We start from the raw sequence: 134,514 nt of genomic DNA, 5'->3' as shown, positions 1-134,514 counted from the left end.
ATGTTGGTTATGATAGTCCATCAATCATTCGATATCTTAAGCCTCAGACATACGACATTTTTACAGCACGTTTTCTTGATTGTTATTTTAATGAGGAAATCTTCCCAATGTTAGGGGGTATAAAGAAACATATCGAAAAAAAAATTAAATGGTATACATCATCATTGTTACATCTGGATCCAAGAACTAAACAATGTGAAAAAGATGTACAGCAAATTGTGCATTTGCAAAGAATAGCAAATCAAATACCAGATGCATTTGCAGACACAAAAGAGGTAATTAAATCATATATACATGATGTAAATGCCCCTGCTCAAATTGAAATTCCAAAGAAACAAATTGAAGACACTCATGATGTCATTAAACGCTTGAAGCGTGGAAGACCAATCGGTTCCAATAATAAAAATCCTCGGAAAAAAAACATAGAGAAACACAATGATAAAAAATAGAGAATGATATTTCTGCAGAAATACATGATGATGAAAAGGTTCTGTTAGAACCACAAACTGATGAGAATCGTGAAATCTCTATCAATTATATTAATACTGGAAAAATATGGAACTAAAAAGATATAAAAGGAATTGATGAGATATTTTTTACAATGTGACATTTGACATCATAAATGACAATGAAGATCATGAACCAAAATCTTTTGGTGAATGTAAAAATTGACAGGACTGAATAAAATGGAAAGATGTCATCCAGGTTGAATTGGATTAGCTAAATAAACGTAACGGTTTTGGACCTATAGTCCTTACACCTGAAGGTGTAATACGTGTTGGGTACAAATGTGTTTTTTTCGAAAGCGACATGAGAAAAATGAAATAGTAAGATATAAAGCTAGACTTGTTGCACAAGACTTTCTCAAAGGCCTGGAATTGATTATGAAGAAACGTATTCTCCTGTTATGGAAGCAATTACGTTTCGGTATTTGATTAGTTTGGCGGTATTTGAAAATTTAGAAATGCGTCTTATGGATGTTGTCACAGCTTACTTATATGGATCATTCGATAGTAATATATATATGAAAATCCCTGAAGTATTTAAGACGCCTGAAGCACAAAGTTCAAAACCCAGAGAATGTTATTCTATGAAATCGCAAAGATCATTATATGGGCTAAAAAAATCGGGTCGAATGTGGTATAATCGGCTAAATAAACACTTAATGAAAAACAGATATGTAAACAATTCAATATGCCCCTGCGCTTTCATTAAGAAAACAACATTCAGATGTGTAATTATTGTTGTATATGTTGATGATTTAAACATCATTGGAACGAATAAAGAAATTCAAGAAGTCGTGTCGTACTTGAAGGAAGAATTTGAAATGAAGAACCTTGGAAAAGCAAAGTATTGTCTGGATTTGCAAATTGAACACAAAAATGTGAAATATTTTTTCACCAGTCAAATTATACAGAAAAGGTCCTTAAATATTTAATGTGGATAAATCAAATTCTTTAAGTACTCCTAATGGTTGTTAGATCATTAAACATAGAAAATGATCCATTCCATCAATGTGAAGATGATGAATTTATTCTTGGTCCAGAAGTATCATATCTAAGTGCTATCGGTACCCTTATGTATCTTGCAAATTGTACATGACCTGATATATATTTTGCTGTAAATTTATTAGTAAGATTTAGCTCATATCCAACAAAGAGACACAAGAACATAATTAAACATATATTCCGTTATCTATGAGAAATGACAGACTTGGGACTTTTGTAATCAAAAGATACCAATCAAAGCATAATTGTTTATGTTGATGCTGAGTACTTATCTGATCAACACAAGACACGTTCTCAAACCAGATATGTATTTACTCGTGGATGCACGACAATTTCTTGGCGTTCACAGCAACAAATACTAGTAACAACTTCATCAAATCATGCCGAGATTATTGCATTACATGAAAAAAGTCGTGAATGTGTGTGGCTAAAATCAATGACCGAACATATCCAAACCTTATGCGGATTATCATTTGACAAGAAGCCCGTGACACTATATGAAGATAATGCTACATGTGTTACTTAAATGAAAGAAGGATACATAAAAAGTGACAGAACTAAACATATTTCCCCTAACTTCTTCGCATTCACCCAAGAGTTTGAGAAGAATAAAGATATTGATATTCCTTACATTCAATCAAGTGAAAACTCATCAGATCTCTTCACAAAGGCACTTCCTACGACAATATTCAAAAAGTATAGATATAATATTGAGATGCGCAATCTATGAAATTTTTGAAGAATCGTTCGTGTTTACATGAGGAGGAGTTTATGTGACTGTACTCTTTTTCCCTTACTATGGTTTTATTCAATGAATTTCTCCTAGTAAGGTTTTACTTTTTACCGTAAATTTTTATTTTTAACATATTTAATTATTTATATATTTTTTTCATTATTTAATAATGATATGATATATAAAATTAGAATCATGTTCCGGATACAATGTATAATGAAAATTATGTAGTGGATTATAACATAGATTTGAAATGATAAAATATTATAAATATATTTGAAGAGTTTTTGAAATATCATTTTAAAACTCCGTTATTACAGTCAACATTTTTCATTAAATTATTAATATATTGAAAAGACAAGAGTGGTAGGATTACAGATTACCGCAGCAGACCGTAACATATCCAATCGACACTACAAATAAAGTCTGTAATAGCACAAGGCACAACACAGCGCTAAAGGAAGATGACGAGCCTCGTCGAAACCTGCCGAATTTCACCTCCACAAGGAGAGGTTCCGCCGGAGGTATCATTTCCGGCCACATATTTTGATATCGTCTGGATAGCTTACCACCCAATACGACGCCTTATTTTCTTCGATTACACAGAATCCAAATCCAGTTTCTTTGAAACCCACCTCCCGAATCTGAAACGATCACTGTCCCTAACTCTCAAGCACTTCACCCCTCTTGCAGGCAATATAATACACCCTCTAAACACCACTGAAAAGCCAAGATTTCGCTACGTTGAGGGGGACTCCGTGTCTCTCACAGTTTCCGAGTCGAGCAATGATTTCGATAGCCTGGTTAGCTATGGCGCGCGTGATGCCGATCAGTTCTACGATTACGTACCTCAGATGCCGCCATTAAAAGATGAACCCGAGCACAAACTAGTCCCGATTCTGGCTCTGCAAGTGACGCTTTTTCCAGGGAAGGGGATATGCATTGGTTTCACCAATCATCACAGTATTGGAGACGCGAGTTCGATTGTAAGCTTCATAAAGACGTGGGCTTCGATATGCAAATTTGATGGTTCAGACGAAGAGTTGATGTCTCAAGATTATCGTAAACACAAGCCCTGTTTCGATAGGAAGTTAATAAAGGATCCTCTTGGAATCGACGCTATTTTCTGGAACAAAATGAGACAGATTCCAATCCAATCTTCTACTTTCCCATTGCCCACGGAAAGGGTTCGCGCTACATTCATCCTAGACGAATCTGATATCAGGAAACTCAAGGATCTAGTTTTAAGCAAGAGACCAAGTGCTTTTCACTTATCATCTTTCGTGATTGCGTCTTCTTATGTTTGGGTTAACTTAGTTAAATCCGGGGTTGTAATTGGCGAGGAAGTGGATGCTAACGTGGACGAATACTTCATATTTGCCGCGGATGCAAGGGCAAGAACAGATCCACCGGTGCCTACTAACTACTTCGGCAACTGTTTATGTGGCGGAATGGTGAAGGTTGCGCACGGTGAGTTGGTAGGAAATGAAGGGGTGGCAGCAGCTGCGGAAGCCACGGCTGGAGTGATACGAAACAAGGTGAACAATAAGGCAGAAGCACTGAAAGGTGCTGAGAATTGGCTTTCAGATTTTGAGAATCTTGGGGAGATAAGGACTCTTGGGGTGTCTGGATCACCAAAATTTGACTTGTACAGGGTGGATTATGGATTGGGGAAGGCAAGAAAGGTGGAGGTTGTGTCTCTTGATGGGGAAAAATATTCCATGTCTTTGTGTAAGTGGAGAGATTCTGAGACGGGATTAGAGGTCGGCTTGTCTCTGCCCAAACCAAGAATGGAGGCATTTGCTGCTCTCTTCCAGAATGGATTAAGGTTGATTTCTCCCACATAAATACACATTAGGAATTGTGTGAGTTTCGCAAGAAGGGAAGAAGCACTGAAAGGTTCTGAGAATTGGCATTAAGATCTTGATATTGCTGGGGAGACAAGGCCCCTTGGGGGTGTCTGGTTGGCTTGTTCATTCTCGTGATCACATTATATTTATAATTGATTTGATGCTGAAAATTTGATGTTTAATTTGTTAATGCCAAATTATTTCAAACATTGTTTAAGAATTTTAATGATAATCTGATTTTACGAAAGTTGGGGCATATGCTGCTTATTGAATGACTTGTCACTCACGAGAACTAGAATTTTGGAGTTTGACAGGAAGCTTGAACGAGTCTTGAAAAATGTTGTCTCGCCCCACCGGAACATATCGTTGTCGATGTTGTTTGACAAATATAAATTCGATAACAACAAGTTTTATAGTACAATATAAATCAAACTCGTCTATTTCATAAATAAATTTGTCTTCACAACGAAAATTAATAAAACATAATCGTGGAAGCGTATCAAAAATCGAAAAAATCCTAACAAAATCAAAATGTGAACACAGGTAATCGAAATATGAAATCTTCATCAACCCCAGAATTGGTCCCGCTCGTCTTCCTCGATGTTCTCTTCGTTCTTGTCTGAGGAGAAAGTAAGTGTTTAGAAAAATAATCAGCAATCTGATTGAACACAACATAATACAAGATTTATAAAATCATATACATATTATTTTTGAAACATATCATGTCAAAACATATCATAATATTATAACAATGAAATTTAATCTAATTTTTTTACGATTTACATATTAATTTCTAATTTTTACTCTTATAAAATGGTGAGATCATATAACAATTATAATACCACAGTGTAAGGGCTATATAACGATTAAAATATCACCGTTTAGGAGCCATATCATAACGTAGTTTTCGGAATTCCGATTCAATTGAGATTTTGAATCATAACATTGCATAAAATCATAATTTTCATTTCAAACATATATATTCAGAAAGAAAGCATATTCAATCGAATTAAATCATAGTCTCTAGAGCGAGGCTGAGACTGATTATCGCCATATAACAAATCACACAAAGTCATGTTCCCAAAAAAACAGTCAACCTCGATGATGTGTTGTGGAAATGGTGAACTCTTTTTGGATTCTACAGAATATTAATCTACTATCATTTTTTTTTTTTTTGCAATTTTAATATATATTCCAACAAGAAACTGATGTGGTAGCGATACGACTCTGTGTGTAGTATAACATCAGCACATGACAAAAAAGAGTTAAAATTATCAAAAAACAAAAAGTATAAAACTAAAAATGATATTTGACAGCACATATGACTAAAATACAAAAATAAATATCTAGAACTAAAAATGCAATTTCCCCTTCAAATATTGGTCACAAACATCTACTTAGTTTTTTTAAAGTTGAAAATACTGATTAAAATAATTGAGTACCTTGAATCAACAGGGAGAACAGATTAAGAGAACTCACATGGTTGCTGCTGATATTGATCATGACCGTAGTAGGTTATGTATAATTTTTTTTATGACTGGTTCTCTGGTGATGCTGGCATCTTAGAAGCCAGTGATATGTTTGCCATTTACAGTATCTGCAAGAAGCATTAAATTAGTACATAAGTGTGTGGACATTTGACTCGCTTATAACAGGAAACATAATTCTATGTTTTGCCCTTAATCTTTTCTTGGCTTAATTTCAGAATTGTTACTTTTAAAATCATATGCGAATGCTAAACTATGGTGGGAACTGGGAGGAAATGAAATGGAAATACAGCAAGGGAAAATGCATTACTGACAGCACTTAATGTATAATTTTGTATCCATCTGCTAGATTTAAGGAGAGGGAGCAGAGGTGTGGAGTCAAGAATTCGGGTTAAAATAGAAACTCTTTCATTCAACTTCAATAGTGAAACCTCAGAACTAAATTGTAACATTTTTTCCTTATTTATCTATTTTTAAAGTAAGACTTTTTCTTCCTTCATCTTTTCTTCGAAAATGATTCCCTCTTTCTCCTCATTCGTATGCTCTTTTATATTTGATTCAACTTAATCTTTGAGTTGCTTGCCTAAACTCGATGAGAAGTTATCTGTCTCTTGCATGCTTCAGTAAGTTTGAATGCTCTTATTTCTAATGGCTTTCGCATATATGCATTTGTTTCACCCTCCTTTATGGCTAGAAAATTGGCTTCTTGAATATATACTAATAACTCAGTGTTACCATCACTTCCATTATCTATCCTTGTTACAAAACATTCAAAAAACTATTCTTCACTAATATCATCTTAGTTCTTAGTTCGGGGATTGGTTTGGAAGGAATATTTTTCAAGAGTTGCCAAGTGGATAGAAAGTACATACACGAGACAACTCGCGGCAACATTTCACGGATGTTGAGAAACAGATGTTCGATTTCCAAAATAAAATAAGTGTACTAGAAGCATTCAGCCAAAGTAGATCGTCATTTGAGACGTAGATATTCATTCTGAAATATTTATTTTAATTGAGCAAAAATGAAAATTCCTAATTATTATTAAGCTCAAACAATATTCGAGTAAGATTATGGGATTGCATGGTCCGATGGGAAAGTTGGCTAGTGATGAGAGAGTAACCAAAATGGAATATATGGTCGTTCGAAAAATTCAAAGGTTTTCAATGAATACTATCAAGAAGCTGAAAAATATTGATGGTGAATCATCTCTATCTTCTTTCTCCACACCCTTTATCACACATCGTCGAGGAAGGAGATGACGAGCAGGAAGTGAGCAAAACTATTAGACAAATGAGAAAAAATGCCTTCTGATCGAAAAATACAAATATGGTGGATATGCTCAAAAGAATGCAACATTATGCACATCTAGCGCAAAAATATAGAAAAGAAGTATGAAATGAGGATGATGGAGCACAAGATGAGGGTGAGGGAGTATGAAAGGAAGGAAATGAAGTAGGAATATCGGATCATAGAGAAATATGTTCACGAACCAAGTGAAGTGATGTTCAATGTTGATATTATATGAAAATGTAAGAACAAATTTTTCATAAATCATTCAAGTTGTAACTTTTTTAGTTCGTATTTAATTATGTTTTAATTATTTGTACTTTTTTTTTCGTGTAAATTTTAAAATTTAATTATGCATGTGTATTTTTAATTTGTTATAACTATGTGAAATTTTATTATATTATTTTTAATTTGTTATAATTATGTGAAATTTTATTATATTTTAAAAAAATTGAATGCATTAAAAAATTTAATATCTCAACATGCGTGATTGACATAGTATATTGCTACAAGTAAATACGAGCTCTGGTGTTGTCAATACGAGCACACAACATACAACAGAAATTAATTATTGACATACAAGTATAACATGAATAAATAGAGACTAGATTTAAATTATGTACAAGTTTTATACTTGCACAACCCTTAATGACAAAAATTCACTAGAAAAATATGTAAATCGTTTACACAAAACAATACTATTGAAAATAACAAAACCAAATTCCTTAAACATCAAAGGAATTAAAATGCATCAAAAAGTCAAAGTAAATATTAGATGCATAAACAAAAAATCGTATTGCTTAAAACCAAACGAAATCACTCTTCAGCCAACACTTCACGCAATGTTGTTCTTGAGTGTCATCAACACCAATAAGCAACACAGTGATTATGTAAATCAATCACACAAACTCTTCATACGAAAATCTTCAATACTGAACTTGTGCATGTTAAAAAAAAAAAAACTCCAACAACTGCTCAAATTGATCAACAGATCACACGAAGCAGCTGCACAAAGTGATCACCCGATCACACAAAAGCTTCTCATCAAAATAGGCTCGGCTTTCGTATTTTTCTTCTATGCAAGAACTCCTCTGCCGACCTTCCCGAAGACCCTCACGAAAAGACTCACACCGAAAAGCTCTTCCACGACTATAAGACACACTATATTTATACCTAATGCTTGACCTAAAATCAATTCCATAAGAGAGTTTTAGAAAATATGAAAACAAGATTTTCATTAGATATAAAAAATTTTTAAACAAGGATAAAATATCATAGAGATAAAAATCATATTAAAAACAAATCATATAATATCTAGAGATAAATCAAACAATATCTTATCATCTAAAAATAAATCAAGCAAAATTTTATAATCTGATAAAATCTTAAATTGATAATATCAATTTAATAAAATAAATAAATAATAAAATATTCTTTTCAAGTAAATCTTGTCGAGTGTCGATAACTACTTTTTGTGAGGATAGTAGATATGAAATGTCTTGTTGCACAATATAGCTTTGGCACAATCTAATGAATAATTGCGAATTCTTTAAAAATATTTTCTTGAAGTCCACTTGTCTTGACATGTGGGGCAAGAGAGTGGAAAACGTTTTTGGGAAAATTAGAAATCAATCCTCAAACTCAAACTCAATTTTATCATAACTCCCTACATCTCAAAACCTTTGCCTAAACTCCCTCAAAAGAAAAATTTGACAAAAACACCCTTATATATTATAATGATTGATTTTCCAGGGAGAAATGGTATCAGAGCCTAGGTAAAATTATTTCAAACATACAAATTTATCATTATGAAGTAATTAAATGTTTGAGGAGGAGAATTTTCTCAATTAACACGAATCCGAACCCAGGTTCGAGATTAGATATTTACAGGATATATTCCAAGTCGTTGGAATATTCGAATCATGAAGATTTAACTAAGGTTAGATATCAAGAAGGAATTTATCAGAATCCTAAAATAAACTTATTATTCAAAATAACTGGTTATTGAAATAGTATCAGATTCTTCTAAAATCTCCGGAGATCTTAGAGAGATTCAGAAGATGATACAGAATTATGACAATATGCTATATTATGTACCACAAAATGTGGAAAAAATCCTTGAAAACCAGAAAGAAATTCTTGAAATACTAACGATGTGTTTGGCAACCAGGATTTGGGAAGATTTAATGGGATTTGGATTTCAAAATCATATTTTTATTTTTTTTGGCAAAGTGATTCGAAAAAAGGATTCAGAATTGTTTAAAATTTTATGGGATTTCAATGAGTATATCCAAATCCCATCAAATTTGATAAGATTTGGTGGGATTTAGATTTAAAAAAAAAAATTACTTTTTTATCCAACACATCATTCTAATCAACACATCATTCTCATCAGTCAACTTTCTCCACCAAAAATTTATAAATGGTTAGACTTTTTTCCTTTTAACTTTTTTTAGTAAGTTGAAATATTTCGTTTAAATTTTATAAATTTCGTGTGTTATTTATTGATTAATATAATAAAAATTATAGTAATTACCAAAGCTTTTTTTCACGTTTAATAATTAATTTCTTGTTAAAGTTTGAAGTTGTTTGATGATTTTTTAATTATTATTTTATGTGCACTATGATTAATAAATAATAATTAATTTTTGAATTTACAAACACAAATAATAGAGAAGAATTATTAATTTCTAAACTTCTTTGGGTTATTTAAGTTAATACGATTTCTAAGGGTAGCTTAGTAAAATTTTAAAATTCCAAATTCGAATCTTTTTTTCTCCAAACAAGAAATGGATTTGTAAATACCTTTTTTAAATTTTAAACCAAACACCAAATGAAATTTCAAATACTTGAATTTCCAAATCAAATTCCAAATCCCATGAAATCCTCCCAAATCCTGGTGACCAAACACACTGTAAAGGATATTCGAACAAGATTTCAAAATCTAGAACAACAACCAAGTTCTAGTCAAAAGACTTCAGAAAGAAGGTTACCACCATCATTTGGTACTGAACCCTTGTTACATCAAAAAGGGAAGGCCAAAGTGATATCAAAACCTTTAACTGAAGAAGAAAAGATGATCAATCTAATCAAATCAGTCTCAGAAAAGAAACTAATCTGATGACAACTTTAGAAATGATTGGTCTAGAAGATCTCCAAGAGCTTGCAGAATCTTTTGCAAATCTCAAGGTAGTAGATCTAAAGATGAACACAACTGTGGGTGAACAACCTACCATAACTTGGTCACCTTCGCAAGAACCACCAAGAGAAAGTGCGTGATCTCAAAATATAAGAAATCCCAACCAGACTTTTACACTGGTGGAAAAGCACATCCAGCGGGAACAAGGTTAAGTAAGAATCAAATTCTTTTGCAACAAACACCCTATGAAAAATCTGTTTTAGAACCAATATATCCTTATGGGGTTATGCTTAACCTAGATGTATTAGATTTCAAAAACAAAGAAGATCTCATAGATGATTGGACATCTGCTATGAGAATCGCATCAATAACACTTGATCTCAACAGAGAAGGATTCATTAAACTTCTGGAAATGAGTCTTATGTTCCTGGCAATCCAGATACATTGACACGAAGAGCCTCTTTTCTCAAAGGGAAATTGGCAGAATGGTGTCATCTGGCAGCATTACAAAAGAATTACAAACTATTAAGGGGTATTAACAAACGAACTCCTTTGTGTTGTAAGGAAAATTATCTCCCAACAATTATCGAAAATAAACCACAGAAGCATAGTCCAGAGATTAAGAGAGGCATTTTATAGAAAATTGCCCATTCAATTTCGCAGTAAGCGTGGTGATGAAGGAAAACTTCTGAACCCAAATATGAAATTAAGCGCAAATAAACAGCTCCAACCTGAAGAAATAGAATTCCTTAAGATAGCCCTATATCAGAATGAGTTAAGGTTATAATCAAAGGTATCACTTGAAGATGTCAAGAAAAGGATCAAAGAAAATTACAATGAAGATCCCTTGGCATGGTGGGATAAAAATCAGCTCAAAGACTGCCTTAAAATTAAGGAAGCAAAAGAGTATGAATTTGTCTGATGCAATCCTATCCCAATGAATATAATCTATCAAAGGGATATGCAGATTATAACAAGGAACATTTGGACCCTGGTTTAATCAAGGCAGGAATTTCACCATATAGCAGCCCATGATTTTTTGTAAGAAATCACGGTGAAATAAAAAGGAACAAAACCAGATTAATTATTAATTACAAAGAAATTAATAAATTTTGGAGTTTGATGGGTATTTTATACATAGTAGAGAACAACTGATTAGTTGCAACGCAATGCAAAGATGTTCTCTAAATTTGATTATAATTCTGGTTTTTATCGGACTAGAATGTAGGAAGAAAGCAAGAAATTCACAGCTTTCTCCACGCCACAAGGACATTAGATATGAGAAGTACTATCAATGAGATTGGCTAATTCACCCTAGATATTTCAAAGAAAAATGGATAATCTATTTAAAAATTATTTTAAGTTTATGTTTGTCCATATTGACAATGTGTTAATTGCATTTAAAAATATAGAAGATCATATTCAACATTTAGAGATTTTGTCTAATGTTTGTAAAAAGAAAGGACTAGTTCTATCAGAAAAAAAGCAGTCATTGCCACGAGAAAGATTGAATTCCTCGGAATAAAGATCGATGAGTCTGGAATAATTTTGCAAAATCATATAGTTGAAAAGGTGCAAAATTTTCCAAACGAGTTAAAATAAAAAAAACAACTTCAAAATTTTTTGAGAGTTGTTAATTTTGCAGGGATGTTCATTAAAAACCTAGCAAAATATAGGAAAATGTTTAGTCCGTTACTGAAAAAAGATTCAAAATTTATATGGACAAGAGAACACACACATTGACTTAGTCAATTAAAGGATATTTGTAAAAATCTTCCGAAAATGGTTATTCCTCAAGATGAAGATGATCTGGTGTTATATACGGTTGCCAGTGATCATTGGTGGGCGGCAATCTTAACAAAGCTCATTCCAGAAGGAGAACAACCATGCAGATATTGTAGTAGAATCTTCTCAGATACAGAAGCCATAAGATGATATATCAACGAAAAAGAACTTTATGCAGTAAAAAGGCTTTTGAAAAATGGTCATTATTTTTACTTGCAAAGAAATTTACTTTAAAAATTGATAATACACAGGTAAAAGCTTTCTTGAGGAATATGATAGAATCTAAACCTGAAAAGGCTAGATTATTAAGATGGCAAGCGTTTGTCAAAAATATATTTTTTGATATTGTGATAATTAAATCTCGTGAAAATATTTTTGCAGATTTTTTAATAAGAGATGGACAGCGGTGATATCGATGCCATTATAAAAATGCAAAGGCATTTGAGGGAACACCTTGAAATGCTTCAAAACGAGTTCAACTAACTGGTCTTAAACTCAGAAGTTGCGGGAAGGCTATAACAAGACGATATGAGAATTGTCTCTGATCGAATCACAGGATGTTTACAGGCGTATACTCAGCTATGGTCTGTAATAAAAAGGTCTCTCCTCCAAGGGATTGAGAAGCCATTGGTTTTCCAAATGGAGAGTTTTCGAGTACATGACTCTATACCTGGAGCATGAGATTAAAATACCCCTAGCACAAGTGTTAAGTGGAGATCATCTCCTGATGAGTCGACTGAAACAAAAATTGAGACTCCAGATCCTTATCTCGAGTTTTCAAGTCAACCCTTCACCTCGGGGATTGAAGAGGGAAAGATCAACTTTAGACCTAATATTGACAAGGGCCAATCTAAGATTGATACTAATAAAGCTACGATTTCTCAATTTCAGGTTTATCAACAAAGCTAGGATAAATTAAAAACAAGAGTAGACATTAACCCAGCTTCAATCAGGGTTGATGTTTCAGAGAAATATCCTAGGGTATGGATGAAACTAAATTCATATACAAAGGAAGTTAAAGCATGGTATGAATTCGGGGCTCTTGCCTCAGTTTATACCACATCACCAAGTTTCCCAGAAATTTCAGGACTTCCTCAATGGATTCAGGAAGCCGTGCATGAAACATGGGCAAATAATGACTATTTGTCCAGAGGAGACATTCTGGAGCTATACGTTTTCAGTACAACACCAGAACCAGCAGGAAAAGACTTTCACGAAGTCTTTTATTTCATCAAGTTAAGAAGGCCATGACATGTAATGAGAGGCACTAAGTGAGATGGGAGTAGGAAAGACATGGAAAAAACATGAGAAATTAGAGTTTTTAATGCAAGGAAGACCGCACCCGCACCATGAAAGATACCGCACCCGCGGTTGACGAACAGAAAGATGGGCATTTTACAGTAGGGTCACCGCACCCGCGGTTGGGTTGCACATGAAATGTTGCATTTGGGCCGTAGGGTGAGTGCACCAGCGGCGGAAACATGACCGCGCCCGCGGTACAAGCACCGCACCCGCGGTCGTAGAATCACCGCACCCGCGGTCGAAGCTTCCGAGGTGTTGGATATGTTACAGTATGCATAGCGCACCCGCGGTCTAAAGCTGGCGCACCCGCGATGCAACGTGCAGTGGGAAAAATAAGACACTTGGCCTAACCATGCAATATAAGGTGTTGTGGCTTTCATTCTTAACAGCAGAACTCGAGAGAACCATTCAAAAAAACCTTTGAAAGCTTCAAATTCTTTGGTATCTTGATATTGTGCTTGTACAAGAATTAACCATCCGATTTGTAATCCGACTTTAGTTCTGAGTTCCTCTCGACGCAGGCTACAACTGCACGTAAGTTTTGTTACGTTTAGACATGATTTAAAATTATGATATTGTCATAATTGAATATGAATCATATATGGTATTTCTGATATAATAGACATCGTATAACTGAAGTCAGATTGAAGTACAGACTGTGTATGTATTTGTTATGATTTTCGGAGTTGATTTGATTAAGATTCAATATCAGATTTGTAGTATTATTCAGATTATGAGTTGTAATGATACTGATGAGGAGTTCTGGTATTATATCTGTGATGTTGAGATTGACGGGGATATCGAAACTGTATTGTTATGCCGTCGAAACATCAGTTGATTTAGAGTGATCAGATTCAGTAATGATTTCGATGATATCGTTGATATGAATTAGATTGTACCTTGTTCAGATATGGATCAGATTATATACTGATTTAAGTATTGATCAGAACAGGTTTTGAATCGAATTATATACTGATATTGTATTTATGCGATTGTCATTGCCAGGCTGGGTATGGACAGATCGGAATACAAGACTTCGTCTTCGTCGGACCGGGAAAACAAATGTATAATTCATGTTTTGTTTTGGGAAGACACAACTCAAATGAGATTCAATTTGAGTTTCCCAACAAAATCACATACTTGTTCTGTTTGTACTTTATATTGATTTATATATATGTACTGAGATAGGAGTATCATTGGTAGATACGCCAATTTTCTAAACGTTCGGTGATATCGATGCTTCGGATCAGATTCACTCCGATTGTAGATTTCGATACAGACCAGACCGAAGTTTAGGAATAAGATGTAACGCCACCACGGTTGGGAGAGTAGGTGGGAGACCTGTTACATCTTATTCACACTGGGATCCCTAGAGTTAGAGTTGAGTTGAGTCAAGATATGAATTGGATTGAGTTGCGTGCTTATTTTATTTTGGTTTCAGAGATTATGGAACCCATTGTTACTGCATGCTATTTTGATTTAGTTTCATAGACTATGAAACATATTGCTATTGATTTTATGCATGATAATATGATTTATGATTTATATTGTGTATATGCATGTCTACCATGTTTTATACTGGGATTTATTCTCACCGGAGTATCCGGCTGTTGTCTTGTTTTGTATGTGTGCATGACAACAGGTGGGACATGATCAGGGTCAAGAAGATGAGGAGAGAAGATGAGTTAGAGTGGTGATTCCGGACTTATTGTAGACTTGGTTTAATACTTGAAATTTAGTGGTTGAACCTTAGACTAGTTTGAATAATTGTTGTACATTATTGTACTTATATACTGAGATGTATATTAGTTACATTCCATTACGCTCCGCACTTGTGTTTTAAAAGAAAAATTTTTAGACCCTGTTTAATTTAATTGACAATTAAATCCCAAAGATGATTAAGAAGATGATTAGCGTCCGGGTCCCCACAACAGGTGGTATCAGAGCGATAGATCCTTTAGACTGAGATAGAAGAGAATGAGCGGGGTAGATTGAGTTTTCTTTCCTTGCATGTGATTTCTAGCATGAGATTTACTTTAATGTTGATTTATATTATGTATGCTAGCATGATACTATGATTTACTGCTTTGAAATGCATGTTTACCTGATTATTTGATTTGAGTTGGTATTATGTATTATTGAGTATGAATCAGATCTGATTCGTGATCAGCAGTAAGATGATCCGAGAAAGAATGGAACAAGTTTGTAGTATTTGGGTTACTAATGGTTTTGGTAATCTGATATACCTCCTAGAAGAATTCCAGAACGGGATAGTATTTCGACTGAACAGATAGATGTATCAGAAACTCAGATGAAAATACAGTTGAAGAGGTTTCAGTCGTTTCAACCGCCGATTTTGAGGGATACTGAGATGTCTGAAGAGTGTCAGAATTGGTTAGATGACATAGAACTGTTGTTTGATTTGCTTAAGTATTCAGATGAACATAGAATTAAATTGGTGCCCAACCAGTTACGAGAGGCCGCCAGGAGTTGGCGGATTACAATCAAGGGAGTATTAAAACAACGTGGTACTGTGATCACGTGGGAAGTTTTTAAAGCCGAATTCTATCAAAGATTTTTCTCAGTTTCATATCGAGAAGACAAAAGAGCAGAGTTTGAGAATTTGAGACAAGGCCAACTGAATATTGAAGAATATGTTGCTAAATTATCTACTCTACTGCGTTTTGTTCCTCAGATAGCTGGGAATGATGAAGCTGTAGCTGAGCAGTTCATCAAAGGATTGAATTCAGAAATAGTTGCATTGATAAATATGCAGCGACCATACCATTTTACTGATACTTTGAGTAGGGCAAAGAGAGCTGAGGTGAGTCTGATTCGACAACGAGAAAGATTGGATGTGATTCCACTCCAAACACAACAACTCCCTCTTAGATTTGATAAAGGCAGTACGAGTGGAAAGCAAGATTTGTTGAAAGCTCGAAAGAAACAGTTTAAAAAGTTAGGAAGCGGACTGAGTGGTTCGTCTAGCTCCAATGGTTCCAGCTCGAGTTATACTGGAGTATATTGCAGAATTTGCGGAGGGAGACATCCCACAGAGTAATGCCAGGGAGTGACTGGTAGTTTCCATAATTGTAGACAGCCGGGACACTTTGCTAGAGTTTGTCCTCAGAAAAGTTCCCAAAGATTTTAGGGAGCAGAAGACAGAGGAACAGACACAGGACACACCTGATGATAGAGTGGCAGGTACTGTTCTTTTATGATTATATTGCATAGGTATTGATATATACTAATGCATTCCCTACGATTATCTTTGACTGAGTTGCATTGAGATATGCTGTATCTGTTGAGTCTGATTGTACTGTAGTATTGATTCCCTTACTTTTTGGGAAAGAAAGATTGATATCAGAGATTTCTGTGAAATATTGTATACTACAGTAAGATGAGAATGAGGTCGAATTAGATTATGATGTACTTGTGTTTCTGATTTGACCGCATTATTGATATTAATATGCTGAACAAGTACAGAACTATTGTAGATTCCTTCCAGAAAAATATACGATTCAGACCAGATATGGCTGCTGAGTAGCAATTCCACGGTAAGGATTCTAGATCTAGAATTCCTTTGATATCTGTATTATTTATGACTCGATTGATACAGAAAGGAGCAGATGGTATCCTTATGTATTCAGTAGACATGCTGAAATCGAGCCTAGTATTGGCAGATTTGCCAAATGATGTACGAGTTGGCAGATGTTTGACAGATAAGATTCCATATTTGTTTTGTATCAGAAAGATAGATTTCAGAATTGAATTGATACCAGGTACTGTTTGTGTTTTAGAATTCAGTACAGAATGATATTGAATGTACAGAATGTCACTGAATGAATTGAAAGATCAGTAGAAGAGTACCGGCCAGGAGTTACATTTGATTTAGTGTTTCTCTGTGGCATATTTCAGTATGTTCAGAGGTATTCTGATGATTTCATGCTCTTTGTATCTATGATATTTTGATATATTTGCAGCATCTGATTGATTGAATCGAACATCTGAAGATTGTATTGAACACTCTGAGAATTGTGATTATTGTATAAAGAAATTATTCAGATAAGAATCTTGCTTGAAACAGATTGTAGTCAGAATAAGCGATATCTGAAATCAACATACCGATTGATTTTGACACAGTTGAGATTGTGATCAGTGACTGAGAACGATACCGATATCAGAAAGATCAGAAATGTCAGAAATTTATTTTTGGTCTGAGTTGGCAGATTATCTTATACGATTGTTGTTTTGTATCTGCTTGAGTATTGTTATTGTTCTAAAAACAATATTTGAGACAGCTTATATTGTTTAAGGGCATATTATATTTGCAAATGATATATAGCAGTTGATCAGAACGACATGAAGACGTGATTGATTAGTCAGAATTGACAATATTGCCAGAAATTGTCGTTTTATGAGTTTACTAAACTCACTAGATCAGTATAGATTAGTGATATTGTGAATCTGATTTGATAGTACTGTTATTCTGAGTCAGTGTTTGATACAGATTATTCAAACCGAATCAGAGCTGAATTCGAGAATTTCGGCAGTTCAGAGATTTAACCAGAATTTTCAGAACTTAATTCCGATAATCAGAGCAGAGCATCGATCAGAGTGACAGATATGTGATTTTTACTGTATGAGAATGATTATCGTATGATGTCAAATGTGTCAGATTTGCACGACAGAATTTGATACCGATAGTCAGAACCGAATACCAGGTAGGTATTTTTTTTAATTTATATTATTAACTGATTTGTTTGTACCAAATAGTTCGAATCTGAAATGACAATAGTGTCAGAAACACACCGTAGTGGATTCAGTTTTCATTTTGGTAACTGAGAATGTATGATATTCGAACAGATAGTTTTGACAAAAACAGATTAAATCAGTTGTGACAGAAGTTGTACTGAAATGTTGGCAGAATTTGTACTGAAATGTCTAACTCGCCAATAAATGAAGATAGAAAGATAGAAATCAGAGGAGTTATTACAGAATTGGTATATTTCTGACTAGACATGGGGAGTATATTTCGATGAATTTCGTAATGAGACCACTGCAATACTTTCCAGATTGTGATATAATATGATTGTGATTGACAGATTGTTCAATCTATATCTAGTAGTTGTACAAGATGACGTACACACATGACCAGATGACAAAGATCGATGTCAAAGAAATAGTCAGATTGACCAGAATGTTGAAATAAATTATATCAGATTGTGAATTTTAATTGAGTTTGTAATTGTGGCTGAACATACCATGAACTCGTTCATATATTATCCACCGACTGACAGATAGCCCGAGTGTACTATCCGGATATTGAGAGATATCCAGAGAGTTGCAGTGCTGGATGCTAGCACTAGTTGACATGACATATTGTCGCTGTGTGAATTATTGTACGATAATAGTTATCAGATAACCAGATGGATAATGAAATAGTTACGGACGATACATTGTACAGTGAGTACTGCAGATTTATTTGGTATAAGAATAATATATCGGAGATACCTGAGATAGGATCTGATACGGTCAGAGATATGACAAAGAAAATGTAGCTAATTCAGAAGAGAATGAAGATAGCTCAGACCAGACAGACTTAATATGCCAACGTCGGATAGTGACGATTGGTATTTGAGGCCGAAGATTTAATATATCCTTGAATGGGATAAACAGATTTGGTAACAGATGATGGTATTGATTTATTATGAACTATTGATTGATATATGCGGATGTTGTATAACCAATATTGCGAGATTGAGTTTGTCAAAATATTTCGAGTGGTACTATGATATTATACTGCTTGAATTATTATTCCAGTTTGGAATCAGAGTGAAATTAAGATTATTCTATTGTTGGAAACACAGTAAAATTGTCAGCAGATCAAAGAGACTATCTGAAAGACAGGATTTGTCATGAGATTAAGATTTTAGAATGGATTCATTGAGATGAGTTTCTGATTTAAACTCTATATACATTCTTTCTGATATGTCTGAATTGATTACTTGCGAGTTCGAGGACGAACTCAGATCTAAGAGGGGGAAAAATGTAAGGCTTGAGATTTATTAGTCTTCATTAATGTGATATTCGAAGATATGAGAATGCATGACATGTAATGAGAGGCACTAAGTGAGATGGGAGTAGGAAAGACATGAGAAATTAGAGTTTTTAATGCAAGGAAGACCGCACCCGCACCATGAAAGATACCGCACCCATGGTTGACGGACAGAAAGATGGGCATTTTACAGTAGGGTCACCGCACCCGCGGTCCAAAAGACAGTGCACCCGCGGTTGGGTTGCACATGAAATGTTGCATTTGGGCCGTAGGGTGAGTGCACCAGCGGCGGAAACATGACCGCGCCCGCGGTACAAGCACCGCACCCGCGGTCGTAGAATCACCGCACCCGCGGTCGAAGCTTCCGAGGTGTTGGATATGTTACAGTATGCATAGCGCACCCGCGGTCTAAAGCTGGCGCACCCGCGATGCAACGTGCAGTGGGAAAAATAAGACACTTGGCCTAACCATGCAATATAAGGTGTTGTGGCTTTCATTCTTAACAGCAGAACTCGAGAGAACCATTCAAAAAAACCTTTGAAAGCTTCAAATTCTTTGGTATCTTGATATTGTGCTTGTACAAGAATTAACCATCCGATTTGTAATCCGACTTTAGTTCTGAGTTCCTCTCGACGCAGGCTACAACTGCACGTAAGTTTTGTTACGTTTAGACATGATTTAAAATTATGATATTGTCATAATTGAATATGAATCATATATGGTATTTCTGATATAATAGACATCGTATAACTGAAGTCAGATTGAAGTACAGACTGTGTATGTATTTGTTATGATTTTCGGAGTTGATTTGATTAAGATTCAATATCAGATTTGTAGTATTATTCAGATTATGAGTTGTAATGATACTGATGAGGAGTTCTGGTATTATATCTGTGATGTTGAGATTGACGGGGATATCGAAACTGTATTGTTATGCCGTCGAAACATCAGTTGATTTAGAGTGATCAGATTCAGTAATGATTTCGATGATATCGTTGATATGAATTAGATTGTACCTTGTTCAGATATGGATCAGATTATATACTGATTTAAGTATTGATCAGAACAGGTTTTGAATCGAATTATATACTGATATTGTATTTATGCGATTGTCATTGCCAGGCTGGGTATGGACAGATCGGAATACAAGACTTCGTCTTCGTCGGACCGGGAAAACAAATGTATAATTCATGTTTTGTTTTGGGAAGACACAACTCAAATGAGATTCAATTTGAGTTTCCCAACAAAATCACATACTTGTTCTGTTTGTACTTTATATTGATTTATATATATGTACTGAGATAGGAGTATCATTGGTAGATACGCCAATTTTCTAAACGTTCGGTGATATCGATGCTTCGGATCAGATTCACTCCGATTGTAGATTTCGATACAGACCAGACCGAAGTTTAGGAATAAGATGTAACGCCACCACGGTTGGGAGAGTAGGTGGGAGACCTGTTACATCTTATTCACACCGGGATCCCTAGAGTTAGAGTTGAGTTGAGTCAAGATATGAATTGGATTGAGTTGCGTGCTTATTTTATTTTGGTTTCAGAGATTATGGAACTCATTGTTACTGCATTCTTATTTTGATTTAGTTTCATAGACTATGAAACCTATTGCTATTGATTTTATGCATGATAATATGCTTTATGATTTATATTGTGTATATGCATGTCTACCATGTTTTATACTGAGATTTATTCTCACCGGAGTATCCGGCTGTTGTCTTGTTTTGTATGTGTGCATGACAACAGGTGGGACATGATCAGGGTCAAGAAGATGAGGAGAGAAGATGAGTTAGAGTGGTGATTCCGGACTTATTGTAGACTTGGTTTAATACTTGAAATTTAGTGGTTGAACCTTAGACTAGTTTGAATAATTGTTGTACATTATTGTACTTATATACTGAGATGTATATTAGTTACATTCTATTACGCTCCGCACTTGTGTTTTATAAGAAAAATTTTTAGACCCTGTTTAATTTAATTGACAATTAAATCTCAAAGATAATTAAGAAGGTGATTAGAGTCTGGGTCCCCACATTTCCGTTTAAATTTTATCACAATTCAGTAAACGGATCATTGCTGTTAAATACCATGACAGGAAAAACAACAAGTTTTGCAGAAGATTTATTCGAAAAGAAAAGAAATATTTTCTGGAACAGCAAGCTGCCGGGGAGTAAAGAGACTCGTCGAAAATTCTGCAATATGGCTCATTTGGGAAGATGGTCAGAACAAATCTGCCCAGAATGCCCAAACCAGAAGGAGCCAGAATTTGGAAAGGGTTTCAGACCTCGGTCAGACAGGAAGCATCTTGAAGAGACATAACCAAGTGGTGAAGGACCACAACCACGTTTTTCTCGGGGACACCAAAAGTTTAAGATTGCTCGACAAAAATAAGTAGACATATGAATACCATCACTTTTCCGTGGGGATTACAAAAGCTAAAATATTCCCCGACAGGAGATAGTGGGCATGTGATAAACCCACTAAATGACCAAGAAAACTTGGAACTAAACGACTATAAATAAAGAATAAATGGGAACAATAAAATCACACAAGATTTGAACCAAAATTTAGAACCAAAGAAAATGTATGCTACATATCTTAATGTTTCTAAAAGACGGATTAAAACATTAAGAAAGCAGTTGATGAATTTTAAAGATCTCTACAAATTGTTAAAAGAGGAAGATAACGAGATCTCAGCTGATATAATACAAACGCATATCTACTGGTTATGTCAGAAGATAAAATCAGAAGAGCAAGTCATTTCTAGATTAATGATCTAAAAGAGAAAAAATCAAAAAAAGGTGGAGGGATCATTCAACCACCTACTCAACCCACTCAAGAGATAGTGTCAAACACAGCTGGATGGCAATAAAGAAAAGCTATGGCAAGAGTTGAAGTCCAAAAATCAAATCCGCAAGGGACTTCTATAAATAACGAGGCAGAAGAAAGATGAAAGAATCATTCAACTTCTTCATTTTCTTTCAAACATTGTATTATTTTCTCTTAAAAGTTTATATGTGTTTTTATCTCGGTTACTATAAGTAGCTAAACAAGTTTCGCCTCATCTACAGGAGATTACTATGTAATAATATTTGGTATGTTTGAATAAAAGAATCGAGGCTTTTGCCATTCTCATGTATTAGTTTCCTGAGGTATGAAACGAAACAGGGTTGTGTTAAGTGTTGTTGAAGGAATCTGCATCAGGAACCATCCGTTGCGGTGGATATAACCCGACGACACTTTGGTCAAAGAGGTAAATAGTTCGATTTATTATACGGACGCATGATGGGCCATTTATAAAAAAAAATCAATCATTTGATAATGATATATAGGCTGGAAATCTTGCGTAGCTGTATGTCTTGGGCTATATATGTTTCCAAGAACAGACTCGATAAGTATAATAATGTCACGTACCAAAATCATAAGGATTAAGGATGTTTTTGAAAATTTTGAAAAATTGAAGAGTTAAAACAAAGAAATAAATCGATGAGGAGTGAGGAGAAAGTTGAAAATGAAAATGGTGAGTGATTTAAAGTTTGCCGAACATTTTTATGGATTATAGTTAACAATTTTTTTCATAACTGCCAAAATATCTTCAAGGTATGTCCCATTTTTGTCGCAGAGATATATTTATCACTATTGATTCTTCACACGGCGTTATCATCTCAAACTTGAGATATAAAAAAAAAGTGATTGGCAACCCAAGTGACAAATCGGTAACACGTGATTCGCTATTTGAGAAGGGAAAGCAAAAGCAACCCAAGAGATAAGATGACATTTAACAGGGGAATCAAAAGGATCGAGGGTCAATTTAAATGAACATAAATTAATTACTATGGAGCTATGTGAACATTCAGAATTAAAGTTAGACTTGAATATAGAATAAAATATAGATATAAACATATAGATACTTGAATCTCTCATCTTCTGTCCTAAAGACGGGGAAAATACAAGTAAGAAAGGTCCAAAAGCTAAGTGCATTTCAATCGGTATTTTATTTCGTATTGCTCTCAATTTTTATGAAACGAACAAAAAATTCAAGAAAAGAAAGACAGTAGAGGCATACTGGATCGACTTGAAACGAGAAACAATACTTTAATTGTAGGTATCATTTTCCAGAAGCAAACTTATGTACAACACACGAAGGGACAAAATTACGAATACAGATTTCATAGCTTCCTCAGAATGTGGAGAGATTACCACCAACAAAGTTTTTTTGATCTTCAACAGATTTCATAGCTTCCTCAGAATTTCAGTGAAGATGGCAGCAAATGTATCCAGTTTCTTCTTGGGCCTGGACAAACCAATCTCCAATCCTCCTTCGAAGTCCCTGGATTTACACAGAGACATTGACGTATCCGAGTCGATGGATGCAGATTCGAACTTCTTGGGCCTTCCCCAACCATAATCTGAGTCGTAAAGATCGAATCTTGGGGATCCTGCCACCCCGAAGAGGCGTTTTCCGATCAGTTTCCCGAATTCCACAGGCCACTCCTCCGCCCCATCAAGAATTCCCTTCTCATTGTACACAGTTTTCTGAATAGACTTAATCACACACTCCACTGCCACCAAGAATCCATCTTTTCCTTTCAATAGCCCATGGGTCGATTCCGCCTTCACGAATGCTAAGCAGTTGCCGAAATATGTCGCGGGCAGCGGCGGATCCAGGCGGCCGCGGCAGTCGGCGGCGAATCCGAAGTACTCGGGTTCTTCGTCGGCCACCTCCTCCGTGACAGCCGCCACGTTCACCAAGCAGACCCAGACCAAAGCACAGGTCACCGTGAAAGCTGTTACGCGCATCTCCGGTCGCTTCAATAGGACGTAGTTTTTCAGATTCTGCACATCCTCCTTGGTCAGGACAAATGTGGCACGCACCTAGAAAGTTCAAGGAAGATGAGAAAAAGTAAACTGTCGTAAAGAAAAGTAAAAAAGTCCCAAAGATTGCACTTATTCAAACAAAAGATGTATATGTATATGTATGTGTGTGTGTGTGTGTGTGTGTGTGTGTATACATATATATACCTTGTTCAGTGGGAAACTGATCGGCGGCGACTCCACTGGCCGAGATTTTTTCATCATATTCCAGTAAATGGAATCCAATCCCTCCGGATCTTCCACATCAGTTCTATCGTAGAACGGTAGAGATTTATCATCTATCAGCTTCGAATCGCCGCCGAATTTGTTGACCGAAGCCCAAGCTTTTATGAAACGAACAATCGAGCTGGCGTCTCCGATGGCGTGGTGATTGGAGAAACCAAGGCAGATTCCATGATCTGGGAATAGCGTGACCTGCACAGCTAAGACAGGGAAAAATACAGCATCCGACGAATGAGTAGCCGGCGGGAGATTCGGAACACAAGCGTACAACTCGTCGGCGACTCTAGGGTGGTTCCCGGTGAGGTGATTGAAATCTTTGTTGCATTCAGCTATAGTAAGCGAGACAGAGTCTCCGACCACGAATCTTGAATAGGGCCTGCTCGAATCCAAAGGGAAGACAATATTTCCAGCAAGCGGGAGGAAATGCTTGAGCGTTTGGAGCAACGATTCCTTGAGTTTTGGGACGATGGATTCCAAGAAAAAAGACTCGGAAATGGGGAAATCGAAGAACAGGAGACGCTCAACAGGGTGGAAATAGAGCCATGGAATGTCAAAGTGGAGAAGCGGAAGTGTCAACTCAGCAACTGTATCTGGTACCGGCTCAATTTTGCAGTGCTCCAGCACGTCGGCGGCCATCGGGTTTTCGTGAGTTTCAGCCATCAAACTGTTCAAATCGAAGCTACGACTCAGAAACTTCAGAAACTTCAGCTACCAAGAATAATTGCATACATCTGTGTGATGTATATATACATGGGAATTAGGATGTATATCCATATCTAACATATATATATACGGTGAATTTTTCAATATACCTTGATAAATAATGCAGCAAATTAAATCAATAATTTTTTTGATGGATTCTTTTATAATTTATTGTCTATCTTAAATGCTTTTGCATATTAATGCATATTGAATTTACCCATAATTTTTCTTTGTTGTTAACTAAAATTAGTGTATTTCTTCATGATTGCTAATGAATATTTAATATTTATATCTTATCTTTTTCTTTTACTTTATAAATTGATTTAACTAATAATTAAATAAATAATTACTCAATAATTTAGTGATTTCATTTATGATTCATTATGTATTATGATAATAGTTTAGATAATAATCTTTTTAAAATTAAAGTTCATATTATTATATATTCTGTTATCAATTTTCAATTGCGTTCTAAACATAATACAAAGTATGGTTATATTAGTGTTATTATATTACGAAATCATCGTATATAATATATTGATTTGTTATCTTGTTTGTTCAACCTATTAACTAATTTCTAATTGTATATGATGAAATTACATACATAAAAAACAATTTTTTCTCTTTTCGGCATATAATTAATTTATCATTATATATGATGAATTTATATATATATAAACTATTTTTTACATTTCAAAATAACAAAATTGTTATTTAACATTACTCACTTACTAAATTAACTAAGTTATGTTTACCAATTCATTGTGCATTATTACTATGTTTGCAACTTAATGAAGCATATGTGATGACATAGAGTGGTCACCCTAACAATTATATTTGTGTTTAAATTATTATTAGTAATTAAAACTACTTTGTGTTCGATGAAATTATTTGATTAGTAAGAATAAATTTGATTTAGAAAAATGATTTCTAAAATGTAAAATAACAACTATATCATATTTGTTAGGTGCAATAATTGTTTATGTAAGGTATAACAATCCAAATGTGACGTTTGAGTTATTTTACGATTTAAAAGATTTTAGTTAATGTTGCATCGTTACCCCGGTTATAACTTTCGGTAAATCGGCAAATGCATGATCTTACAATTGGTATATGTAAGAGTCAAAGTCATGAGATCGATTCTCATATATTGCAATTAGTGTAATTATTGATATTGTTGGAGTGCAATAATTGTCCTTGTTAGAGACATCGATCGAATCATGACGATTGAGCTACTATACCGTTTAAAATATTTGAGTTGATGTGTAATATCTATTCTGTAAAAGAAAAAAGTTAAACAAAATTCGTAATGAGTTAAAAGTTAGCAAAAACACGATTGATATTTAATTTAATAACAAGTTTAGGGGTTTTATTTTAACATCATTATGATAATTTGGTTAATTAAGAGAATTTTATTTGACAATCACTATATGCACTCCATTTAAATACATTGTGATTTTGGTTTTAGTAAAATTTACTATTCTCATTTTATTTATATTGTTTTTTATTGTGAATGATATTTGGATGAAAAATATCTTTGTTAATTTGAGAGAGCTGTCATTATGTTATAATCATGCAAATTGAAAAATGTTATATAAATAAGTGAATATATTTTATTTATCGTCATGATGTATTTTTATTTATTGTGTTTTGATATATTTAGATTAATAAAGACTCATAAACAAGATGTTATTCAAACGATTTTAAAAATTATCTAAATCTCGTTAATATATTTTTCATTATTAATCACCCACGTGCGATGCACGTGATCATTCCTAGTATATATATATATATATTAAAAAAATAAAAATAAAAAAGGTTGGTTCTCTTGAGTCTTGATAGGTTTAGGAGGAATAGCAATACCAAGTTGCCCGACACTTTTGTTGTCGTGGGGACACGACAGCGTTTTGCAATTTCAATTTATTCCATCATAAATCAATAATCTAATAAATTAATATTAAATCATTGAATATCATCTTCTGTTATAAAATCTTTAACACAAAAGTCTTATTTTACTATTTAAGAGGATTTTCGTTTTTCACAAAAAAATAAATAAATAATTAGGACCACAGGTTTGATTTCACTATCGAAATATGATTTATGTGATTTTCATATCAAGTAGGGAAAATATATTTTATATCAAACTATGCCAAATTTAATTAAAATTTAAAACTTATTGATACATTGTATATACACACATCTTGATTTATTCTGTCCGTATATGTCCGTGATATAATGCAACATGTCATGAATTTTTTTATCAATAATATTCAAATTTTTTGTAACTATTATGAATAATAATACTTTTGACATAAAAAATAATAATTTTATGAATTAGCGCGAGTCGGAGACCCGTCTCACAAGAGACCTGCTCATGATAAATTCAAAGAAACTTCAGAATACTCGTTACTATAGTTCACGTATGACCAACTCCAACACTGGTCTACGACTACGATTTATATTAACCAAAACTTGGTAATTTTTTTTTTTTGAAATTAAACATAATATTTACTTTTTCGTCATCTCTTCTTTGGACATCAATCACATCACACGTTTATCTTTACTTTTATATAATATCTGAGTAAATAATAAAACCAGCTTCTAATACAATAACTAAGAAAAATCAAATATTACTATTTTTTACAATTATTATTACTTGCCACGTAGACACACACATTCCGTGTTTAACGAAACGTTGGACAAATACATTAATCTTTCGGATATAATAATAAATAAAGATAAATGATATTTTAGATAATTTATAAATTATATCATAATTAGAAGCAGGTAGCATATGATACTCATTTATTATAAATGTGTGTGTGTGTGTGTGTATATATATATATAATATTAATCAACTATGTTAGCATTGATTCGTACAGGTTGAATGAATTGACCAGGTGAAGTTGTTGGTGCTTGTGGTTAGGTGAATGGCATATTGTATATATATAAATCGTGGAGTGCTAACTACCACCGATTGGACCAGATAACGTCGTATAAATTGTGCTCCTGTCCTAAGTCAATCGTCGTAATATGAACATCTAATTCTGAAATACAACGAAATTGTGCTCCTGTCCTAAGTCAGTCGTCACAATGTGAACATCTAACTATGGAATACTATGAAATTTAACACAACAAAGCTTTCTTGCAAATATTATGACAAGCAACACGTTTATAAACTTTCATCATAACGCGACCACAAAGAGGTATTACATCTTTCCGATTCTATATTTTGTGTTAAGATTAGAACTTGCATGTGACTCAATCACAAAAGCTAGCTCAAGAGAGAAAGATTGTCCAAGTTTTTATCTAACCGATATGTGGGGACCATTCGATGGTAGATGCTCTATGTGACGGCTATTATAACATATCTTGAGTTTTATCATCCGGATCATCGACCTATTCTAATTCAACTACACCGCTCCACAGCTAGGACTAGTGGTCTGACTGCAACTCATAAACGACCATTCAGATTTGAGGCTTGCTGGTTATTCGAAACAGACTTATGAGGAGACGGTTAAGGATGGTTGGAAGCAGTATGAATCATTTTTATTGATGCCTGAACGGATTGTCAGTTGTGCACACATGCTGAAAAATGGGATGAGACAATTGTGCGTTCGATCCCTAGACAGATTCAAAGAAAAATGGCAAAATTGAATAATCTCAAGCACTTCGAGTGTTGGTCCAATGAGTCCATTAATATATCAGAACTGGAAATTGAATTGGAAAGACTTTGTACACGTGCAGAAATGTACTTGCGTCACAGATGCAAAGAAAATTGGATTAGTCCTGGGGATAGAAACTCAAAAAATTTCCACTCCAGAGCATCAGCTAGGCGAGCATGAAACCACATTGGAGGGTTTGTCTCATCTCATGGTGATATGGTGTCGGATTCTCATGGTATGTCGGAAATTATTGAGGATTATTTTGCTAAATTTTTAAGTCTAATAACCCTGCTTTAAGTGGTATGACACTAGTGACCGATTGCATAGAAATCGTGGTTGACCCCGTAATAATATTGGACACCCCTCGTACTGCATCTGAGATAAAGAGAGCAACATTTGATATGTATCCCGATAAGTCACCGGGCTCGGATGGTCTTCCGACACTGTTTTATAAGAAGTTTTAGCAAATTATTGGGGAGGAAGTAATATATATGAAATGCTTAAGGTACTGAATGATGGTGCCCCTCTAGAATAATGGAATCATTCGGTAATTACCCGAAAATCAGAGATCCTTTGCTGGTAAAGGATTTCAGGCTCATCAGTCTATGCAATGTTGGTTACAAGATAATTTCTCGGGCATTAACGAATCGACTACGACCTATTATGAACGGAATCATTGGTGATAATCAAGGTGTTTTTATTCCAGGTAGACTAACAACATATAATGTAATTTTTGGTTTTGAAGCATTGCACTGGATGAGAAAAAGACAAGCTGGGAAGTAGGCAATGTTGCCCTCAAACTTGATATGGCTCATGAAATGAATCCAAATCTCATAGTCATGTCCCACTATTTCACACATTTTCTTTACTGATGACAACATGCTTTTCTTCCTAGATACGTTAAATGACTGTATGAGATTGAGAGAAAGTATTCAGTTGTATGAGAAAGCGTCTGGGGAAGTCATTAATTTTCGAGAAATCAACGCTTACATTTGGTAAAGATACGGAAGCAGGGGTGATTGATCATATTAAAACATATATTACCATTCCAGTCATGCATGGGCACGATCTATATCTTGGCCTGCCAACATTTTCTCAAGGTAGTAAAAAAGTGCAGTTTGGTTACATATTGAAAAGGACTGTGCAACAAAGTAAAAGTTGGAGGGAATGAGTTTTTTTTTTCTATTGCAAGGGAGGATAACTGATGAAACTAATCATCCAAGCGATTCCTAATTATGTGATGTAATGCTTTATAATCCCAAAACTAATTTATGAAGCCATAGGGATGCACAAAATTCTGGTGGGGATGCACTGGAAAATATGGAAATTCCTATGTCAGCCGAAGTGTACTTGGGTTTCGAAATCTGGAAGTTTTCAACAGGACTTTGCTGGCTAAACATATATGACGCATTGCGAGATCGATATTCAAATTCATAGTTGCAAGAATACTTAAGGCTATATAGTTTATGGGGATGTCGTGGATGCTAAGCTAGGTCGTAATCCCTCTTACCATTGGGGACGTAGCAATTCTTGAAGCTGTCATTTACTAGATAATTGAATATGGAAATTCTACTAAAACCTTTGAACACAAATGGGTGCCTAAATTCAAGAGTGATCTGACGGTTGTTGAACACATCTGAGGGACTGCCTACAGTTCATGCCTTTATTGATCTAGACGAACAATGGGATATAACATTGCTTCATGGTACCTTCCCAGATTTTGTAACTGAGGAAATATTTTAAATTCCCATTTCTATCGAGGCTGAGTGACACACTTTTGGATGGTTGATGCAAAAGGGAATTATTCGGTGTAGGAGGGATATCGCCTTGGGTTGGACTCTATCAAGCTCCAGAGAAAGCGATCAGAGCGCTCAATGACAAAATGGTGAAAATTTCTCTGGTCCCTCAAGATTCCCCAGAAGGCCAGAATGTTTCGGTGGAGAGCTAAACATGACATACTTCCAACGGAAAGAAACTTGTTAGTACATCATATTTCTTTGCAATAATGGAGGCGACTCTACCATTCATGCACTATTTAAGTGTCCGCCCATAAAAGGCTACTGGAAGGAGAGTGAGTTCAAGTACCTGGTTAATCCTATGCAACATCAGGACACTTTGCAAGTGATATGTTTGCTGATGGAGAACCTGCATAAGAGGAAATTTGATTAACTTGCTGTGCTGTGGGAAAATATAATTTTTATATTAAATTGATTTTTGATAAGATTTCGTGCAATATTGGGTTTTACTTTTCTAGATATAATATTTATGATAATGATTTACATGATACGATATTGTTGATTTTGTTTCTAAATAATTCTTGTATACCATATCTTATAGATTTTCGTCAAGATAAATCATAGAAGATGAGACATTTATAAATAAGAGATGTAGATTCAAAAGCATTGAAAGAAGAGAAAAATTCAAAGAGTTCACGTGTAGGATTTTTCGTGGAAGAGATTTTTGTGAAAAGAGTTTTTCGTGGGAGATTTTCGTGGGAGTCTCTTCTCTCGATCAAATATACACGCACTTGTGCAAGTCATAGATTTCAGAGAAATATTTCTTCAAGGTACGTGCTGTTGTGAAGAGTGCAGATACCGCGTGTTGCCTTGAATATTGGAAACATCTACAGACAACATCCGTGACGAAGTTGGCTGGAGATCGTTTTGTTGCTTTAGTTTTTGGCTCACGTTTTTGTTGCTTTCTTGATTACGTTTTAATACTGTTGGTTGTTTTAGAAAGCGTTTATTTTCTCAACGTGTTGATGAAATTGATTTTTGTGAAAATACCAGTGATAGATTTTTGTAAACATTTTGGTTTTTTAGTGATTAATTTTTGCCCTGAGGCATACTTGTGCAAATTTAATCTTGTTCATCTGTTTATTTTAAGTGAATTTGTGTTACGAACTTTAATATTTCGCTGCATGTTATCTCAAATATTGTAACATTTGACACAACACTTAATTCTGATAAAACATAAATTTACAATTTTTCATTACTGTTATCATATTAACGTACATCTGTCGAACAATATTCCTTACACTTGCTATGAGAGGATGGGCTAAAATCAAAACATTAAAAATGTTTTTAAAATAATTTTTCTGAAACATATTTTTCTAAGCAAAAACTTGTATGAGACGGTCTCACGGGTCGTATTTTGTGAGACGGATATCTTATTTGAGTCATTCATGAAAAAATATTACTTTTTATGCTAAGAGTATTATTTTTTATTGTGAATATCGATAAAGTTGACCTGTCTCACAAAAAAAAAATTCGTGAGACCATTTCACAAGAGAACTACTGTTTTTAATAAACATCATTCAAGTAATTCCAAACATTCCCTTGCATGTGTATAAAATGGGAATAGTTCCTTGCATGTGTATAAAATGGGAATAATTCGAGTGATTATTATTTGTTGGCGGCTTCAGCCTCAAAGTCGCGTTTGGCTGAACTAGAATCGCATTTGCTGATATCTTATACCAAGTCAACTGAATTAACTGACATCCCACCAATCATATATCAAATTATTATTTAATAATTTATATCCTTAACGAAAGTTAAATCCGGCAAGTAATTTTGATACAGGGAAAAAAAACATTTTTATCATTCCAAAAATATTATTTATTTATCCTTCATATTTTTAATTTTCAAAAATTGATGACTTTTATTTAAAAATATTTAAAAAATAATTTATTCTTTTTTTCTCAATCGCATGTATTTTGTGTATATTCCAAGTCAATGCCAACGACCGGCCAGTAAGTATAACAATTGCAAATAATAATAATAATAATAATATTTTTTACGCGTCCACATCTACACCACCTACTTGCTTGCTGCCCTGTCAATCTCCCATCACCATTTCATGATCCGAATTTCGTTGAAAATTCACTCGTGATCCCTCAAAACTAATTTTCATGTGAGATTTTCTTGTTGTTTTGTCAATTTCTGGTGAACTCTCATCTGGGTTTTTGTTCATCTTTAATAATTATATTTCTGCGTGATCATATTGGTATGTTTGTATTTGCCTTGATCAGATCGAAATTTAAGTCCCTCTAATTGTTCTAACATTCTGTAGAAACCAGAAAGAGATCACAATTTCTGCATGACACCATTGAATTTGACTGATTTTTTTCCGAACATGGGTGGAGTTATTTGTTATATGGCGATTAACGTTCGTCTAAGTGCCTGTATTAGCCTTTGAATTTGTTTTAAGTTAGGGTCAGTTGTAGGAGCTTTTGATATTTTGTAACTACTTAAATATTTCTATGTTTAATACCAAAGTAAAATAAAGTAAGACGCAGAGCCTAAAATCATCTTTATTAGCTACGAGGTATTATAATCAAAAGCAGCTAATGATTTTGGCCTTTTACTTTTTATTTGATCCAGTGCTTCATTGAAATTCAATGCGTGTGTTATGCTATTTATGTAAAAGGAATTACATATACTTTATTTTTTTGTTCCTGCAGACGCTGACTTGTAATTAACAATGGCAAGTTCGGATCTTGATTCTAAGAAATTTGTGAAGGAGTTTTATATCCCTAGCTACATACTTGTGTCTGACTTGGAGGCTGAGTGTTTACCTAATGTACCCGAGTGCCCTGTTTTGGTATTTATCAATTCCAAAAGTGGTGGTCAGCTTGGTGGAGATCTTCTCATTACTTACCAAACCATACTAAACAAAAACCAGGTGAAATTAGCTTTGCTTATTAGTATTTACTTTTTTCAAGAATAAAGTTTTTGGTAGTGGAGTAATCAGCTTTTTATTACAAGTAACTAGAATCTTTGACTTGCAGGATTATTCTGTTAGTTTACCATGATATAAACAACTTTTACGGCCCTCGTTTGTTCTTTCAGGTGTTTGATTTAGGAGAAGAATCTCCCAACGGTGTGCTGAATAGGTTTTTTACCAACCTGGAAAAGCTCAAGCTTAATGGAGACGAATTTGCTTCTGAACTTGAGAAGAAGTTAAAAATAATAGTGAGTTTCATCACAGTAGATTGTGTGAAGTTGATCTTTACTTTTATGGTTATCACCTTCATTTCTATTTTTTCAAAGCATGTGATAGTCTGTAACTTGAAGGTTGCCGGGGGAGATGGTACAGCTGGCTGGCTTCTTGGAGTGGTTTCTGATCTAAAATTGACTCAGCCGCCACCTATTGCTACAGTGCCTTTGGGAACTGGAAATAATCTTCCATTTGCATTTGGATGGGTACGAAAAATTCACCGCCTTTTGAAGCAATACCAGCTGATGCCCTTGCGGAGATGCTTTTCATTTTTAACTTCGTTTGAGCATGATTTCTGAGGACTTGAATTAGTCTATTGCTATTGGAATGCATTCATTTGGCTGTTGGATAATATTCAAATTCATTGCCATCGACTTTAATAACATTTTCTTATCTGACCTGCAATCTTCTAATGTTGGAGTGTGTGTCTGAACCTATATTATCACAATCAGCTCAGTCAACGTGACAGTTACTTCTCTGGGAACAAATCCATGTTGTTGTTTCAATGTATTTGTAAATATTCTGTTCAAAAATTTGTCTCAGCCTTTTGTTTACAGGGTAAGAAAAATCCTGGAACAGATCGTAATTCTGTGCTCTCATTCTTGGATCAAGTGCGGAAAGCAAGAGAAATGAAGATCGACAGGTAACTTTTATTCACCTTTATTAAATTAAGGAAGTTCTTTCTAAATAATATGATTGTTTTAAGCTGTTACAATTTGAACATAATTGCTTCTCATGGATTTGTCTTTATTTAAGATTACCTTTCAGTGTGAGAGACGAGCATTAGGAATAATTGCAGTATTAGCTAGGTTTTACACTCCGACAATGTATATCTCGGACATCCATATTGTGGCGTGATCTTCCTTTCATTTAGGAACGGGATGATCTTTATTTTTAGTAATCTAGCATTCCACACTCTCCTACTACAAAGAATTAGTATGGTAGACAGTTGTAAGGTGTCATCACATTATGTTCTCTTTAGCTCATAAGGAGATCCATTGTCATCATAAGACCAACATTTACTTTATGTTTTTCATTGTCAAGCAGATCCTCAAATTGTCACCTTCTAACTACTAGGTATTACCCTCACCAATCATGCACGTTCATAGATGAATCTTTAATGCACTCCTATCCTACAAGTGATGTGCCAAAATTGGTGCAAGTGATGTGCCAAAATTGGTTTTCTGTTCATAATTACAGTTTGTCTTCAATCATTGTTTTTCACCACCTCAGAGTTTGATAATGATTCATTGTGTTAAAAATCAATACTGGTTTAAAGTATATTTACAAATTTTATATATATCCCTGAGGCAGTTGGCTTGTCATTGTCTTCCAGTTGGCATATTCTTATGCGGATGAGAGCACCAAAAGAAGGCTCGTGTGATCCAATCGCCCCTTTGGAGTTGCCACATTCATTGCATGCATTTCATAAGGTTTCTTCAACAGATGATCTCAATGTGGTAAGAAAGATATTTTTCACTTTTAAATTATCAGCAACTCATTCTTGATCATTGCATCTCACTGTAGTGTTGTAATTTTCTATGCACCTTAGGCAGCATCTGATGTTGCGTATCTCTGCCATGCCAGTATAAGTTGTAGAGTTGTGGACGATAAATAAACTTTGTCTCCTATGAGCTCCTTAGTACTCGATGACTTTGATATGACCTTATATTTGTAACAACCGGATCCTATAAACCAACTGGGATAAATTTCAGGCAACCTCAAGAACATAAACAGTCTAAATCAGTTAGTTACAACTAAGCCTGTCCGGTTTTCTTATCATCTATCTTAATCTGGAGAGCATTTTGTCCTCGACCAAAAAAATAAGTTGATAAGTACGATTACATTAACACGGAAGGAAATCAGGCTAAGTTGCTTTTAGATGTTAATGTATAGACCATTTATTTGACTTATGCAACAAACAATTTAGTGTCTTCATTTCCTCTTTAAGTAGGATCTGATAAATGCTACTTTAAACTTGAAAAAAACTCTCCTATCTTACTGTTTACATTTGTGAATGTTTCAGGAAGGTTGTGATACATTCCGTGGTGGATTTTGGAATTACTTCAGCATGGGTGAGAGAATGGTTCCCGATTGCTGTGCAAAGCTACAGCTTATAATAAACTCCGCTTGTTATTTCTGCTCCGTGTGTTGATATTTTTATGCAAGGTTCTCAAAAGCGTGACGAAGCGGCTTAAGCGGGCTTTGTACCAGATTAAGCGTGAAAAAGTGTTTTTAGTTTTTATTATAATCTTAATTATATCAAATTATTAATAGATTAAATAATACATAAACATAAAACTTTTAAAAATAAATGTATAAATTTTCAATTTATCAAAAACATGTCTCAAAATCATTATTTATGTGGAGTGAAACTTTTGTAGATCGATGTTGGATCAAGTGTTATCTCTTAGTCGCAGGGAAAGGAAGTGTCCAGGACAAATTTTGTCACATGCATTTAGCCTTTTCTTTGTTTAAAAATTTTATATTATTAAAAATTATATTTTAAATAAATTTTATATTTTATAAAAAAAAAACTCAATTTTTTTAAAAAAAATGTGTTTTTTTTTACACTTTTTACACACTTAACATGGTCAACGAAAGGGTTGAACACTTTTTTCTACTCTTTTGTCCAAAGTGAAGCTTTTTCCTCACGCTTAATCGTGCACAATAGACTCTTTTTCGCCCTTTTTAGAACACTGCTTTTATGCTGTTAAATACTAGTAAATGCTGGTATACTTGAGCCTTCAAATATTACATTTTTCGAGATGCTATCTTTATGCATTCTATACCAGCATAGAATGGTGAAAAGTGTGACGTATGAAAGCTTGTGCTGGCACTTGTCACGGTCAAAGGCATTACTTATTCTCCTTTTGCTGTGTTCAATTGAGTTGACATCTAGCTGAGACATTCACATGTTTTCTTCTATATACTGCAAGAAATTCACTTCTCTCATTCTATTTAGAATGATGGGTTGTGGTTTTTGTTGTTTAGTATGGATGTTTAATTGATTAAATCGGACTATTTTAAAGAATTCCAATAAAATATTTACATTTTACATAATAAACTGATCAGAGATCAATAGTAATGATTTTGATATATCATAGTAGTCACAAATGTGCAAGTAGTGGGATGCTGCAAACATTTCATACATTTGGATGAATTTTTGGTTCACAATTCTATTTTTCTGTAATTAGGAATGGATGCACAAGTGTCTTATGCATTCCACACAGAGAGAAAGCTGCATCCAGAAAAATTCAAAAACCAACTACATAATCAGGTGTTGTACAAATATAATATACAGACATTGTAATTTCCATATCTACAAACAATTATATACCATCATTTTTTTTATTGTAGACAAGTTGTCTAGTTTGAAAGTGGAACGGTTTTATGCTGACTCTATAAGATACAGAGATATATTGAACATTCCATTAAAATGAGAATTCACTGTTGACTAAATTTATTCACAGGATTCAAATATATTTCATAATCGATTTCAGAAATATCACTGCATATACAGCAGAGAAATGAGTATAAAAGCCTCAGATAATATCACAATCTGTTTTGAGTACGCAAAATATTCTTAGTTCTCACCTTTAATCAAAAGTTTGTAACTCTGGCATGCCGTTGGCAGATCTTCAGTCAATAGAACAACTTTGAGGGTTTTTCATAAACAAGAATGTAGATGGATTTCAACTCATTTCTGTTCTATCGCTTGAGTATGTACTGAATCTTGAAACCAGTATTACTTGATCAAAGAATGAAATAATGTTTTTTCCCGTAGGTATTGCTTTTAGAGATAATGCTCTCATAGTTGTTACTATTCATTGGCTGGAAATTAGGTGGTTCTTGGGCATGTCGTAAATTTACTGTAAAATATGCTTCTATTGTTCTGGCAATAAAGTACACAGCTTTCACGCCCACTAAATTGGGGTGTATGATATGCTAGCCTTCAGTGCTGCTTTAGCATAAATTTTGTTGATAGCTTTTCGTTTGTTATTGTCACAAGAGTCGGGAACAAGATATGCATTCAACTGGTATTAATCTCTTATTTTGTCTATTAGAGTACATATGCAAAGATTGGATGCTCACAGGGATGGTTTATGGCTCCTATTGTTCACCCTTCTTCTAGGTGAGATTGTGAGCATTATCCAATATAATTTTGCTTAATTATAAATTCAAAAAAGAACTGATGGCTATTTTTAAATAATTGAGTCGCTTTGGAGTTGCATAATTTGTCCACATCACTAAAGGAACTCAACTTATGGCAAATCTCTTGATCATCAATTGTATGTACCAGTATGTGACTACTAAGTTAATTGACATTTTTACAAATTATATGTCAACTTAATTTTATTTGATCGCTAAACATTAAACTTCAGGTGAATTGTCTTCAGCACTAAAATGCTGATGCTTAATACGTTTCAAGACATCATTGTTTTATTTTTTAAAACTTTTTATTAATACCCTAAGCAACGTGATTAACAGTTTTCTTAATCTGTAACTTCTTTAATCTATTTTCTAACCAGTTTCTTGGTGTTTGGGTGTGGATAATGGATTCCATGTGTGATAGTACTAACTTATAATTACACTATCTCTAATTTTCCATAATAACCTTATTTGTTCCTTTTGGCTAATCTTTTTTCACATCAGCATGAGAAATTCAGTGGTGCATGTTACCAGAATATGAATAAGATTTATGACTTTTGATGGTACTGAGAGCCTGAGATATTAATGAAAATTTATGCCACACCGTCAAAATGAATGCTGGCCTTATTAAATTTTTAGTGATGCGTTCATAAAAAAGAACTACATGTCATCTTTCACATAGTAACGCCTGGAGGTTATTTCTTGTCTGAAAACTATAAAGTTCACAAATAGTGAGATATTTAATGATTTTTTATGTTATTTGTTCAGAATGTCCCATCATAACGTAGTTGTGTCTCTCGCTTTCTCTATAGAGTTTCGGTTTGCTGGGAACTAATGATAATTGTGACACAGGAATATGGCCCAACTTTGCAAGCTGAAGGTCATGAAAAGACATGGTGATTGGCAAGACCTCCACATTCCTCATAGGTACGATAATTATTTATTATGCCTAACTCTATCTTTCGTGATGGAGCTCATACTCTTGAATCAGTTGCATATTGAAAGTTGAAATATTGTGCTGTAAATTAGTTGAAAAAAACATGATGAGAATCGGCACTTTCTAAGATTGAAAAGGAAGGTAACATCCAGCTGCTATGTCATTTTTTTGTTTTTTTTTTTTTTGGTCAGATTCCTGGTTCTTGAAATAATGGAACATACATTGTTTTGTGCTTCTGATACTTTAATCTCTTGTCTAACCATGCAGCATCAGGTCAATTGTATGTCTTAACTTGCCGAGTTTTTCTGGTGGACTAAACCCTTGGGGAACTCCAAATATCAACAAACGACGTGATGTCAGTAGTCTCCAGATGCATGTTTCCTTATCTCTATTCTCAAACTTGCTCTTTGGAAAGATGGGAGATGACAACATCTGGAATTATGTATTTGATAACTTTTATTCTTTTTCATCTTGATATACAGAGAGACTTGACTGCGCCTTATGTAGACGATGGCCTTATCGAGATTGTTGGCTTTAGAGATGCTTGGCATGGACTTGTTCTATTTGCTCCGAATGGACATGGGACACGTCTTGCACAGGTTCAACTTGATTATTTATTAAGTACTTGATTTGCAGGGTTGTAAATTTAATATATGTGATTTTTTGCAAATGATAATTTAGTAATTGCCTGTATCAAAAGAATTGATACAGGAAATGTGAAATCAACAAAATCAATAGTGTGATATAGTTACAAAATGAATTTCCTTTGCTTTCTATGAGGCTATGTGATGAGAACCTCAATAATACATTGAGAAGGGTCCGTCTATGAATAATTGGAATCTGTCAATTACACGTAGACATCGAATTTATCAAAATTATATCTTTTAGTATCTGGACTTATCATTGCAATAAATAGAAAAAGGTGGTATTCAAACAAATTTAAAACCTTGGTGAAATTCTTTTTTCATCATCATATAATCGTTGGATTGGTTTAACAAGTCATGTCCAGATCTAAATTCTGGGATCTGAGTTTGTTGTATTCGGTTGAATACATTTTCAGGAACTCGCCTGAGTATTGATTCCAGGTCTTATCTGTATATTTTAGAGTCTAGCAATACTACAAGTATACAGTGCTCCATAACTGTTAATTGCACAGATGGTCAGGTGACAAGAATGCCCTTTTTAGACTCCATCTGATATTAACAAGTTGGTTGCATCAACTACCTTCAATTGTCTCATGGCCATCCAAATAATGGAATCATGACTGCAAGGAGTTATAAGTCACTTAGCATTTCAGTTAAATCAAGCCGTTAATTCTCGCTTTTTCTTGTGTAGGCACACCGTATCCGCTTTGAGTTCCATAGAGGTGCAGCTGATCACACATACATGAGAATTGATGGGGAACCATGGAAGCAACCTCTTCCAGTCGATGATGAGACAGTAGTTGTAGAAATTTCTCATCTTGGCCAAGTAAAGATGCTTGCTACTCACGATTGTAGATCCAAAAGTATTATGGACCCGTCATCTCCTATTCACCAATATGCTGACGAAAGGGATAGTGACAACGAAGACGACTCTGTTGGAGATGAGTGGAGAAAATTCGGGGCAGCAGACACGTTCAGGATTCCAGATGAAGTCGATATTTCTCATCTTAGTTAGCCTCTCTCTCTTTCCCTTCCTATTGGGAACAACGGTCTGGATGGTGCTTTCTGGATGGTGCTTTTCTGCCTCGTTATGGATATCTGGTTTTGCATGCTTTTTTCTTTTTTGTGGTGACACCAAGCCAAATTATTTTTGAATAAGTGTGAAGGGTGATCATTTGCTGATATATATTGTAGGTGTTTTTATTCAAGTCATTTGTTAATGAAGCTGTGCAATTTTTTTAGGCCTTATCAGGTTAGTCTCGGTTATATGCTGTCCCGTGTATTTACCTAAAATAAATTTTTATTATTCTTGCAATGTAAATGTCTCTGAATGTAGTATAGTTTTGGGATTTGAGTGTGCTAAAGTGATCAAGGGAAATATATGGAGGAAAGGGCGCAGGGAACTGTAACTGTGAAACGATTGGAAGATCTGGCCAAGGAAGGTGATAGTCTTGTAAATTCGTTCCCATGGTTCGATCCTTCCCGGTAAAACATGGCGTGTTGGGTGCCAATCTTTTTACATTGCTGTTCTCCCTCGCAACAAATAAATCTTCAGTGCATTTCAGCATTGATCTTGCAAAGGATAGTACGACGTCATCGGGGATTTTGATGATATGCTTGCTAGTTTTAAATGAACGATGTCTCAGTGTCAAGGATTCATATAACAAAGCCAACTCCTAACTGAGACATAAGCATTAATGCTAGAACAAGATCAATGTTCGGCAGGCTCGTCCTTCAAAGATTCAACGCTTGGGATTGAATTGAAAGGATCGATCAGCCAACTTCCGAATGGTTTGAAAAATCATCTTGATTCTTAACAATTTCATTTTTTTTTTTTTTTGCAGATGACCTTAAAAAATGAAGGATAAACCAACACCAATAATTAAAAATTGAGAAGGTTAGATTTTAAATTATGGTCAAACAGATGACATTTTCTTAAGTGTTTCGATGTATAAAAAAAGAAATATTGAATTGAAATTTAAATCATGATATTGGAATTCTATTTTGGCGTTTGACAAGGATTTAAAATATAATTTGGAATTTTATTTGACAATAAAAAAAATATTTCTCATATTAAAATAATTATATTGCTTATTTTTAAAATTGTTTTTTATTAATAATATTTATATAAATTCTCATGCATATTTTATAAATCAAGAACAAAAATGTATTTTTAACCTATAAAAAATATTTTCATGAGATAAGAAATGAAAAAATATAAAATTTATGAATATGAAATTAAAAATAAAGCTACAAAAATTTAATAAATTAGGCTTTTAGTATTAAAAAATGAAGTTTTTTTTTAAGAAAAGAAATAATTTATAGAATTTTTTAAATATAAAAACATTTTTTATTTGATTATATATATATTTACTATTTAATAATACATCCACCATTTATAAGAGCTAAATCCATCCATCCTCCCTAAAGATTTGAATTAACTCCCCTGGTTTCCATCTTTTTAACATTTTGTTTTTTTGTTAAACTTGAAAGGTTAAACAAAATGAATGTTAAGATTTCAAAATTAGACAACAATGATAATATATTTTGATTAGATTAAAATTTTAAGTTAAAACTTAGTTAAATGAAATGCCTTGAAATCTTATTAAATATCACATATTTTAAAATCTCATTTTGTCAAACACTAAAATGATACGTGCGTTTTTGAGTTGAGTGGTAAATAATATTTCTTCTAAAAGATCAGAAAGTCATGTTTTAAATATAAAATATTTTATTAGACTGTCTCACAAATTAATTTTTTTTAAATAAGTCTATTATATCTATTTTTTTTTGAAAAAACAGTATTTTTGAATAGAATTTATTATTTTTTAATTCAGATATTTACATAATCAACTGTTCTTGCACGCTAAAAATACTAAGGTAAAAATTTATCTGAGACGGTCTTACGGGTCATATTTTGTGAAACGGATCTCTTATTTAGGTCATCTATGAAAAAATATTATTTTTTAATTCTAAGAGTATTATTTTTTAGTCAAAAACTTGTATGAGACGGATCTCACGGATCATATTTTATGAGACGGATCTTTTATTTGGGTCATCTATAAAAAAATATTAATTTTTATATTAAAATTATTACTTTTTATTATAAACATGCAAACCCGAGTCTCTCTCCATGTCTCATTCCAATTTTTGATTTGAAGAGACCGACATGGAGAAGGTGAAGTTGTAGCTTGAAGAGGAGGCTAGGGTTCGAAAACTTGGGTGAATAAATGTGCGAGCTTTATCTCTGTACTTCGTACGAAATTTTGGTCTATGAAACTTTGTTTTTGAGCGCATGAATTTATATTTAAGTGGGAGTTTATGGAAATGAAATTTGATTGATAATTTCTTTTTTATCATTCTGTGAGATTTAAGTTGAATTTAGTAAGGAGATTTGATTTCAATTCTCGTAATAGAAATTCCGTGCTGCTGTTTAATGTGCGTAAATTTTTGGTATATTGTGAGAAATTAACAAAATTGTAAAAAGTGAGGCAAAACAGAATTCTCTGTTTCAGAGTGAACTTTGAATTCACATTCCAGAAGCTCTCTATGTTCGATTTGGCAAGAAAAATGTAATTTTTAAAATCAAGAATTTTTTGAAAGGTTTTTGGATATTTAGTTTAAAATTTTGGCTTTAGAATTTGACTCTTTTTTCTTTGCCAAGAATTTCACTATCTTCTATGCGCTGGCATCAACTTGCATTGGAGCTTTTATGGTGAAATTTCACGTTTCAGATTGTTTAGTGGGATGCTGTATTTTGAATCTGATTATAATTAAGGATTAATCTGTTTTTTTTCTTTTTAACATTAATAGATTGATAATTTCCATGGCAAAGCGAAGAATACGAAAAAATACCAAACAGTCTGCAAGCATTGGGAACAATGATGATCAATACGGTATAACATTAGAGAAGAAAGAACCAGCATATCGAGATTATGAAGGTATTGGATTTCACCTGTACCCTACCTTGATCCTGTCATCTGATTCGATATTCAATGATTTCTCGCAAAGTGCTGTTTAGCTTTGGGAAGCCGGTGATCTTAATTTTTTATCGATTTCTTTGAGTTTTGGGTGGCTCACAATCCCAACGCTACACGATTCTTTTCTGGAGTTTGTTTTTACCTTTAGGATTTCTAGATTCTTTACTTTCTATGTGGTGATCCTGGATATTAATTGCATTTGCGGCCATGTTGAGCTTGAAGATATGTTAACATGCATATGTAGTTATAAATATTTGTATGATCTAATTTAACCAGGAGAGGTGCAATACAAGTTATCAAGATTTTTATTATGTTATTTATCTTGAGACATTGGTGCTTAAACTCATTAAAGAAAAAGATATCGGTGCTTAATTATTATACAACAATGAATAAATTTTTATCATATTCTCTTATTGCTGTTAGCTCCGTTTACACTCATGGATCTGAAATAATATATTCATAAAATGTAATTTAGATGTGAAATTTTGATATTTAAGATGACTGGAGTTTAGTAGTAGAACTTTGGTCCATATGTTATTCCATTAGTAACTATGTGATTCATTTCTTCTGAACACTGACAAACACCAGAAATTAAGATTCTGCTATTCCTTTTTTTATTTGTTTTACTGGCTCTTGTGGGGGATCTTACATGGATAAAACTTAATTTTATTTTTCAGTTGAACGTCAAAGTGCTGCGATCAGGGCTCTTAGGGATGTAGAAATTGATCAGCTGCAGACTATGTTACGGTTACATCGTTCGTATTTCAGCCAGGAACAGTTGCAAGTCCCCGTACTGCAGTTTTTTAAGGAAAACCTTCCAAATCTAACCATTGCAGGGACTGGGAAGGATGGCCAGTATGATGTGCAATGGAAAGATGCGGACGGGAACTTGACTCTCAACCAGGCAGATGAGAGAACAATACACACTTCTCTTTTACATGGGCTGTCAGTTGCTTATCCTGATTTCTCCGCTGGAATTCCATCTTTGGGAGGCTTTGAATTTTCAAATAAATCTGGTATTTAGAACTTTGTGATACATAGATGGTTCCATTTCATTCTATTTTGTCTGACACCTTTTATTGATTATATTGCAGTGAAAACAGTCCCTTTTGAGGCTGATAAACTGCAGATCAGTAGCCTTGTATGTCTGCAATTAACTGATGCAGTTGAATACTCTTTATTGTGTCCCACGTCTGCTCGTCTTAGTTTGCATAAAAAATTGCCTCTTTCTCATTATTTTGAACAATTAAAACCATCAGATTTTTTTTCGAAAATTCCTCCTAATTTCCTCTGGTGGAAATAGCCCAAGGCTTCTTGGTTCCTTTGTGTTGGCTTTCCTAGTTTCGTCTTTCAATTCTGATTCTCCGAAAGTAAAAAATTTCAGGTCTTGGAAGGTCCTGATTCTCAAGTATATGAGCTGAAGAATGGCCTGCGAACTCCAGATGTATGTATCTTTACATAGCTTCTAAGTTATAATGACAGCATGCAAGTGCTTTTTTTCTGTTGGTTTAAATTTGCGATAATTTAAAGGTGAAGCAAATTTCAAGTTGCTGAAGTATAGACAACTGGAAAATAAGAGCTTTCAACTGTTGATGTGGTCTTTTAAAGATAAATATGATTGTGATTAGTTTCTTACAAAGTTAATCTTATTCATTTTGGTGGCTTAATGATATGTTCTATAGTATCTTGAGTTATTTGCATGTTGATTTACAATTGCAGGTCAGCAACAACAGGTTGTCCGTTGGAATGACACCCAAAACTCTCAGGCACCCAAAAAATGGGGAGATGCTCTTATCTGTGCATGGATCCCCCCTTGGTGTTTACAAGGAAGACAACATGGAAACAATACAAGGTATGCTTGCAGATGTTTTAACTATTTCAAACTATACTACCATCTAGAAATTTAAGCACTGCATATCTAGATAATTTCTGTATAAAATCCTTTATTTCGTATTGCAGAGACGGAAGATGGTTAGATATTACTAGAAGCAGAATGATGTTAGCAGATGTAGTTTGTTTTGCATTTCTCCTAGTTTATTTGAGTGTAGTTACTGTATCCAGACATTTTTCTGTTTCTTTAACAAATCTATGTAGCTGGTGAGTTTTATGGCGGCCGATATTATGGCAACAAGATGCATATCTTCAATGCTAAATATGTACCTCATGTAGATTTTGCGTATGTGCTTCTGACTAAATCGATGTTTTGATGAAACAGATTGGTGCCTCTGGAGGTTTTTTGATGAATCCAAATAATATGTCCACTTTTATCTGAAAAAATCCATTTTTCTATATCTCTTCCACATCATGCAACTCAGAAGCTGTATCTATGACATAAGCCAACAGTTTCTTCATCTTGACACAAATCCAGTTGGATTCCCTGAGGTTGTCGCATCAACATCCTCGTCTAAATATAGTACTGTGTTTCAGGAGATCATATACCAAGAAATGTCTAGGTTCACATAAATCTCGACAAACTTATGTCGTCTTTCCGACCATAAATTCCAAGTCTTCATACTACAAATCAGGGGCAAATATGGCGAAATTGTTGCCACCAATCTTTTCTGATTGTTCTCTTGTTGCATGCGGAACGATGTGTCTAATTCTCCCGCCAAAATTAAATCCTGGATTCTCTACATCCAATATTTTCTGCATAAAATGGATCTACCGTCATCATCAATTCTACTGTTGCATCACCGAACTATTAAAACATGTTCGTGCTTGTGGTGTTGCGCTACAGCCACATACAAAATTATATCCCCAGCGGTGAAACAGGCCAGTCTATGACCGGACGGGTTGGAAATCCTAAACTCAAGTCAAAGTGAGTTGCCGGTTAGGCGAATTGGCCTACAAAAAATAAAATAAAAAAATCATTGTAATTAATTAAAACTTTTATTTCATTAATAAATAAATATTTATAAAAACTATCAATAAAATTTTTAACTATTGATTTCATACGTTTACATTTTATATAAAGTAATTGATACAAAAAAATTCACACCTTCCATTAAAAAATTCATATATCAACATAAATTAAAAATGGAAAAAAAATTATTCCAGGCCCACGGGCCAAACCAAGTCTATTTAGTCATGCGACCTGCACGGATAGGCTTATCTAGGCTCATTTTTAAATGAATTGAAAAAATTTCAACTCAATCGACTTAAATTGTATGGAAAATAGGCCGACCTGACAAATCCAACTCAAATTGACAGCGCTAATTATATCCCGGCTCACTTACTTGTTCTCCATCTTCGGACACAAGGAGTTCTAACTGTTAGAGTTCAAGATATAACCATTAGAATAGAAAAAATACATAAGAATGATAGAAAGATGAAATAAATAAGGCAAAATGTTGCAATTAGGGCGGCTTTGAAGTTATAGTTGTTTCGTACTGACTTTGATCGTTGCTCGGTTTCTTTGCGTGCCTTGATATGACTTGTGTAGTTGTATTCTGACCTTTTATCTATATTAGATATTCTGCACACGCGATAGGTATATGTACAATTTTTTTTTATCGTTATTGATGAACTAAAGTGAAATAAATAAAAATAAAAATAAAAGTGTGTGTTGAAATTTAAAACAAAAAACAAAATGTAATATTAGTATCATATAAGGATAAATTTAGAAGAAAAAGTTGGTGTTCTTCCTTAGTGGTTACTATCATGTCCCCAACTTTAATAAAATAGAATAGATATTTTATTTATAGATTTAAAAAATGTCAATTTTGTAAAGTATGATATTTTTAATTTTGAATTTTTTTAATAAATTATTTATAATCCAATATTCCGACTAAAATTTAGTGCTTCTCATTAAAAAAATACTAATATCATTGTATTTTTAAAAAAACATTTATTTGATTAAAAAACTCTCATGATTAATGACATTCATATATGTTTAATAAGATAATTATAAAATTTAAACAATGATTGATTATTTAATTGCATAATGATCCTAAATATAATTAATTATTTCAATAAATATATAAAACTAATAAATCACCCTCTAATTATTAATATATATATATGACATTTTTCCCACTAACAAACACGTCGATTGGATAAAATATTTGGGGGTTGTATATATGATCTTATACAATCCTCCCCTAAGCTATAACTTTTGAGGTTGAGTTAACGTTATGTATTGAACTGTCCATAATTAGATACTTGTTCTGCCCATAATTCGACCATTTATATATTTATATATTCATTCTTGGACGTCCAGTGAGAATTACTGATGGCAACAACCTTCAACTCTAAATCCCAGAATTTTACAGAAATTAAATGAAATTGATTGGTAAGAAAATTCCGATTTTTTTTGTTATGGCGGCCGTTACATCAGTGTCAATCAAAGCAATCGCTCAACTATCCAACCCGAAATTCCATAATATTTCGGCATTGAATTTCGATGCTGTTGGTGCAATTGTCGTGCTTCGAGCTCGACTTCTCGTATGGTGGTTTACTGCATGTTCACTAGCAGAGGCAAGTTTGATCCTTTCTTTTCTTTCTTTAAAACTTGGTGTTGTTTTGCTAGAATTTCTGCTGAAGAAAGTGAAGTTGTCAATGTTTCGTGATGGTTCAGAAAAAATTTTGCGATTGTTATGCTATGATATGAAAATTGGAAGACTTTAAATGTCAAGTCAAAATGTATATTAGACAAAACTTGTAGCTTTGCGAAGACGACGTTCACTTGGGTGTAGAAGATTAAAGGATGTGTTTCTTTTTTTTTTAGTCAATTTGCTGACTTATTTTTTATTTGTTAATCTTTCTTCACGTAGAATTTGGGTTGATCGAGTTGGCAGTGCCTTTTCTTTGTCGATAAAGTTGTCGTGCATTGATGTTGTTGATTACCCATTCATAGATAGCAAAGTACAATTTGATTTCCAAATGCAAATTTGTGGTTCAATTCAGAGGACTGGATTGCACTTTTACTAATGAATTGTTACCTTGTATCTTATGCATCAATGTTAGACTTGTCTCCTTTATTATCTTATGCTTCGAATGTTATCGTATCCTTTGTTCAAGTGTGATAGAATATGCAGAAGAAGATGGCATTGGTTCGTCAAATGATAGGTTCTTAAACACGCTGATCCATTTATGTGGTTTTCATCTTTTTTTTTCTGGAAAATTATCTGTTTTAATTGATTAATTAATCATTCAACCTCTGGTTTGGCTTCTAAACTCCTTTTTGGAAATTCATTCCTTTCAGGTGTGCTTGCTGAGTCCGAGAAAAAGCTCAATTTCTTGAAGGCGTACCATTTTTATTTTGATTTGTGTATATCATTATGTTTATGTTGTGACTTGGCGATGTGAAAATTTGAATCTTCCTTTCACAGAATCTGGCCATGTTAAACCTCAAAGACATAAGAAAGTTCTTAAAAGCTTCATTAGATGGTAAAAACCTCATGGTCAAAGAGGATAAACTGGACCCAAATAAATTTATTCTAGCAACTGTTATTTCGTGTTGTTCTAAATGTGGGTTGCTTGATGAAGGTCAGCAATGTCATGGCTATGCTATGAGATCGGGATTGATGATGGGCCAACATGTAAAGAATGCCCTTGTATTGTTGTGTTCAACGTGGTCGGGTGTGAAAGAGGCTATGCAGGTTTTGGATTCAGCTCGTGGATCGGATATTTGTACCTATAATTCTCTTTAAAGCGGTCTCTTGGATCAAGGGTATTTGAGGGAAGCATTCAGATGTTCTGGGCATGATGATGTGTGATTGTGAGATCAAAGAGTGGGACATTATAGCATTTGTTAATGTCTTTAGATTCTGTACTCTTGTCAAGGATTTAAATTTGGGCAGACAGATTCACAATGCAGTATCGAAGGTTGGCGTGGATTGTGATTTATTTGTTGGTAGTGCCACCATAGATATGTATGGAAAATGTGGTGAAATATCTTCCATGAGGAAAGTTTTTGAAAGCTTGCAAACTAAAAATGTTGTTACCTGGACTTCACTATTATCAGCTTATATGCAGATTGAATGCTTTGAAGAAGCACTGAAACTTTCTCAAACAGACCTTGAGGATGTTGTTCCAAATGAATACACATTTGTCGTGCTTTTGAACTCGTGCTGGTTTGTCTGCTGTTGGATACGGTAAATTATTACACACACGTGTTGAGAAGATAGGGATGAATTATTACACTAACGTGGGAAATGCTGTAAGTCACGTGAATTCAAGGTGTGGCCTAATTGAAGATGCCAAAAGTGCTTTCAGACATATCTTATTTCTGGATGTCATATCTTGGAATTCAATGATTTCCGGTTGCTCCAACCACGGACTTGGCGAGGAGGCCTTGACTGTGTTTCAACAGATGTTAGCTACAAAACAACGACCGAATTATGTAACTTTTTCTGGGGTACTATCTGCTTGCGCCTCCTTAGGCAGGGTAAATGAAGGGGCTTCTTAATGCATGGCGTGTTCACAGGCATTATGGTTTGGGAAAAAGAGTTACAGAAATCGTGCTGCAAATGAATCCCAGTGATGTGGGAACATATAACTTGATGTCAGATCTGCATGCTAAAGCAAGGAGATGGGATGAAGTGGTGGTAGAACGAAAGTTAACGAGAGAAAGAAGATAAAGAAAGAGCCTGGATTGAGCTGGATAGAAATAAGGAATGACACACATATATTTGTTTCAGATGACAATAGACATGCGGAATCCGTTCAGATTCATGAAAAGGTGAATAAACTGTTGACAGAAATTAAATCTCTGGGCTATATTCCAGATACAGCTTCTGAGTTGCATGACGTAGAAGAGGAACAAAAAGAGGATTATCTCAGTTACCATAGTTAGAAGTTGGCTATATCATATGGACTCATGAAAACACCTCCAGGAGCACCAATACGCGTGATTAAAAACTTAAGAATTTGTAGTGACTTGTCATTCTGCTGCTAAATATATCTCGAAGGCCACGAAGAGAATAATAATTGTCAGAGATGTCCACCGTTTTCATCATTATAGGGATGGATGTTGTTCATGTGCTGACTACTGGTGAAATGAGGCACACTCTTAATCATTTAATGAGGAGATTAGAGGGAAAATATTCCTGATGCGTCGTGTAGGCCATTTGATGCAGCCACCTCTCATTGTAAGATGCAGGAAATAGCCCAACCAAATACTTTTTTGACTGCTCTGTAAGTTGTTCTGAACTCTTTAATTGATAATATTTTTGGCGGTGGTTGAAGCACAAAATATCCACTCCTTTTGTGACATACGTTTTGTCTGGTTATTCACCCAGTTTAGGGGATTGTCCTATATTTATTGATTGTACTTTGTTGAACAATGATGAAAGTAACCTCTTAAAAGAAAATGTAATTTCTCCTTTATTTTATCCATTTGTACTTTGGTATAGTCCTGACTCATGGCGGTATTTGTGCCTTAGGGCAGTATGTACTTTTCACTTGACTGATTTTATCCTAGTGATATTCAAACTGGAAAGCTAGTGGTAATGATCAAATGCATGGCAGAAGATGGCCAAAAGGTACCATATGCTTACCTTGCAAAAACTCTCCCAGCTATTCCTTGTTCTAATGCACATAGTCGAAGTAAGTGAAATACCAGGGGTAGGTTAACAACAATGTGCTTGGATATAAGTTGCATGTGTATACAAGTGTAGTGAAAGAAGATGCATGCCTCTTTCCAGTTGCTTGACATGTTAACATACTTCAGTGATGCTAATTCTACCTGTCTAAACATCCTTCAGAACTATACAGAAGAACATGGAAGGCCGATGTGATTGTTCAAACAGCAGGTCGTAGAAGGCATTTTGTAACCCCATGCTTGGGCAGACACCAGCAGTAGCTGAGAAGAACCAGCAGGAACCATTACTCCCTTCATAATTTTTAAACTTCTATTTTTCATTTTCGGTCAATAAGTGTCTACTTTCTAGGTCTGATGCTAGGCATTGAAAGCAATTTCATGTATAGTCCTTGATATATAGAGATCTTAGCTTAATCTAAATGACATTCAGTACAACGAAGTATACTTAAATTCCTTTTGATAATGAATGGCATTCAAAACAGTTTTCGAGAAGATTATAATGTTGAGTGATGGGAAAAAATGGTGAAACAATTACTAGAATTCAAACAGATTATAAGCATAGAATCAAATCTGTGACTAGTGAGGTGTTGTATTAACATTAAATTACATTGTACACACAAAAAGAAAATACAAGGTTCTATAGATGCTAGTAGTCGATAAATATCATCAGGATGTACGTAAAACCTCCAGATTCCGAACTCTTCTTACCTGATGGTGGCATCTATTCTAACATCTACTTGAACTTTGGAAAATAAAACGCTTGTCTTAAAGTTGATCCATGTCATTGTTCTCGACGATCGTTTGAATGTAACAGAAGCTTGCTATTTACCGGTCAGCGGATTGGTACTCCCCTGAAAAATTTTTGACAGCCTCATTTGCTTTCTGAGATTCCGCCGCCCTTGCTTCGGTTTTCTTTTTCTCCCTGATGATCACATATCAGTGGAGGACGTTATATAAAGGACGTACTAATGAGAGGAGAAAGCTTATTAAGCTTGTGCCACTGACAAGCAAATTTATGACTACAGGTACAACCTCCAACAGGAAAATCATAAAAAGCAAACTAGAAACGAGCAGCCTGAAGACATTTGAAGAGGAGAATCTTTTACCTGTCGACATATTCTTTTAACAGTTCTTTTGCTTGAACCAGTTTGGAAAGCAAATTGCGATAGACATCAAGATCCCGATCAACACTTTTCTTGTTCACGTTTAGAGCGACACAAAGCTGTCAGGCATAAAAAATATATATATAAACTTCCATAAAATGCAAATACTCATTTGTATTATCTCTCTTTAATGTGATAATATTGGCCTGAGGCAACATTCATATTTCCTTACTTGCACGGCAATTTATGTACAATAAATACAGAAAAAGATTAGCCATTAATTTTCAACTCTTGGTTTTGGTTTTAATAAATTGATTTGGTGATTTCTATCGATTCACTCGTGGTATTGGCCCAGCCATCTCAGCCCGTCTTGATTTTGGTTGAGAAAAGAGATGTGATGACAAACAAGGTGACACTTTGACTATTACGAATTGGGAAACTAAAACAATGAGAAGGCATCAATTGCCTGTTCTTCTAGACTATCCACCAAAACTGAAGCAAGCCAAGGAAATGAGGATAGTTTCGATGCATCCCCATCTGAAGTTCTTCCATGTTCCAGTTTGAGTTGCCTATTGAAAGACTCCAAAGTATGAAGGAATAAAGCTTTTGGACAGTAGGGGAAATAGACCCAAGAAAGAAAGTAAAACCTTTTTAGTGTTTCCTGACCGAAAGGAGACTTCTCAAGAGATTAACTCTATGATAAAATCAATTTCGCAAACAAAATATAAGCTTGAGGTTTTGCATTTAAAAATATCGGCACTGCCTGTTATGGTTTTTTCTGGACTCAGCACACTCAACCAATATGGAGATGTTTAACGGGCTTAGCAAACAGATCCATGAATTGAAACCTCCTCTCAAAGCTAAACGTTCCCTTCAGGAAGTTACTTTATGCGCACTATACGGAAGTATATCTAGGACCACACTGGCAACAATAGGGAACGAGTATTACCTTTTCTAATACGGTTGGTTCAGTGGCATTTGCTAACTCAAGCAAACGGAAGAGACCAACTGCAAAGAAGCGGCTGTAGCTGAAACTTCCTGTGTTCCTGGATCTTTCTGCAATATCTTTCAAATAGCCTTCAACCTCTCCTTCTCTTGATCCAAAATCAACTAAAGTACTAGAAGATTGAGCACGAGCCCATTCTTCTAACTTCACAGCATCAGCCCTGTGGTATAAAAAATACTAAAAGAAATTACATTAGCCACTTGAAATCCGAGAGAAGTCCGACACAAAGATAGCAACAAGTTTTTTCTATATATAAATACAAACACTCAGACACACATAAGTTTTGATAAATGGAAGGTTTAATATTAAGTATTTTCCAATATCAAATGAGTGGCACAGAAGACGCCTCATAGTTGTAGACACATAAGGTACAATCAAAATCGAAATGACCCATTAACTTTGACAAATAGTTATCTGTTTTGAACTTAAGTTACATCAGTGACAAATGAACCAAACTAACACAAAAATGATAATAGAAAATGAACTGCGAAATGTTTTCCACGTGCCTGTATTGGGCAGGATCCTCCTTTAGAGCCTCTACGTAAGCTTTGAAAATGGCATCCCGATCCTCATCGCTTGGGTAACCATCCATGAGTTGATCATACACGGTCACAAAGCCAAGTGCAAATACCGGATCATACCGGTATGACTTCTTGTATCTCATCAAATGCTGCTGAACAATCAGCTCTTGTAGTACAGTGTTGTATACACTTGGAATTGGTCTTTTATAAGCCTTCAAGAAATTGAGCTTTGTCTCTGACACAGGAGGCACATCTGAAACCAAAGAATTTCCAGATAAAATTTCAGACGCCGCTCTAAAACGGACCTAAACCGAATCAGAAATTCATCAAAACACAGTTTTCAGGAAAAAGATGAGGAAAATCAGAACAATAAATAAGTAAAATCATAATCAGTGTGTTGAAGAATCTATGATAGATTACTCTTCGATGCATTACATCACACTTGCACAGATTAGGCAATTACAGCATTTTGAGTATAATATACGAGACAACAACAAGATCACTAAAAATGTCATCTGGTCATCATAATAGAACCACAAATTAGCATTTCTCAACTGTTAATTTATGCACAAACAACAAAAAAAGTATCAACTCAATCGATCAAATTTCTATGTAAAAAGCATATAACAAAAGGAACAAATCAATTACAGAAGAAAAAAACTGTCTTCAAATTCTAGATCCAATTCAGAAATCAAAATTGTTACGCTATCACGAAGCATTCAGCAGCTTCACACACTCTCCTGCTGCAACTTCAGAGAACCAACAAAATTCCGCACAGAATTTAATTAAAAAGGTAAAAAATGCTGAAACCTGCCTGTGGCAGTGGACATGCAATGAACCACCATACGAGAACTCGAAGCACGAAAGCGGCACGAATCATACGACACCATACCGCGGAACCTAACAACATCGAAATTCAAAGGCAACAGAGCAAGGAATTTCCGGTCGGATGCTTGAGCGATAGCAGTGATGGATACAGAAGTAACGGCCGCCATTACAGAGATAATCGAGATCACTTCAGAGTTGGGATTGGCTCTCCATTTGGATGGGAGAAGGATTATACGGGTTGGATTTTTTAGAATTTTTTTATTTTTAAATTTCTCGGGTCACCCAATAATCGACGCGTGGTATTAACGCGTACCTCTGGTTTTTTTTTGCAATCAGAAAAAATTAAATGAGTTTTCGGAAAAACAAAAACATTCGGAATTTTTGGATTTATTTTCTGGAAGTGTGTGAGAAAGTTTCTTATTTTTATATTTGAAAAAATCAATTATATTTATATTTATAATAAAAAATAAAAAATTTTATAATTGATTCAAACGGAACATTCATCTCACAAAATTAGATTATAAGATCGTTTCACAAAAAATTTGTATTTCTGAAAATACATGTACTTATATTTAACAAAAATATATATTTTTTCGTTAGTTTTATTTCAATAGAATTTTCAGAGATAAAACCAAATATTATTGTTATACTTTAATTTCTCTTCCCAAAGAAATTGTATCTAACAACTTTACATATTCATTTATATCTCTTAAAATAATCGTACGACAGCATCTCAAACGGAATTTGAGTTCGTCAAGTAACTGATTGTTTGATTAAATAATTAAAAAATTGAATTTTCCTACCAACATGTTGCCGAACGAGCTTATCATACAAGACTTTCTCAAGTGTGATTTACTTGGTTAGCGGGAATGTGTGATTTGGAGACTACTGTGTTAGTTCAGAAATTTACCTAATGTGTATTGAAAGATAACAGAAATTGATTTCCGCATTAAATTAAAAAAAATTGAGAAACAACTTTTCAAGTTTCAAAACTAACAAGATAATTTTTCCAAACTATTTAAAAAAACAGTGAAACCTAGATTTAGTTCGCTCAGATGTATGTGACTTAAAAAGAGTGCAATACACAGAGAAAATAAATATTTTATTACTTTTATTTACGATAACACAAAATTTGGTTATGTATATTTATTTAAAAATAGATATGAAGTCATAAATAAGTTTGTACTTTACAAAGAAGTGAAGTTGAAAATCAACTTTACAAAAGAAAGAATCATTATTTGAAAAAATGATGAAAGTATTGTTGTTAAGTTCTGGTTCACCACAGAACATGTGGAGTGAAACTGTTTTAATAGCAAATTCTTTTTTAAATAAAGTGTCGTGAAAGAAACAATTAAAAGTCCATATGAGTTGTGGAAAGGAAGATTGTGTTCTTACTAATACTAGCGAGTGTGAATGGTGTCTTGCCAAAGTGACAGTACCTGCTCCGAAGAAGGTAAAACTATGACAAAAAATTTGTTTCTTGCATTTTTATTGGATATACACAAAATAGTAATGCTTATCGTTTTATTGTGAATGAATTTCAAACATCTGATTTTCACAAAAATGTGATAATGAAATCAAGAAATGTCTTATTTTTTGAACATCTGTTTCCATACAAATATAACGAAAAGCCAAGTTCTTCTAAAAGATCATATGAGACAACAAAACAAGAAAAAGAAGTTGACTATGAGGTTGAACTCAAACGTAGCAAAAGAGTTGGGCTGGAAAAATCATTCGATCCGGATTTTATTAATTTCATGTTAGAAAGTGAAACTCAAAGCTTTAAAGAGAGAGTGAATTCATATGTTGGACGTTAATGAAAATAGAAAACTAATTCTGAAATTAAATCCATTTTGCAAAATCATACATGGGAATTAGTGGATCTTACTCCATGAAGCAAACCACTAGGTTACAAATGAATTTGGAAAATGAAATCAGATGGAATAAAAGATAAGTATAAAGCCATATTGATATTCAAAGGTTATCGTAAAAATGAAGGCCTTGACCAATTTTACATGTATTCTCCAGTAACGAGAATAACATCAATTCAAGTGACACTTTCAATTTTATTCTTGCGGAATCTTGAATTACACCAAACGGATGTAAAAACATCTTTTCTAAATGGAGATTTAGAAAAGAAAATTTACATGGAACAACTTGAAAGATTTTCTGCACTTAGACATGAAAACAAGGTTTGTAAACTGTCAAATTTTTGTATGACTTAAAACAAGAACCAAAATAATGGTATGAAAAAATCGATAAAGTTGTGACAGAAAGTGGATTTAATGTCAATGAGTGTGACAACTTTTTATACGGCTAAAAATCACTATGTTATTTAATGTCTTTACGTAGATCATATGTTTATCATTGAGAGCAATGATGAGATGATTAAATCTACTAAGAAGTTTTTGAACTCGAAATTTGATATGGAAGACATCATATTAGCTTATATGATTTTTGGAACTAAAATCCATTGAACCTCGGAAAGGTTTCTTCTAAGTCAGAAACATTACGTGGACAAAATTCTTGAGAAATTCAACGAGAATGATTCTGCATTGGATAAAACTCATATAGATACGAGTCAACATCTATTGATGAATAAAAGTGTGGGGACCCGGACGCTAATCATTCTCTTAATCATCATTTGGGACAATTTAATCAATTATAATAAACAAGGTCTCAATTTTTTTCTTTTTAAAATACAGTATTAAAAGCGGAACGTAATGGAATACATTTCTAATATACATGTCAGTATTAAAGTACAAGTCTTGTACCATCTACAATCATTCAAACTAAGGTTTAACAACTAAATATCAAGTGTCCAAACCCTATCTACAGCAACGTCAAAGTCCGTGGTCTCCACTCTATTCATGATCTATCATCATCTCCTCGACCCTGATCTTATCAATCACACATGTTGTCATGCACACATACAAACACGACAACAGCCGGATAATTCCGGTGAGAATATAATCCCAGTATAAATCAACGAACATGCAATCATATGATAAACATAAAAGCATGGACAGATAACAGCAATATGTATCAAAATCTGAAACATAATCAGTATAAAACTGTCGACAATGCTCGTGACTCCACGACTCAGACTAGACTCAATCTTAGTCTAGGGATCCCGGTTTTCAGACGTTGGCATTCCTATATCGACCAACAGTAATAGAAGAAACTCCGATTCTATCCACGTCGATATAACCAAACATCTAGTGTCTGACCTATCCGTCACAGACTGTGGCACAATCGCCAACACACTATCTTGTGACATCGTGCAATGTGCCCGTGGCGATCCCACCATTATCAGGCACTTCTGTCACAAGATCACTCGTCTAATACTCATCTATTACATGCTTCCTATAAATCAATAGAACATCATATAATAATCAAATCAATGCATATAACAACAATAAGTATGTGATTAAGGAAAATCCAAGTATATCCTACTTGAGTCGATCTCCCAATACCACATTGACTTATACCTTTCTTTTATTGAAATTCTGATGTCGTTTCTGTCTGGAATTCAAAGTCTGTCAATCCCTCAATCTGGCAATGGCAATATCAATAGTACCATATCAATATACTACTCCAATCAATACCAACTCGGATCAATCTGGATTTAATTCAAAATCAACGGCATAACGGAACAATCTGAATATTCCCGTCAATACAATCTCAACAGATATTAATTACAAATCATAACTCATGTCCAATACCAGCTGTAATCAGTTAACAATCCAAATCTGTCCAATATCAATCGATATATTCTGAAAAATCATAACAATTCCATAATCAATCTGTTTCTCAATCTGACTTCGATTCTACGAGGTTTAACATGTCCAGAACACCATATATGAATCATATCAAATTCCTACAACATCATATTTTCAAATGATAACATAACACAATCAAACTTACGTCCAGTTGTAGCTGTCGACGCGAGGATCACAGAACTGAAGTCGGATTAAAATTTGGATAACCGAGTCAAACAAACTCACAATCCAAAGCTTGGAGGAACTTGAGAGAATTTGTAGTGGAAATTTCGATTCTTGCTACTGGTCTCGAAGGAATGAAGAATATACATTATATATATAACAAATTGCATGTGTGACAAGTGTCCACTCAAGTCATAATTGCACTTTAGCCCATGAATTCTTCACTATTTGCAATTTGGTCCTCAAAACTCTTTTTAATTCCATTTCAATCCTAATTAATTACAAAAATCGTGAAATTTAATTCATCATTCCAAAATTCGTAAATTAAATAATCTCGGTATTAAAATGATATAATCTCGGGCCTTACAAAAAGTGAGAGTGTGTCTCAATTAGAATACTCTTATATCATTAAATTATGATTTACATAATAAGTTGTACAAGACCAGACATCACCTAAAGTCGGCAAACTAAGTAGATTCACAAGTAATCCGAGTACTGAACACTGGAATGCAATTGTGAGATCGCTGAGATACATGAGATATACTCATTATTATGGATTGCAATATACTAGATATTATGTTATAATTGAAGGATACAGTTATGCGAATTGGATATCTGATGTAATTGAGTGCGTTGTTGAAAGTGCGTTCAACGTTTAAACCGTTGTTGTAGCTATCATTTGCGACGGAATATTGAAATGTGCGACGGTTTCTGAAAAACTGTCGCTAAAATTAGCGACGGACCGCATGACAAACCATCACTAAAATTAGCGACAGATTTCCATAGAGGCCGTCGCTACTTTCAGCGACGATTTTTCATTATATCCGTCGCTAATTTTTTCAGTAAAATAAAAAAAAATACTTTTAATAATTTAATAGATCTAAAAAAAACTTACAATCTGACTATGCTAACAATATTCATGATCTTTGATAATAATAAAAAAAACAATATTCATGATCTTAACTAATACTTAAAAATTTACAAAAAATTGAAGCGAAAAAATTTACTCTAAATCGAAACTAAAATCGTCTAAGAGAAAAAAAATTTAAGTGTTGTGAAGTGGTGTGGAGTAAAATGGACTGAAAACTTCTATATTTATAGACAATTTGCGACAGTTTTTGGTGTAATAGCAACGGTAACTTGATAAACCGTCGCTATTAGCGACGATTAGTCAAACACTGTCGCTATTAGCGACGGTTGTTTATTAATCTGTCGCTAATTACGACGGTAAGCAAAAATCGTCGCTAATTAAAAAAATTTTAGCGACGGTTTGGATTTAAAAATTGCGACGGTTTTGCTTAAAACCGTCGCTAAATATAGCAACAGTTTAAAAGAACCGTTGTTGTTTATCCAAAAAACATGCTAATGGACGACAGTTCGATTGTTCGAAAAAAACAGCTAAAAGACAACCGTTTTTGACCTCCAAAAAAACGCTATACGACAACGGTTTTTACTAAAACCGTTGTTAAAAATTAAAAGACAACGATTTTAGTGAAAAACCGTTGTCGTATTTGTGTTGTTGAAGGGCAAATTTCTTGTAGTGAGTATATTATTGGATTTGTATTCACACTAAGAAGTGCATCAATTGCATGAAAATCTTCTAAACAGACTGTAATAGCTAGATCTACGATGAAATTTGAATTTATAGCCCTTGCAAAATATGCTGAAGAGGTTGAATGGTCGCTCCTATTATTAGAAGATATTATTGGATGAGAAAAACACGTGTCGGCCATATATATTTTTATTGTGATAGTCAAACTGCAATCGGTACGACATATCAATATATATAATGGTAAGTCTATACATATACTTTGTAGACATAACACCATAAGAAAAATACTATCAACTGGAGTTATCTATATTGATTATGCAAAGCCAAAAGATAATCAGCGAATCCGCTGACCAAAAGGTTACACAGAGAGTTGGTCGTGAAATCCTCCTAGAGGGATGAGTCTTAACCATATTGAAAACATTAGTGCGAAGAAATTGCAATGCTCAATTCTATACCATTTTTACATAACCAGACGTGTTCATGGTCATAAATAACACAATCATGAGAATTGAACTATAAATCAAAGAGAATCTTGTACGAAGTATTTATTATTTTGCACAAAAAGCAGAACAATTCAAAGAAATCAGTCCACTATAAGCTAGTGAATAAAACTACTTTCACAAGGGAAGATTCACAGGTCATATTTCGAATAGCAAAGACTTTTGACATTTCGAAGGGCGAACTTGTATATGAATGGCTTCTCAATTGAACACACACTCTTTTTTCGGAATATTTCATCCTACCTCATGGGGTACTGCCCCCATGAGAAGATCAAAGGCCCAAATTTAACCACATATATGCGGATTCCACCAATTCATATGCGGGGTCCATCAAATTTTTTAAAATCAACGGCCCAGATCTTGTGGGGCACTGCCCCCATAGGTAGCATCGACAGAACCCTCTTTTTCTCATTCCCTTAACTCGTTTTTCTGGATAAATCAGAAGATCCAAGCTCAAAACCCTGGGATCAAATCAATTGGATTTATGTGTATGGTAACTCACAAAACTACTCGCGTGAAGCATTGTGTGAATCCTTCTTCCTTCCCTTCCGACGTGCGTGTCACGTGAACACATAGACCAGCCCCACGTGATTTTCTGAACTCTTTTGAAGCTGTGTTTTTTCTTTGTATTCTCCATATACGGTATGGTACTAAACGACACATGTTCTTTTGTCTTATCAGGGACAACTTGTGTTGGATCTCCATTGGTTGCATGCAGATTACTCGATACTCAACATTCCTCGTGTCAATTTGTCGTGACTTCTGAGAACAACGCTGCTGCTGCTGCTGCTTCGTCGAACCCCAGCCCAAAACCCATATAAATACAGGAGACCGTATTTCACGGGAGAATACGTAATCCATATTTTGCAGATTATTATTATTATCATTGAGAGGAAGATATATATCAAAGAAAATGAGTTACATAAACATGAGAGTGTGGATGGCAGCAAGCGTGGCTATTGTGAATACTCAAACCGATCAGGGTCAGAAGTTGAAATCGATCCTCAACCACGGCAAGAAGCATTTCTTTCACGTCGGTGGAGAGGCGGCGGATATCAGACCGTTTTCTGGAATTCTCAACTGCGAATCAGTAGCGTTTCGCGGTGAAGACAGGTGGAGGAAGCAGTCGGAAGAGTCGCTCCGCCAAGTAATGTACTTGAACTGCTGGGGCCAGAGCTGAGCATCTCGAGTAGAGTACGATACTAATTCAGTTAGTACGGTGGAGAAGCGGCTGCCGCATGGCGGACAACCGAGTTGCCTCGCCTCAGCTCGTGGGTAGGGGTTGAAATCGGAGATAGTTGAAAGTTTTGAGGAACTCAAGTCCCAAATCGAATGTAATTTGTTCAGTGATCACCCCTAAAGAGAATGAACTATACTTGTTTGTGAAATATGCATCCAATTAACTAGCTATAATTGTGACATTTGGTCGTTTAAGGATTTTTGATACGTTAAAAAATTATGTACACTAGGAAAAACTCTGGATTAAATCTGAATATATTTTAAATTTGAATGTCTTGATATGATACGATCTCTCGAATCTTTATCTGTGAGATGAGTCAATTTTGTCGATATTCATAATAAAAAAATAATACTTTTAGCATAAAAATAATATTTTTTCATTCAAATAAGAATCTATCTCACAAAATACAATTTGTGATATCGTCTCACATAAATTTTTGTCTTCAAATTTATATTTTCCTAGTTAAACGAAGCTATTATAGTTAAAATGAGATGCCAAATATAATCTTTATCAGTGATCAAAAAGTTAGATTAATGGAATAGGTAACCCGTAACTATACTAAATATGTGATATATTTGGAAGACTACGTGAAGATGAACCGCGTAGCCAAGCCAAAGCAGGTCGAGATGGTTGAACGCAGATGACTACCACCCCAGCTTTGTCTGCTCGTGCACTATATCATTATTATATCAGTCCCACGTGGAGCCCCATGAGCTCCCCCACTCCCCATCCCATGTCCTTACAGTCTCTTTGTCCTTTTTTGTCCTTTTCTAATCTATTAATTTAATTCTTCAAGTTTTAAGATATTTATTATTCTTTTTACTAAAATACTTATTACATATATAAAATGTTTCGATTTATAATTGATTTACAAAACACATCGTGCAAACTTTTAAAAGAGCTGAATGCAATGATTGTTTCTAAAACGTTTTGTTTTGTTAAATATTTGAGTTGAATTATTGTTATTAGATATAATTTCTAGTAAAAAAAATTTAAGCGTCTGGTCTTATAATTGATGTCAAAGTCAATATCATGCGTCTAATTTTAATTGATTGCTATAATAGCAAATCATCGAGAAGAAAATTGCTGGGATATAATAATTATTTATGTTGTGGGTTTTTTGGAGGAAAAAAGAAGGAGGTGGGAAAGGAGAAGAAAGAAGAAGAGATGAAAAATAAAAATTAAATGAAGATATAAGAAGGGTAAAATTGGGATTATATATCCCCGAGGAAAAGTGAAAAAGAAGGAAAAATCTGAAATGGGAAGAAGACAAAGGTGGGACCCACGAAAAAGTAGTAGCAATAATGCAGTCTATCGGTAATTTCAGATAAGGTCGCCAGCTGCCCCCTTCCCGTGTAACCATCTCTCTACGGTGTTTTACTTTATCATTTCATTTATTATTATTATTTAATAAAAAGCGAATGGGAATAAACTTGATCTCTTCCATCGTTATTTTATCATAGTAAGCCTAAGGCCTACGAATTTACATATATTTACAAAAAAATAATTAATATTTAAAATGATCGCATAAAAAAAATTTGTGATTTTATTGTTAAAATAATAAATTATTTTACCTGGTTTCTTGTCAACAAATAATAATAATAATTTTTCTTTCTCCAAATAAAATAATTTAACATTATCTACTCGAAGAAAATAAATTTTCTTTTGTAAAACAAAAGTACATGTATTGTCAAAGACAGCTTTCATAAAGTAAGCTATCAAATTATGACAAAATTTATTGATGTAATTTCAACGAACATTAAATTTAGAGATAATGATTTAATTTATATAATATTGTCATTTGTAGTTTACAAGGCCAAAATGCTCTATTTAAATAGGTACCTTTTAATTTTATTTTAAACTCGGGTTGTCTGACCATAGTTGCCTTATCTTCAACCACGGTTAGTTTCCACATCTACCCCAAACCCCTCTATAAGTACACTTCTCCAAGCATTCAGCAATGCCACGCAGACCAGTGTGTGAAATTAAAGCAAAGCATACGCAGACATGAACAAAGTCTGGATGGCGGTTACCGTAGCGGCGGTGAACACCCACACGGATCAAGCCCAGAAGCTGAGATCCGGCCTTAACTCCCTCAACCACGCCAAGACCCGATTCCTCTCCGGCGGAACCGAAGCAGCAGCGGATATCCGCCCGTTGGCTGGGATATTGAATTCCGGTTCAGGAGGATTCCTGTACGGTGAGGAAGAAAAGAGGAGGCAGAAGGACGATTCGTTTCGCCAGGTCATGTACCTGAATTGCTGGGGTCAGAATTGATTTTACACGTTAATCCCCCAGAAGGGAATTATTTAAAGGCGTTTTCCGGAGAAGAGGGCGTCCCGCCTCCTGGCCCCGGAGGGCACCGGTGAAAGAAGGAACGAGTGGATTTGCAAATTTTAGGAGTTGGAGGACTTCAATGTAAATTTTGTATAGTCAAAGGACTTGTACTAACGCATAAACTCTTTGTGGTTATGATGAAAGGGACTGAAAAGAATGGTTTTAATGGCCATTAAAGTTAATTAATGACATGACTTTGCTTTTATTTTAAATTTGTGGTGGTTTTATTATTTTCCTATGTATTAAAAATACAAAATAATTCTAATTCTGAGTGTGTTTACGTGAAACGAATAAAGTGTATTTAAATCATTGAAGAATATATAATAATGTGATTTTTATTAAAAAACTTGTTACATATTTACAAATAATTTACCTCTAATCAACAATTGTCGTCAAAGTTTATATTAAAATTTCAGACAAAGTACAGAAGGTACCGTGTGTACACGTGCGAGTGATAACATTATTTTATTTTTCTAATAAACTATCGCTTAGTAGAGGAGCAGCGTAAAAACTTTTATTTTCCTACGAAAGCATCGCTTAGTAGAGGAGCAACGTGAAAAATTTTCATTTTCCTACTAAGGTATCGTCTAGTAGAGGAGCAGAGGGTGGATGTGGTACATTTCTATTTTCCTGCTAAGGTGTCACCTAGCAGAGGATTTAGAGAGTGATGGTGTTGATTTCTACTTTCCTGCTAAGGCATCGCCTAATAGAGGAGTAGGAGAGGAGTAGAAGGTGATGGTGTTAATTTCTATTTTCCTGCTAAGACATCGCCTAGTAGAGGAGTAGAGGGTGATGGTGTTGATTTTTATTTTCCTGCTAAGGTATGACCTAGCAGAGGAGCTAGAGGGTGATGGGGTTGATTTTTATTTTCCTGCTAAGGTGTCGCCTAGCAGAGGAGGTAGAGGGTGGAGATGGTGAATTTCTATTTTCCTGCTAAGGTGTCACCTAGCAGAGGAGTTAGAGGGGGGAGGTGGTTGATTTCTATTTTCCTGCTAAGGTGTCACCTAGCAGAGGAGTTAGAGGCTAATGGTGTTGATTTCTATTTTCCTGCTAAGGCATCGCCTAGCAGAGGAGTTAGAGGGTGGAGATGGTGAATTTCTATTTTCCTGTCACCGAGCAGAGGAGTTAGCAGGGGAATGTGGTTGATTTTTATTTTCCTGCTAAGGTATGATCTAGCAGAGGAGTTAGAGGGTGATGATTTTATTTGCCCTAACAGGTTAATAGTATCAGAGACAAACTCGTGAGAAGCAGTAAATTCAAATGCAAAATACTCAAGGTTGCATAAATAAAACGAGTTCGTACATGTCAAAAGTGCGCAAAAGGAAATAACCAAATGTAGAAGTCCCAAAAGTCGCATAATCCTATGGAAAATAAAACAATGCAGAAAATAACATAAATAAAGGAGCTCAATCTAGGAATCGGGGGGGAGACTCGATATGAAGCCCTCGAAGACGATAAAGTCAGTAGGGGCGCCTGGCGGAGGATAGTCCTGAGCATGGAAAAGGCCGACTGCACCCTCGAAACCCACCCCCAGGTAGTGTAAAGCTTTCGGGCCACAGATCTCGACAAATTCTTCGGATTTGAGAAATTCCTCTTTGAAGGAGGAGTCTTCTGCAACATGTCGTGCCTTGGCGTCTTTAAGCTCAGCCTGTGAGTTCTTTAATTCTTTCTTCAGCTTCTTGATCTCTTTAGCTTGATCCTCTATCAGCCGCTGAGACACCTACTTCTGTTTTGAGAGCTCGCCACACTGGATCTGGGACTCCGACAATTGAGCTTGGGACTCCGAAAGCTCCTCGGCATGCGACACTTTCATCTCATCAATAGTAGCCTGGAGCTGTTCGCGGAGAGCCTGAACCTCGCGTAATTCTTGACAAGAGCCAGATCGAGCGGCGTGAGCGCGCTCAGCCAACTCCCCGACGTACATCATGCCCTGTATAAGTAGACAAGGGTGAAAAGACGATAAGAAGATCAAATGTATATTAAACATCAATCTAAAGGTTATAAGGAGAAGTATACCTCGATGACACTGCTGCATGTCCGGCGAAGGAGGTCTGACCACCCCAGTGAACCCATGAACGCTGCATCGGCGTCGGAAGGAAGCTGATACATTATCTTCTGAGTTAGAGGAGTAGGACCCCGCCCCACGATGGCCGAATCCGAAGTGTATAGAGGATGCACCGCCGATGCGAGGGGAGTCCCCTCATCGGGCTCGGACCCCTCTGGAGAAGAGACCGATACGACAGAAATCTCAGAAATCTTGCGCTTGCCATGCTGAGGGGCTGACGGGCTAAGATCAGTGGATGCATTTTGCTTACCAGACGGAGGAGGGGACTTGGCGCGAGGAGGTGGCGAGGAGGCTCGCTCTGAGGCGGAGGAGGAGGAGCATGCCTTCTTCTTCTTCGCAGCAGTAGGGGAGCTAGGGAAGCTAGCAGGCTTCTTCGCGGTAGTAGAACAGGAACCTGTTTTCTTTTTCTCAGCAGCAGAACAATCTCCCTTTGGGCCCATCGTGACTGCCGGGGTAATGGATTTCTGGGAAGCTGATGAAGAACCCCCGGCCTTTGTCTTGGAAAGTTCACGGAGAAATAGGGCGTTCATGACTCTAGTACCTGCAAGCAGAGACAAGGAACCAAATGAGAATGTTATCAAGTAACATAATAAATAAAAGAAAAACAAGAAGTATGGACAGATGAGAATATCTACCAGCATTCTCCTTCAGCTTAATTTTAGCGGGACTTAACCCGGCATGACATAGGAGATCCTCAGATAGAAGTTTGGGAATGTTAAAACATCGATCTCCTAGTACACTCATTATCTGCAGGTACTCCTCATCTTTCTTATAACTCTTGGAAAGTTTGGGTTTAGTGAAGACAGGGTACCAATCGGTAAAGCAAGTCAATTCTTTGGGTGGCTGTACAAAGAAGATGTATTTTTTCCAGTCCTTCACATGACTGGGGGCCCCATTGAACAGTTTGTGGCTAGACCGGGAGGTTACATAGAAAGGTCCATCTTTTGACCTGGACAAAACTAAGAAGTAGAAAAAAGTGGTGCAATTCAAAGGGAGGCCTAAAGCTCTGAATAACACAGCGAAACAGCTTATCAAACGGAAAGCATTGAGCGTGAGTAAACCTAAATGCACCTGGTAGTACTTGCTTAATTCTTGGAATAAATCGCACAAAGGGAAACGGAGACCTGCATCAAAGTGATGCTGAAAGAAGGTATAATAGCACTTAGGGGCTAGATAGGGCCGGTCCTCTGGGCTAGGAATGATAATCTGGTGGGAGGAAGGAATGTGCCATAAAGTTCTAAGTTTTGGCTCGCTACCGGAAGGGATGTGGGATGACAAATGACCATACCATAAGTTATCTGCCTCAGATATGTTCATTTGTTGGGTCACGTGACGAACTTCCTTACCCGGACGACTATGAGCCGTGACTTCCTCCTCAGAAGGATCAAGGGTAAAATCAGGATCAGCTAGGGAAGTCCTACCCTGGCTAGACTCGCTGGACCTGCTAGACCTGCTAGACTTGCTGGACTCGCTAGACTTGCTAAACCCCTCAGAACCACTCGAAGAACTAGACTCAGAATCGGAATCGGAAGAAGACATAAGTGCTAAGGATAATCAAACAGGAAGAGGAGAGAACTGACCCGGATGAGGCAGGGGAAAATACTCAAAGCAATAGAATCGCAAGAATGGCCGAGCAAGGTGCGTTACGGCGCGTGAGGGCTGGCGTGCAAGGGCGAGGGGCGAGGGGCGAGCGGGTGCTCGGGTGCGGGGCGAGCTGGTGCTCGGGTGATGGGCGAGCGTGTGATGCTCGGGCGCGCGGCAGGCAGACGCTCGGCTGGAGAGGGCGAGAGCGGCAGGCGAGGGGCGAGCGGGTGCTCGGGTGCTGGGCGAGCGTGGGACGCTCGGCGCTCGAGCGAGCGTGGCACGGCAGGGCGAGCTCGGGCAGGGGCGAGCGTGGCACGGCGGGGCGAGCTCGTGGCAAGGGCGAGCTCGTGGCAGGGGCGAGCTCGTGACAGGGGCGAGCGCGGCACGGTGGGGCGAGCTCGTGACAGGGGCGAGCTCGTGGCAGGGTCGAGCGTGCGGCCGGGCGAGCTCGTGGCAGGGTATGTGCACGGAAGGGGCGAGGCGCTCGGGCGAGCGTGACACGAGCGAGCGAGACGCTCGGGCAGCAGGGGCGAGCGTGTGGCTTGGGGAGCTCGTGGCAGGGGCGAGCGTGCGGTCGGGCGAGCTCGTGGCAGGGTATGTGCACGGAAGGGGCGAGGCGCTCGGGCGAGCGTGACAGGAGCGAGCGAGACGCTCGGGCAGCAGGGCAAGCGTGATGCGCGAGGGGGCGAGCACTTCGGCAGGGCACTCAGGCGAGAGATGCGCGCAAGAGCAGATGCACGCCGGGTGAGCGCCTCGGCAGGGCGAGCGTGTAGCTGGCTTGGGCGGGGCGCTCAAGCGCTGGGCGAGGCGAAAGGTGAGTTGCGCCCGGCGGGGCGAGCGTAGGCAGGGCGCTCGACGAGGGGCGAACTCGGGGCTGGGCGTTGGCTAGGCGAGCGTGGCGCTCGGGCGCTCGGGCGGACGGGGTAGAGGCAAGGTGGCGAGGCGAGGCGTTGGCTAGGCAGGGAGTTGGGCGGTGGCTCGAGCGTGAGCTGTCGAAGAGGGTGGGCGCGCGCTGGAGTGATGGGCGTCTGGCCGAGTGTGGTGATGGGTTGCGTGAGCAGGGCGTGAGCGTGATTGAAAAATTATGTAGGGGTGAAGCGAGAATGAAGTGGGGAAGGAGCCTATATTTATAGGGGGAGCACAAATCTTATCAAGATTGTGATTTGATTTGATATCTTTTCCTTTCAGAGCAGGATTATGATTAGATTTGCTTCCAAATCTTTGGAGACTGGAGGACGGCAGAAAAAATAAACTCTTTTGGCGGCGTTGCCCCCACACCCCCACGACCTGACCGGGCAGGTCGATCCCCGTAATTTTTACAGCGGTGAACATCCTTCGTTAACGGCAAACGAAATTAATTTTTTCTGGTACGATACATCCTCATCGCCGATGAACCAAGGACAACACCATTAATCGAACTTTGAACCTACGATTCAGTTCGACTCGGGAGGGGGAGACTGGTGATACCCCATGGATGAGCCCATCAAGATCTGGCCCAAACCCCCGGCCCCTATCTAAGGCCCACAGGTAGCCCACAGGTGAAGGGCCCATGACAAGCCCAGGTATTCTCCTATAAATACCAGGTTTGAGCGTACGATATTTCATTCACTAGATTGTTTTCAGCAGCACCCTTAGCTGCTCCTCCTTATATCCTCAGTCACTGACTTGAGCGTCGGAGGGGCTACGCCAGGACACCCTCCTGGCCCCCTCTTAACGGTCTTTTTCTTGATTTCAGGCTCATGATCATTTCAAAACCCTGCGTCTGTACTAGTGACACTTACTGGGAGCGGACCCTAAATTTTCCGTGAGTATCAACTTTGAAATATTTGAAACAAGAAGATCTAACAAATGTAAAATATCAGGAACAAGGGGAAACTTATCAAAATCTAAAGATAAATTTATGATTCAGTTTAATAAGTTTATGGACATATTACCGAATTACTCTAAACTCTCTGAAAGTTTTATAGAAATCTAAAGATTGTGTAAAATTATGATAGTATGTTGCATTATGCATCACAAAAAGTGGAAAAAAAATTATTGAAAAGCAAGAATAAATTCTTGTAATATTAAAAAATATTCAAACAAGAATCCAAACTCTAGAACAACAAACAAATTCTAATAAGAGAACTTCAATATGAAGATTACCACCGTCATTTAGTAGGGGAACCCTTATGACATTAAAGAGGGACGACCAAGGTAGAACACAAACTTTTAACCGACGAAGAAAAAATTATCAATAAAATGTTTGAAAAAAGAAATTCACATGATGACAACTTTACAAATGATTGATCTCGATGATCTCCAGACCTTGCAAAATCTTTTGTTAATCTTAGGTTCGTAGATCTGAAGATGAACACAATTAAGAGCAAACCATCCTACAATAACATAGTCATCTTCTCATGAACCATAAAGAGAAAATATGAGATCTCATAATACATATACGAGAGGATCTCAAATATATTTTTATGTTGGTGGATAAACATACGTATCAGGAATCAAGTAATTAAGAAGTCAAATTCTATTGCACCAAATATTATATGGAAATCGGTTTTATAACATATACATCTTTATAAGGTAGTAAAAATAGAAAATATCTCATAAATGATTGAACATCAATGATCAAAATCGCATCCGAAACATTTCATCTCAACACAAAAAAAATTCATTGAACTTTTAGAATCAAGTCTAGATACATTTTTATTTCACTTTAAACTCGGGTTGACTGGACCATAGTTTCCTTATCTTCAACCACGGTTAGTTTCCCTATCTACCCCCAACCCCTCTATAAGTACGCTTCTCTATGCGTTTAGCAAAGCCACGCAAACCATTGTAGCCGTGTAGGAAATTAAAGCAAAGCATACGAAGACATGAACAGAGTCTGGATGGCTGTTACCGTAGCGGCGGTGAACACCCACACCGATCAAGTCCAGAAGCTGAGATCCGGCCTTAACTCCCTCAACCACGCCAAGAACCGAGTCCTCTCCGGCGGAACCGAAGCAGCAGCGGATATCCGCCCGTTGGCCGGGATGTTGAATTCCGGTTCAGGAGGATTCCTGTACGGCGAGGAAGAAAAGAGGAGGCAGAAGGACGAGTCTTTTCGCCAGGTCATGTACCTGAACTGCTGGGGTCAGAATTGATAGTACACGATCATCCTCCAGAAGGGCATTATTTAAAGGCGTTTTCTGGAGAAGAGAGCTCCCCGCCTCCTGGACCCGGAGGGCACCGGCGAAAGAAGGAATTAGTGGATTTGAAAATTTCAAGAGTTGGAGGACTTGAATGTAAATTTTGTATAGTCAAAAGTGCTCATAATGACGCGTAAACCCTTTGTGGATATGATGAAAGGGACTGAAAAGAATGGTTTTAATGGCCATTAAAGTTAATTAATGACATGACTTTGTTTTTGTTTTTTAAAAAAATTGTGGTGGTTTTATTATTTTCGTAGGTATTAAAAATACAAAATAATTCTAATTCTAATTCTATTTACATTAACAAATGAAGTGTTTTTAAATCATTCAAGAATATATAACGTCTTTTTTTATTAATTTTTTTAAATATTTACAAATAATTTACCAATATCAGTAAGAGTGAAGTTTATTGTGAGATGGTCTCACGAATTTTTATCCTTGAGACGTGTCAATTTTATCGTTATTCACAATAAAAAGTAATACTCTTGGCATAAAAAATAATATTTTTTAATGAATGATCTAAATAAGATATCCTGTCTACCAAAATACGATTAGTGAGATTGTTTCACACAAATTTTTGTGTTTCAACGATTGTCGTTAAAATTTATATCACGAAATATTTAAAAATTCAGCCAAAGTGAATGATACAAAAGGTATCGTATGTACACGTGCCCTCTAGTTCATAGAATCTATCAGAGCACTCACATTGATGGGTGTTATAACATCCACCATCTCATCAAAAATCGTAGGGTCCACATGCCACATACATATTACATTAATACATCTATTCTCTCACATTCATCTTAACATTCACACTCATTATTTGTAGGTCCCGCAGTCCACTCATTCATCTTATTCTTACTTTAAATTAAATAAATTCAATTTCAAATTTTTTAAGAAAGTTAAATTATTATTATTTTATATTAATAATAATATGTTTTTATATATTTAGTACGTAAAATAATTTAATTTTATGAGTGTCACTTATTTAAAATTAAAAATTTATTATAAACCTAAAATAAAACGGTACAACATATAATAATAAATAACACTTGCATAAAAATAAAAGAAAATAAATTAAACTTAAGAGAAGATGCAAAATATTAATTCAATGATTGTTGTTGTATTGTGACCAAATATGTTCAACTAAGTCGGCACGAATTTGGTGATGCACATGAGTGTCACGTATTTCGGAATTTGTTCGGAGATATTCATGAAATCCTCGGTTTGAGCCCTGGACGGGTTGTGCGGGTTCGTCACCTTCATCGTTGTATCAATTTGTCACGTGAACCCCCTCATTTTCGACAATCATGTTATGTAAAATAATGCATGCTAACATAATATATTTTAACTTTTTTCTGTACCAATAACGAGCTGGACCTCTGACAATTGCCCATCGAGCTTGGAGCACCCCAAATGCTCGTTCAACATCTTTTCTTGCAGACTCTTGTCTTTCCTTAAAAAGCCTCTTCTTTGGATCCTCAAGGCAAGGAAAAGCCTTAACGAAAGTGGCTCATTCCGGATATATTCCATCTGTTAAATAATACCCCTTCGTATATTGAGTCTCGTTGACCATGAAATTAATCTCTGGTGCATTTCCTTGCAAGACGTTATTGAATATGAGAGATTCGTACAAGACGTTAAGATCATTACGTGAACCGGCGACACCAAAGAATGCATGCCATATCCACAAGTCTTGAGATGCGACCGCTTCAAGCACGATTGTCGGTGACCCATGGCCTCTTGTAAACTGGCCTTTCCAAGCAACTGGGCAATTTTTCCATTCCCAGTGCATGCAATCAAGACTGCCCAACATTCCAGGGAACCCGTGCCTTTCATCATGCATTTGAAGAAGACGTTGAACATCATCAGCATTTGGCCTTCTCAAATATCAATCACTAAATAGTTCAACCACATATCCGCAGAACTTGAAAAGACACTTGATGGCAGTTGATTCACCCATGCGTAGGTACTCGTCAAGATGGTCGACCGGGACTCCATACGCCAATTGACGAATTGCAGCCGTGCATTTTTGTAGTGGTGACAAGCCTTTTCTTCTCGCAGCATCGTCCCTTTGCTGAAAATATGGTGAACGATCCTCAAGTGCATTCACTATTCGAAAGAATAACTCTCTTCGCATGCGAAATCGTCTTCGAAATATTTGATCTGGATACATCGGGTTTGTGGAGAAATAATCATTGAAGAGCCTCGCATGCCCGGCTTCACGATTTCTTTGGATGAACATTCTTCTTCGCCGCATCACGTTATTACTTTGATATGCTTAAACTATTTGTCGACTTTGTTGAAGTATTAATGACATTAGCTCTTTCCCCGGATCATAATCTTCGTCATCAACTTCAACTTGGACTTCGTTTTCACTTTTCGAGCTAGAGGTTGAACTACTGGAATATTGAGACATTTTGGAGTAAACAAATTCAAGTGTATGTGTTTGCCAAGTGGTATGTTTGTAGAATGAAGAATTGTATAGTACAAGGTGTCTATGTATATTGAAATTTGCAACGGATATCTTCCAACGGCTACTTTGCAACGGCTATATTCCAACGGCTACTTTAAACCAATATATTAAATAACATTAAATAAGGAAACAACGTTTAGCGATGGTTTGTGGAAATCCGTCGCAAATAGCGACGGTTTTTTCGGTTTTGAAAAAACCGTCGCTAAATGTCCAATTTTATTAAAAAAATAACCGGACAGAAGGGCGTTTATAAAATATAAAATATAATTAAAATAATTCAAAACACGTGAGGCTCGCGTGTCAGCAAATCAGCGACGGTTTCTAAAAAGCCGTCGCTAATAGCGACGGTTTTTCAAAAACCGTCGCTAATTGTCCAATTTTTTAAAAAAATAAACTGACACATTCATTGAACGCCTCATACCCTCTCTCCTGTGAGTAACGCCCACTCACAACGAAAAGGGACTGTTAAATGGGTGTTCCATTGTGGGTGCCTTACAAACTAGTACAATTGGGTGATATAGTAACTAGCTTATTGATTTGGCATATTTTATTGAACTTTCAAAATTAACCCAGATTTTTTTTAAAAAAAATGTGAAATATGTGATTTTTAGTAATAATATTTATTCTCATATTACTTTTTCACAATTTTACCACCAATAATTCCCACCTTCGTCTTTATTAATTTCTCAGAATTTATTTATTTTCTTTAAGAAACAATTTTAAAATGTTTTTTTCGATAAACTCCGATGGATATAATTAAGTTAGTGAGAAAGAAGGTGTTTTAGTTAATTGAGTAGTTAATTGAGTAGGTGAGTGTTTAATTAACGATCAAAACTTCGATTTCATGTATCAACAAAAGATCTTTGTCGTACGTGGACGGACCTTTACGAGTATTTTATCGTTAAGTATAATCATGGTTTTTTTCGACTAATCTGTCTATTCAGAGTGAATTTATCAGATAAAGTTTGTTAAATATAATTTATTTACTATTTTTATTTATAGATTATTGTGTTATTCCAAAACTTTATCCAATACACGGTGTAAGATAACGATTGAAAGTTATATTCTCATATTTTTTTTAAACAGAACAAGAAGAATACATTATATATATGATGGAGCAAGCAGAATAATTTGGCGCACACGATATATGGATGAGGTTTAGATAATGAAAGGTTGTTGGAGAATACCAATTTGAGCGATTGATATTTATCGTCGCTCTTGATTAGGACAAGTTCTCATATTTGATTTGGCCATGTATTCCATTTTTATGCTTATTAATTATTGATATTATATATTTAAAGTTGGTATGTCAACATTTTAATTTATTTTTTTAATATCGTTTCCACAATGGTGTATTTCATGCTAGAATTGACGCATGTGAAATCATATGATCAAGTGTTATCCCATCATGTTTGTCGTCGAAATAAAAAAATTATCTGAAATAAATAGAAGTATTCAACAAATGTTTTTTGAAATATTATACATAATTAAAGTATGTCTTTTGCAAGATAATCTCACACATTTAATTTTATCCCTGAGAAGAGTTGGCACGATTTTTAATTATCATGAAAAATAAAATTTTTACATAAAAAAAATATTTTATCATGAGTTGACTTGAGTTGGGTTGAGTCAGATATCTATACTACAAAATTATTCTGTTAAACGATAATTTTTGTAAAATAATAGAATATATTCAAATAAAACTATCTTACTAGGTTATCATAACAATAATATTGAAACCATCTCTAAATTAACATTTTTTTAGAGTTAGATATGTACGTATTTTCTTCTTTTTCTTTTTTCATACGATTTTTGTCCACTGCAACCTCTCGATCGATGTAATTTTTTTACTTTTTGGAATGTTTGAGAATTTAGCAATGTCAAGTTTTAATGTCCGATTTCAGAGCCACTCTCTCACTTTAAATCAACACTTCAACTAAAAGTACGATAAAACTTTAAACACATCCAACCCCCAGGGTGACTCGGTTTTTTTCCATATTTTTCTATACTTAAAATTTTGTTTAATTTTCCGGTAATCCGATGACTTTATTTGTCAATATTAGCTCAATCTTGACTCAGAAGGTTCTGGCTCAAATAGAAATGAAAATTTGCCAACGCCACTGGTTGCACATAGAGGATTTCAGACTTAATTACAACATTTAGGCTGTCATAAGATGTTAAGATTCACTTATCCCGAAATATACTAAAGGAGCTAGACGAGTCTCAGTTTATTCTTCATCACAAAATTAGCATTTTGCTTGTTCCTCTGATTTTGATTATATTGCGGCAGCATGATTGTATCAAATTTCATTCTCTACGATGAGTAGGTATCTTGTGAGACGGTCTCACGAATCTTTATCTGTGAGACGAGTCAACCCTACTGATATCTACAATAAAAAATAATACTATTAGCATAAAAGTAATATTTTTTCATTGATGACCCAAATAAGATATTCGTTTCAGAAAATACGACCCATGAGACCGTCTCACACAAGTTTTTTCCCTCTATGATATATAATTGATAGTAATTTTTCTTTTCCAAAAACATAAATCTAATTAGTGATACTATTATAATAATTAACGAATAAACTAATTACTTGTTTATGTTAACCAAAACCCATGCGTGCATGCATGCATGATAATCCAATTATAATGCTTAAATGATTTATATTTAAATTAGTGACTAGCGTAATTACTTACAGTAGTTTAAACTTTAAACACGTACTTTACACTATGATGCATGATAAATTTACGGGCTTATCCTGGAGATGGGGAGAATAGAACACATCGTCTCTCCTATAAATACGAGAGATCGTGTCATCGAGCCAAGTTTCTTTTGGCGTTATGTATTGATTTTTTGAACAAGCTGACTTATATCAGTTTTTAGATGGTAGCATAATGAAAATTTTCTTTAACTAAATAGTATTAAGACTTTGTTTGTGTGGCGTCCCAAACCTCGTCAAGTAATCAAACAACATGTGACGTCATATGCATAAAAATTTTCTTTTCAACGACGCAAGAATATAATGCATATACGACAAAATAGTGCAATCACCACACTACCTACGTCAGTGCAGCAGAAACAGTATAATAAATACATACACACAACTCAAATAAGACAATAAACTATACTGTCTCTATCTACTATTAACTACAGGACTGCTTGACTAGATACACCTAGTCCTTCACCATTATCCTGTCTCACAGCATAGTCCTGTAACTTGTCCAACAGAAACAACCCTCAAAGGTTGAGCATACACAACAATCATCATCGCAATACATAACAGTTATATTAACAACAACATAAGATATAACTGAAATGATAACAGAAATACCCCCTTTGCCGTTTCTGGACAATCAGCCATCAACAACCTCAACAACATCAAACTGCAACAATAACATCGACGATACGTCGCACCCCAACTCCGGCGACAGCAATATCGTCGAACGAACAACAACATCGACGAAACGTCGCACCCCAACACCGGCGACAGCAATATCGTCGAACGATAACATCAACGACACGTCGCACCCCAACTCCGGCGACAGCAATATCGTTGAACGAACAACATCAACGTGACGTCTCCCAACAACGACAACCAACAACATCAACAATAATAAACAACAGCAAATATAATATCAAATCACCCAATTCCGGTTATTTACCATCGTTCAACACAATAGTATTTATCAATACTAAACAATAACGTATGCTCGTACGTCAACACGTACCTGATAATCGAATATATATAAAATCTGGCTATTTATTTGATCCCGAGGCGTGTGATGTATCTAAATAATTCAACAACAATTATCATATCACTGTCACCGTATCCACACAATCATAACAGCCCAATATATAACATCAAATAGCCCAACAACAATTAATTCAAGAAAATATAAAACTCGATTATAAATTCGTATTGTTCAACAATTTAATATTCTGGTGTATTTAATTCACAATACTACCATCAAATACACCCTAATTAATTAACTTCAAATAATAGGCTATTTTACAACATCCGTAAAATTACGAAAATTTTATATCAACGTGTAGCCTATACTTCGTAGACTCCGAATATATAATCAGAATTAATAAAAACTAACAAACAACTCTCCAATCTCAATCCAACGATTAAAAATCTCTAACTATAATAAATTAAGAATAATTCAAAATAACACCACTATAATCTTCTCTACTTCGTTAAAATCATACCCTATTCAACAATCTTCAATTGCAGTATGATTTAACAATTTATCAGATTTATTTCAGAAATCGACGAATTTCTAACATCACCAAAACTATAAAATTTATACCTCAAATCGAAGACCTCGTATCAATGATCCCAACACTGAAGTCGGTTCGTCGATTGGATAAACCGATAAGTCGCAAGATCAAAAAGAAAAATCTAAAACCTTATTCTATTTTCTCCTGTAATGTTACTGTGAATTGAAAAAATGAATCAACCGTCTCTTTTCAAATTTATCTTCATTTGTTTTTTTTTTAATTTTTAAATATCAGGATCGATAACTGCAGCTCGATCAACATCATCCCAGTGTAACGGAGATCTACAACGTCTCTCATATAATGCCTCAAATGGAGCCATCTGAAAGCTACTCTGATAACTATTGTTATACGCAAACTCCACTAATGGAATAGATGACTGCCAAAATGATTTAAAATCCATAACATAAGCACGCAACATATCATCCAGCGTCTGAATAGTACGCTCAGTCTGACCATCTGTCTGAGGATGATAAGCTGTACTCAATCTCAACTCTGTCCCCATCGCAGTCTGCAATCCTTCCCAAAAATGAGAAGTAAATCGAGGATCTCTATCATAAATAATAGACACTGGAATCCCATGCAATCGTACAATCTCTCGTATATACAACTGTGTCATCGTCAAGTACGTACTACTCATGCTATAGGGTATAAAATGTGCAACTTTCGTCAATCGATCAACAATTACCCAAATAGCATCAATAGTTCCAGTGCTTCTTGGCAAATGAATCACAAAATCCATCGATATGTGCTCCCATTTTCAAGTCGGTACTTCTAAACTCCTCAATTCACCTCCCGACCTTCTCCTCTCAGCTTTGATCTGCTGACAATTGAGACATCGACGTACAAAATCAATCACATCACGATTCATTCCCTTCCACCAAAACGGAGAACGTAGATCCTTATACATCTTCTTGTCACCAGGGTGGATAGAATATCGACAAAAATTTGCACGCCGCAACAGGCCCTGGCGCAACTCAGATATATCAGGAATTACCCATCTATCATTCATCCTCAAATTGCCATCATCAGCCAATCTGAAACGAGTATCTTGTTTCTAAGAAACTAACTCCTTCCATTGCTGAACTCTCTCGTCTATCATCTGTGCATCACGAATACAACCATATATATCAGGTTCAGCTAATAAGGTAGATACCTGGATAGGAGTCGTCGAGATATCAAAATCATATCCTAAGGAACAACAAGACATCATCATAGCTGATAAACGACTCACATCCTCTGCAGTACAACTCACTTTACGGCTCAATGCATCAGCTGTAAGATTGGCTCGACCAGGATGATATTCAATTTCACAGTCATAATCCTTCAGCAAATCTAGCCATCGTCTCTATTTCATATTCAACTCTGTCTGTGTAAACAGAAATCTCAAGCTCTTATGATCAGTATAAATCGTAAACGAGGTACCATATAAATAGTGTCGCCATATCTTCAAGGCAAAGATAATGGCTGCCAACTCCAAGTCATGCACAGGGTACCTTGTTTCGTGTGGTTTCAGCTGTCTCGAGGCATATGCCCCAACATGTCGATCCTGCGTCAAAACACATCCCAAATCATGTAATGATGCATCAGTATAAACAACAAACCTCTCGTTTTCTGTAGGAATTGATAACACCGGTGCAGTCGTCAGTCGGTGCTTCAACTCCTGAAAACTCCTCTCCACATGCTTCAGACCACTGAAATCGCACACCTTTGTGGGTCAACTGTGTCAAAGGTCTAGCAATCTTTGAAAATCCCTCGATAAATCGACGATAATAACCTGCTAAACCCAAAAAACTACGGATCTCTAGTACAGATGTAGGTGCAGACCACTGTAACACGGCTTCGACCTTCGTTGGATCAACATAAATCCCATCTCTGGATATAACATGACCCAAGAAGACCACTCGATCCAACCAAAACTCACACTTACTGAGTTTGGCATACAAGTGTTTATCTTGCAGTACCTGTAATACTGAACGTAAATGCCCTGCATGCTCAGCCTCACTCCTGGAATATATCAATATATCATCAATAAACACAATAACAAACTGATCGAGATAAGGCTGAAATACCCTATTCATCAAACTCATAAACACAGCTGGAGCATTCGTCAACCCAAACGGCATAACCAAAAACTCATAATGTCCATATCTGGTCCTGAATGTTGTCTTTTGAATATCCTCCTCTCTAACTCGTATCTGATGATATCCTGACCTCAAATCAATCTTGGAATACACTGAGGTTCCCTGTAACTGATCAAACAAATCATCAATACGAGGGAGGGGATATTTATTCTTAATCGTTACCTTATTCAGCTGTCGATAGTCAATACAAAGCCGCATCGTTCCGTCTTTCTTTTTCACAAATAAGACTGGTGCACCCCAAGGCGATACACTATGACGAATGTATCCCTTGTTCAACAAGTCCTGTAACTGAGCTTTTAACTCTCTCAACTCTGCTGGTGCCATTCTGTAAGGAGTACAAGAAATAGGGGAAGTACCTGGCACCAACTCAATCCCAAACTCCACCTCACGGGCTGGTGGGAAGCCTGGAATCTCATCAAGAAATACATCGACAAACTCAGCAACTATAGGTATCTCCTCTATTCCCACCTCCTTCTTCTTCTCTGTCACATCTACAGCATAAATAAGATAACCCTCATGTCCATGCTCCAATAACCGAGAAATCCGGATAGCAGATACCAACGGAACACGGGGACGAGAACCCTTCCCATAAAATGTCCAACGCTCTTTCTCATCTGTATAAAAATATACTACCCGCTGATAGCAATCAACAGTCGCACAATATCTCCTTAGCACATTTATTCCCATGATACAATAAAAATCAGTCATCTCCAAAATAATCATATCAGATCTCAGTTCGTAGCCCTCATAAGAAATATCTGATATCATAGATACAACTGATATATCAACTCCAGAGGGTGTCGAAACAGAAAGAGGCATACACAATGGAGACGAGCGCATATGATGCTCAACCACAAACCTCTTCGATATAAATGTATGCGAGGCACCAGTATCAATAAGAATATAAGCAGGATAAGAACACAAATAACACTTACTGGCTATCATCTTCTCTCGTGCCTCCTCTGCCTGCTCTCGTGTCAAAGCATACACATGTGCCTGAGGCGGACCAGCTCCCTGTATACGTGGCTGTCCTCCAGAAGGTCGCGGTGTAAACTGCTGAGGTTTTCGTCCTCCTCTCCCTGAGGATCTATCTCTATCACTACTAGGCTCTCGCTGTCCCTCACAACTAGGACACTGTCTGGCTATATGGCCCACACCGCCACACTCAAAACATGTGATCTCGATCTGTGTACACTGTCTGATCAGATTATGTCCCCCACAACGAAAACATCTCACTGCTCTAGACTCTCCTCTCTGCCCCTGAACAGACTGAGAACTGCCCTCACGACTCTCAACACGTCGTGAATCAAATCGACGCTTCCCAGATGATGCTGAAGAAGAAGATGAACCCTTCTGATATTTAAAAGACTGTCCCTACGGTCGCAATGACTCCTTAGTCGGCTCTGATAATCATCCCTGAGCCACATACTCCTGCATAACTAACTCAGCCATCTCAGCCCTCGTCACTGCATCATCAAATGATACCGGGTTGTTTGACTGAACACGATCAAATAACTCTAACTTCAACCCTCTCAAGAAATGCCTCATCTTAGCATGAACATTTGTAGCAACATGTGACACATATTTCAATAATGCAGAATACCGAGACTCATACTCAGCAACAGACATACTGCCCTGTCTCAAATCCTCGAATTCTCTCTCTTTCTTTTGTCTGGCTGCTATAGAGAAATGCTTATCAAGAAAACGAGATCGAAACACATCCCAATCAACAGTACGGCCCTGTGCTCTCAATCCGGCCTTAGTCGTCTGCCACCACAATAGTACATTCCTCGAAAGCTGAAATGTAGCCAATCGTAACCAAGCAGACCTAGCACACGGAGCGGTCACAAATATCTGCTCTATCCTCTCAATCCACTCTTCTGCTCGCTCACCAGTCTCAGAACTATTAAATCTCGTTGGAAGATAACTGCTAAACTGTGCCAAAGTCAACTCACCAGGAAATAAAGGCTAATCTGCAGGTGCATGTCCCATAGGAGGAGGTGGCAATGGATTCATCTGCCCAAACCCACTGTCAACCTCTTCCGTTTCCTCGTGTGGGTGTACATGTTCTTTAGCTGCCATCACTGAAAATCAAATTGTTAATCATAACATTTAACAATTATAATCCAGTAATCATCATCACACCTTTCGCACGAAAGCACATGCAACTAAAGAACAATCAATCATATCAATAAATCATCAAGACCAACTCAAATGCACAGACACAAGCAAATAATATCGCCATCCAACTCCCTCATCACAAACCCAACTCCTAACCATCCCAAAAATCTAACATATGCTCTGATACCACCAAATGTGGCGCCCCAAATCTCGTCACGTAATCATACAACATGTGACATCATATGCAAAAAAAATTTCTTTTCAACGATGCAATAATATAATGCATATACGACAAAATAGTGCAATCACCACACTACCTACGTCAGTGCAGCAGAAACAGTATAATAAATACATACACACAACTCAAATAAGACAATAAACTATACTGTCTCTATCTACTATTAACTACAGGACTGTTTGACTAGACACACCTAGTGCTTCACCATTATCCTGTCTCACGGCATAGTCCTGTAACCTGTCTAACAGAAACAACCCTCAAAGGTTGAACATACACAACAATCATCATCGCAATACATAACAGTTATATTAACAACAACATAAGATATAACTGAAATGATAACAGAAATACCCCCTTTGCCGTTTCTGGGCAATCAGCCATCAACAACCTCAACAACATCAAACTGCAACAATAGCATCGACGATACGTCGCACTCAAACTCCGACGACAGCAATATCGTCGAACGAACAACAACATTGACGATACGTCGCACCCCAACACCGGCGATAGCAATATCGTCGAACGAATAACATCAACGATACGTCGCACCCCAACTCCGGCGACAGCAATATCGTTGAACGAACAACATCAACGTGACGTCTCCCAACAACGACAGCCAACAACATCAACAATAATAAACAACAGCAAATATAATATCAAATCACTCAATTCCGGTTATTTACCATCGTTCAACACAATAGTATTTATCAATACTAAACAATAACGTATGCTCGTACGTCAACACGTACCTGATAATCGAATATATATAAAATCTGGCTATTTATTTGATCCCGAGGCGTGTGATGTATCTAAATAATTCAACAACAATTATCATATCACTGTCACCGTATCGACACAATCATAACAGCCCAATATATAACATCAAATAGCCCAACAACAATTAATTCAAAAAAATATAAAACTCGATTATAAATTCGTATTGTTCAACAATTTAATATTATGGTGTATTTAATTCACAATACTACAATCAAATACACCATAATTAATTAACTTCAAATAATAGGCTATTTTACAACATCCGTCAAATTACGAAAACTTTATATCAACGTGTAGCCTATACTTCGTAGACTCCGAATATATAAAATCAGAATTAATAATAACTGACAAACAACTCTCCAATCTCAATCCAACGATTAAAAATCTCTAATTATAATAAATTAGGAATAATTCAAAATAACACCACTATAATCTTCTCTACTTCGTTAAAATCATACGCTATTCAACAATCTTCAATTTCAGTATGATTTAACAATTTATCAGATTTATTTCAGAAATCGACGAATTTCGAATATCACCAAAACTATAAAATTTATACCTCAAATCGAAGACCTCGTGTCAACGATCCCAGCACTGAAGTCGGTTCGTCGATTAAATAAACCGATAAGTCGCAAGATCAAAAAGAAAAATCTAAAACCTTATTCTCTTTTCTTCTGTAATGTCACCGTGAATTGAAGAAATGAATCAACCATCTATTTTCAAATCTATCTTCATTTGTTTTTTTTTATTTTTAAATATTATATTATATTATTTTAATAAAATAATATAATATAATATAATAAATAATATTTAATATTTTAACACCGGTATATCTCTTTGGACCAGTCAAACGATAAAATTTTCCAAAACTCAAAACATGAAACTTCTATATCTTTGAGTGTTCTGCGTTATATCCAAATTTCAAATCATTTGGACTTCATATGACCGACATATGTCATATTTCATTCTTTAAAAATCATTAATTATTTAGTAATATCACATTACTAAATCAACAACTTGTGATCTTTATTTCAGGCATTACAGTTTGTATTTATTGATTTTAAGTTTTTGACTTGCTTGGATGGACAAAATTGAAATGACACTACAAAAAAATCAGGTGTTAGCGACGATTTTCTAAAAACCGTCGCAACATTTTGCGACGATTTATGCACGTTAAAAATTTGCATCGTTTAATTAAATCCATCGCAAAGTTTAGCGACAATTTATAAAACGTCTCTAATTAGCGACGGTTTTTTATAAAACGATCAAAACCGTCGCTAATTAGCAAAGATTTAACCAAAGCCGTCGCAAATTTTCTATAAATTAACGCATTTGGGTCTATTTTGTTGTTTGCTTATTATCGCAAGATTTAATCGTTTCACACATTATTTACAAATTTGAAAATCATTAATTTAGAGTAGTTGAGTAGATTATCTAAAAATTTGTATAAATAATTATAAAAATAAATTTTTTTAAAAAAATTATAAAATAATTTTTTTTTTATAAAAAAGAAACAATTAGCGATGGAATATGAAAACAATGGTGGCTAATTAACAAAACAGTCGCTAATTAGCGACATTGGTTATATTCAATCGCTGATTAGCGACGGTTTTTTCAAAGACCGTCGTTAATTAGCGACAGTTTTGGTATCATTCTGTCGCTAAATTGGCGACGGTTTGTGACTTAACTGTCGCTAATATAGCGACGGTTTATCAACTTAAAACCGTCGCTACTTAGCGACGAGTTTTGAGAAACCGTCGCAATATGATAGCGACGGTGATCATTTTAGCGACGGTTATATGTTCCGTCGTTAAAACCGTCGCTAATTTGATTAACAAATGTTTTTTCCGTCGCTAGAACCATCGCTAATCATAAAAAAAATTTTGTAGTGTGAATTTCAAATTAACTTCACATCAACGGTTGCAATTTTAATAGTAATTGTATGTACTCGAAATGGATGTCATTTGAAATACATCCGGCGAATCTTTCCTTCAAAATCAAATCCATCAAGCATAACCTAAGATTAATGAGACAGAACGGAATTTATATCCTCGTTTTAGGCTAATCAAATACAATGGATTCAGATTAAGGAAGTCAGTACTTGGGGCCATTTTTCCTTGAAGGAACTTGGTAATTTCTTTTGTAAAAAGTATTTTATATGGCAGTAGATTAAGGTAGAGTTTGAATTTGTAAAGAAAAATCGATAATAATTTTTTTTAAATATTTGCAAACACCACCTAAATTTCCTTTCACTATTCTCTCTTGATGTTGAATTGTTGATGTTATTATTTTGCAAAGTGAGTTGGAATCCATAACAGGATGTTCTTAAATTTAGCACTTTAAGAGTTGTAGAAACGTTTTCATACTTAACACGCTTTATTCTTCTCTTGTATATAAATAAGCAGTGCAGTAGCTTAGATAGAAAGGTGACCTTTTCAGATAATAAAATGGTTCTGGAAAACAGGTGAATATTTTCACCGCTAATTCACGTGTCATGCATTCGATCTCCACTTTCATTTTCGATCAGAGCTAGGAGAATTGATTGTTGTTTAATTTTTCTTCACTGCTCTTAGCTGACACGTTCTGGAATCAGTTCCTCAATTTTTTTTTCCTACTCCGATGGCTTCTTCTGCAATTATGTGTTGGATCCACTTTATGTGAATTCATCCGACTATAGTTATATACTTGCCAATCATACCAAGTTACCAACCAAAAATAGGGGTTCGGAGTCTTCGGACTATTTGTCAATAATCTTAGGGATAAAGTGTCAAAAACACGAGGGATCGAAGAAATTACACCAAAAATTTCGAGGACCAAAATATTATAAATGTCCCATCTTATATTGGTCTTGATTAAGGTGTAAACATGCTAGAAAAATATTTGATTCCGAATTCGATATTTTTCGTTCTTAATTAAATCGATACACGTGGTACTCTATATATGTAAATATATATATTATAGATCACTCGATGCTCCACAAAATTTGAAGTGATTAATACGAATATATAATTTCCACAAAAAATTCGGTTTCACGAGTCAATTTTGTCATACAGAACTCCTATGTGGGTCACTCATGAACAAATATTATTTTTTATGTTAAATATATTATTTATTATTATAAATATGGGTAGAGTTGATTCATCTCGCGCACAAGAAACCTACTAATTTCTTTCTTTATACTAACTAAAATACCACTAATTATTTAATGCTTAACAAATTTAACATGATTTCCCTCACATGAAACAATGCATATTGTAAGCAACATATCCCAATATTTATGTCTTCTACCGCTCTAATTTATAAATTATGAGACTAAATGTTAATAATGTGAAAGCTGGCCCCTAATCCGGCAAAGATAACGTGAGATCTTTGATAATTCCAATGTAATTTGTACTATAAATTAAGTGACTATACTAGTGATCTTAATTAAGAGCCTATCCATCAAATATATAATACGTATTTAGTATATCAAAAGAAAAGGAATTTTTCATAGCCCAGTCAAGTTTTATCAAGTGTATCCTTGTGTTGAGCCTCGTTCTTGTTATTTATTTATTCGTGTTGAGTATAGCTTACTTTATAAAGGTATTAGAGTATGTTTCTTGTGAGACGCTCTCACGAATCTTTATCTGTGAGACTGGTCAACCCTACCGATATTCACAATAAAAATAATACTCTTAGCATAAAAAATAATATTTTTTCATGGATGACCCAGATAAGAGATTTGTCTCACAAAATACGACCTGTGAAACCGTCTCACACAAGTTTTTGTCAAAGTATTAAGAGAAAAATTTGGAAAGATAGCCAAAAAGAAATTAGGTTATACAATTGTTAAATAGCAAGAAAATTAAGTATATGAGAAGAGTTTTTTTTCACCAAAACTCCTACCGAATATCGAAAATTTTCATGTCTCTCGTTTGAAAGTTAAATAGACATTTTATACTTTAACATTTTTATAGAAGTTGCACGAACAACTCACCTACCAGCTGGAAATCTGGCGAGTTAAAAGTTTTTTTTATTATATTTCATAGATCAATTATCAAAATGACCATGAGCAAAACAGTTAGAAAGAAAACTCAATTTTCTACAAGTCACATTTCATGCCGACTGGACTAGTTCGGACGTAATCTATGCTAACTAGATGTTGCAAGATTGAGTTGGATGACACGGATACTGCAACCAGCAACTTCAGGTTATTATATATAACATCTGAACTAGTTCAGCCAACCTGAATTATGACTTGTAGCAAACTGAATTTTCTTATTAACTGTTTTACCCGCTAGTCATTTCGATCGTTGCTTTATTAAATATAATCAAAATATTTCAGCTCACTAGAATTTGACAAAAACTTGTGTGAGACGGTCTCATGAGTCGTATTTTGTGAGACAGATCTCTTACTTGGGTCATCCATGAAAAAGTATTACTTTTTATGCTAATAGTATTACTTTTTATTGTGAATATCAGTAGGATTTACCTGTCTCACAGATAAAGATTCGCGAGACCGTTTCACAAGAGACATACTCCTAGAATTTTAGCTAGTGTTGGGGGTGTTTGGGTAATTTTTATACAAGATTAAGGTCTAAGATGTTTATTTAATTTTCATAAGAGAGAAGCGTATATATTCGATAGTTTCGCTGGGGAGTTCGATACAAACAACTCAATATATGTAGTATAGGAGACTACGTTGTGAAAAGTATTTATAAGCTCGCTTCTAACTATTTAATTGTCTTTTTCTATTACAATTTAATCGATAATGGTTATGTTTTATAATTATGAAATATTTAGTTTCATTTTGAATAAAACTCGAATTTATTTTGGTCAACTTGGATACCAATATATATGTATACATCTAATTCAATAAATAAAACCAAGCAATTATTGTCGAATTTATTTTATCCCACCTTTCACCTTAATTGGTGGTATTCAATTTTTTTACCCATACGTTATACATATACAATTTATAATCTTGATTTTTTATTTTATATTTTTTGCGAAATTGTCATCATGTTTGTTTGAATCAATAATCGTCTAATAACATTGATTGAAATAGGTCTATTAATTTGTAGGCCTAATAATAGGCGTAGTTAATTAAAATATGTTAGTTATAGATTTATACAAATTTACCGAAATAAGTTTTTATGATATTTTTATTTTTATTTTTTGTAAAAAAACATATCGCGACACCAAAATTAGTTAATATTACATAAATTATGGATGTATTGAGAGCAAATTAATTGATTACGATCCGGTAACCTTGAATCAAAACATGTTGAGTTAGAATTAGTGTGATAGACATGGCACAATATTTTGTTTAAATACAATAAATATTTTGACATGTAACAAAATTTCAAGTCATACATGAGTATTTTTATATTAAGTACCATTAACTAACGTCAAATGCTTAACACATTTACAGGAGTAGGTTTCTCCTCAGACTGATCGAGAGGGTCTATACTTAAAATCAAAATTAATATTTTTGACATAAAAAGTGAAAATTTTATTGTCAGACTCGGATAAGAGATATGTCTCATAAAATTTACTCGTGAGATTGTCTCATAGAAGTTTTTGTGTGCATGATATAGTCTCCTGATCTCATCACTATGCTTAGAGATGGTATACCGTACCAAAATTTCGGATATCGTATAGGGTACGGAAAATACCGGTATGAGACAAATGATACCGTTACCGAAAAGTCGTTCGGTATACCGAAAATTCGGTGCGGTATCGATAAAAACCGTCATACCGAATATATATATAAATTCATTCTCTTGTAATTCCAAGGCCAGTGATTACCAATACTAAACAAATCCTTCAAGACAGTCAAAGAGACCAGAAAAGATATATACTAAACAAATCCATCAAGACAATAAACACCAACCGCAATATGTGTCTGGTGATCCAAGACATCAATGAACACCAATAAACTTCAACCGCAACATGTGCGACTTTTTCATCCGCTATCTTTGCAACAATGTCTGAGGTCCTGTGATTTCTGAAGCATGTCAGCTTTTCAACAAGTCGAGGCTCAGCATCCAGTCCTCTAGTTAGCTGTAAGGTTAGACTACATGATAAGATTTCCAACAACTATGAGTCGAGTTGCTTCAATTAACTTTGACGTGGACTATTCCAACATGATAGTATAAACAGAAGTTAAATTCTTTATTTTGGTACGTTATCGATATATATAGTTTTATACCAAAAAAATACCTATATTTTCTAAAAATCTAACTTGATTATTTAAAAATATTATATATTTTAAAATTTATATATATTATTTCGGTATATACCGAAAATTTCAAATTTCATACCGTTATCGTATCGAATATTTTGGTATCGGTACCATACCGTACCGAAAATTTAGATAAATTCGGTATTTTTTAGTACGGTAACCTCGGTATACTGAAAATTCGATATTTTTCTCCACCCTTAACTATGCTTGTTTGATGAAAAAACTCGATAAAATATATCTAACTAATTTTCTTTCATATAAAAATCATCATGCAATAATATAAAAATGGAAAACTACCAACAACAAATGTTTACACGGTAATATAAACCACACGAAGCAATTCCAAACTTTTTGATCATTTAGGAAAAATCTTACCCCGTTGTATTAAAAAAAAAAAAAAAAAAGAATAGCGACGGTATCTTTATTTAATTATCCTTCACAAGATTTTCCACGTATGCAACATGCATTGTGAGCAACATTCCAATATTTTTGTCTTCTTCGACTGATTTATTGTTATAATTAGCAAAAAAAAAATAATGTAAAATTGGAATTTAATAATGTAAAAGCTGGACCTAATCCGGCAGAGATAATGTAAGATAATTGATAATTCCAATATAATTTGTACTATAAATTAATTGAGTGCAAGTCATCTTAATTAAGAACCCACAATTCAAAAAATCCCACACATATTTAGTATACAAAAAAGATAAAGAAAAAATAATTTCCATGGCCAAGTCAAGTTCAATTAAGTGGATTCTTGCGTTATGTCTTGTTCTTGTTATTCTATCAATGGTGGAGTCTGCACAATTTGGTAATGAGTATTCTTATAATTTCTTACCATTTTGATTCACATATGACATTTCCTCCCAATAAATAATTTTATAGCCACTCTACGACCTTTTAATTTTTCAAATTATAGTCTCTAGTTAGTTTATATATTAACATATATAAGTCATTTAATTCAAATATTTTATATTTTTCGTATATTAGATTATTTTCCTCGTACGCGAGTTTAATCGACGGTCTGAATCCTTCCAAAACTTACCTTTAAAATGTTCGTAAAAATGATTTCATCTCAATAAATATTTGAATTATAAATGATGTTTTTAAAATTTCTATATTAATTAATTTGTTTGGTTTTTTTTTTTTTTGGGAATGCAGTTGGCTTTGGAAACAAAGAAGCAGCTGCAAGCTGCATCTCGGTCTATGGAGCAGAGAGTGGCGACACTTGCGATAGTGTGGCTAAAGGGTTCGGTTTGTCATCACAAGACTTCGCAAGCCTTAATCCCAATCTCAACTGCGACGCGATATTCGTGGGACAGTGGCTCTGCGTTGAGACTTGATCTACCTAAATATTCACAATTTAATTTTTCTTACAGTGCTACGCATCGATATCGTCTGCTATATCTATAATTAAATGTTTACTATATAATCAAATAAAGGACATGGTTTAAATAATCGAATAAATGGATAAATATTTTATCACAGCAACATCTGATTATGTTGAATATGAATAGATGAAATACGTTCGATCTAGAAATGTTGTTTTTTTTTATTGGCTACATCTAAATACTATTGTATTAGAGACAATTTCTGATTATATATTTGTTTGGTGCCTCAATTGTAACGAGTTTTTTTTCATTTCTAATATCTAAGAGTATTTTACTATTTCTTTTGAAAGTACTGGTGAAATGAGCTCAAATGAGATTGGTTATTTTCAGAAAATTACCTGATAAATATTAGGTAAAATGGGACTAAAAGTTAAAAATAATATATGAGATTGATTCGGAAGATGAGATTATTGAATAAATAGTAAATAAATGATTAAAAATTTATTGATGGATAAATATAATATATGTGGATAAAATAATATTATGTTTGATATGATTTTTGTGAGAGATAAATTAATAATCTTTCCACATTTTGACAAAGACAAAAACTTGTGTGAGACGGTCTCACGGGTCGTATTTTGTGAAACAGATATTTTATTTGGGTCATTCATTAAAAAGTATTACTTTTTATGCTAATAGTATTATTTTTTACTGTGAATATCGGTAGGGTTGACTCGTCTCACAGATAAAGATTCGTGAGACCGTCTTACAAGAGACCTACTATTTGATAAATTAGCCTTCTAACATATTATAATTACAATTTAACCATCATTTGTTTGGGCTTTGCAAAGGGCAATTTTGTATGAAATGAAAATGTTTTAAAGAAGGATTGTTAACACTGGGTGGAGGGGGGTTTTATTTTCCCACACTTAATTCCACCTAATCACAAAAAAATGAATGGCTGATTGAGTTTAATAAAAAAAATGTATCAAACAAATGATAAACCCAAAAAACAAGCACAATCTAAAATTGTCACACGAATCAATTTTATTACACAAATCTTCTATTCGACCTGATTAATGAAAAAACTTTAATTTTTATGTCTAAAATATTACTTTTAACTTCAAATATGAATCGAATCGACCCGTATCATGGATATAACTTCGTGAAATCATCTCAAAATAGACCTAATATGTCATTTTGCTAATTTTTTTCTATTGTTTGCATATACTGCTAGTGTAAAGTAATACGAGCAGGTCTCTTGTGAGATGGTCTTACGAATCTTTATCTGTGAGACAGGTCAACCTTACCGATATTCACAATAAAAAGTAATACTTTTAGCATAAAAAGTAATATTTTTTCATGGATGACCAAATAAGAAATCTGTCTCACAAAATAAAATCTGTAAGACCGTCTCACACAAATTTTTACTAAGTAATACATGCCTTCCCTTTCAAAATTCTAAGTGGATCTTCCTGCTTCTTTTTCTTCTTTTTTTTTAAATCCATAAAATGAGTTCTCGTTTTTCATAATATATTTATCCAATAAAAAAGTATTATAATTCATGGAGCACATCCACATTTGTATTGCTTCAGGATATACGGAGTACATATAAGACCGTCTCACAAAATTGACTTGTACGAAAATATTTTTTTTATATATTTAAATATATCATTTTAATCTATTCGACGTACCGAGTTAATGTTAGAAAATATCAATTCAAATAAATCAAACAAAACCAATAGAATCTTAATTTATATTAAAAAATATTGAATGTGTGTACATACATACTAGGAAGGAAATCTTATTAGAACTCAAAATTATTGTGATTTAAATTTGGCCATTGCCTAACAAAGTATGGTATTAATTTTTCCAATTAAAATTTGACAAAATATGATTAATCGGAGCGTTCATAATAGCCGTTTACTATTCAACGGTCGCGATGGAGCGCAGATGGCCAATAACGTATATTTCCTCTCCAACGGTCGAAAATCTCAAAAAACATAAAAACTGCCAAAGATAGAGATCCCAACCCCCATCATCATATTCATCGTACTCGAAAAAATTTCAAGAACTCTCCAATTTCTTTTCCTCGATTCTCTCCCTTTTGATCCCATCAGAGAAAAATTAAGTGTGATTCAATTTCCAGAAGGCATGAGTTACGCTACCGAGGTACAGATTTGGAACAACGCTGCGTTTGACAATGGAGATTCTGAAGATTTGACGTCGAATAGACCCTCGTGGGGTTCATTAAAGTCGACTTTTGAGAATCCAAAAGCTTCTTTTGATTCGGTTGCTGGCAAGGAAAATCAAGGTTATTTTCTGGAGAATCAGATCTCCTCTGTTTCTTCTTCCCTGGTGTCGCCAACGAATACGCCCTTTAAGCCAATTAACACAGATGGGGCTTTGGTGGAATCAAGAAATAAAGGATTTTTGAGAAAGGATGATGAAGAAACCAAGTCATCGAGACGTGAAAATGGAAAGGACATTCGGGATGATAAGAAGATTGACGAGGAAATTATAGAGATTGAGAATGAAATTAGTAGGTTGAGTTCAAGATTGGAAGCTTTAAGATTGGTGAAAGTGGAGATGACCCTGCGGGTTTCGGAGAAGAGAGGTAGTAGAGTGGTGCCCGCTAAGTTTATGGATCAGAAACAAAGAGTTATTGCTAAGAATGCAGAAGAGAAGAAAAAGATCGACGAACTTTCATCAACAAATGGAAAATGGAGGATTCAAAGAAGAGGGGTTAGTTTGGGGCCATCAGAAATTGTGTCTGGAGTTCGAAGGGGGATGAGTATGGGGCCATCCGAGATTTTCGGATCAACAAAAGGGAAGCGATTAGGCAAGCAAGAGATGATCACCCCTTCTCAGAGTAGAAGAAAATCTTGTTTTTTGAAGCTCCAAGAAATAGATGAAGAAAAAGTGGCTGAAACCGAAAGTGTGAAAGGTTCAAGTGTAAGTCCCAATTCAAGAAAAGTTGCATTCAAGAATCAAGTTCTGCCTAGGCAGGCCGTAACCACAATTGCATCCAGAAAGGGTATCAAGAAAGAAGATGGGATTATCAGTTATTCAATTCAGCCAAAGAAACTTTTCAAAGAAGCTGAAAATTTGGTAAATAAGAAGCCAGTCAAGCCGGGAAGAGTTGTGGCGAGCCGCTACAATCAGAACAACAGCCAAGCTTCTGTTGTGAGAAAGAGGTCGTTGGCAGAGAATGATAAGGATTATACTAAACGATGTGAAAAGAAACGCTCGACATCAGCTGGGAAATCTCGGGTAGAGCATTTAGGGACCGAATCTCGAGTTAAGAAGAAGCAGTGGGAAATTCCTAGTGAGATTGTAGTTCACAGAAGTCTTGAAGACGATGAAAATTCTCCCGACTCCACGGTGGTGGTTCCAAATTTTCTTCCAAGAATCAGAATCGCTCGTTGCATGAACGAGAGCCCTCGGGATTCTGGACCTGCTAAACGGGTGGCTGAATTGACAGGGAAGAACTTATATTTCTCTAATACTGATGGGGAGATGGAGCCATCAATCTGTCAATCCCTGAATTACGCAGAAGAAGATCAAGAAAGTTAAAATGGATAGTTTTGCAATAGTTTGTGTATGTAAGTACTTTGAACTCAAATTTGTGTGATGCTTCACACAACATGAGCACGAAAATGCATTAAAGCTGGTATTTCAGGTTATGTCATCTCCGAGTCACAAGTATGAGACGTCATGTCTCGATAACCATTTACAGATCTTTCAGCGCACAGTAAGAGTGATGTGCCTAAGCTTAAAGTAAATAGTATGGGCTGTCACAGAGAGCAGGGCGTGAGCCCCCATCTCGCCCTGAGCAGCAGCTGGACACCAAAAACAAAGTCGTCATTGACTTTTCTCATGTTTTCTTGATATTAATACATTTAGACATTCTTGCAATAAATATGCATACTCTCTACACATATAAAAACATTTGACTGACTTAAACATCGGAGTGGCTACGCCGGAGAATATTCTGACGTCCCACTAACATTCTCTATTCTCTTAAGTATACAGATGCTTCAACCCGTGCACTTTTCACCTGGGTTTGGACATACTAGGATAGAAACCAACCCGACCTGGTGTAATTGCCTAACAAACTCAGACCCAATTCACCCCGAAATCAAGCAGAACAGGGAGGAATCATTGTGGTCGTACATCTGTAAATTCAATATAGCAGCTTTGGAAGTACATTTCTGCGACCCTGAGACCAAGACCCCAACGTTCAAGCGGGGGCTTTAGGAAAGGACGAACGCAGAAAGGAACACTTTGGGGCGTTTTTCTCACTATACCCCGTGAAGATACCGAAGGATCAAGCACTTGCACATTTGCGAGGAGAAGGAAACCGGCTCTCAATCTTGTCGACCTTCCCAGGGCACAACGCTAGCCTTAAAATTTTGTGCATTCCACCGAGAATGTTATCGCGACACCAGCGATTGCAAACAATTGAAGAAAAGCCATCCCCGGCCAGACTTCAATCCAGCAGTGAAGAAAGCTCCCATGGGTACACTGTACACAGGAGTTCGGGGCCTACATCATCTACAAGGGCCCCGAATTCCAAACCCATACCGGGAAATCGTGCCAGAGCCACCATATCAGAAAGGGCCCGGGAAGAGAAAGGTCGAGGAAAATCCCCTACCTTGGGGTTAATTAAACGATCTCCAGAGGATCCACTGATGGCGATTCTAATTGAGTCCGGGAGAAATCCTTGGAGTAGGTAGCTCGAGATGAGAGGAAGAGACAACCATCTGTTTCGGACCCCCAAGATTTACAAGATGCCAGCTTACCTCACAATGACACTTTGGTTATCAAGACCAAGATTCAAAATTATAATATAAGGTGAGTATTTGTGGACTCGAGCAGCTCTGTCAATATCATATTCCAAATATCCCTAGATCAAATGGACTTAAAGAATTATAGTTTGGAGCAGACCGCTTTGTTTTGCTTCGCTGGTCATATGGTCCACCCTCTGGGGGAGATTATGCTCTCATTGATAGTAGGATCCGGGGATTTGAGAAAATCAGTCATGATCGCATTCATGCACCCTCTTCATACAATTTCATGATAGGAATGCCGGCTATGAACACCTACAAGGTCGTCGCCTCTACTTATCATCAGAAAATTAAGTTCCCCGTGAATGGCAGAATTGGGAAAGTCCGGAGAGATCAGCCATCCTTGCAAAATGATATGCTGAGACTGTCCAAGTATAAAGGAAGAGGACAAGAAGGGGTGGATATGGAGAAATAATGAAAAGAGCTGAGGAAATACATTCAGTCGAGGAGGTACAAGCAATAATGGAAGAAGAGCAGGAAGAACTTTTTTTAATTCCCGGACATCTCGGGAAAAACACCAAAGTCTCCCGAGACCTGGAGCCTTCCATTCGGGATCAATTACTAGTTTGCTTACAGCAAAATGCAGATATTTTTGTGTGGTCCCCTGCAGAGCTAGCCGGGATCACGGCTCATGTAGTCAGCACAAACTGAATACCTTCCCGAGTTCTTGACTTGTGGTGCAAAAAAAAAGACAATTTGGACCAGAGAAAAGATATGGTAATAGCGGAGAAAGTAAAAGAGCTTTTAAAAGCTGGCTAGGTCCAGGAAGTCCAAATCCCAACTTGGCTTTCAAATGCGGTCCTAGTCCGAAAAGCCACAGGCAGGTGGATAATGTGTGTGGATTTCAGGGATATGAACAAAGCCTGTCTTAAGGACCGTTATCTTTTTACCCCGAATCGATCAGCTGGTAGACTCCACCTCGGGTTATGAGTTACTCTGTTTTATGGATGTCTACCAAGGATATCACCAAATCCCCTTGGCTCGGGAAGATCAAGACAATGTCAGTTTCATAACCTCTGGTGGTAAATTTTGTAATACAGTAATGTTGTTTGGCTTAAAGAATGCAAGGGCCACTTATCAATGATTAATGGATAAAATTTTTGAGAAACATGCAGGAAGGAATGTCGAAGTATATGTTGATGACATCTTTGTCAAATCTAAAGAGAAATCATGTTTTATCCTAGATCTCGAAGAAACTTTCTCAACCCTCGGGAAATATGGGGTCAAGTTGAATCCATTAAAATGCATTTTTGGGGTCAAGAGTGACAAATTTCTTGGCTTCATGGTAACCGAAAGAGGAATTGAAGTCAACCTTGAGAAGGTTAAGATTGTTCTGGAAATGGTTTCTCCCAATCTATCAAAGAAGTGCAAAAGCTAACGGACAGAATTGCAGCTATGTCTCTATTCATATCAAGATAAGCACATCGAAGTTATTATCTCTTCCAGATATTGAAGAAAGCCTAGAGATTTCGATTGGATGACAAAACTTAACAAGCCTTTCGAGACTTGAAGAATCACCTAGCTGGGTTTCCCATCCTAGTTAAACCCGGGTTGGGAGAAAAGTTGATGATCTACTTGTCTGCTACTGAATACGCGGTCAGCTTGGTCCTTATCCAATAAGAAGTAACTGAGCAGAAACCAGTGTATTATGTAAGACATGCTCTAAGAGGACCCGAATTGAGGTATACCGAGCTCGAAAAGATAGATTTGGTGTTGGTTATAAATATAAGAAAATCAAGACCCTACTTTTTGTCTCATCCCAGCATTCTCCTCATCAATAGCTCGTTGGAAGAATCATGACCACTCCAGATATCTCACTAAGGTTGGTAAAGAGGACAATATCTCAGGGAGTATGATATCACATATCAGCCAAGGACTGCAGTAAAAGCTCAAATATCATAAAGTTTTTACCGATCGGAGTGCAGAGCAGATTCCAAGGAAAGAAAATGCGGAAGACGATACACACGCAAAAATGGAAGAGCAGATTCCAAGGCCTCATATGCCCTGGATATAGTCCGATCTTGTGAAGGATGTCAGCACCACGATAATTTCTGTCACAACCCGGCCTCATTTATGTAGCATTAGTATTGATGGTGGAACAGTCTCGGATGTAACCAAAACAAACCTTCATCACTACATCCACAACGAAATATGAATTTATACCATTAGATAAAGCTACATAAGAAGCAGAATGACTTCGCAACTTTCTAGGTGATATTCCTTTTTGGAAGTGTCCAGTGTGTGCAATGATGATACATTTGGACAGTCATTCGACAATTGCAATGGCACAAAACAGCATGTAAAATTGTAAGTCTCGACATATTCATCAAGGACATAATACAATGCGACAATTATTCTCAGTTGGAGGTATTTTTATTGATTATGTCAAATCAAAATATAACATGACATATCCGCTTATAAAAACATTGAATAGAGATCAAGTATAAAACCCGTCTAGGAAAATGAATTTAAAACCTACAAAATAAAGTTTTCATAGTGAAAACCCAAATCTGTTAATTGGAGGTCCCAAAGATCTTGGTTCAATAGGATAATTAAATTATGAGAATTTGAACGAAGCATCACAGGGAGCAAGGGCGGTGGTACTGCCTAGAAATTCCAGTCGATATTGTGCAGTATTGGGGCACCTGGAAACTGGCGGCCCAACTCTATTTGTCATGTTTCACGAACAGATGCAGGTTCGTTTGAGTTTTCTTGATATCCTTTCATCCAATTGGCATACTTTGATGGCTCAAATAAGTTTTATAGACTAAAAACACACTCATAGGATTGAATCAACACGTTATTTAAAAAATCACATTAAATTGAGAAGATCAAACCATTTTTATTTTTGTTATTTTCGGAATCGAATCAAACACTTGCATAACTTATTGTCTTCTTCTTCTTTCTTCTATACAAAATAGACTTTATATATTTGTGGTTATAAAACTTGTGTTTTTTCTGTGTTAACACAAGTTGAAGTTTTTGAATCTTGGAAAAAGATTTACAAATTCCAAAATACAAAAAGAACGAGATAAAATCTATATATATATAAAAACAGAGTTTTTGTCAAAAATAGTAATTTCCCGCCAAAATGTCATTTCTAAAAAAAGAAAGATATATCATGAATATTGAAATATGTGTACTGCAATAAATGATAATTTCATTTATTATTTGTATTGATTATATCAATTCATTTAGTTCAAATTTGATTTTAATTCATTTTTATATTAATTCAAATATAATTTATGTATTATCTGTCTTTTATTATTTTTTATTCAAAATGAAACTAAATTCTATTAAAAACATAAACTAAATTAAAACTTTTGCATTGATTATATCAATCAGTTTAATTTGTGATATGATTTGAAAAAAATATTTCTCATTAGTTTTATTAAATTTAATTTAAAAATATTTATTTATCACATGTTAAAAAATAATAATATATATAATTTCTCAGAAATTAAAGATTTAAATATGTATTTAGGTTGGTGATCGACATTAATATTTTAAACACGATAAAAACCATGTCATTGCCTTAGGGTAACACAATTAATCGACAAACATTTATATTTAAGAATTTTTTTCAAAATTAACGAAAAAATAGTTTCTTATTTTTATTTTTTATAGTTATATTATTTTTTACAATTTAAATATCTATTTTTTTAATAATTAATTTTTACGATTAAATACTAGTCTTTTTAAAGACAGTTTTCTAACACTATCCTCGACTTGCTGTAATTTTATGCTATTTTTCGAGATTCAGACATCATTGTCCAACACAATAACATAATGCCTCTAATGTCTTGAATGATGCTCAATGATTATCGATGCACGGATATTTGCGTAGACATCACAAAAAACACGACAGATAAATGGTCAGCGAACACGAGCCGACAAGAGATGAGGATTAGGCCCAGAGCAACGTCCACGAGAGTGAAATGAGGATTTAAAAAACAAGCGTCCTTGTACACAACGCATTCACAAGTATCCTCTTGGTCTCGTTCATTTGATTAACTTGTCTCAGATGGTCGAGTGAACGACACCGGCTAAGCAACCTTCTTCATAGCTAAGCAACCTTCTCAATGATCTGGACAACTGGGAATGGGTTTCCATTCGAATTCCAGCAGTTCGTCTCCATTCTAAACCAAAATTTCCCTACCATCATATACATGAACATGTATTCCAATTTCCAAGTAACAACCAAGATATTGAATAAAATATGCAAAAAATATATCATAAAACTTCTAATTATGATTTTAAATTATTTAATGATTTTTTCAAAACGATCATCACAACTTCGAACCCACCTATTTTCAAAATATAGCAAATTTTAGATATTTTCAAAGTATTAATAATCCGCCATTCGTACAAGTTCACATTTATTTTACTTATTTATTAAAATACAAGACAGATGATTAAATGGAACTTGTTCGAGATCTACCTTCGTTAAGATAATATGTAAAATAAAAGGTATTTTCATGATAAGGAGGCTTTGAAGGGCTATTATTTTAGGAGGCTTTGTCTATATAGAAACACCTTACATAAAAACAAACGAAGAGTCCAACAGTAATTTTTTTTTTCAATTCAGATGTATATATCTACATCTTATTAAAATGTTCACCATCTCATATAAAACCAAAAAATGTAGAATAAAGCAGTACATTTTTTTTTCCAATTCAGATGTTTATACGTACATCTTGTGTGCTCTGCACCAGAAATAGAGGTCCCGTTGTCGCATAAGCAAAGCCAAGATTATAAGGTAGATTTGAAGTAAAGTAGTAAAAAAAGGTGCAAGTGAGTTTAACCAATGACACAAATACATAAATTCAATAATAAACATTTTAATTAGGCTGCTGCTACAACTTAAATGAAAATTACGAAAAGAAAAAAACTTATCATTATCAAATTTAGTGAAGTCAGTTTGACTCCAATCCAATCTCGTGAGAAAATTTCCACAGATGAAGCTGATGTTTTCACAACATTATACGAGTTTTTATTTGTGAGGGCAAGATTATAGTTAAACTCAAATCACAGAAATCAAACTAGAAGTTCAAACTAGCACACCTAAAATATAATGAAAACAATTTCAAACAATCTGCCTCAGTAAATGAATGTTTGATCATTTTTAATGCAGATTCACCAAGTGGGTTCTCCTGCAAAAGCAGGTACTTGGGTTCACAGCAACTCATTTACTATCCAACAAACATCATCGGCTGATATAGGAATCATATATCATAGTAGTATATGCATATGCTATTTATAAAAAGGTGATTCCTTGTTTCACCAAAGATCTTAATTTTCGATTAAACCAACCAATCAAATCCATTAATAATATTAAAAAGATAGAGAAACTCAGACATTCCAAGTAAATTCATTAAATGATGTAGCAACCCCAAGTAGGTTCTCCTTGAAAGCCAAGGACTTGGGATCATATACACCTCAATTATTTGGAAAACTCGTCATTGACTACAAAACAATGGGCAAGAATCAATACTCAAAACACATTAAAACAAGAATGAAGATTTGAGAGGCTCAGAGATAGTATACAGCTCTATCAATCACGTATATTCAGAAGCAGAACTGGCATAATTAAGCTGTTGAAAAATCATCACGGCCAACAAAATCTCCAGCAAACAAAAATTTTCTTGTAAATGAATGAAAAATAGTAAGAGTCAAAAGCTAAATTCCCAGTGGCTCATATCAAGAAATTCAACCATTATCTCATATATTCTTCAAAGATTAAGAATCTCAGAAGCGCGGATAAATATTTAATCATCGCCGACTTTTAAAAAGGTAAAAAAGTTGGAACTTTTCGATCGAATTAAAGAGAACATAGCGTATATTTTTAGAGGTAAAACAATGGAGAAAAACGTAAAACCCCCACGTGAAGATCGCTTAAAATTTGAGCCTCCATGACTAAACCTTTTTTCATAAATTATCAGAAAAAAGCTAAAGGTTTGGAGAGGTAAATTGAATTATTTTTAAAAAATAAAGATTTCAATAGGGGAAAGAAATGTAGCCGCCGATTTGACACAGATTAGCCGTGAAAAAGAAAGGTACATAGACGAATCTGCAACACTTGGCGGCGTCGATTTGGCACGAGTATTGGGGCCTTTTCTTCAGCTTCGATTTCTCCGAGGAGCCCGGGAGACAACGTGCGGATCATGTAAATTACACAAAGTTAATTCATTCACGCAAGAAACACACACACAATTTTTTCCCGGCATCGTAAGATTAGTATTTGCAAGCCGAATTATTCATATGAAGATGTAGGGAGGGTGTATATATAGTGATTAGAAACCCTAAAGGCCAAAAACCCTAAATTGAGGGAAGAGGCTGCCGAAGCCCATTTATGTTCCTGGCCAATAGACCTTAAGGGATACTGAGATCAATGTAAGTGGACGAAGCCCATTGGATTAAATAGTGGAATGACTAATTATATCTGGGTCGACAGGGCCCAAATTTCAAAAAATCATCCCTTTTTTTGTTTTTTTTTTTTAAATCAGAAATTCATAAGCATCGTCTCTCTTTGTTTACAAGAGTTGCATTTACCAAATCATTACGTTATTTTGTTTAAAATGTAAAATTTTATTTTGGTGTATTTAGAATATTGTATTGGTATTATATATATATATATATATATATATATATATATATATATATATATATGTCCCATACATGTGTTGCATGTTAAATTACATCATAAAAAATTCCAATAACCTGGGCCAATGGTGAGTATCAGTCACAACAGGTAGAGCTTGGATGAGTCCAAATATATATTCGGAAAATACAAATAAATATGAAGGGAACAAAAATACCAGTGAAGACTACAGTGGTTGAGAAAATCAAAACTACCAGATACCCTTCCTGCCTGAGTTAAACAATCATCCATGTCAAATGGCGATATCCAGCCCATTTTGCAGCAAGGCGCACGCCAATTGCCAATGCAGCACACAACAAGGGAACCGGAACCCTGTTGATGGCCCCTGAATCCTCCTCTTCTTGAACGTCGACACGGTAATTAGAATAGTGAAAAACAGCCAATGTTAAATATGAAACCATCGTAATTACTCTCACCCAAGGCTCTCCAACCGCAGCTAAAACGGCAGCCGGAGCAAGTGCTGAAGAAATGTAATCTCTTTTCTTAACGAGCTTTGCAAACCCAAACATAAAGACCAGTAATGTCCAGAAAAAGAGCTCGGATATGTAGTTTCTCACGGCAGCAAAGCCTATTAGGCCAGCCAATGAGAGGAGATATGGCTGGCTGTTTACCGAGTCTGGAACTGTGGCTTCTGCTATAGCAAGTACAGCGGATGTTAACATGATGATAGTTACAAGTTCTTGAACTGGAGCATATGAAATAACGCTGGAATAGAAAGCTCGAACAGTGTAGAGAGCCGACTCAAAGCCATGAATTAAAGATGTTATTGGATCTCCAATAAAATGGAATATAAGAGCCAAAGCAAGTTTTAAGATGTATCCCAAGAATCTAAAGATGGCTCTGACGGACTTTTTCCAATTAGAAAGTTCCCACAACACCGCCCTCCAGGCATATAGCATGAATCCAAGTACTGTAGCCAAAAACAAACAATGTTATTTTTCAATAACATAACATTAAAAAGGAGCCAATTTCACTTAGAAATAAATGATGGGGTGTTTAATGGCGTGGTCAACATAAGAAGCTAACATCATATGACAAATATTAAATCATTATTAATTTAAAATAAATGAGTAAACTTAAGCAGCAATAGACATGAAAGCAGCTTTAGCATGTGTAAAACAGGAAGCAATATTCTTCGACCTGAGAAATAAAATCATTTGCACGGACAATATAAGAGTAAGTAAAACTAAACCAGGAATTACAAGAGGAAACAAAAACAGTTTAAAAAGAAACAGCATTTATGAGCGGTGATAAATGTAAACAGATCCACTGAATACAAACGAAAATGTTCAGAAAACAAGAATATAAAAATGTTAAAGTTACATTGTATGTCTAATAACAATTTAGTTTCGATATCTATTTTCCTTTGATGATTCAAACACTCATAATTTTTTGCAAAAGTGATGCATGTTTAATTAGGAAGTATACCTCTTCACGGTGTGAACAGTTCCACGTTAATGGGAAATGAAGAAGAGTAGTACAGAGAGACATTTACTACAGGTAAAAGAGTAGATAGCATCTGGCCACAAATAAAGTCATAGCGAGTGAAAATAGATGGCGCATGAACGTGTATGCTTACTGTTGACTGAAAGATTATAAAATGCTCACATAAATATCTACATAGATGCATTTCCAAAGAAGTCAAATGTCACTAAAATGAATTTCAAACATACAGTCAAGTATATCAATGTCTAACACCAATAGTATGGACAAGTTTACTGTGGTAAGGATCGAGTGTTTGAAGGGTAAAACTGCAATAGAAACATCGAAAAACAAGTGGAAATCAAACCAAAATTGGATTCTTGTAAAAAAAAATCTGCTAGACCATTGTTTGTGCTCCAGAAAATAAAGGCAACAAGATGATTCTAAGAACAAGTCAAGTGAAGCATTAGCACACATTACGCATTTCCTTCTATGGATTATTTGCATGTTAAATCTATTTTCTGAATACTTTAAAACAATAATAGAAGACAACCAGGTTAAAGGTAGAGAGTATCTATAGCTGACAACAAAATCCTGTGCATAACTTAAAGACTGGTTGCTAAAAATTAACCTTGTATTTAAAAGTAGAGCAAATTTATAGATTCATAGTTTTTTTTCTGTTAACAACCCGTAAATTAGCATATAAGCATTTTGTGTTTCACATACATCTTCAGCATAAATCCTTTTCCAACGAGCTTGTTGTGTGTTTCCTGTCGTTCTATTATAAGTTTTGGCAGGATTGCGAAAGCATTTCCCTTGTTTGCCTTCCTTTAACTGGTGAATCACTTCAAGTATTTTAAAACATGCTGGTATTATCATTGAGATAGAAATCAAGATACAGAAAGAGTCTATGACTGCTTGCGTGGAAATTTGGAGCAGGGTCAAATGCCAGTAACATATTGGCCTCTCTGAGCTAAATATAATAAGATAGAGTTGAAAAGTGTCAAGCTAGAAATTCCTAACTACGATAAACACACACACACATGTGTGTGTGAACCGACCATACTTGATAATCTTACCATTTTTTCATTTAAAGCCAATCAAAGTTGACACATCTCTCGTGATTCAGACCGATTGAAAATGCAAAATTCAAGTAATTACCTCAGTTACTCTTATCAATTATACAACATATTAAGCACATAGTAGCATATCAGAATTCCTATTTATTTACAACACGTACTTATAATCTATAGAAATCCAAGCGGCGAGCATCGTGATAACTCATTTAATAATCCACATAAAGGATTCATAATCATGGATTTAAGGTTTCAGAAATTCAAATTGCACACAAAACCCGAATTATATCAAAGATAAACACAAATTCTGAGCTTCAAGAAAACCATTCTCCTCACCAATAAGCCATGGCCATCTCACAGGCTTTCCAGGAGCCTCTTTTGTCAAATATCTGAATCTTTCGGGCATACTGCTTCGTCCACGAGCCTCCAGTTCATCATCCCCAGCTTTTTCCTCTTTGTACTCAGAAATCCCACTTTCATTTTGTGCTTTTGCAACAAACACACAAGATCTCTGTGCTATATCTGATGGAAAACCACTCAAATTCGGCTTCGAAATCCCATAAAATTTATGGAGTTCATTTAAAGGTTTCAAATTTGTTGTAATTGATGAATAACTGAAAGGAAAAGAATGCCTTTTTTGATGAATTCTGGGAAAAGATGGAACTTTATGGGAGCAGAATTTGAATTTTGTCGGGGTTTTGGAGAGCGGGGTTGAGAGGGCTATCGACATTTTACGGTTTACCGGCGACACTACATGCTGCAAGAGAACAGAGATTTAACATAATATGAATTATTTGGTAGTATTAATAATTCGATTAAAAATATAAAAAAAATTATTTTCTTTAGTAAAAATATATATATATTTATTTTTTTAAAAGCAAATGGTAGGAATTTTATTCTGTCAATTAGTTATCTATTACATCCGAAATTAAGATTAGGGAAACACCCAAACCCTTTAGTTATTTGATTAGAATAAAATCCTCTGTTTCGTTTTTAGATATATCTCTACTATACAAACATATATGTATGGTATAATAATTTAAATTATTATAATTAAGTATTAATTTTATACTTATATAACAAAAATTATAATACAAAATGGAGGAAATGATTGGTTTTAGATTTACTAAAGTTAAACCCCTCCGCTGGAATAACAACAACCACTATATTTCAACATCTTTTCTTTATCATTAGCAAAAGCTTGTTTCACTTGTTCTTCATAAAGAATTCGAACAACTGCTTCAATTACACTATAAAAAGATGACGATTTTTTTACTTTTACATAGATCGAACTCGTACATCTTCTTCACATGAGATATTTACATCACTTTGCCTAAATCCTCAATGACTTATGTAATTGATTCTCATAAATTGTCAATTGGACTTCTATAAATTGTATTGTTAATACAATCAATAGATTTTTGGTAAAATCTGAGTTTTCCATCATTCAATGGCTTTTTTTCCCCGACTTTACCACTTTTCAAAATAGTTTTTTTTTTTCAAATAAAATCCTTATCTATATGACTTGAAGTGGAATTGAAATAATTTATTAAGCAAAAACTTGTGTAGACGGTTTCACGGGTCGTATTTGTGATCTTATTTGGGTTATCTGTGAAAAAATATTACTTTTTATGCTAAAAATATTACTTTTTATTGTGAATATCGGTAGTGTTGATCCGTCTCACATATAAAGATCCGTGAGATCGTCTCACAAGAGACCAACTCTATTTACTATTATTTTCAAATATAACAATGTTCCTACTTTTATTTTACAAACTCTTTTGTCCAAACAGGGGGCAGCTCAAAACTATAAAATTTAGAATACTATTCAATTTTTTAAAAAAAATTGATTAAAACACAATTGTACAAATATGTAATATATGAAGATTTAAGTAGTCAAAAAGTGTTTATAGTAAAGTTGGAGGACTGAATGCTAATTTACCCCCGCTGCCACGAGGCGTGACAGATCTCATTCTTCTGCAAAATTCCACTGTTTCTTCACTGATTTTGTCTCTCTTCTTTGCTATTACCACCACAAAGCCATTTCTAATCTAGCTTCTATTCGTCCATTCAACATTAAAAACTTCTTCTTTTTTTTCACTTATAATGATATTTCCAGGCTTTATCTGTACATAGCGTTGGGTATTTATACAAATAAAAAATGAGGCGCCGAGGCCCAGAATTTAGGAGACCGGTGAAGCGGCGATTTTCGAATGTATTTTGGATAACACTTTGTGGGTTAGTGATTGTGCTGTTTATCGTGGTGTTGAGCAGAGAGAATCGGAAACCCAGTCCAAGATCGGTTTATACTAAGGTACATTTCGATCTGTATGTATTTCTTGTGTTTTCGTCTTAAATTTGGACTATTTGAGGTTCGTGATGTTCACTCTTTGCTAATAATTAATGAAAATTATTGAGACGATGCCACGGTAGAAGTGTATAAAGTATAAAGTGTGAAGATATGTGATACTGGTACAGGACAATGTCTTGGATTGGTGGTGGGAAGTGGAAAACAGGAAGTGAACTGTCATTATCTTTCATTAAGATCGTAAAATCTCGTGTTTCATGACTATACAATCTTGGAGTTCCTTGTATTATTTTTTCTTTCTTTGTTTGGTAAGTGGTACTTGACCTTTGCGGAAAATTTACATGTTTACTTGTAAATGAAATTTTTATATTTTTATGACCTATGAAGTGCCAAAACCGTGCAGACAATTTTTTTTTTTTTGGCATTTGATTTCCTCGTGAACCTTGTGGTTTTCTAGCTGCGGTGGTCTTTATTGATGTTGTTCTGCTTTTAACTCATGGCGATTGTGAACCCATAAGGCACAAACTTTGTCAGCCTAATATTTCTCATGCAGCCGTTGGCGTGTTGAGGATTCATGGATAGAATTAATTTATTGAAAGTGAATGACATTAAAAATAAAAATGGAATCCATATTAATGCTTATAATAGGCAAAGAATTGAAGAATCCTTCCTTCAGTCTGTGAATTCTCCCTTGCTTGTTGATGTAACTGGTGCAGTGATGCACAAGCCCTTGTAGAACTATTGCAAATTGATTTGAACAAACACTGACTGCATTTACTGTAGATTGATTCAAGAGAAAGCAACACGTCCCCCAGTCCTCATGTAAACTGATCGTAGGACTTATAAATTTACTTGTGAGTGTGATTCATCAATTCTTCCATTTCAAAGTCAAATGATGATGGTTTAAAATTAGACTCTTTCTGTTAACTGAGCTAAACTTGGAATGGTTATAAATATACTCCACGAGATTATTGAAGCATATGTGATTAGATATTGTTTACGAGATACATTCAATGAAAAGATGCTGGTGACATTGGGAAGCTTGGATGGGAATCAAAGTCATTTGAACAGAGTGTTTGCTGAGCAACTTGAGTAACTGGTGTAGATTGATCATATATTTGTGTTGGGCTGTAATGGAGAGCTTAAGCTGCAACCACCTTTCCACTCTGATTAGATTTTGAATTCGAAGTTATATGTAAGGATCCTAGCTAGCTAACCATATTTGCACGTTTCCCTCTCTATCATCCTCATCTCCTGTTAGGTAATTTTGGTCAATATAGAATCCTTGAGATGCCATCAAAACCCTATGGCGGATTCAACTCTTTTTTAGTTCTGAAATGCCTTGATTGCAGCATCTATTGGCCCACATTATTTGTCCCAGAAAAACTTATTAATGCATGAGCTGCATTATTCATAGTGTGAAATTACTATAGGGTCATCACAATATACACGATTCTCGTTAATTTGAAATAATAAAGGTCGAGTCATTAAGCATTGAACTTTTAGTTATCAAGTGTAAATGTTGTGGCATATCTGCATTGAGTTTACACTGATTGCATCGGTGTGATATTGCCATGACTGATTGTATTGACCGAAAATGCGAAGAATTCTTATGAAGTGAACGGATGTAGTGGTGCTTCTCTAAGTACTTGTAAGTTGGTCATAACATGACTACATGAGGTATAAAGGAGTCTGGGATGTGCGGTATTTCTCTATATTTTACTTATTTTTACAGTTTTAGCTAATAAGTGGTGAGAAACTGGAACTAATTCTCCATGGCTTGTTTTGATATTAATCTTGGATGATGACTACCATTTTAAATTCTTGTAAATGAGTATGAATTTTGAAGGGGATGAAAGGGTGAAATGAAGATTCAAGATCTCTCATTGGTCAATGGCATATATGTATGTTATAGCTAGTTTTATCTATTTGAGGAATGTGGTTTGACTAATTCACTCCATACATTAAATGCATGAAATTACCAGTGAATGCAATTTTTGGACACCTTTAATATCGATTGAAGTGAAAAATCTATATATACCAGGGAATGCAATACGGGGGTTGCAAGTATATGTAAAAATATAAAATGAACGATTGTCAACATAATTTATTTAAATGGATTCCTATTTCATATTTTGTAAAGGAGAGATTTAGTTATAGATTTGTGGAGTAGAAGTTACTTTCTACTAAAGTTGTAAGCTTTGTAAAATGTGGTAGAATAGTATTTTTGTTGATGAATTTATTAACGGTGTTTAAAATTAAGTTTTTATACCCTTTTACTTTTAATTGAACTTATTTTACCTTTGAAAGTCTGCATTTGGGTTCCACCTTTTGTTTTTATGTAATGCATAAGATAGCATCAGCCAGCATGTGTTGCAGCAAATTCATGTTGAGGTTCTGAAAGTTGGTTTTAAATTTAATTCCTGGTTTCCTCAATAGGATAGATCACAGGGCATTGACTTGTGTGTCTTGCCCGTCATGTCATTTCTCTGTTTAGTTCACTCTTGAATTTGTTGTCTTGTTCGCCATACCATTCTAATCTAGAGTTGAGTTTCCAAATTTACATCTGCTATTCTGTCATGCAGAGATCATTTAGACATGATAAGATCATAGAATGGCTTAACATCACGGACGAAATGTTGAGTCCGGACTCTGTAACAAGGCAACTGAATGATCAAATTGCTCTAGCAAAGGCATTTATTGTCATTGCAAAACACAGCAACAACCTCCAATTTGCTTGGGAGCTTAGTGCTCAAATCCGCAACTCACAGAACCTCCTCTCGAATGCTGCTTTACGAAGAACTCCTTTGACGACCGGTGAATCAGAGGCGGCAATTCGTGACATGGCATTTTTGCTTTTTCAGGCTCAGCAACTCCACTATGACAGTTCTACCATGATCATGAGATTGAAGGCGCAGGTCCAGGGTCTCGAAGAAGATATGAATTCTGCAAAAGATAAGAGTTCCAAGTATGGGCAAATTGCGGCGGAAGAAGTTCCTAAGAGCCTGTATTGCCTTGGTGTTCGATTAACAAGCGAGTGGTTCAAGAACGGTAATTCACAGAGGAAACTCAAGGAGAAGAAGCAAGTAGCCATGAAACTCAAAGATAACAGTCTTTACCATTTCTGTGTCTTTTCTGACAACATCCTTGCAACATCGGTTGTTGTGAATTCAACTGCCTCGAATTCCCAAAACCCTGATAAGGTCGTTTTCCACCTCGTTACTGACGAGGTGAATTATGCAGCAATGAAGGCCTGGTTCACGATGAACAGTTTTCCGAGGAGTGACTATTGATGTTCAAAAGATAGAAGACTTCACCTGGCTAAACGCATCTTATGTTCCGGTTCTTAAGCAGCTTCAAGATTCTGACACTCAGAGCTACTACTTCTCTGGTACGGGTGGTGATAACCGAACTCCAATAAAATTCCGGAACCCTAAATATCTATCCATGCTCAACCACCTCAGGTTCTACATCCCCGAAGTTTTTCCCGAGTTGAAGAAACTGGTGTTTCTTGACGATGACGTGGTTGTCCAGAAAGATCTTTCGCCTTTATTTTCTATAGATCTAAATGGGAATGTGAATGGAGCAGTCGAGACATGCATGGAAACATTTCATCGGTACCACAAGTACTTAAACTACTCCCACCCTCTAATTCGTGAGCATTTCGACCCAGATGCATGTGGATGGGCCTTCGGGATGAACATTTTCGACTTGGTGCAGTGGCGTAGAAGAAACGTCACTGGCATCTACCACTACTGGCAAGAAAAGAACGTGGACAGAACTTTATGGAAACTTGGAACCTTGCCTCCTGGACTGTTAACCTTTTACGGATTGACAGAACCATTGAATCCGTCGTGGCATGTGTTAGGACTGGGATATACAAATGTAGACCCACAGTTGATAGAGAAAGGGGCTGTGCTGCATTTCAATGGGAACTCGAAACCTTGGTTGAAGATCGGAATGGAGAAGTATAAACCTCTTTGGGATAAACATGTGGATTATGGTCATCCTTTATTACAACAGTGCAATGCCCATTAGTTTCAAATTAATGGTTGACATAACATCTGGATGAAATGTGGAGGAGGGAGTTTATGATATGGAGCAGGCCAGCAGGGTACGTTGTTTTCATTTCATCGTTCTGATTTGTTGTAATATAATGTGACAGATTTAATTATATTTGTTGAAGAATGAACTTCCTAGCTTTCTAGACTAAAGAATTAGCATATATAAAAATTATGTAGCAACAAAAACATTCTATCAATGGATAAATTTCAATACTCTGCATAACTTTTGGGTCCAAAGCCCATGACTTAACTTGTTGTCTCATGTTAATGTCCTAAAGTTTGGAGCAATATCTCAGAGTTATTTGAAATGTTTGAAATAAAATAGAAATATGATAATGTTGAATATTATAGAATTCAAAAAAAATAAAAAAAAATCACTCTTACTTTCTTGTAAAACTAAAATTGTATCCAGATATTCATGATAAAATTCGAGTGACAAATCTCAGTCCACAAAGTAAATCACAACTACTCAACAAGAGAAGTATCAAGTATGGTAGATGAATGGTGTTATATTTGACTAGCGGTGCTGAAGGCAAAAGTAATCTAACTTTCTTATTTGATTTTTCCATGTGATAATATTTTTTTTTACATGTTCGAACTAAGTTAATAAACACAAAAACTCATGTAAGATGATCTCACTGATTAATTTTTTGAGACATATATTTTATTTGGATCATTCATGAAAAAATATTACTTTTTATTACAGATATGAGCAAGATTAACTCGTCTCATGAATAAAAATTTGTGAGACCGTTTCACAAGAGACCTACTGATTAATAAAATGTGATATCGGAATTAAAAAGTTAAACTTTTCACCTAAAATGTAAATAGTTTTATTTAGAGGCACATACATTATAAGGAAAATTGCGATATCAAATTTTTTTAACCAACATTATAGTGAGAATGTTACGAATAAAAAACAAATCAAATAAATATTTGATTAGCATTATTTATTTAATTAACATATCACATCCACAATGAGAATTATTTTTATCCTTTTTTTTAAAAAAAAATTATTGTTATTTGTAAGACAATTAGTAAAATTTATAATGTAAACATTCCATTCCAAAAGACCAAAACTTTGGGCTTCTGGGCTCTGGCTGGAAACTTTGCTACAAATTTCGACCAAAACCTCGTCCGAATCTTTTCATTAGTATTATCTTCAAGATTTTTTTTATAAGATTTTATTTTCAAGATTTTGGGTTCTCAGAAATTAGTTTGTTGCTTGCAATGAAATCACGGCCACATGCTATTTTAATGGTGTAAATTTTCTTGGGTGTTTATTCATTTTTCTGCAACTCGTGATTCCGTGAAGGGCTGGCGTTTTTTTCCCCTAGAAAATGTTAAAACAAATGCTAGGCTGCTGCAAGGTTTACATATCTGAAAGCAGAAACAAGGCTGCATTGGAGGTAATTGAGAAGGCAGCAAAATTGTATCCAAATTCCCCGATTGTGAACAAATTTGAGGATGAAATTTACAATAGAGTTGGGTACACCCTTGTCTCAGAAATGGGTCAGAATCCAATTTCATGTTCGTTGAAAAGCTGTGTTTTTGAAATGGTGAAAGTAGCTTTTGAAGAAATTGATCTTGAAACCCACAGTGGGACTCACCCTAGGCTTGGTGTCGTGGACCACATTTGTTTTCACTCGATGGGTGGCATTTCACTGGACCATGTTGCAGAAACTGCTAAATCTTTGGCTGCTGATGTTGGCTCAAAGCTACAAGGTTTGGTTTTTCAGTGCAATAATTATTTTGGAAGTTTTTTGCAGTTGAACTTATCGGTTTATTGGACATGAAATTGTAGTGATGTTTTCATATTCTTCTTGGAATTTTTTTGCAAGAATTCCCTCCCTTGTAGTCAATGATTCTTATGTATGTTCAGAATAGGTAAGAATTTTGAGGAGTTTAGTTCATGAATTTTTTTGGGCAAAAAAATTGAAACATTATAACTACGTGAAAATTGAAATGGAATGTCAACTGATGGCTTAATTGTATAGAAAAATAGCACCTCTTTCAGGATATCTTTGGCTAATAAATGCCAAGCATGCACGCAGTTGATTCCCATCGAACTTTTTGTTACCGAGTGTGAGTGAAGAACATGATCATCTTTTAAGTCAGAGTTTTGGGTGGAAGATGATCTTCGGTGTGATTGAGAAGAGGGTGTGATTTCGGTGAGTGTTGGAGATGCTGGTTCAAACGCAGTAGAGACTTGGTATCATGAATTCTTGCGCTGAAATTATGGGGAGACATTAAAAATCTTAGGCTGCTGTAAGATAGTTGTGATGATCTATGGATCTGATGTGGAACTTCTAAGATGTAGGTGTTCGTGGTGAGTTCACAGCAAAAGACTCACCTAACCTCTAAAACATGGTAGCTCAGGAAGGACACAAAGAGTCGTGACTCTTCAGGAATCAGGATCAATTCGGTTGATTCATTTAACATAAAGATTCTACCTTGTTGAGTTGAACATGTAGAAACAAACTTCTACACACGCTCTTTCATAATCTTGAAAACGCTCTGGTTAAGTTTTAAGATTAGTCTTATGTCGTTTGTGTTGCTATTTTATAAGGGTATTACTTTGTGGTTCTTGTACGAATGTACGCACATCGACGCACGTTATCTTGGTTTTTCTACATCCATTAGAGCATTTGATTTCTTTACATTATAACTCTACATTAGTTTCCTGAGCCTGCAGTTGCTACTTTCCTATACGGAGCAGCACATCATGAGGGAAGATCCCTCGATTCTATCAGAAGAGAGCTTGGTTACTTCAAGCCGAACTCCACAGGGAATCAGTGGACCAGTGGGCCGAGATCAGAATATTTGCGACTGACTCCAGACGAGGGCCCTCCTCAAGCTCTTCAAAGAAAAGGTGTTCTTGTGATTGGAGCAACCCGATGGGTTGATAACTACAATATCCCAATTTTCTCTAATGACATGACCACGGTTCGCAAAATTTCAAGAAGGGTAAGTGGTAGGGGAGGAGGGCTCGCGGCTGTGCAATCCATGGCACTTGCTCATGGCAACAAGGTGATTGAGGTGGCTTGCAACTTACTCGAACCGAGTAGAATCGGTGGCGACGAAGTCCAGCTTCATGTTGAGCGGCTCGCGAAGGAGGAACGAGTGGAAGTGGGGAAGGGATACTATACTGATCTTTCACAGGACATATTAGTTGAAAAATATTTTGAGCTGATTCGTACCGCTAAAGATGCATTGGCCAAAGTTGATTAAGCCTCATTGAATGTATATGCATAATTTATTTTTACTCCATGGTTTGTTTGTATAGTTTATTTATTATTTTCTTATTGTGAAAATCTTATTTCTTAATGGTGAATTTTAACCCAAAAAATAATGATTTAAATATGAATATGTTCAATATAACGTGATTTTACCCATATTTTTAAAAGAAATTAAGGGAGCATCAGTCATATATTCTACAGAATGTCGTTCTTGTCAAGGTAAGTATATCTTTTTTCAACCTGCTCAAGTCTAATTATTTGGACTTCTTAGAGGTTCTGACCAAAGAACACCTAGATCTCAAAAACACATCATTTCTCCTCCAAAAATGACTTCTCCGATGGGAGAATACGAAATTCTCTACTCAGATTTTGTGATATAATTCCTACTATACACATGTCGTGATTTGACCTTTGATTTTTCATTATTTGACAAGTAAATCTTTGGAAAATTTAAATAATTATATTATATGTATTCCTGTAGCTGGAGAATATAACAAAATGAAATGGAATAGAAAATGTAATCGATTATTATAATAATAATTATATATATATATATATATTCTATTTTATTTTATTAAAGTTGAGGACATAATAGTAACCACCTAAGAAGGACACCAATTTTTTCTTCCAACTTTACCTTTATATGAAATTAATATTACACTTTTGTTTTTTTGGGTTTTTGTTTTTAAATTTCAACATACACTTTTATTTTTATTTTTTTTATTTCAACAATTCAAATATCAATTTAGTCCCTCCATAATTTATCAAATTTTACTTTAGTCAATCGATAATGATAAAAAAAAATTGTACACATGTATCGCTTGTACAAGTAGCTAGTATATATAAAAGATTTCAATTTTTAACCTGATATGTAATCCAATGTGGCCAAATCTACAGATTCTATCAAATGGGTTTCTCATAAAGACCCATAACTTCTGTAAACCAAAACGAACTTTGGGCCAAAAAAGACTACAAAAAATTGCTGGGAATATTTCAGGGATAAAACTAAAAATAAAGCTAAATAAAACAAATTTGAAACTAAAGATTTCAAATACATAATAACAAATCTATTAGTTTTATTTGAGTAAATCCGTTTGACAATGAATTTAACTACTCATCTACTTGTTTTTTTTTTTTAAATTGTTACAATGAATTTCAAATTTATTTCAACATCCAATTATTTTAGTACATTCTTATAATATTTATTCAAATCAAAATTCATTTTTAAAAAATAAAAAATAAAAAAATAAAAACTTCGGGAAATAATTTATTGGTAATCAATCAATGTGTAAAGTGGCGGAAAATATTTTGTAAAAATAGTGGGAATTTAATTTTGCAGCAATCCGACATCGAATTATATTGGAACTGTTGTGAAAAAGTAAAAATTTATGGTAAAAAGTAAAAATCTCAAACTCTCAAAATTATCAAACTACACACTTTATAATATTTTTCTCTCAACTCAATTGTGTTTTTCTTCACAAATGAGAGATCTATTTATAGAAAATCTTTACAAATAATCCAAAAATAAATTCATCATTACCTACATCATCACACACTAATTTTCAATATTTACAACTCTTATTTTCAACATTCAAATATTCAACATTCAAATATTCAATACACACATTTTAAATATTATTTTTCAACACTCCCCCTTGTGATGATGATCATAATGATTGTCTTCATTAAGTGTTTTTATACTGCATCGTTAAAAATCTTACTAGGAAAAACCCATTGGGATAAAAACATAATAAGGGACAAAAAGTGCAGTCACGTAAACTCCCCCTCATGTTGACACGAACAATTCTTCACAAATTTCGTAGATTGCGCATCCCAATATTATACATGTGTTTTCTGAATATTGTCGTAGGAAGTGTCTTTGTGAAGAGATCTGATGAGTTTTCACTTGATTGAATGTGACGAACATCAATATATTTATTCTTCTCAAGCTCCTTGGTGAATGCGAAGAACTTAGGAGGAATATGTTTAGTTCTGTCGCTTTTTATGTATTCTTCTTTCATTTGAGCAACACATGCAGCATTATCTTCATATAGTATCACATGCTTCTCGTCAAATGATAATCCGCATGAGATTTGGATATATTGGGTCATTGATTTTAACCACACACATTCACGACTAGCTTCATGTAGTGCAATAATCTCGGCATGATTTGATGAAGTTGTTACGAGCGTTTGTTTCTGTGAACGCCAAGAAATTGCAGTGCCTCCACGAGTAAATACATATCCAGTTTGGGAACGTGCCTTGTGTGGATCAGATAAGTATCCAGCATCGGCATAACCAATTATACTTGGATTAGCATCTTTTGAATACAAAAGTCCCAAGTCTGTCGTTCCTCGTAGATAACGGAATATATGTTTAATTCCGTTCAAGTGTCTCTTTGTTGGATATGTGCTAAATCTTGCCAATAAATTTACTGCAAAAGATATATCGGCCCTTGTACAATTCGTAAGATACATAAGGGCACCGATAGCACTTAATATGGTACTTCTGGACCAAGAATATATTCATCATTCTCACATGGACGGAATGGATCCTTTTCTATATTTAATGATCTAACAACCATTGGAGTACTTAAAAGATTTGATTTATCCATATTAAAACGTTTAAGGATCTTTTCTGTATAATTTGTCTGGTGAACAAATATTCCACATTCTTTTTGTTCAATTTGTAAACCAAAACAATACTTGGTTTTTCCAAGATCCTTCATTTCAAATTCTTCCTTCAAGTATGACACTTGAATTTCCTTATTCGTTCCAATGATATTTAAATCATCAACATATACAACAATAATTACACATCCAGATGTTGTTTTCTTAATGAAAACACAAGGGCATATTGAATTATTTACATATCCCTTTTTCATCAAGTGATCACTTAGCCGATTATACCACATTCGGCCGGATTGCTTTAACCCATATAATGATCTTTGTAATTTCACAGAATAACATTCTCTGGGTTTTGAACTTTGTGCTTCAGGCATCTTAAATCCTTCAGGGATTTTCATATATATATTACTATCAAGTGATCCATATAAGTAAGCTGTAAAAACATCCATAAGACGCATTTTTAAATTTTCAGATACCGCCAAGCTAATCAAATACCAAAACGTAATTGCATCCATCACGGGAGAATACGTTTTTTCACAATCAATTCCAGGCCTTTGAGAAAAACCTTGTGCAACAAGTCGAGCTTTATATCTTATTATTTCATTTTTCTCATTTCGCTTTCGAATAAAAACCCATTTGTATCCAACAGGTTTTACACCTTCAGGTGTAAGGACTATAGGTCCAAAAACATTACGTTTATTTAGCGAATCCAATTCAACCTGGATGGCTTCTTTCCATTTTATTCAATCCTGCCGATTTTTACATTCACCAAAAGATTTTGGTTCATGATTTTCATCATCATTTATGATGTCGATTGCCACATTATAAGAAAATATATCATCAATTTCTTCTATATCTTTTCGGTTCCATATTTTTCCAGTATTAATGTAATTGATAGATATTTCACGATTCTTGTCAGTTTGTGTTTCTGACAGAATATTTTCATCATCATGTGTTTCTTCAGGAACATCATTATCTATTTTGTGATTATCATGTGTTTCTTCAGGAACATCATTTTCTCTTTTGAAATCATCGTGTTTGTCTATGAATTTTCTTTTTCGAGGATTTTTATCCTTAGAACCGACTGGCCTTCCACGCTTCAGGCGTTTAATGACATCATGAGTATCTTCAATTTGTTTCTTCGGAATTTCAATTCGAGCAGGGGCATTTGCAGCATGTATATATGATTTAGTTATCCCTTTTGTGTCTGCAAATGCATCTGGTATTTGATTTGCTATTCTTTGCAAGTGCACAATTTGCTGTACATCTTTTTCACATTGTTTTGTTCTTGGATCCAGATGTAACAATGATGATACATACCATGTAATTTCCTTTTCAGTATGTTTCTGTTCTCTCCCCTAACATTGGGAAGATTTCCTCATTAAAATGACAATCAGTAAAACGTGCCTGTGAACACGTCGCCTGTCTGAGGTTCAAGATATCGAATGCTTGATGGACTATCATAACCGATATAAATTCCAATCTTTCTTTGAGGTCCCATTTTCTTTCGTTGCGGTGGTGCAATAGGCACATACACCATACATCCAAAAATTCTCAGATGAGAAATGTCTAGTTCTTTACCAAATGCAAGCTGCAATGGGGAGTATTTATGATATGAACTTGGTCTGATACGAATTAATGCAGCAGCATGTAAAATTGCATGTCCCCATATAGAAATAGGGAGCTTTGTTTTCATAATCATTGGTCTAGCAATCATTTGCAGACGTTTAATCAATGATTTAGCCAATCTATTATGTGTATGTACATAAGCAACATGATGTTCAACAATGATTTCCATAGACATACAATAATCATTGAAAGCCTGGGAAGTAAATTAACCAGCATTATCAAGTCTAATTTTCTTGATTGTATAATCGGGAAATTGATTCCTCAATTTTATTATTTGAGCAAGTAATCTTACAAATGCAACATTTCGAGTTGGCAATAAACATACATGTGACCATCTGCTGGAGGCATCAATCAATACCATAAAGTATCTGAATGGTCCACATGGTGGATGGATTGGTCCACAAATATCACCTTGAATACGTTCAAGAAACATTGGTGATTCAGTTTGGATTTTGGCTGATGATGGTCTTATAATAAGTTTTCCAAGAGAACATGCTTTACATTGAAACTTATTATTCTGAAAGATCTTCTGGTCTTTCAATGGATTACCATGTGTATTTTCTATAATTCTTCGCATCATTGTTGAACCAGGATGTCCTAATTGTTCATGCCAATTGATCATATTGAAGAATTATCAACTACCATGTTTGATTCAATTGGACTTATATATGTATAATGCAATCCAGTAGGTAGCATTGGTAGTTTTTCAACTACATATTTCTTTCCTGATTTGTATGTCGTAAGACACGTATATTTCTCATTCCCTTCATTCATTGTTTGAGTATCATACCCATGGGAATATATATCATTAAAACTCAACAAATTTTTTTTTTTGATTGTGGTGAATACAAAGCATCATTGATAAAAAATTTTGTACCATTAGGTAACAAAAATTGTGCTTTACCACATCCTTTAATCAAGTCTACAGGACCTGATATTGTATTCATCATTCTTTTTGTTGGTTTTAGTTCCAAAAAATATCTTTTATCTCGGAGGATAGTGTGCGCTGTACCACTATCGGGTATGCAAACTTCAGCTTTGTTCATAGCATTTTCCATTTTTGAACTTCAAAAAAAATATGCAATGAAATAAAATTACTGAAAATATATTTATAAAAATAAAATACAATACAATACATATGTAAAAAATATAGCACGCGATAAAACATTATCATACGGGTACATAAAATATTTTACATATTTATTTCACCAGCAAATTGATCATTGTCTGAGAAATCAATCAGAAAATCTTCAGCATCAAAATGAGTTGAATCACTCAAAGGATCACTTGCTCAGTGAAGTTGGTCTCCTTTTCTTTCCCCTGTATTGATTCTTTATAAAGTTTACAAAGCTGCTCAGGGGCTCGACAAATACGGGACCAATGTCCTGGAGTACCACATCTAAAACAAGAACTTTCAAATCTTTTTGAGTGATTCTCATTAACACTTATATTTTCATGATGCCTTTTATGTGGATAGTTTGGGACACTCTTTTGAGATGAGTTATGAAAGTAACTATTTATCACGAAATTTGCGGGCGTGCCAGACACGTGTTCGTGCCAAAATTGTGAAATAATCTGACTTCATTTACCAAACGTTGTAGGTCTCGATTCGATCGGAAGTTCTAACTCCTTCGAAATGGCTCAAAAACGCAAACAAAAATGAGGAATATGACAAAATGACAAGAGGGATCCATTAACAACATCAAATATAATTATGTTGCTATGAACTTGATCGACGTTTTTTACAAGAAAGTTGAAGGAATATGTAAAAAATTCAAATACTTGACTGCTGGATATTGAAATAAACATGCATAGAATTGAGAGAATTCTGCAGAGTTTTGCTGTAGATTTTTGTGTTGATTTTGTCGGGCGCCTTTTCTGATTATTCCTTCTGCTTTTGTCACCCTCCACAGGGGAGTTTCAGCCACATTCCACGATCTCCCCACGATTTTCACGTCGTGTAATGGTGTATCGTGCTTTTCCTTGGGCCAACCGCTATTCTCCTGGGCTTTTTTTTGTTGGGCTACTGCTCATGGGCTTCAAAGTTGGCTTCGTGGATTATATTTTAGGCACAACAATTGCCCCCTAGCCAATTTGGGCCAATGGCCAATTTGGCCCAATTTGGCTAATTTGACAAATTCGGCCCAGTGGGCCAATGTTGCTATATATTTGCTTTTGTTCGGTCTTCTAACTATTCAGATACAACGTATAATCACATGGTTGAAAGGAATGGTTCTACAAACTTGAAGAAGAATTGACGGCTGAAACACATGTTCTTCCTCCAACAGGTTAAATCCGAGTGTGCATTCCCTGAACATCATCCTTATCTCTTTTTTCCTCATTTTCTTCCCCAAATCTCCATCGACTCTCATCGATCTTCCAATAGAAATCACCGATTACATCGCCTTTGTTATGTCATTCAAGTTTCTGAAAATTGCCATCATCAATCTCCTTTACATCAAGCCACATCTTCTCAAGGTATGTATATTCACCATTTTTTCAATCCTCCATCACAAAAACATTGTAGAATTTGCTACATTTCATGATGCACTCAAGGTGTTTGTGCATATGTTTGAATGAGTTTTTTGATAAGCAACACCTTGCAACACCCACGGCTTGCACCTCAACAGAGCGGCTCCCTTGGTGTGCATATTCAAAGCTTGGTCTATAGCTTGTGCAACTTATATAATCTTCCATGTGCTTATAAGAAATGCACCAGCATAAGGAATTGTAATGTTATACCAAATTCACTGAGGATGAGATCCCATTTTCCGGAATCTTGGCAAGCCATAAACTCAAAAATGGCAACATTCATTTCATCTCATAAAGAAGTGACAAGTGCCACATATATGACAATATATAGCGCACACAAAGCATAGTTTTGTTGATCAACACTCCATTATTTCTCATGTGGTTCTCATTTATTTTTCAGGAAACATGGTTGGAGAAATCGAATATTTGAGAATCTCATAGGCCGATGCAAGAAAGTACCTTAAAGATCAATGGAGATGAAAAATCCTCATGGTAGTGCTGCTGGACAATTCAACGGAAAATTACGAAGCTTTGATGAATATCTCTTCCAGCGTCTTATACATGCTGCTTGGGATTTGTTTTCATGTATTTGTATTTCTGGGATGTCACGTTTACAGGGGAAACTCTGCCCGGATTTCTGTAAAATAAATTAAGAACAACGGCTAAATAGCCTGTTTTCTTCAATATTATCACAACATGTTATCACCATTGCTCATTATCACCCATACTTTTCAAACACCATCAAAGTATCGAAATATGTAATAAACGTACTCTACACGTCATCAATTCGGCTATCAAGACAACACATTATTCTCTTAAAAACACATCAGCTGCAAAGGATTCCATGAGCAAATTTTTTTTTTATTTATTCACAGATGCTCCATCACTATTTGCAAACAAGTTCAGCAGGGAATGGCTTAAAAGCCTATTCCTCGCATATTACAGAAACTTTCTACGAGTCAATATCTCAAAATTAGCCAAAGTGGCTATCCAGCCTACTTTGTACAATACTTCTCATCTATTCCATCTTTATAAAACATCTGTCTCCGGCTGTCGATCTTTCATCTGAGCCGGAACTAAGATTAAATCCTCCATTTGTAACTCTTCTACCTCACTACCTTCAGTAGCCTTCCTCCCAAATTTTTTCTTCTCTATGAGTGATTCCCCCATCTTAGATCTGTGATCAGCAGCTTTTTCTCTTAAGAAACATCGTTTTTGGGTCTGAGAAAGCGGTTTTGGGAACTTTGGATGCTTCTACCCGTTTCCATACGCCGTTGGGGATTGCTCTAGGAGGAACAACAAAACGGGGTTTTCTTTCATATTTTTTATCAGTGCCTAGAGGTGCTGGCCTCTGGATTATCTTCTGGACCAACTATGGGTCATTTCTTCTCTCGCTATTCACTGACCAAGAATGTGAGCTCCTTCTGAGGTATTGGTTCTCCGGCCTTCTGGCCATGGATTCCCTGTTATACCTCATATTCCTCCCAGTATAATGCATGCCGCCCCCACTGTAATAGATGTCTCTTCCATTAATAGCTTATGTCTTCTTCTCTTTGGCCTCAAATATCATTTTTCGAGGCACCCAACACTTCTTTATAGTAAATCTTGGTTTGATGGACTTGTCCCCGTACCCGTTCCTTCTCCTCTCATTGATCAAGAAACGCAAGTCAGTACTGCCCATGTTCACATTGGCTACCGGGGGAAAATGATCTTCATCCACTATCATCGCTTCCTTTTTCTCGGGAAATTTCAGGACTCCCTTGTTGATTCTTTCCTGCAAGACATTCTTGAACGCCCAACAAGCATTAGTATTATGGTTGAAGGAATTGTGATACTTACAGTAATCTCTTCCTTTCAACTCCTCCTTCATGTGTAGCTTGTGATCTGGGGGGAATGTTATGAACTTTTCCTTCACTAAGTGATCGAAGATTTCTTCCGTCTTTGATGCATCGAAAGTATAAGGAGTTTGCATTGGAGGAGTTTTTCTTGGAAAGTTCTTCACTCTTGCGCTTCAATAAAGGGACAGTGCGTGATCCGGAATTTGCTACTTCTGCCAGTGCAACTTCCTCCACTTCCTGGAAATAAGAGTCCACTGTAGACTTTCTTTTATGACTCTTTTCTCGTAACAATTCCTCATACTCTGACACTTTGGCAGCAAGTTCATAAAAATCACGGAATTCCATCCCTTGGAACTTCTTTCTAAGTTCAAAATCGAGTCCTCGCTGTGCCATCTTCACGTATTCTGATTCAGGGAGGAAAACTCAGCATCTGCTTCTCACCTTCTTGAACTTACAAATGAAATCATTGGCAGATTCCCCCGGTTTTTGGACCACCCTTGACAATTCCGCTATACTAATATCAGGTACTGTCCGGAAGAATTGTGTATGGAATTGACGTTCCATATCGTGCCAAGTCATAATAGTGTTTCGAGGTAGTGTTGCATACCATGTGAAAGCAGTACTGGTCAGGGAATTGGGGAACAAACGTAACTTGTAATTAGAAAAGTTCTCCAAATTTGCCAATTCCCCACACTGAATTGTAAACCTGGCCACATGTTCCACTCTGGATTGACCGTCTTCCCCGGAATATAACGTGAAGTCTGGAATGCGGTATCCTTTTGGATAAGGGTTGTCACGATCCACAACATCAGGATACGGATTTATGGAATTCTGGTCGGTTGATTGGCCTCACTCCTGGGCCATACAATTCTTGAATCACATCACGTACGATCTCAAAATCCAACGTTGGAGTTTGTCTTAACTGGTGAGGAGGATAGATTGCCCCCCGACTGTTATTCCTCAAACCTGGCGCTGAATATCCACGCATTCCCCCATCAACATACATCCCTGGATGTAAGTTAGGAGACGTCACAGAGAACACGTTACCAGCCATTTGTTTACTGTTGTTGCAGTTTTGGAATTTCAACCCCAACTCCTCATCCCTTTTGTGCGGAGGAGTGTATCTCCCTTCCATGGCAGATTCAGGAATGTGTACTTCCCCCAAGCGGCGACTTTCACCTGCCTGAGAAACTCCTGATCCTTGGCATGGATCTTTTAGCAGCTTGACGTCATTCTCTTGAAGTTTATCGCTCTCTGGTATAACCACTTCGCCTTTTGCAGACTTTCTTCATTCCTTCATTTCTGCCACAAATTCCATCATGACAGTAGCGAAAGTTTGAGTCATTTCCTTGAGATTGCTGCGGATATTTTTCTTCATGGCCAACATGAAGTTCGGCGAAGACCCATCACCATCAGAAACAACAATTCCTTCCTTCATAGTCTCTTCCTCGAACTGGTGTACGAGCCTTTCAACCGTTCTTCCATCTGCATCAGTTTCCTGAAACTCTTCTTGTGAGCGATGACCTTTCCCCAGTGATGGAGGAATTCCTTCACTCTTCTCAGTACGCTTTGGAGGCATTGTGTCCCACCGGGCGTGCCAACTTGTTTATCACGAAATTTGCGGGCGTGCCAGACACGTGTTCGTGCCAAAATTGTGAAATAATCTGACTTCATTTACCAAACGTTGTAGGTCTCGATTCGATCGGAAGTTCTAACTCCTTCGAAATGGCTCAAAAACGCAAACAAAAATGAGGAATATGACAAAATGACAAGAGGGATCCATTAACAACATCAAATATAATTATGTTGCTATGAACTTGATCGACGTTTTTTACAAGAAAGTTGAAGGAATATGTAAAAAATTCAAATACTTGACTGCTGGATATTGAAATAAACATGCATAGAATTGAGAGAATTCTGCAGAGTTTTGCTGTAGATTTTTGTGTTGATTTTGTCGGGCGCCTTTTCTGATTATTCCATCTGCTTTTGTCACCCTCCACGGGGGAGTTTCAGCCACATTCCACGATCTCCCCACTGATTTTCACGTCGTGTAATGGTACATCGTGCTTTTCCTTGGGCCAACCGCTATTCTCCTGGGCTTTCCTTTGTTGGGCTACTGCTCATGGGCTTCAAAGTGGGCTTCTTGGATTATATTATAGGCACAACAGTAACTATCTCGATTATTTTCAAAATCACGGCCGCATCCACGACCACGACCACTTCTACGTCCACGAACACGATGTGAGAACCAAAAATCTTGCAATAATGTAATTAAAATTTGGAAGGAAATTTTATTAGCATAAGATTCTTTTTATTGTATTAGAATAAGATGGCCATGTTGAAATCTTTATTGCCAAGCAAATTTCGAATTTTGGGGTAGGAAATATTACAAATTAGTATATCATACAAGATGCAAGGAAACAAGATAAAGAAAATCTCGGATATTCATATAAATCAAGGATTTATATCTCACGAATTAGGAAGAGAAATCATCGGCAATGGCAAGGATATTTGGAGTCAATATTAGGAGATTTGACATGAATTTTTGGTATGATTTTTAGTGCCAAATTTAGCTCCACCCTCCTCCCCTATAAATAGTGCATCAACCCCACTCATTCAACACACATAATTTCGAAATCCTAGAGCTGAAAAACTCGAAAATTCAGCAACTCTCCCTAGCCAAAATACTGCACAAAAATCATCCCGAAAATCGTCAAAGAAATCGAGCCGGAGCGCTACCCGGACGAGGAGCGCGAAGTGATCCAAACCAAGCCGTTCACTCCACGTTTTTTTAAGTACATCCAAACACTGTAAGTGGGCCGTTTTAAATTTTGTTTTATGCACATGAAAATTTCGGTTTTGTGGTTTAAAAATACAGTCGAGTACCGTCGTTTTGTCTATACGTTTTTACGAAAGTTATTACGTTTATGTTTGACACTGTGAGGATTCCCTGAAAATGGGTGGAATTCCAACATATGGCCCTTAACAGTGGGATAGAACTGTTTTATGGCCTCGCCCCCTTAGAGGATTAAAACTTAGGGACTGACGTCAGTAAACCGTTAAAGGTGAAAAATCGCAGTGTTATTATGTTATGAAATTTACGTTACGTTTATGAAAAGCATGATGTACGTTTATGATATGTTTTGAAAATGTTATTAAATTGGTTATGTTGTGTTCAAAGTCCCCAATTTACTGAGTATTCCCAAAATACTCACCCCCCTTACAACCCTTCCCAGATAAGTCCGAAGAACAGGTTGAGGAAGAGGAGTCCGAACAGTTCTAGGGATGGTGATTCACGAGACCAGTAGTAGTTATGTTCGAATTTATGATTTAATAATTATAAGACGCTTCCGCATTATTTAATATTTCGTTGGATTTCGTTATTATAAAGACAATGTTTATTTCGTGGAAGTTATGATATATAAACTGGTTTCGGTTTATACTGTGCTACGAAAGGCTTGTTGTTTCGATTGTGTGATTGTTAAACTAACGCCGATGTCAATCCTGAGTTTCGGGGCGCGACATTTAAGTGGTATCAGAGCCGCCAGATTCATAATCCGAGAGGGAAAAAAATCGATTTTCAAAAAAAAAAATAAAATTCGGGAATTCCGGCCAAACAGGCCCTTAGCGCGATCCGCCGCATTTTTCGCCGATTCCGGCCGCTTCCGGTAGTTTTTCTTTGATCGGAGACCTGTTCTAGAACCGACTTGACGAGACGAACAAAAGACCTCAAACAATTTCAGATTTCGTGCTCGGGTACAACCGGAATTTCGGATCTACGAATTTGGCGTACGAACCCTAACGCCGAATCTTATTTCGTCCAATTACCCTATCAATCCTACTCCGATTTTCAATTCCTTTTACCAAAACATTATAATATCCATGGGTAAATTATCCCAACAATCAATTTTGAGATCAGGATCAACCAATCGGAAACGCCCAATTTCAAGTGAGTCCACCGAGTTTGACCGAGTTCCGGCCAAATTAGGTAGTTTTCCGACCGATTCTGGCCGTGACGCCACCGGTTCCGTGATCCTGACCCCATCGCCGACACACGTCTTTGCTCCGACCATACTCCGACGAGTCAACCCCGCGAGTCAACGAGTCAACCCGCCAGCATGTGTCCTTCGATTTTTCGTAGGAAACTCCGAATTCGGTTCCGTCAACTGATCTGAAATCCTCTCGACATACTCTTTGAATCCATATGCCTATCTCAAAAGTTTCCATTTTTCGAAATTTTCAAAAAATTTTAATTTCAGTATCTTACTCTATCCTGATATTTTATTCTGTCTTAGTGATTTTGTTCTAGGAGTTTTATTTTACCTTTCTTTTTCCGTTGTCGCTATTTTATTCAGTACGACTTTTACTTCCTTTAGATTGGTCATGTTCTTTCTTTTAGAAATCAATAAAAATTTGTTCTATTTGGTTCATTGATTTCAATTTATTTCAGCACAACCTATTGTATGAACTTTACTCGTACAACAAATTCTTAGAACTTGCAATCTGTAGGAAATGGCCGGCAGACCCCCAAGACAGAACCGCAACCCGCGTTATGCTAATATCAACCGTGAAGGCGGACAGGAGAACGAGCAAGGAAATGGACCCCCGCCGACAGTCAACTTAAGCCAAGCTGATCTTATGGCCATAGCCACTATTGTAGCGACAACACTACAAGGGTTGGGAAACCCGAACGCCAATCAGCCACCACCACCACCTCCACCACCAAATGGAATCAAGTTCCACTATGAGTCACTCCGCAAGAATAGGTGTCCAACCTTCAGTGGAGCCGCTGACCCTGAAGTTAGCCAGAGTTGGCTGAAAGGTGTAGAGACTCAACATCGCATATTGGAAGTTCCCGAGGCACTGAAAGTGGACGTGACTGTACCGTTCCTGGAAGATAAAGCAGGAAAATGGTGGGAAGCAATCTCGCCAGCCATGACAGCTGCAGGACCAATGACTTGGCAGCGATTTCGAGAAGCCTTTCTGAAACAGTATTATCCAGCCGAGGTCAGACTGCAGAAACTGAGTGAGTTTGAAAACTTCACTCAAACTCCGGATATGTCAGTTGTAGAATACACCTCCCAGTTCAACGCCTTAGGATCTTATGCTCCGGCAATCATGGCGGACGAAGTTCTAAAATTACACCGCTTCAAAAAGTGTTTGAACAGCATAATACAGTCGGATTTGGCAGTCTACCAACCTGCGAACTTCTCAGACCTGATGGGCGCAGCTATCCGAGCTGAAGCTGATATCCAGCGCAGAGAGAAGGAGATTAGGAACAAAAGGCCTATGAATGATCAGTCCTCTCATGGCAGTCAGTCGTTCAAGAAACCGAACCACTCCGGCGAACCACCTAAGGGGCCTTCACCCGCCACCAACTACCAAGCCATTAAGCCTTGCCCAACTTGCCACTTACGACACCTGGGAGAATGTCGTAGAGCCAGCGGCGTCTGCTTTGGATGCGGAAAAACCAGGATACCGTATGGCAGATTGTTCAGCCGCCACCAACAAAACAACTGGACCAGGTAAAGGAGACGGGTCAAGCTCAGGGGCGAATACCAATAAACCACGGGAGAACAAACCAAATGCCAAGGTGTTTGCCATAACGCAGGAGGAGGCAGATGATGCAAGCGATGTTGTGACAGGTACCATATTTTTTCAGCAAGTGCCTGTTTATGTGTTATTTGACTGTGGCGCTACGCATTCTTGTATATCTAAGAGATTTAGTAAGAAGTTAGGACGTAAGCCCGATAAGCTAATCAAACCTTTCCAACTAGCCACACCTACTAGTAGAGCCACTGAGACTGACGAAATTTACAGAGATTGAAAAAAAAATCAGTATTGGTAATTAGACTTTTAGAGCCGACCTGATATAGTTAATCATGGTCGATTTCGATATCATCTTAGGAATGGATTGGTTAGCAAGAAACAATGCGGTAGCAGATTGTAAGGGAAAGGAATATTCCTACCTATTTGGAGACCAGGCCAACTCCAGTTTCGAGGAACGAAACTTTTCATAAGGAGGGAGGGATGTGAGAACCAAAATCTTGCAATAATGTAATTAAAATTTGGAAGGAAATTTTATTAGCATAAGATTCTTTTTATTGTATTAGAATAAGATGGCCATGTTGAAATCTTTATTGCCAAGAAAATTTCGAATTTTGGGGTAGGAAATATTACAAATTAGTATATCATACAAGATGCAAGGAAACAAGATAAAGAAAATCTCGGATATTCATATAAATCAAGGATTTATATCTCACGAATTAGGAAGAGAAATCATCAGCAATGGCAAGGATATTTGGAGTCAATATTAGGAGATTTGACATGAATTTTTGGTATGATTTTTAGTGCCAAATTTAGCTCCACCCTCCTCCCCTATAAATAGTGCATCAACCCCACTCATTCAACACACATAATTTCGAAATCCTAGAGCTGAAAAACTCGAAAATTCAGCAACTCTCCCTAGCCAAAATACTGCACAAAAATCGTCCCGAAAATCGTCAAAGAAATCGAGCCGGAGCGCTACCCAGACGAGGAGCGCGAAGTGATCCAAACCAAGCCGTTCACTCCACGTTTTTTTAAGTACATCCAAACACTATAAGTGGGCTGTTTTAAATTTTGTTTTATGCACATGAAAATTTCGGTTTTGTGGTTTAAAAATACAGTCGAGTACCGTCGTTTTGTCTATACGTTTTTACGAAAGTTATTACGTTTATGTTTGACACTGTGAGGATTCCCTGAAAATGGGTGGAATTCCAACATATGGCCCTTAACAGTGGGATAGAACTGTTTTATGGCCTCGCCCCCTTAGAGGATTAAAACTTAGGGACTGACGTCAGTAAACCGTTAAAGGTTAAAAATCGCAGTGTTATTATGTTGTGAAATTTACGTTACGTTTATGAAAAGCATGATGTACGTTTATGATATGTTTTGAAAATGTTATTAAATTGGTTAAGTTGTGTTCAAAGTCCCCCATTTACTGAGTATTCCCAAAATACTCACCCCCCTTACAACCCTTCCCAGATAAGCCCGAAGAACAGGTTGAGGAAGAGGAGTCCGAACAGTTCTGGGGATGGTGATTCACGAGACCAGTAGTAGTTATGTTCGAATTTATGATTTAGTAATTGTAAGACGCTTCCGCATTATTTACTATTTCGTTGGATTTCGTTATTGTAAAGACAATGTTTATTTCGTGGAAATTATGATATATAAACTGGTTTCGGTTTATACTGTGCTACGAAAGGCTTGTTGTTTCGATTGTGTGATTGTTAAACAACGCCGGTGTCAATCCCGAGTTTCGGGGCGTGACACACGACCTCGATTTCGTCCTCAACCAAAATCTTGTCTATAACTTTGATTTTGGTTTCCAAATTTAAATTCATTTTTGCTTACGACATTTACTTCAGGAAATGTCGTTGAACCAGTGGGTCGTGTTTGATGATTTCTCATTAACAGCTCATTATTCTTTTCCGCCACCAGGAGACAGGCGATAAGTTCAGAATATCTCGAAAATCCACGCACTCTATATTGTTGTTGTAGAGTTATATTCGATGCGTGAAAAGTGGAAAATGTTTTTTCAAGCATTTCCATTTCAGTAATCTCATGCCCACAAAATTTCAATTGCGAGATTATTCTATACATCGTCGAGTTGTAATCACTGACTTTTTTAAAATCTTGGAATCTCAACGTATTCCATTCATCCCTGGCGGTCGGAAGTATAACTTCTCTTATATGTTCGAATCTTTCTTTTAACCCCTTTCACAAAGCCATGAGATCTTTTTCAATTAGATATTCACATTTCAATCCATCGTCGAGATATCGACGCAAAAATATCATGGCTTTTGCCTTTTTTGTGATATCGATATGCCATTTTCTTTTATGGTCTCACTTAGACCCAATGACTCAAGATGCATTTCTACATCGAGAGTCCATGTCATATAATTTTTCCCCGTAATATCAAGAGCAATGAATTCGAGCTTTGTCAAGTTTGACATGGTGGTACTAAAAAAAAATTACGATGCATTTTATTAGTTAATGAATATTGCAATACAAAGTAATGGATAAACAAGTACAATCATTTGTAAAAATAAAGAAAACACACGAGGAGGATATTCTCCAATAAATACAAGACTCGTGAGTATGATAACCAAAATAATTAAAATATCCTTGAGAAAGCCATCTTCTTTTTTCTTCGAAGATTTGATGAAGAATAATTTTTAGAGAATAAGTGAAAGTTGGAGTGATTGAATGTGTTTGTGAGATCATATTTATAGGGCAAAAACTAGCCGTTTTGTTACCGTTTATGACCGTTGGTGTACAAAAAATAAATGTATGCATTTGTATGATTTTATGGTAATAATATGATGTATATAATATTAGTCATGTTTAAATAATTATGTATATCATATCACATTATTATAATGCGGTGTCACAAGTTATTTTGTTTAAAAATCTTATAGGCTTTTATACTTGTCGTATCCATTACCGGGAGCGTGGGATGTCGTCTTAACATCCTCCCAGGATTTATAACAAGTTTTTGAAAAATTTATTTTTATTATTTCTGAATAACATTATATTATATATTAAATATATACACAATAAATAAATAACAGTAAAATAAATATTATTACTTTTGTTACCTTTTTCTTCTGTTTGGAGCTTGAAAAAGTATGAAGGGCTTTTAGAGCTTCGTGCTGATAACGTGTTGTGAAAAAGTAAAAATTTATGGTAAAAAGTAAAAATCTCAAACTCTCAAAATTATCAAACTACACACTTTATAATATTTTTCTCTCAACTCAATTGTGTTTTTCTTCACAAATGAGAGATCTATTTATAGAAAATCTTTACAAATAATTCAAAAATAAATTCATCATTATCTACATCATCACACACTAATTTTCAATATTTACAACTCTTATTTTCAACATTCAAATATTCAATACACACATTTTAAATATTATTTTTCAACAGGAACAAGAATTTTTACGGTTTATTTGGCTTTCATTTATTGTATATTCATTTGGGTATTTTGCCTTTTAAATTTTTTTTAAAAAAACACACAATTCTAATTAATCTAATTGTTTCACGAATAGGTCTCTTGTGAGACGGTCTTACGAATCTTTTCTGTGAGACATGTCAACCCTATGGTATTCACAATAAAAAGTAATAATCTTAGCATAAAAAATAATATTTTTTCATGGATGACCCAAATAAGAAACTCATTTCACAAAATACAACTCGTGAAACCGTCTCACACAAATTTGAACTTGTTTCACATTTGATGTTATATTATCGTAATCACAAACATAAGTCCTGTTCCTCCATGATTGCTTGTCTTTTTTTTTTTTTATTTATTGTTGTTGTTATCTTAATTGGAGGGGGGGCATGCACCATGAAAGTCGCAATTATTATATACATTATGATATAGAAATTAGAATCTAATGAAAAGATGGGCCATGCATCCTAATTGAATTCGATATTTTATATTTTTGTACATGATAAAAGCTTTAAAGTTATAATTCATTTGTCTTTTTCACGACTTTAAACTATGAATTAGGATGCGTCTATTGTGTTACTGAGATGAAAAGCAAGTTATTACACAGAACAAGTTAATTAATACATAAGTGATGTTTCTGGTGGAACTCTTGGATTTCTCGTTTTTTAAGTAGAACCATCGTAAAAGCAAGTCATTATATTGTATAAGACGATTGTCAAATTTTTTACTGAACATGATGATAATGTTATCTTAAGAGAAAGACTTTGACCATTACCTTATTTTAAATCGATATTGTGTAAGTTATTATTCTCGTAACCGAAACTAATATTATATATCATTCACCATAATTTTTTTAAATTTTTTTCCCACACTACTACTGTAGTGCCCCATGGGATTACTGATATTTTGGGCTTACCTGACCGTCATTTATTTTGCATTCCCCGTCATTTGAACCTAATAACTTTAGCTCAAATACATATGTTGTTGAGCGTGAGTACCAATTGAGATTCTAGCTCCAATTGGTACTATATGTATTTGACCTGAAGGTAATAGATTCGAGTGCAGGAGAAGACGAAAGAAACTACGGTTAGGAGTGAGATAACATTGGGAACAATGCACATAAGTTAATGTGAATGATGTGATTACAGATTCAAAAGAATAATAGACTAATTTACATTACACATGCCATAAAAAGCAAGTTATAACATATATGACAACACACGCGTGATATTGGTTCTTCTGTTTTGTGTAATTTTCAATAAATAAAAAAATTTGTCATGTATATCAGAGAAAGAAAAAACACGTGAAATGTATCAGTGATATTCTCGTGAAACTCTTGAATTTCTTGTGTTTTGTGGTATAATCATCATAAAAACAAGTCATTATATTATAGGAGACAATTGTCCTATCAAGTGAAATTTGTATGTATGACAATACTATCTTAAGAGAAAGAAGTCTTACTTTAATCTAAACTATTATTGTCATTTCTAGTTGTATCCAAAATACCAAAATTATTATAGGCCCTAGGGTTTTCTTCACATGACTGTAGGTATATATTAATTTTTTTAATACAAAATAATGTTTGTGTGAAATATTTAAAGATTAATATTTTTTATAATAATATTTCACGTTAGTTGTTATATGATCATTAAAAATTCAAAAATACAAATAAAATTTCATCGAGATACGTTAATTGAGAAAACTAAATACTTTTCGAAGCGAAATATTTTTGTAACCAGACACTCAGCTCGTAGGTAATCTATATATATATAAAAATAGAGTTTTTGACAAAAATAGTAATTTCCCGCCAAAATGTCATTTTAAAAAAGGAAATATTTATCATAAATATTGACATATGTGTACTACAATAAATCATTACTTCAATTATTGTTTGCATTGATTATATCAATTTATTTAATTCAATTTTGAATTTACTTAATTTTTATATTAATTCAAATATAATTTATGTATTATATGTTTTTATTTTTTTTACTCAAATTAAAACTAACGTATATTGAAAACAAACATTATATTAAAATTTTTGCATTGATTATATCAATCAGTTTAATTAAAAACTGTATAAATAAATTTAAAATACAAATGATTGCAATGTTCAGTATCACTCATAAAGTAAATCATTCAAAAATAAATTTTGCTATTTTAAATAATTTCCTGCCCAAATCTATATCTATAAATATAAAAGCTGAGTTTTTGACAAAAATAATAATTTCCCGCCAAAATGTCATTTCTTAAAAAGGAAAGATTTATCATGAATTCAAATAAGAGAGCACAAGAAAATTAAAAAAGATAGATTCAAAAGAGTTTCAAATGGACATTAAATTACTCTCAATAAACATGTATATTACCATCAATAATCAGAAATGTTTGACATTCAATGCATGCAATTCGAGATTTTCATAATTTGAAAGAGTTAATGTATGATATAATTCTGTCAAAAGCATACAATGTATAATTTTTGTCCCTTGAGATGTCTTATTTGAATTTTAAATTATAAATAATACAATATTGCATATTATATTATAAACCAATTTTATTCTATTTATCTTACTAAATTTATCTACTCCAAAATCGAATTTTAAAATGACTCCTCTTTTCAGCACCATATATGAGCTGATCCTTCCAAGATGTAATGTTCGTTAAAATTTAGATTTGTTCGTTGTTCTGAACTACGTACCTATATATGAAAACAACAAGAACAACGAGACATTAAATTGAAATCTGTCTTTCATGACCGATAAGTAAAAAATATTATTCTTTTATTCGTAAAAAATTTTAATTATTAAGTATTTCTAATGTGATAATTATTTCTATATTACAAAGTTCACGGATACATGATAGTATAAAATATCCCGTAATGGAAATGATTAAACCATATGTAAAGAAAGTAAACATCTTATTAGAA

At 35.3% G+C, this 134,514-nt stretch overlaps 13 protein-coding genes, 1 long non-coding RNA gene, 4 other non-coding genes and 1 pseudogene across 22 annotated transcripts; 10 read left to right on the top strand and 9 right to left on the bottom strand.

Annotated features, from left to right (window-relative positions):
- Positions 1-2,635: 2,635 nt before the first annotated feature.
- On the top strand, positions 2,636-4,349 carry LOC142540754 (malonyl-coenzyme:anthocyanin 5-O-glucoside-6'''-O-malonyltransferase-like). Its single transcript, XM_075647111.1, has one exon. It carries the CDS (start codon positions 2,706-2,708, stop codon positions 4,086-4,088), a length of 1,383 nt encoding a protein of 460 aa, XP_075503226.1. The 5' UTR covers positions 2,636-2,705; the 3' UTR covers positions 4,089-4,349.
- An 18,892-nt stretch (positions 4,350-23,241) lies between these two features.
- On the bottom strand, positions 23,242-25,018 carry LOC142540752 (phenolic glucoside malonyltransferase 1-like). The gene is made up of 2 exons (XM_075647110.1): positions 24,189-25,018; positions 23,242-24,041 (listed from the first exon to the last, which is right to left on the bottom strand). The coding sequence occupies exons 1-2, from the start codon at positions 24,921-24,923 to the stop codon at positions 23,400-23,402; spliced, it is 1,377 nt and encodes a 458-aa protein (XP_075503225.1). The 5' UTR covers positions 24,924-25,018; the 3' UTR covers positions 23,242-23,399.
- Positions 25,019-32,427: 7,409 nt separating this feature from the next.
- Positions 32,428-40,609, top strand: LOC142540751 (diacylglycerol kinase 5-like). Of its 3 annotated transcripts, none has more exons than XM_075647109.1 (13): positions 32,428-32,542; positions 33,093-33,313; positions 33,481-33,603; positions 33,706-33,834; positions 34,186-34,271; positions 34,965-35,088; positions 35,655-35,703; positions 36,826-36,908; positions 37,696-37,763; positions 38,633-38,707; positions 38,985-39,072; positions 39,200-39,316; positions 40,053-40,609. In XM_075647109.1, the coding sequence occupies exons 2-13, from the start codon at positions 33,113-33,115 to the stop codon at positions 40,374-40,376; spliced, it is 1,467 nt and encodes a 488-aa protein (XP_075503224.1). In that variant the 5' UTR covers positions 32,428-32,542; positions 33,093-33,112; the 3' UTR covers positions 40,377-40,609. The 3 variants fall into 3 exon arrangements, with proteins under 3 accessions (XP_075503224.1, XP_075503222.1, XP_075503223.1); XM_075647107.1 differs by having other exon boundaries at positions 32,494-32,635; XM_075647108.1 differs by having other exon boundaries at positions 32,496-32,574.
- Positions 40,610-42,476: 1,867 nt separating this feature from the next.
- LOC142540750 (uncharacterized) lies at positions 42,477-45,553 on the top strand. 3 transcript variants are annotated; one of them, XM_075647105.1, is made up of 7 exons: positions 42,477-42,593; positions 43,175-43,302; positions 44,019-44,357; positions 44,436-44,482; positions 44,726-44,785; positions 45,061-45,193; positions 45,301-45,553. In XM_075647105.1, the coding sequence occupies exons 2-7, from the start codon at positions 43,188-43,190 to the stop codon at positions 45,315-45,317; spliced, it is 711 nt and encodes a 236-aa protein (XP_075503220.1). In that variant the 5' UTR covers positions 42,477-42,593; positions 43,175-43,187; the 3' UTR covers positions 45,318-45,553. The 3 variants fall into 3 exon arrangements, with proteins under 3 accessions (XP_075503220.1, XP_075503219.1, XP_075503221.1); XM_075647104.1 differs by having other exon boundaries at positions 42,483-42,617; XM_075647106.1 differs by having other exon boundaries at positions 42,483-42,630.
- A 3,041-nt stretch (positions 45,554-48,594) lies between these two features.
- Positions 48,595-50,670, top strand: LOC142540748 (pentatricopeptide repeat-containing protein At5g39680-like; annotated as a pseudogene).
- A 749-nt stretch (positions 50,671-51,419) lies between these two features.
- On the bottom strand, positions 51,420-54,590 carry LOC142540749 (protein THYLAKOID FORMATION1, chloroplastic-like). The gene is made up of 5 exons (XM_075647103.1): positions 54,329-54,590; positions 53,500-53,767; positions 52,937-53,153; positions 51,991-52,106; positions 51,420-51,806 (listed from the first exon to the last, which is right to left on the bottom strand). The coding sequence occupies exons 1-5, from the start codon at positions 54,507-54,509 to the stop codon at positions 51,710-51,712; spliced, it is 879 nt and encodes a 292-aa protein (XP_075503218.1). The 5' UTR covers positions 54,510-54,590; the 3' UTR covers positions 51,420-51,709.
- Positions 54,591-63,585: 8,995 nt separating this feature from the next.
- On the top strand, positions 63,586-63,855 carry LOC142538483 (uncharacterized). The gene has a single exon (XM_075643799.1). It carries the CDS (start codon positions 63,586-63,588, stop codon positions 63,853-63,855), a length of 270 nt encoding a protein of 89 aa, XP_075499914.1.
- A 1,206-nt stretch (positions 63,856-65,061) lies between these two features.
- LOC142539023 (uncharacterized) lies at positions 65,062-66,818 on the bottom strand. The gene is made up of 2 exons (XM_075644319.1): positions 65,932-66,818; positions 65,062-65,845 (listed from the first exon to the last, which is right to left on the bottom strand). The coding sequence occupies exons 1-2, from the start codon at positions 66,619-66,621 to the stop codon at positions 65,636-65,638; spliced, it is 900 nt and encodes a 299-aa protein (XP_075500434.1). The 5' UTR covers positions 66,622-66,818; the 3' UTR covers positions 65,062-65,635.
- Positions 66,819-78,270: 11,452 nt separating this feature from the next.
- Positions 78,271-81,736, bottom strand: LOC142538482 (uncharacterized). The gene is made up of 6 exons (XM_075643798.1): positions 81,692-81,736; positions 81,084-81,589; positions 80,590-80,852; positions 79,891-80,268; positions 79,475-79,517; positions 78,271-78,547 (listed from the first exon to the last, which is right to left on the bottom strand). The coding sequence occupies exons 1-6, from the start codon at positions 81,734-81,736 to the stop codon at positions 78,271-78,273; spliced, it is 1,512 nt and encodes a 503-aa protein (XP_075499913.1).
- A 10,642-nt stretch (positions 81,737-92,378) lies between these two features.
- LOC142539022 (uncharacterized) lies at positions 92,379-94,033 on the top strand. The gene has a single exon (XM_075644318.1). It carries the CDS (start codon positions 92,502-92,504, stop codon positions 93,921-93,923), a length of 1,422 nt encoding a protein of 473 aa, XP_075500433.1. The 5' UTR covers positions 92,379-92,501; the 3' UTR covers positions 93,924-94,033.
- A 6,269-nt stretch (positions 94,034-100,302) lies between these two features.
- LOC142540747 (uncharacterized) lies at positions 100,303-101,403 on the top strand. The gene is made up of 2 exons (XR_012819151.1): positions 100,303-100,434; positions 100,465-101,403. It is a non-coding gene; the product is annotated as an uncharacterized LOC142540747 (long non-coding RNA).
- On the bottom strand, positions 100,547-100,664 carry LOC142541237 (small nucleolar RNA Z278). The gene has a single exon (XR_012819301.1). It is a non-coding gene; the product is annotated as a small nucleolar RNA Z278 (small nucleolar RNA).
- On the bottom strand, positions 100,723-100,817 carry LOC142541234 (small nucleolar RNA Z223). The gene has a single exon (XR_012819298.1). It is a non-coding gene; the product is annotated as a small nucleolar RNA Z223 (small nucleolar RNA).
- LOC142541245 (small nucleolar RNA U36a) lies at positions 100,889-100,978 on the bottom strand. The gene has a single exon (XR_012819309.1). It is a non-coding gene; the product is annotated as a small nucleolar RNA U36a (small nucleolar RNA).
- Positions 101,209-101,358, bottom strand: LOC142541247 (small nucleolar RNA snoR134). Its single transcript, XR_012819311.1, has one exon. It is a non-coding gene; the product is annotated as a small nucleolar RNA snoR134 (small nucleolar RNA).
- Positions 101,404-101,896: 493 nt separating the features above from the next.
- LOC142540746 (uncharacterized) lies at positions 101,897-105,136 on the bottom strand. Its single transcript, XM_075647101.1, has 2 exons — positions 104,693-105,136; positions 101,897-102,768 (listed from the first exon to the last, which is right to left on the bottom strand). The coding sequence occupies exons 1-2, from the start codon at positions 105,084-105,086 to the stop codon at positions 102,074-102,076; spliced, it is 1,089 nt and encodes a 362-aa protein (XP_075503216.1). The 5' UTR covers positions 105,087-105,136; the 3' UTR covers positions 101,897-102,073.
- Positions 105,137-106,324: 1,188 nt separating this feature from the next.
- Positions 106,325-110,951, top strand: LOC142540745 (putative galacturonosyltransferase 10). The gene is given in 3 exon segments (XM_075647100.1): positions 106,325-106,670; positions 109,250-109,935; positions 109,937-110,951. Coding segments are annotated over 3 exon segments (1,605 nt in total). The 5' UTR covers positions 106,325-106,517; the 3' UTR covers positions 110,703-110,951.
- An 851-nt stretch (positions 110,952-111,802) lies between these two features.
- On the top strand, positions 111,803-114,025 carry LOC142540744 (formiminotransferase cyclodeaminase-like protein). The gene is made up of 2 exons (XM_075647099.1): positions 111,803-112,453; positions 113,424-114,025. Exons 1-2 carry the CDS (start codon positions 112,069-112,071, stop codon positions 113,957-113,959), a joined length of 921 nt encoding a protein of 306 aa, XP_075503214.1. The 5' UTR covers positions 111,803-112,068; the 3' UTR covers positions 113,960-114,025.
- A 13,080-nt stretch (positions 114,026-127,105) lies between these two features.
- On the top strand, positions 127,106-128,420 carry LOC142538481 (uncharacterized). The gene is made up of 2 exons (XM_075643795.1): positions 127,106-127,907; positions 128,032-128,420. The coding sequence occupies exons 1-2, from the start codon at positions 127,106-127,108 to the stop codon at positions 128,418-128,420; spliced, it is 1,191 nt and encodes a 396-aa protein (XP_075499910.1).
- Positions 128,421-134,514: the final 6,094 nt, after the last annotated feature.

This window comes from Primulina tabacum, chromosome 3 (assembly GCF_025594145.1).
Source record: "Primulina tabacum isolate GXHZ01 chromosome 3, ASM2559414v2, whole genome shotgun sequence".
Taxonomy (NCBI): Eukaryota; Viridiplantae; Streptophyta; class Magnoliopsida; order Lamiales; family Gesneriaceae; genus Primulina; species Primulina tabacum.
The sequence above is the reverse complement of the archived record's forward strand: the minus strand, read 5'-3'. Positions and strand labels throughout refer to the sequence as shown.

What these genes read in the sequence shown, in the direction of transcription:
- LOC142540751 (XM_075647109.1), top strand. Translation starts at nt 33,113, where the DNA reads ATGGCAAGTTCGGATCTTGATTCTAAGAAATTTGTGAAGGAGTTTTAT. An exon ending in TTCCATTTGCATTTGGATGG is followed by an intron (nt 33,835 to 34,185) that starts GTACGAAAAATT and finishes TTTTGTTTACAG; the next exon opens with GGTAAGAAAAATCCTGGAAC. An exon ending in CAACAGATGATCTCAATGTG is followed by an intron (nt 35,089 to 35,654) that starts GTAAGAAAGATA and finishes TGAATGTTTCAG; the next exon opens with GAAGGTTGTGATACATTCCG.
- LOC142540754 (XM_075647111.1), top strand. Translation starts at nt 2,706, where the DNA reads ATGACGAGCCTCGTCGAAACCTGCCGAATTTCACCTCCACAAGGAGAG.
- LOC142538481 (XM_075643795.1), top strand. Translation starts at nt 127,106, where the DNA reads ATGGCCGGCAGACCCCCAAGACAGAACCGCAACCCGCGTTATGCTAAT. An exon ending in TGATCAGTCCTCTCATGGCA is followed by an intron (nt 127,908 to 128,031) that starts GTCAGTCGTTCA and finishes AGAATGTCGTAG; the next exon opens with AGCCAGCGGCGTCTGCTTTG.
- LOC142538482 (XM_075643798.1), bottom strand. Translation starts at nt 81,736, where the DNA reads ATGGCAGCTAAAGAACATGTACACCCACACGAGGAAACGGAAGAG. An exon ending in ACGAGAGAAGATGATAGCCA is followed by an intron (nt 80,269 to 80,589) that starts GTAAGTGTTATT and finishes ATTTTTATACAG; the next exon opens with ATGAGAAAGAGCGTTGGACA. An exon ending in TCATAGTGTATCGCCTTGGG is followed by an intron (nt 79,518 to 79,890) that starts GTGCACCAGTCT and finishes GATATATTCCAG; the next exon opens with GAGTGAGGCTGAGCATGCAG.
- LOC142538483 (XM_075643799.1), top strand. Translation starts at nt 63,586, where the DNA reads ATGAACAAAGTCTGGATGGCGGTTACCGTAGCGGCGGTGAACACCCAC.
- LOC142539023 (XM_075644319.1), bottom strand. Translation starts at nt 66,621, where the DNA reads ATGCTGGTAGATATTCTCATCTGTCCATACTTCTTGTTTTTCTTTTAT. An exon ending in CATGCAGCAGTGTCATCGAG is followed by an intron (nt 65,846 to 65,931) that starts GTATACTTCTCC and finishes CTACTTATACAG; the next exon opens with GGCATGATGTACGTCGGGGA.
- LOC142540752 (XM_075647110.1), bottom strand. Translation starts at nt 24,923, where the DNA reads ATGGCTGAAACTCACGAAAACCCGATGGCCGCCGACGTGCTGGAGCAC. An exon ending in TCAGTTTCCCACTGAACAAG is followed by an intron (nt 24,042 to 24,188) that starts GTATATATATGT and finishes TGAACTTTCTAG; the next exon opens with GTGCGTGCCACATTTGTCCT.
- LOC142540746 (XM_075647101.1), bottom strand. Translation starts at nt 105,086, where the DNA reads ATGTCGATAGCCCTCTCAACCCCGCTCTCCAAAACCCCGACAAAATTC. An exon ending in GAGATGGCCATGGCTTATTG is followed by an intron (nt 102,769 to 104,692) that starts GTGAGGAGAATG and finishes TTTTGGCTACAG; the next exon opens with TACTTGGATTCATGCTATAT.
- LOC142540749 (XM_075647103.1), bottom strand. Translation starts at nt 54,509, where the DNA reads ATGGCGGCCGTTACTTCTGTATCCATCACTGCTATCGCTCAAGCATCC. An exon ending in TTGCATGTCCACTGCCACAG is followed by an intron (nt 53,768 to 54,328) that starts GCAGGTTTCAGC and finishes CTTTGGTTTCAG; the next exon opens with ATGTGCCTCCTGTGTCAGAG. An exon ending in AACCAACCGTATTAGAAAAG is followed by an intron (nt 52,107 to 52,936) that starts GTAATACTCGTT and finishes TATGCCTGACAG; the next exon opens with CTTTGTGTCGCTCTAAACGT.
- LOC142540750 (XM_075647104.1), top strand. Translation starts at nt 42,592, where the DNA reads ATGTGCGAGCTTTATCTCTGTACTTC. An exon ending in GAGCTTTATCTCTGTACTTC is followed by an intron (nt 42,618 to 43,174) that starts GTACGAAATTTT and finishes TAACATTAATAG; the next exon opens with ATTGATAATTTCCATGGCAA. An exon ending in AACTGCAGATCAGTAGCCTT is followed by an intron (nt 44,483 to 44,725) that starts GTATGTCTGCAA and finishes AAAAAATTTCAG; the next exon opens with GTCTTGGAAGGTCCTGATTC.
- LOC142539022 (XM_075644318.1), top strand. Translation starts at nt 92,502, where the DNA reads ATGAGTTACGCTACCGAGGTACAGATTTGGAACAACGCTGCGTTTGAC.
- LOC142540744 (XM_075647099.1), top strand. Translation starts at nt 112,069, where the DNA reads ATGTTAAAACAAATGCTAGGCTGCTGCAAGGTTTACATATCTGAAAGC. An exon ending in TGTTGGCTCAAAGCTACAAG is followed by an intron (nt 112,454 to 113,423) that starts GTTTGGTTTTTC and finishes CTGAGCCTGCAG; the next exon opens with TTGCTACTTTCCTATACGGA.